The sequence below is a fragment of the Labrus mixtus genome, chromosome 3, assembly GCF_963584025.1.
Source record: "Labrus mixtus chromosome 3, fLabMix1.1, whole genome shotgun sequence".
NCBI classification, from domain to species: domain Eukaryota; kingdom Metazoa; phylum Chordata; class Actinopteri; order Labriformes; family Labridae; genus Labrus; species Labrus mixtus.
Window position 1 is genome coordinate 21,859,917 of NC_083614.1, and position 144,179 is coordinate 22,004,095.

General features: G+C 39.2%; 6 protein-coding genes and 2 non-coding genes across 13 annotated transcripts; 2 read left to right on the plus strand and 6 right to left on the minus strand.

Annotated features, from left to right (window-relative positions):
- Window positions 1–51,679: 51,679 nt before the first annotated feature.
- On the minus strand, window positions 51,680–60,759 carry mfsd8l1 (major facilitator superfamily domain containing 8-like 1). Of its 2 annotated transcripts, none has more exons than XM_061033797.1 (12): window positions 60,345–60,759; window positions 58,802–58,952; window positions 58,631–58,693; window positions 58,353–58,472; window positions 58,144–58,223; window positions 57,724–58,054; window positions 56,727–56,800; window positions 56,349–56,562; window positions 56,100–56,222; window positions 55,723–55,853; window positions 52,489–52,609; window positions 51,680–52,287 (listed from the first exon to the last, which is right to left on the minus strand). In XM_061033797.1, the coding sequence occupies exons 1-11, from the start codon at window positions 60,345–60,347 to the stop codon at window positions 52,514–52,516; spliced, it is 1,386 nt and encodes a 461-aa protein (XP_060889780.1). In that variant the 5' UTR covers window positions 60,348–60,759; the 3' UTR covers window positions 51,680–52,287; window positions 52,489–52,513. The 2 variants fall into 2 exon arrangements, with proteins under 2 accessions (XP_060889780.1, XP_060889779.1); XM_061033796.1 differs by having other exon boundaries at window positions 58,802–58,987; window positions 60,345–60,758.
- A 1,360-nt stretch (window positions 60,760–62,119) lies between these two features.
- On the minus strand, window positions 62,120–64,808 carry polr2h (RNA polymerase II, I and III subunit H). The gene is made up of 6 exons (XM_061033804.1): window positions 64,610–64,808; window positions 63,925–64,009; window positions 63,624–63,707; window positions 63,046–63,139; window positions 62,830–62,913; window positions 62,120–62,482 (listed from the first exon to the last, which is right to left on the minus strand). Exons 2-6 carry the CDS (start codon window positions 63,995–63,997, stop codon window positions 62,365–62,367), a joined length of 453 nt encoding a protein of 150 aa, XP_060889787.1. The 5' UTR covers window positions 63,998–64,009; window positions 64,610–64,808; the 3' UTR covers window positions 62,120–62,364.
- Window positions 64,809–65,560: 752 nt separating this feature from the next.
- LOC132965788 (lisH domain-containing protein ARMC9) lies at window positions 65,561–88,587 on the plus strand. Of its 5 annotated transcripts, XM_061033798.1 has the most exons (26): window positions 65,561–65,742; window positions 66,536–66,661; window positions 66,772–66,942; window positions 67,253–67,408; window positions 67,545–67,637; window positions 68,805–68,829; window positions 69,345–69,502; window positions 69,887–69,985; window positions 71,412–71,447; window positions 73,551–73,585; window positions 73,671–73,782; window positions 74,492–74,584; window positions 75,590–75,640; window positions 76,025–76,115; window positions 76,564–76,687; window positions 77,056–77,195; window positions 77,853–77,929; window positions 78,586–78,660; window positions 79,187–79,277; window positions 79,816–79,868; window positions 80,703–80,801; window positions 81,261–81,376; window positions 82,059–82,171; window positions 82,489–82,594; window positions 84,667–84,884; window positions 87,493–88,587. In XM_061033798.1, exons 1-26 carry the CDS (start codon window positions 65,668–65,670, stop codon window positions 87,513–87,515), a joined length of 2,556 nt encoding a protein of 851 aa, XP_060889781.1. In that variant the 5' UTR covers window positions 65,561–65,667; the 3' UTR covers window positions 87,516–88,587. The 5 variants fall into 5 exon arrangements, with proteins under 5 accessions (XP_060889781.1, XP_060889786.1, XP_060889783.1 ...); XM_061033803.1 differs by lacking the exon at window positions 84,667–84,884; XM_061033800.1 differs by lacking the exon at window positions 75,590–75,640.
- An 8,213-nt stretch (window positions 88,588–96,800) lies between these two features.
- b3gnt7 (UDP-GlcNAc:betaGal beta-1,3-N-acetylglucosaminyltransferase 7) lies at window positions 96,801–100,915 on the plus strand. Its single transcript, XM_061033805.1, has 2 exons — window positions 96,801–97,035; window positions 98,501–100,915. Exon 2 carries the CDS (start codon window positions 98,502–98,504, stop codon window positions 99,708–99,710), a length of 1,209 nt encoding a protein of 402 aa, XP_060889788.1. The 5' UTR covers window positions 96,801–97,035; window position 98,501; the 3' UTR covers window positions 99,711–100,915.
- A 3,803-nt stretch (window positions 100,916–104,718) lies between these two features.
- Window positions 104,719–112,571, minus strand: ncl (nucleolin). Its single transcript, XM_061033807.1, has 16 exons — window positions 112,412–112,571; window positions 111,251–111,349; window positions 111,058–111,161; window positions 110,581–110,675; window positions 110,080–110,277; window positions 109,702–109,833; window positions 109,255–109,338; window positions 108,952–109,075; window positions 108,533–108,669; window positions 108,084–108,210; window positions 107,733–107,869; window positions 107,166–107,295; window positions 106,621–106,763; window positions 106,291–106,417; window positions 105,707–106,002; window positions 104,719–105,491 (listed from the first exon to the last, which is right to left on the minus strand). The coding sequence occupies exons 1-16, from the start codon at window positions 112,427–112,429 to the stop codon at window positions 105,427–105,429; spliced, it is 2,016 nt and encodes a 671-aa protein (XP_060889790.1). The 5' UTR covers window positions 112,430–112,571; the 3' UTR covers window positions 104,719–105,426.
- On the minus strand, window positions 108,318–108,454 carry LOC132972148 (small nucleolar RNA SNORA57). Its single transcript, XR_009672894.1, has one exon. It is a non-coding gene; the product is annotated as a small nucleolar RNA SNORA57 (small nucleolar RNA).
- Window positions 110,368–110,504, minus strand: LOC132972149 (small nucleolar RNA SNORA57). Its single transcript, XR_009672895.1, has one exon. It is a non-coding gene; the product is annotated as a small nucleolar RNA SNORA57 (small nucleolar RNA).
- Window positions 112,572–124,534: 11,963 nt separating the features above from the next.
- On the minus strand, window positions 124,535–127,682 carry nppc (natriuretic peptide C). The gene is made up of 3 exons (XM_061033808.1): window positions 127,447–127,682; window positions 126,108–126,401; window positions 124,535–124,602 (listed from the first exon to the last, which is right to left on the minus strand). The coding sequence occupies exons 1-2, from the start codon at window positions 127,537–127,539 to the stop codon at window positions 126,129–126,131; spliced, it is 366 nt and encodes a 121-aa protein (XP_060889791.1). The 5' UTR covers window positions 127,540–127,682; the 3' UTR covers window positions 124,535–124,602; window positions 126,108–126,128.
- Window positions 127,683–144,179: the final 16,497 nt, after the last annotated feature.

Consider the following 144,179-nt stretch of genomic DNA (forward strand, 5'->3'; position numbering starts at 1 on the left):
ACTCGCTGCATCATTCTCTGGTGGAGAAATGACTGCATCTGTACTACCAGGTGTGCTCTCAGCGGTGGCTGTGACCCCAGACAGAGCTCTGCTCTCTGTGGCACTACGGGGGATACAACGACAAAGCTGCTGTGAACATTTATTTTCTCATCGCTTCTCTCCACCGCAACTGCTACCACCTTTTTCAAATTCAATGGATAGGAAGGCTTCACTATTGTACTTTTTCTGCTTAACTTGATATTTCAGATTTACTTGCTTTCTTTAAAAATTACAACAGTAATATGGAAAATAACTCACAATTATGTACTTTTGCTGAAATGATTACAGTACAACAATTTAAAGAATTACATTTTAGAGAAAACAGAAAACAACAGAAAACTCTGAAGTGGTTGCTCATTGTCCTGAAACAGATAATAATTTTCCTTGAAACAGAGTAAGACCAGCATGAACACATAATTAATTGGTGGCATTATTACAGAGCCTTGAAGTTATTTTACTAAAGACTAGGCTAAAGGATTTTTAACACCATCGCAGATGTTGTTCCTCGTGACAATGACACCCAAGACCAGTCCATGGACTAATAAAAGACTAAAATAGTTGTGGTATAAAATTACTATGTTGCATTATTTATTTAATAGTAAAAAATTTTTTAACTTATTTAATCATTTTGTGAAAATTGCTCAGGATAATATTAGTTAACGATGAAATTAATTTTTTTGTTTACCATTATTGTTGATTCCATGGCGTTGGGCTGCTCGTTGTAATGCCACATGACATCATTATCAGCACAGAGAAGTGTCTGACTTAAGTTTTTATTGTGTCCATGAGTTCACTTTATAGTCAACGACTGCTAACTCTGTATGTACTCTGTTTTGTGGGGAGTAGGGAGAAGTGAATAAGTGTGTGATTTCATACAAAACCAATGTTTGTTCGTTTGTTGTTGTTGTTGTTGTTGTTGTTGTTGTTGTTGTTGTTGTTTGCTACAGTAGGGAGCTGTTAGCAGTTTGAAATGAGCTTGTGAAAATAACTGGGAATTCAGCAGAGAAATATTCTGCTTCATGAGTGCTTGATTTGTAAATTAGCTTGGGATGGCTATTAAGTTTGCAATAAGGATGGGTCACTTGAATCTGCTGCCTGAATGGGCAAAATATTCTGTTACATCAGGTTTAAGAAGCGTCATAATTATAGCCAGTTAATTATTTATTTCAGCATTAATTCAAGCCTCATACCTTTGCTTAAAATCACAGGTTGTGACTTTATCCACCTCTTGAATAAAGCCGGCTTTGATTTTTATTTTTTTGTAATATTGAGAGGGAATTTGTTTTGTTCTTGATTCCTTTTAATTTTCCTTGTTTGCAGTGTTAAAAAGGGGTAACTAATATATTCCAAACAGGTGTATGGTGTTGCCATATTGCTGTATCTGCCTGAGTAAATCTGGGGAGGCTTCGGAAAAACAGTCAGTTACATTGGTAAATGTTAACATCCTACAAGCGACTTTTAATGAAACTTTTGGCAGTACAAAAAGTCTTTAACTAAATTTAAGCGAAGTCCAAATAAATAGCTTATACTATGTCACAAGATTGGCAAAAGTTTGATACCCAGCATCTAGACTCATGTTAAACTGTTGAAAATTAAGGATGTTTTTTCCTGTCACCTGGTCATGAAATTTGTGTTGTTTGTGTTGTGAACCCTACAATATTAAGTAGTCGAAAAAATTGAATAATAAATATAAAGGAGATAATTTATAGCATTAATCAACGTAAGAAATATATCTCAAGGCAGTTACAAAAATGATGGAAAACTTTTATTTTCACCTTTAAAACATCACAAGCTTTATATTCTGTCCGCTGTGGCGTAAACATGTAGAGACCTGATGCATCACTTAACAGCACTACTGGTGTGGGAGATCTCTCTCCATGCAACAGGTGTTTTTTACTACAGATTTGCCCACTGCATAATTCACAGGGCTCTTCCACCTTTAAAAATGCCCTATCTTATTCATTATTCAGAGGCCTTTTCACTGTGGTAGGAGGCGCCTTCAATTATTCAATAACAATATAGAGACTAGCGAGGGGTTAATAGGGCTTTTGCTGGCAGTGAGCGGTAGGGGAAGTTAAATGGGTGGTGGAGATGGTGATGTTGGAGGTGGGAAAGATTTATGATACAGGTCTAGAGGCAAGGTGAGAGATTGTGGCAGCAGGGGGAATATAGCTATGAGACAGTGAGAGAGAATGGGAGAGAGGGAGAATGGTTTGTGATGATTGGGAAGTGAAAGGAAAATCACATCATGCATATAGGTGCATGGTGGCGTTGTAGGCATATTTATACAGGGGGGAAAACATCTCAGGAAGTCGTTATATGATTCTGACGCTTAAAGTTTCATGTTGCAATTCATATTGTATGGATTCAGATGTACTAGTTAAAACAAACTGGACCACCCAGTGTTTTTTTAAGCTTATTAAGCAATGTTTTAACAACACTTTTAATATTGATCAGGATCTTTTATTTATTCAATATTTTGGACATAAATCAGCTAAAATGCTCTTTGATGGCAGATGTGGTTCAAACCAAAGCTGGATGAGGTCGCATCAGGAGCAAAAGCTCAAACATAATCTCTCAAATTAATCCAGAATAACAAATTATGTTTGTGTCGTCCTCGGGGTTCTTGTGTGAATCCTGTTTAACAATCTGACCACACACATCTGTAAAAACAGATAAACTGTAATAACTATATTGAAAAACTATGAACAGCAGAAAAAGGAGCCAACTCAAAGAGGAACAAATCTTCAAGTGTACACCAAAAAAACAAAAAAAAAAGCCTTCATTAGCTTGAACGCTCATCATTGTTGATCTGTACGCTGCAGCTCTACCCAGATTGTAAAACGTTAACGGACGTCGAGTGTGCCGACTTTTCTGTTTTCGTATAGAAAATGATTATACCGAAGAAGCAGAGTGGGATTTCCTGGCACAACTTTATCAACTATCAAGGGGCATGAAGATTGAAAGGCTTGAAGAGGTCAAAAAGCTCCAGCAACACTTGTAGTACAAAGATCAACTTTATTAACAAATTTAGACCAAGGCGTTTCAGCTCGTGGCCTTCCTCGGGGTCAGGCCACGAGCCGAAACGCGTTGTTAATAAAGTTGATCAACAATTAATTTGAAATACTTTGCAGGAAGAACAGTATAACATAATTGTTATAGGAATATATATAGCAAAGTACAAAGAACAAAAAATAATAAACTTGTAGGCTATCTGAATAACCTTTTTACTGAATAATGTATTTTTTTGTTTATCTGCTTAAAAAGTTTGGAACATTAACATCACCATCAAAGAACACCACCTCACGGCCATGTTGATGTGCTCAAATAAGATAATAGTTTTACATTTTTTCAAACCTTCCCAAGGTCCAAGTAGGATGAAAACTTTGTAATCATGAACTATTCCTGTGGCAAGGAGAAAGTGTGTGAGCTTTTCCTTCTATAATTTAGGCTCAAGTTTTACTGAACCATTAAAAGAATATATATTTACACTATACAAGGTCAGACTTTTTTTTTTGCTTTTTTTTAAACACCTATTGACTGTTAAGTCACATTTCTGTTCACACTGACTGAAAAACAGATGGTCCCGGAATCACAGTCACTTCTTCATCACTGCAAGTGAATTTCATCCCACAATATTGTCAAACTTGCAGCTTTCTCGTAAGTCATTTAAAAAGTAAATCATCCTCCAAAGACATCATTTTTTTACAGAGTTGAGAAGTGAATATAATTAAAAACAAGCTGATAAATAAATAATAAATAATAAACAGAATGAGAAAAGAAGAGAGACTTAGCCTCATGAATCAAGCAGAAAGATGTTTAGAATATTTATCTTTTTATAATAATGCCAAAATAACCTCCCCTGTCACAACACATCATTTTAGTACCAGTATAGCAGCATTTAAGGATATGTGTCCCCATAATAAATCAATTAAGAAAAAATAAGAGAAAGAAAAAGAACTGGGGTCTCACAATTTAAATCAGTTTGTTATTTCAGCAATATTACACAGCATCAAGTGAAATCATTTTACATACATTCATTGTTCATACATACATTCAAAGGTAACACTTGAGGATGTCTGCTTGATCAGAACCATAGAGGACGTTTTCTTACCATTACAAAAACAAAAACCTCCCCCTGTAGTTTGAGGAGTTTTCTCCGTCAGGTTTAAAATAACTTCTTGGCTTCTGATAAGAAAATGTTCTTGTTTCAAACAAATCCCTGTCCCTGCAGCTGCGGTTTGCTCTGTTGTCTGTGTTATCTCCTCCTCCTCCTCCGTGGCTCTCCCCCACCTCCTTCTTTTCCAGCACAGCCAGGAGGTGAGAGAGGTGCTCTTGCCCTGGGCTCAGGCACCACATGTACCTGACGATATCGACGGATGAGGGTTATGCGCGATATCATTCGGGACTAGACATTAAAAAGTGTCTTGCATGGCTGCTATTTAATACATACTGTTTTGAAATATTGTGCAAACTTTCTCATTTAAAGTGCCGTTTTTTTCTGTTGTTTTTGTTTTTTGGCAGTGGTATTCATTAGTCTGGATTAAAAATGGATTACAGTCTCAAGTAAAAACATTCAAATCAGTCTCTTAAAGACAAGTCATGGCCTGTTATACAGAGCACTTTTTACAAAGACTATAGTACATGAAGAATTGGAAAGAAAGGATGTACCTTTGGATACAGAAATAAAACTATTAAAGGTGCACTATGTAGATTTGGTAGTGGAATTTTTAAGATAGAGAAGTGAAACAATTCTATGAAATATTTTCTGAACTTAATACACAAATTTAATTCACATAAAAAAATGGGTCCCTGGAACACTGTTTGGAGCTAAAAAGCTACCAGGAGAGTAACGGTTTCACTGTTGCGGACCCCTCACCATAACGTCTCGCTTAGCAGTTTATCTTCAAACAGTGTTCCAGGGAACAAATTTTCCTCTGAGGACAGTTTGAGTATAGAATATAAACATATACCACAGAATCTGTACATTTCTCTACCAAAACTACAAAGTGCACCTTTAAAGGAAAAATAGGAATAGAATAGTAAAGTTAAACTAAAAGCCATATCATCGCTTAAAATATGAACTGTGAAAAGAATTGAAATGTGATGCCCGAACAAAGATAAACTGATCTGCAAGCTTCCTAACTTTGGAGAACATGAAAGGCATGACCTCAAAATTGGACAACAAAGTTAGAGCTGTACTATAAGAACACCATTGTGTTTCCATTAAGATAATGATGACTGTAAGTGACTTACAGTGAGGAAACAGAGGAATACAGTGTCTCTGACGGTACTTGAACAGGTCACACGGCTGATCTCGAGCACATGTTTGCTTATTTCTTGTTCTAAACTTGTGACCTTTTTTGTTTTACAGTATCTGCATCAAACATGTGTGACTTCATCTCATCGTGTGTCTCTTAAAACCTTCCTGCAGGATTCTTGGAAACGGCTTCTCATCCAGCTCCACTGACCATTAACTCTTCACATTAATCTGCACAGTCCACCCTGTAATTGATCAAAGGCTATCATTTGGCAATGTTATCGTTATCATCACTAATTGATTTGATGATCCATGCGTCCCGTTAATAATGTAAGGGATGGGAGATTAAGAATTTAACTGTCCATTGCCATTAATGTGATCAAGCTGTAATAAATGAATGAGCTACATTTCATTTAATTTAATCAGGCTCCATTTTATGCAGTCCGGTTTCAGCCCATATATCCTGCCAGCACACGGAGATTAAAGGCTTGAAGTTTAATGATGGGGATCGTTTTTGAATATCTTTTTGATAGACATTAGTTTTTGATACTTTATGACCTCTTTTTTTTACACAAACTTCAACTCATATGAGTGGTTTTACAACATATTCATACCCTTTAAAACCCAGAGTTTAAGCACCATCTTCCCTTAAATCCAGCATATGTGCCAATATACTGTACTTATAAAATGATTCTTACATTTAAATTTGACCCAAAAAAGCCATCATTACATGTTACTTTTTGCCTATAAATATTTCAAAATAAAAGCCCAAGTTTGAATATGAAACTTGTTAAAGTGGTCAACACAATCTCAACACTATTATCCTTTAAATCAGATAAATATACATATATAGAGTACTCTCTCTCTCTCTCTCTCTCTCTCTGTCTTTGTGATGTGATTAGAAATGCTGCAGCTCCCCCTGTTGGCCTGGATCAGGTGTGAACCATTTGGGAGCTCAAACTTCCAAAGCACTCTCAAACAAAGCTCTGTAATGTACTGAACACTGGAGCCAGGAAACCCATGCTGACCAGAATAGGACACGTATGAAGTGGTTAATCTTGGTCCGTGATCTGTGCACTGCGGTTTGCCTGAATGGTACAGTCAACAGAGCGGTGCCGGACGTGTCATTAGAGCAGCCGTGAGTGTAATTAAGCGTGCCTAATCTCAAATGTCATCAATAACCGTCATTCTGCAGTACATATGAGACTAGTCAGTTTTTTATTATGCAGGGAAATTATATAAATTTACCAAGATCAAACATCAGCGGAAATCCTTCAGTCGGTAGTGTAATTACTGGTTTATTTAGACAAAAGCGCCCTTTATGCCTTAACTGTTGAATCTCAAGTGAGCCGCTCTTGAGCTCCCTTTGTCAGATGATGCCTGTGACGCACATTCAAGATGTTCAGCACGTTTCTTCCCTAATAATAAATAAAGAGGTTGATGCCTCTTGCTTGGAAGCTGGAGAGGAATGAACAGAGAGTGAGAGGCTCTCTTCTTGTTTTTTTGGGGCCTTTTCTTTCTGCTAATTTTGGAAAGCGTGCACGAGGACCACTCTACGTCTCAAGCTATGTTCACAGCAAAGCTCTGGCTGTGCCTGGTTTTCACTCATGTGTTATCAGAGGTTGATACGTCCTTCGCAGTGTGATCGAAGTAAAAGTTTATGTGGCCTTTTTTTCAATTATTATTATGGGATAAGCATTCAAAACTACATCCAGCTACATGCTTCAGTTTAATCAATACTTAGAGACATAAATACCAGCTATGTAGACAAATAAAAGAATGGGCTTTCTTAGAATAACTTTGGTTTAACTGCAGATATGGGAATAATTCCAGTCATAGAATCAGGAGAGGAGGGAGGATAAACTGCTCAGGAAGTTTATATCAAATTTGGAGGAGACAAACATTTGCCTCTTTCAGATATCATTTCAGATGAGTAAACAAATAGTCCATATGTGTGTCTCCGGTCTTCTAAGAGAAAAAAATGTCTACATAAATAAAAAATAACATAATTGCAAATAACCACAAAAAGGGGGGATACCTTTACTACAGCAAGTGAAGGTAGATGATGAACTTAATCCTTTTATATTTCAGTAAATGTAAATGTTGCTACTATCAAACTGCAAGGTAGAAAATGTAGGAGATCTGTCCAAAAATGGAGAGCACTCAAATCACTCTAGACGCGCTTTTTAAAGACATCAAAACTGTGCCACATTGTTTAAACCAACACAAATGAACATCCATGTGTTATTCTCTAAGTGAACTGGATAGCTAACTTAGACAAAGAGAAATGAGAAATATTCAAATAGACAGTCGTAAAGGGTCACACGTCTAAAGAATTAAGTTACAAAAAACAGATAACAGAAGAAGCAGCAATTCTTTAGTTGCACATGACGTCTTGCAGTGTGTGAACGCAGCCTGAAAACAATTCCATATCTGATTTATTTCTCCCCCCATTAGCTTCTCCTCGATGCTGAAAAAGCTGATTGAAACCCCTGATACTGCTGTACGTCCGTCCGTCTGTCTGAACGTATATCTGTCAGTCAGGAGACAGAAGGAGAAAGGAAAATATGTCTGTGTACAGTAGAGGAGGAGGGGGAGAGGGAGGGGGGGTGGGGGGGGGGGGGGGGGGGGGGGATTTGGGGTAAGAAAAGTTTGCCCCAGGTGACAGCTTGAACAAACTCCCATGAAGCTCTCTATTCAGAGAGTTGCATGCTGGGCCGCGCAGAAACAATGGACTAATTAAGGCGAGGCTCTCGACGCAGGGTTCATTGCTAGTCCTTGGATCTCGGCTGGACAGTGGAATGAGCGGGAGGGGGACGGGGAGGGGGGTGTTTTTTTTTTTTCCTCCTGATTAAATTCAGATCAAGGGAGCTGACACAATCTGGCTTTGGTTCTGGCTTAATGAATGGCTCCAATTATTTTAGCTGCAGGTTCTTTCTGCTTTGCCTACACTATGCACACACACACACACACACACACACACACACACACACACACACACACACAAACACACTTGCAGTCCGTGGTAACTGTGTACCGCATATACATACTATGTTACTATATAAGCAAAATATGACTAGAGGCCAAGCTATAAAGGAGTGAATTATTGCCTTTGTCCACATTGTTCGAGCTCTTATGATAAATCGGCCTATACATATAAGTGCCAGTGTGCGTGTCAAAAATGATACAAGCAGATTGCTAAATACAGCAAATAAAGCCCCAGACTCTTTCTATGCCAGCCATATCAAGAGGAAAGATAGATTTGGAGAGTAAACTGGATCATATGGTTAGACTTTAGGTAGATCAAGCTCGCTCATGTGGTTTATGTGAGAGAGAGACAGAGTGTTGGAAAATCAAATTAACTAAGATTTGAATTTGGAAAGGGTTGGGATATAAATATAAAGCTTAACCATTGAAGTCTATGATTGTGACTGAAAGGTCTATTTGAAAATAGAATTCATAATGACAGTCAGAAGGTTGAAAATGTAAAACCAGAGTATGAAGGAAGGTTTCCTATTACTTGTTGACATGAAGTCACAGCAAGAGTTAAGTATTGTCACAATCAACTTTTTTTTTGAGTATAGTCCAGAGAGAAGGGAAAAGATGGATATGTAAGGCTGTCTCATGTTAAATAGTCTTCTACTTCTCTTTCTAAAGTCAACATTTTTTAAGGCACACACAAACAAAGTTGATTTCAAGAGGGTTTTTTTTCAGAATTTTGTTTTGAGAAAAGTTCTTAAAGTATTGGAGTTATTAAGTCCACTAGTCATACTTGATGTACAGTAACCATGGAAACACAAATGTAGAAAAAATATTGCAGCAAATTACCCAAGACATTTTAGGCAACTAAAAGTGTTTGTTATGAGTCGGAGAAAAATAATTTGAAATATGTTTGATGTTTCACTAACTTAATCCATTTATCTAAAAGGTGCAACTATGAAGTTTTGGTAGAGAAATGTGAAAGTTGGAGAAATGTACAGATTCTGTGGTATATGTTCATAATTCTATACACAAACTGTCCTCAGAGGAAAATGTGTTCCCTGTAACACTGTTTGAAGATAAAATACTACACGAGAAGTTAAGGTGAGGGGCCCGCAACAGTGAAAACCGTAACTCTCCTGGTAGCTTTTTAGCTCCAAACAGTGTTCCAGGGACCTATTTTTTTTCTTTGAATAAAGCTTGTGTATTCAGTTCAGAAAATATAGCGTAGAATTGTTTCACTTCTCCAACTTTCAAATGTCACTACCAAATCTACATGTGCACCTTTAAATATAAAAGTTATAAAGGCGTCCCCTCTTTGTTTTATTTTTGTTTGTATGTATGTTGTTTGTAAAAAACAAATTTGCCTTTTAGCTTCATCCCAAATCACGGCCAAAGCTGTGATGATAATGATTATAGGTTTGAATGGTCTACACACAATACACAACAGAAAAAAAGAAACCAAGAAGTCTTCACTTAAAATCTTACATGTTGTCTCATTTTAGCGTCTTGTGATATAAAGCATCACTGCCTCAGATGTTTTAAAAAAGATTGAATGAGTGAAAGTTCATGAAAATTAGAGCAGACAACACAATTAGCCTTGAACTCACTTCATATTTTTCGTTCAACTGATACATCCCTCTTTAATAAATAACTCCAACTCCTATTGACATTTTATTCTACATAGGCCTTCTTTAATGACTTTGAAACTCCAGTGAGTTTTATATTGCCACTAAAGGATTTAATGTGGCTGTTAAAAGACAAACTACCAGGATAAACAGTGATTTTGTTCTACTACTTTCACTTTTAAATATAAATTAGCTTTTATTTTCTGTTCTATTCCCATGTCAGATCTGTCCACTAAAACTCCACTCATCCCTGTTGTTTACTGACAGTTCATTTTTGGGCTTTAAAACCGTTTGTTCCAACTTGGCAGTGACAGCTGTACGGCTTGGCGAAGAACAGAGAATCAAGCACATGCTGTCATCTGCCTGCCTGTCTCACTTCCTGTCTGTCTTTCTGTGTGTCCGTCTCTCTGTCTGCCTGGACTGTAAGGGCTCCTCACAAGTGACAGGTTTTTCATTCGGCAATCTGCATCGTCTGCTGATTTGACTCAGGCTGTTGTTTCTTGCGTCTGTGAGAGAAGAAATGTGCAAGCCCTGCAGGTTTGTGTGTGTGCGTATGCCAATTTGTATGTCTACTGTATATGCTGTGTGTGTGCGTGTGTTTAGGTGTGTGTGTGTGTGCGTGTGCGTGTGCATATGTCCAGCAGATTTAGATGGAGTTAAACTGTTTCAGATGCAGAGCTCTATCTGGCAACATAATTAAGTTTGTTTCCAGAAATAACACAACTTGGCTCATTGAGGGAAAAAATGGCAGAGAAGAAACACATTTTTACAGGCATACAGAGAGACGTCATTCTGAATAATTCCTTGTACTGTAAATCAATTTTCCCCCTCAATTGAGTCTATCAAACATCCATGACAAACTCAACTCTCCTCAACACATGAGAGAAAAACAGAAAACCCCTGCAGTCATCGCTTCACGCGTCATGTTCCCTTACACTTTAATCCACTTGGCTGTGTGGCAAGCAACACTGTTAATGGCAAAGAAATGTTGACAAAAAAAACATTTCAGACAATTAAAGACACTATACACATCAACCACGCCGAGCCAAAAAATCCAGTGAGTGTGAGATACAAGGGCAAGTCCAAGAGAGAGAAATAAAAAAAACAGAAAACCAAACAACTTAAATGTTCTTAAGTGACACCAGCGACACATTTAAGAATCAATCACCATGACCAGAAATAATATTTTCTCAATTCTTAAAAAAACATCATGTCATTCTCCAACAGAAATCTTTTCAGGTTTCAGGATACTCCTGTTACTCACTGTGCGCAGAGAGAAAAGAATAACATACTAAACAAGTTTGGGTGAGGTAATGGCAGGGGTGACGCGGACACATCGATTGTCTGTTGTTCAGCGAGAGCTGGAGGTAAGACTTTAACTGTCATATGCATTTCAGGTGCACAGCACACCTGTGCAGGTTGCGTCTTGCTGCCGGGTCGCCATAACTACTCTCCTCCTTTGTCTCTCACAGTTATCGTAGTCACGCGCGACTTCCTCCAGACCCTTTCATGACATAATTGTCAAGATTTTGAATCCTAAATATCAAAGGTGTTTTAGATAAATCACTGCTCTCTGTTCAGGTCAGGAAGGTTAAGATTCTATCTTTTTACCACTCACACGTGAAAATAATCTGGGCAAATAATTGGTTCCGAGCAGCCTCTTCGCTATTGGGAAGAGGAAAGTTGATCTAAAATCGTCCTGATTAATGTGTAATCTGAGCCACAATTAAGCAGATCTTAAGTGAAAACAATTTCTTGAATTAAGTTTGATTTGTACCATATAATGGGGTTAGTGATAGTTTCATTATCGAGTATTTCTCAGGCCCTTTTTATTAGAAAATGACAGTTTGAGGAATAACAACTTCTCAACAGTTAACTTCCTCTCACAGCCTAATGTGGGACTTTTACCCACAGCGTTACTAATGGTCCTATTGTTTGATTAAGAGAACTGATAAAGAAGCATTAAGAGAACAGTCACCGCGAGAAAACAATTCAAGAAACAGTCCAACAAAATCATAGAAAACTGAAGATACGTAAATCTTTTTCAGGTTAAAAAAAAAAAATGGAAATGGTGATCATAGTTTTCTCTGCATGAGGAAAGTCTGCAATTGTAACAGAAACTTAATCTATTGATTTTGGCCCAAACGCTGCCTGAGAGTGCACGGTCCAATTTTCCATTGTGCAGATGGACCTCCCTCAAGAATCTAAACACTTGTAAAAACAAGACGTTATATGAGGGAGGAAATAAAATTCTTTTTTTTTCACTTCTTTAAAAAGCCTCTAGAGATTCCAGAAAACAATCACTGAAGACATATGGTGCAACTTCAATTTGGCAGAATGTTACTGTCATGACCAACTTAACGACTATTAAACTATACTGGAAATGTGCTCATCCCCATGCTGTTGAAACAAGAGGATAAAAACCTTTGATATAGACATCTGATGTAAAATAAAAAGAGAGCCACAGAAATCTGGGGCTCGATCTCTCTGGTGCTGCCCACTGAGGTTCGACTCAACCTGTGACATTGTTTTGTCATGAGTTTGTGGGTGTGTATTTATGTTTGGAGGTGAAGACGCTGAAATATGATCACAGCGCTAAGATGACAGTCACTGCAGAGAGGAATCTTTGACCTTTCCAACTTTTCTGGATCAAAAAATGTTAAGGAGGAGAACAAATGTCTCCTCCGATCCGATTCCCAAACATGAATAACAAACATCATGGTTCCCCGGTGTCATCAGATACCTTTGTAGGGAGTGGCGCGTAAGTGTGTGCGTGTGTTAGCTTTGTGGATGCATGTGTGTGTGTGTTTTCCTTTCGTTTTTCGAGGGGATTTCTTGTTTTCAATCCTCTGAAGACAAAACACTTGAAAGGCTGTTTTCATCGCCACATATTCTTTGCATTATGGGTAAGACGATACATGGCCAAAACAGGAGGTGCTGCATGGGCCGCTGTCATCTGAAACTAAATGAAACATTTAGCCACGGGACATGTGCTTCTAGAAAAGCAGACAGCAAATTAAATGCTGCTGAGGGAGTGTAGAGGGAGGGAAGCACTCAAACATTCTATACAGTCAATGTTGCCATCTTCTACGGCCAAGCAACTCAATCAGCAATCTGTCGGGACATTTAGAAAATGGGATTCCCTTCCAGTGATGACTGCAGGCGTTCACTTCGTCTGTAATGGAACGATAGCGTCCAGTCCTCTGCTTTTATTTACCTTCCACTTGCCATCTCAAATTCAATATTCCAGTTTCCACATCTGCCCTGGCTAGTTTTTATCAAAGGTCAGCTGTTATTGGGAGTCTATCATGGAAGAACCGTTTTGACTCTGTTAAACCTGTATGGACTGCAAATGTGTTGCAGTCTTCTATGAGAGCTGCTGCTGCTGCTGCTGCACAGATAGATTACACTTGTCACTGCTGATCTACGTGGAACGGTCGGCCATTACCGGAATGATCTCAGACAGCATACAAATGCACAGTATGTAGCAGATCACGCAGGTGGACAATCGACAAGAGATAGATGTTTGATGGAGACAAGTTGTGTGTATTGTAAACTCTGTAATTAAAGACAGATGGCAACAGTGACTGCAGTAAAGAGATTGTGGATGATGCAAATGTACATACACGCACACACACACACACACACACACACACACATGAAAGATGTGTGCATCCCCTAACTCACACATTGTACACACACGAAGTCCCAAAGCAGATAAAGCCATGAGTGGAATTAATTATCTGTGTACTGAAGTGCATTGGTCCAAAGCCCTCACTGTAAACACATCACTCACAGTAAAGCCAACGGGCGGGCCATGGGATCAACCACAGAGTTTGGATGTAAGGGAAAAGATTGAAGTGTGTGTGTTTGTGGGAGGGTGTGTGTGTGTGTTGGTGCATGTGTGATGATATTTTTTATTAATTTGCAATTCAACAATGGATAGAAAACAAGCAAAGTAGAACCTTTGTTGTTTTAGCTAATACCTGACGATAACAACACACTACGTGATAGTTTGCGTGCAAAAAATAAGGTGACTACATGTCCACAGATAGAACTTGATTGGTACTTTTTGTGTGATTGATTTAATAAACAAAAAAAAGGACTAAGTTGCTAATAAACCCAATAGTTACATCTTAAACATTACTGCTGATGTACATAGCAGCCATGTTGGATTACTGAAGTTTCTCCGAGTTGCTCCGAGTTTCCAATTCAGAAATCTGAATTTTCAGACCAGTAAATCTGAATTTCCGACTTCTGAGATCAAACGGAATGGACCATAACACATTCTATATCGTTCAGCTTGTTTTAAATCTTGACATAAGATAAAACAGACTTTGTTCAGCAGCAGAATGCTTAAAGGGGCTATATGTAACTTAAAAATACTGCGTTTGTAGCGATACCGCATGGCCGTTAGGCGAACTGCACCAGCAACCTGTTGCTCGCTCTCCCTCGCGTGCTCGTCATACGTGCTCGTACGTACACAAACGAGCATCATCATCAGCCGTGAAACACTGGATATTTACGGGCATAATGTTTACAGAGGAGGTAAGTGAAAGTTTGTGAAGGAGTCTGTGTTGTGCTTGTTTATTTGTACTAACAGATTCCATATTAGATTCATTCTCCATCCTACAAACGACAGTCTCGGCAGGCACTGGCTGAGAGCAGGAGCGTGTGATGAGTTTGTCCGCCTTTGAGAGCTCTTAGGGCGGATAGAAGTGTGTGGAAGGCGTCCTCTGGCTGTACCGGGAGTGTGTGATGAGTTTGTTACTGTTGATCTCTGAAAGCGAAGCGGAGTGAGGAGGACGTTGAGAACGTGCATAAAATGTCACTTCCTGGAGCTTTCGCAGAAAATACGACCCGGGGAAACTTTTTATACAGGCAACACAGATAGACAGTGAACATCTACTTTTTCACATCAGTTAACCGTTCGCTTATTAATGGCCGATAAAAATGATTTACACATGTAAAAAGTTACATATAGAACTTTTAACATATGAAGAAACGTGTGTCCAGAAAGAAGTCCTAATGTTGATAAGAGCAGAAATGTTCAATGATGCAACTTCAAAGAGAGAAAAAACAACGTGTGAAAGTATTTGGAATTATGTTCAAATAGCCTTTTCCATAACTGCAAGGGAAGTTTGATTAAGTCACTATTGATCCATCTTATCAACCTCCTGCAGATTACAGTCCAGTTTTAAAGAAACATAATTCCCGTGGTTAGGAAAGACAGCAAAGGTGGATTGTGGGAAGGGGAGGAGGAACAGAGGTAGGAGCGGTTGGAGACCATCCTGGAAGGTAAAGCAGCTTGTGTCAATCACACAGGGCTGGCCGGGGCTGAGTGGGAGGTGGTGATGGACTAGAGTCGGCTCCCGTTATCACCAAGAAGGGCACCGAGGGGACAAGCTCAGACGGGTGGGCGATGAGTGAGCCTCTGCGAACTGGTATAGATAAATAAATTGAGTGAATTTTTAAGGGGAATAAAAGGAGCGAAAGAAAGGGAGAGGGGGCTTCGGTGGTCAGGGTCTTACATCAAACAGGCCTCGGGATGAGGAGAGCCATTGTTTGAACGGGAGAGAATAAAAGAGAGGCTGTGAATGTGAGAGAGATTGTGGGTTTAGTGCAGAGAGCGAGGGAGATGGAGGATATCACAAACGTTTTAGGGGATACTCTGAGACAAGACGGGGCTGAGAGATAATTGAATTGAACAGGGACCGTCTTTGTTGTCTCATTCTTTTTGGCTGCTTTGTAAGCTTGATTACTAATTCTCTGCAACCAAAGAGAATAAGTGTACCAGGACTTCCATAGAGCTCAGTACATGCAGGTCTGCCATACGACTTAGTGTTATATAGTAAGCCAGGATCAGGGCATAGTGAAAGTGAGGAAAAGACACATTTTGCAGCTAATAAAATAATGAGCAAAAAATAGATCAATGAAGTGATTTGAGGCTGAACTGAAGCTCAGTCTCATCAAACTTTAATTTGCAACAAGGAGAAAAAGAAAATAAAGTAAGGCTTTTCATTGCCTCTGAGCATCCAGGGCTTTAAGCAACACTGGATGAAAAGTAAAGTGTTGTACCTGCATGCTTCTGTGGCAGCCATTTTGACAAAAATACAAAGTTGTGAAAGGTGAAGGCATCACTGAAGGAGTTATAAGGGAAGATCGATGCTTGTACTCCCAAAGGAATTATGTATGATGACCCACATGGCCAAATTATGTGACAAGTTGTAGAAACATGTAGTGACATGCAGTATTTTCTTTTCAAACAAAAGCAAACCATACAAGTTCAAACTCATATTATAGAGCAGTGCAAAAAAAAACATCCACCTTCAAACTTCCTCATAAATCTCTTTCAAAAAGCACAACAGTTGTGTTTTGGGAAAAAAAAAAAAATCTTCAACATCAAGTATCTGTCTTTAACTTGTACTGGACATTCGCAACTTCAAGTCTGCAAACAAAGTGCAGGAACAGTTGTGAAATCTTAAAATATAAATCTATTTCCACTTCCATAAATAAAAAAAAAAAATTTACGTTATTTTATTTGAAATATATTAAATTTTAAAATGAATTAAATTATGGTGTAGCATGGGTAGTGTTGTGCGATGTTCATTTTATCTTAAGTTATGGCAGGTTATGTAATGCCACATTCTATTATACTATGTCATGTTTGGTCATGTTGTGTTATGTCATGTTGTAGTTTGTTTTGCTTTGTTATGTTGTATTATGACACTGTAAGTCATATTGTGGTATGCTGTTTCATTTTATTTAAAGCTGTGTAATCTTGTGTTAAGTGACAGTTTGTTTTGTCATGTCATGAGCTGCACGCTGGTGCAGTGGTCAAAGCTGCCTCCCTCCTTACTCAGGGGTCAGACAGGGATCCTATAGAGGAAAAAGGGAAGCACAAGTTCATTACAAAGAAGCAGTTGCAAAAGAAATAAAAATTCATTTTGGTGTAGAATTTCCTTTAAATCTGTTCAGAATGGAATCAGAAACAATCGCACAGAAAAAAAAAGATCTCATCAAAAAGTTTCGGTGCCGGCCACCCACTCACTCACCTCCTGAAAAATGTAAATGAGAGGGAAAATAAGTATGTGAATGTTTAAACCCCAATCTGCAATCACATACAAACGTCCAGAAGCATTAAAATGATGCATTTTAGTGTCTTTGTTATCTGATCTGTAAAATGTTGAACAAAGACAGGCTATTAGATGATCTTCTCTGGCAGCATGTGGGTGAAAACTGATGATAGCAGGGCCTGCATATTGTTCCAACTGCTGCCCCCTGACACTCATCTGTAAACACACACCGGCACTGAAAATGACATCACACATACCCACTCATACTTAAAGAAACTCCCTATACATGTGCACACTTAAGCAACAAAAACCTCCCCATTGAAATGCATAGACATTTGAAAACCCCTACTTTAAACACACACACAAACACACTCTCTTTATCCCTCTCCCTCTTCTCATCCTCCTTTCTCTCTTTCTCATGCTTCACCCAGGACGTCCGGATGAGCCCCTCTTACTCCTCAATACAGAAATGTCCCCCTCTATACACTTCTTTTCATGTCTCTGTTTGCCTGCTGCAGTGGGCTGGGAGCTGACAGCCAATAAAAGAGCAGCCTGTTTCTAGTTCCAGTATAATGAATAAGAAAAGGTCTGATCCATTCTATGTGGAGTGGTTTGTTTTTCCTCTTTTCTGTGTACTTTGCTCCAGATTTTGGCCTCTTCTAATGTGGTCCTAATAAGAGTGAGGGAATGATTTAATAGAATTCATTACCACAGACTGCCAGTTGCAGCTCGGCCGGCCGGCCAAAAGGTTTTCTGCGCACACAGCAGCAGGATGTTGGAGTCTATAAAAGTCTATAAAGGCCTAAACAGAGATATAGTGTTGAAGGGGGGATTTAATGACTTGAGTCAAGTCAACATGTTCTTTCAATTAGAAAGATTAATTTCTTCAGCACACAGCTGAGAGCCTTGATTTACAGCGTTGATTTCAACAAGTACAGATGAGTAGTTGCACTTGTGGGAAAGAACACAACGAGATCTCCACAGCTGAAAAAAATAAAATGCAGATTCTCCCAGCTATAATTTCTTGGCACCTGTATATACAAAATTCAAAACACCCATGCGTATTTAAAATCATGCTTTAAAATCATAGGAAAGCCAGGCCATCTGTTCATCTGGTCTTTACATCAAAACATTGTTACATTCACTATGGGATGAATTTACCTTCAAATCTTCATGTTGTAATGCTCAAGGCCCTCTCCAAACACCAAACTCCTAAAAGTTTTGTGAGTATTTGATATGCATAAGAAGGCTTTTGTTCTTGAACAAAGAGCTCATCATTTAATTGTTAAATCTTTCAATACACTATATATAAATATGTATTTTCACAGTATTGTGCTAATGAATTATTCAGGTATGATAGGAGAAGGCTCTCAGGGGCTTCGCTTGTTGTTATTGTTACCCCTTTGCTTGCTGTTATACCACTCTTTTTTTCAGCCCTATACCTTCCCTTCTTACAGAGCTTTGTTCAGAGGAAATCACTGTGGGCCATTGTTTTTTCTTGTTATGGGACTGTGTCCACTGTGTGTGTGTGTGTGTCGGTGTGTGTGTGTCGTGTGTGTGTGTGTGTGCGCGTTTGTGTGTAAAAAAGTGACAGCAGCATCCTTTAATGTGTTGCCAGTCCTGCTTATTGCATTACCTTTAGTTTTTATACTGTATATGTGTGTATATGTTAAATAGTATTTTTTTCTGAATTTAACCAATTACATCTAAAAGCTTTTACTTCCATTGAACCACAGCAATGTAGCAGGGCTTAACTCTGGCACAGTGCTGACTTGTGCAAAAGCTAACATCAGTAGGCTAACATGCTGTTGATGAGAATGTGAACATGATGGTTAACTTGTAATATTAAAGTTAGCGTTTTGATTTAGCGGGCCATCTGTAGTATATTCACCATTTGTTAGTGAGCATTAAACACAAAGAAGGCTATGGCAAAGGCTGCATAACCCTAACACTAATAATGATTCACACTAACCAAATTCAACACGTTAAAGTTCAAACATCGTAGTAATGATACAGGATGACCAAAGGGATAATCATTCATCCCAAGGATTGGCATCACCATGTATCCTGGCAATCTATCCAATCATTTTCTAACATTTCCTTCAAAATCACAGGCTCATGGTGGTGCTAAAGGAAAGGTCTGATGATCACCATATACCAGATGGGATGTCTGTACAAATGTTTATCTGTCCATCACGTATTATATATTTCACACGATAATGTTGAAAAGTGTCACAGGTATGAATTCTTTCAGAATCATTCAACTTCTACCAAATCCATGGCAATAAATTCAATATTTTTTGAGCTATTCAGGCTATGACAGAGTGGTGGATGGATTTGACCTAAACATTGCAACTAGAAGCCACACCACAAACATAATTTAAAAGGTACTGATATCTAACACTTTTTTTAACCACTGATGTGGTATATTACTGATGGTTACTAAATAAAATACAAATACTGCATTTAAAGGAAAACATCCTGGCACTTCAACATCATGAAATACCTGCTCAGCACTAAGAGAAGAAGTTTCAAATAAGGCAATTTAAATTCATTACACTTTGCTGATCACAGGTTTCTATTTGCAATTCAGACAGGGCTTATGAGTTTGACCTGCCAGCCTCCCACACCGCCACGAGACTTCGGACAATTGGCTGGATTAGCAATGCAACAAATACACAATAACAGTAAAAAGCTGTCTAAGGAAAAACCTCCATGAGATTAAGGTTAAGACGTCTGAGTTCCCCCTGCTTGCCCTCACTGGCCTCTCACGGCTCAGATGCAGGTGGGCAGACAGAAGGGCTGCTGGGTCAGCAATCAGCAGTGGCTGGTAAACAATCTCAAGAGGGGCAGCGAGGGAAAAGACGGGGTGTTGATGGTGAGGAAGGTAATTTTTTTTAGAATTCAAGAGTGAGTGGCGAGAAGTAGGAGAAGGGCAAGAGAGGTGAGAATCCCAGCGGGACATGAGAGGGGGGAAAGAGAAAGTGAGGAGTGAGTTGACTGACAGATGAGTCAGCATTTATTGGAAGATTTTTGGAATTTTACAGAATAGAGATGAGTGAGAATGAAACCATTTGGTATGTAAGTGGAAGCATGTCAGTGTAAGGATGTGCCCAGAAAAAGAATGCAAACTGCATACAACCTGGCCAAATGCAGGTAGATATGGACTCACCTCAGATAAAGCAGCAAGACACAAATTAAAAAGGTACAGTAGTGAGCTCTGGCTAAAATATAGCTATCATCCTGTCTTTACATTACACTTTTTATATATCAGATCAACCATTCTCATTGGAGGTTTTTCAAATTTTGAATCTTTGACACAAATGTCGTTCTTTTGCATGTCATAAAGACGATTTAGCATCTGTTTTGCCTATCTATCATATGGTTCATTCATACAGCCTGAGTGACATTTACATTTGGTTTCACACAGGACTAAAACGTCTAATGTGTCTCCTTGGTAAAAGTCCTTTGTTGTTTGCCCCTGACCACCAAACAGAATATATCAATCTTTCTACTGCTCCACTTATACCAGTTCCCCTCAGCGTTTAATTGTGTTGTGGATGACTTTGCATATACAGTTCATGGAAAGACTTTGAGAAGCACCTTGTGCCATCTGTATGAAATGTTGAAGGCTTGGACAAAGTTTTGGTAATCAGAAATGAGCACAGGCTGTTCGTCGACTATTAAATGTTTATTGACACCTGTTTCCTCTGGACTGCCCTCTATTGGTTCATCTGTGTGCTCCAGAAAGCTTGCATTTGGCACCAGCAGTTGCAAACATGCTCACTAAGTCATTGCCAAAAAATGTTGTACTGTAACAGTAACAGTAAATCCATACCACTTTTACTGCCCTTTGTTTCCTGGATGTATTCTTCTTGGACTTCATCATCAACTAGAAAGGAAGATTATGCAAAGATCAAAACAGATTTATCATGACAGGTGCCAGTATTTAATATCATGTTGAAAAATGGTTATTTATCCAGCAACGACTGATGCATTGAAGTAAAATGCTTGGCCAGATAAATCAGATATAAAAAACTGCAAAGTGCCTATAAACACAACTTGATCATTGTTAAGATAAGCTGAAATAGTAAACCCTAAGTCAATAGGCTGGACTTTTGAGTTTAGAAAGCTTGCAGTTTATCTGAAAGATGACTTCACAGTCAACTCATTTTGTACTCTAAAAGCCACACGCCGTTGTGGTGGATAATCAATTCAAATAAACAGAGCTTCCTCTGTGAGGTTTATTTTCTTCTGGGAAGAAGAGTTAGTGTTCCATAATGTGTGTGAGGTCTGTACAGCCAGACCACCTAGACTTGACCCACTCTGCATGCAGACAACTTTAATCTTTTACTACTGCCGACACATAAAGATAAAGTATCTATCTGCAATCTAACATGCGGTGTTCAGAGTGGAAGATTTTAGGTGATTTACCCCTCCTGCTGAGCCTGAGAGTCAAATGTCTGTTTCCTTGATCTCCTTCAACTGGTTTATAGGCTGCTTTTTTTTATTGCTTCTGAGAATTGTTTCCCATAGGTTATCTGGTCAAAGATGTTTCATGCATAAAAACCATCTTGTCTTCATCTTTATTCATTGGCTGTTTTACCATTTGGTTGCCTTGTGAGAGCAGGAAATGCCTCTTGAAAGAATAATACTTCCTTTAAAGAACATCCCTACAAGAGGGTTTTCATTGCAGTGATCGCATGTGATAATAGGCAACTTCTGCAAATGTGTAATGTCTTTTTTAAAGTTGATCCTAAATGGATGGATACAAGTTTATGGAAAATAACCAATTGGTCCCTATTTTACTCTGCCATCAATCAAAAAGGTTCAAATGAACTGATCGCCCAAATATTGATCAAACACAAAGATTAAAGATCAAATATGGTCAAGGCGCAAACAGTCTCTCTTGCGCCCACATACAGACATGCACATATAAAATAAATATACAGTCTCTGTGTCCTCCATCCAAAACCCAAATCACAGCTTGCCCTAAAGGTCACCATCCAAGCAAGAAGCCATGTTCAGGAAGTCAAGTTTTGGAGGCCTGAGCAACTTTCAAGTTGTCCTGAAAAAGCCAAAGCCACTTCCTGAGAGGAAAGCTGTGAGACAAACAGGACTGCACTACACACAGATCTCATAGATCTCATTCAGCCGTCGAACGACTGTCTCCTGGCCGTATTTACGCTTGTGTAATTACTGCAGCCAGATGACAAGTCGCTGACAGATGGCAGATAGATGTGCTGTGTCCTTGAGTTTGGACTGTGCCCGAATGGCCTGTTCATCAAAAACATAATAATACTGGAGTTGGATGGTACAGAGCCATGTACACCGATTCCAGACCCAAGGACACTGGAGTCCTGGAGGTCTAAGACAGTGAAATGACTATTACACTATGTACTAAAGAAAAATGCAAGTTTAAATGTTCGAACTATTTCTTTCCCCTAGAGGAACATGCTGCCATAAGTGCCATAAATATATTGGCACATAAGTATCTCTGACAGCTAGTTCCCTCTTCTGGGAGCACTTCAGTTAATGCTTGTTGGGTGAGAAAATGGAGGATTTTTCAGATGTTGCAGCCATCAATCTGCAGCATAGTTTTCATCTGAGAGAAGGGGGGGTTGGGGGGGGGGGGGTGGGGTAGCCATAACGTTATGTCATCTGTCAATAAAACACTTTCCTGCTCCCACAGAAACCATTGGATTTGAGCAGATGAAATGTGTATCATCTTACCCAATATGCCCTTTCAGCTGTTCCCCGTGAAGGATAACAACAAATACCACATGCGCTCATAGTTATTTATGTCACTAAGTAAGCAATAGTTACTTTTAAGATACCTTGCAATGATGTAGTCAGGTATGACTCACTTAGGAACTAGGTCATAAACTCTTCATAATTCTGTCAGTGCAGTATTATTACAGCTGCTACGGACACTCGCAGCAGATCCAGGACAACAAGAGGAGCGCATCAGAAATCTTTGAATCGCCGTGCCAAAAAAACTGAAGACTATCTCATCACCATCTGTTTTGTCTCTGCATAGCTTCCATTCTCGAGCCTGACTTTCACTCAAAGTTGGCTGAGCTGCTGTCTCTTTGTGATGCGACAGGCAGAAACAAAATATCCTAAAATATGCCCGTAACTCATCTGCAGCTGCCAACACTTTGTTATCCGCAAGTGGAGAAATGTAACACGGCAAATGGACGATTTTGAGTATTACCCAAATCACATGACAATACCTCCTCTCCCAAACTAGCCTTTTAAATGGCTTTCATCACATGTGGGTATAATGCAAATTAAAGCATTGGAAAAAAACACAGCTTCATGTGGTGTCAGTATATCATTGACTGGGGAATAGAAGGGGTCCATCAAACATGGCAACACAAAAAACTGAGCCACTAAACTTTGATCAGTTATATTACACGGATAAAGACTGAACCAGCCATTTGGTTCAATTTCGCCGAGAGGCCAAAGCAATGAAATGTTTACAAGCCCACATTATTTTGTCTCTCTCTATTTTAAGGCAATCTCGACTAAATATTTACTGTTGGTCTTTTAATTTTCTGCCTGGCTTCAGTAACAGTCGAATAAAAGTTCCGCTTTCTTTTGTTACTTGATATAAATCAGGCTTTTGGGAGGCTGTTTGAACATGCAGGCTATACAGAGACACACTGTGTTCTTTATTATGAGCTGAGGTATTGGAATGACAGGTAATTCATTTTATTTTATGAGAGGAAGGTTGTGTCATCTTGCAAATCTGTCATGAGATCTCATCAAAGGACTTTGAGTTTCATCATGTAGTGATAGTTAGTGTACATGCCGTCATTCATTCTCTGTCTATTTGTATGTGTGTGTTCAGTGTGTGTGTGTGTGTGTGTGTTCGGCGCAGGCCTCTGTACCCGTCATCCTGTCTCCAAAAGGATTTAATCTGGTCCCTAAGGCCTTGCGCTCAAAGGCAGTGACTGACAACTGGCAGGGGGTGTGAGAGATATGAATGATACGCAGTACTGTAAATTTGTGTGAGTATGTGTGTATTAGCCTACTCCACAGCTGTGTGTGTTTCTGCATGTTTTTGAATACGACCTGATTTATGTGAGCAGCTTTTCTGCCATTGTGTATTTCTACAGTATCTATGATAGATACATGAATATGGAGTACATGTATGATGTTTGTATGCATGTGTTTCTGTGTGTATGTTATTGGCACCCAGTGGCAGTACCTTTTATCTTTGTTTCTCTTTCCTTTTCTCTTATTTTCAGTGTGACAGCATAGCCCGCGCTTTTCTCTTGGGTTCAATTCCCCACTGTGTATGAAAAGCGTGTTTTACAACTTTGAATGTCATGTGTGCAGAAAGAGGTTCAAATTCAGGTCAAATGAAAGTACGGTGGTTATGTAATTTCATAAGGGTTAGCGTTAGACATGTGTGATATGTGAATAACATGTTATACAACGCCAGAACTCTGTTTGGTTAGGTTACTTACAGTCCCAAGGTGCAAGTAATGAAAGGGCGGCATTATGTTTTCTGTTCACCGGTATGTTCTTCTCCGCTCTTTCGCTGATATTGGCATTGATATGAATATTGACTTTCGTATCGTCGTATGGTGGACTCTGTTGCTTCATCCCTTCATTTCCGCGTTGTTCTTTTTACGTCATGCCTTGCCTCAGGAGACCACCCGTCCCACTGGAATCTCCATCCCGACTGAACAGAATCCCCTTTCTGCTCCTCAGCAATCCCCTTCCCGTCCAACTGGGATTGTCTCCCGCTGTGAGGTGCATGTGTGAACAATCAGATCAGGAAGATTTCAGGTGTGCATTCGAAGTAAAAAGGATGCATGCTAATTGAAATGGTCAATTTATTGTTTTGCTACTTTTATTAGCTTGGCTTAAACCTCATGATTATTTTGATAAAACTACGTTTTAAAAAAAGGCAATATAAAAGGTTAAATTGGTCTTTAACCTGTTCTTTGTATCATATTATCCCCCTTTATCCACCACAATGTATTTTACAGTTTACTTTGGCCAGATATGCTTGTCACTAATAGCCTGAACAAAGGTTGACATTTCATGTAAAGGTCTCACTGTTAATTATAACATTGCACAGCTGCAGGTTAGTGCTGTCTAAAAGTGAGTTATCAAGGCCTGAGTCTGTGAATGGTTGCACTGTGTGAACAGCGGTCTCGTATATCAATCTGCAGGGGAGCTGCTGTTGCACCGCTAAGCCTTGTCATTGTTACAGTTGCTACTGTTGGACATGGGACACACTCACACTGCTGGGAGCTGGTGTATGTGTCAATGACACTATGTGCAATGTGGAGTGTTTCCTGGAGTGTTACATGTTGCACTATTTATGTGTGCCTGTGTACACAAGTGTTTCATACAGTGCACAGTTTGCAAGTGTCAGCACAAGCCTTTCTTTCTCTACCTTGTGTGTGTATCGGTTTGTCCTCAGTCATCTGTGTGCTATCTATTTTAAAAGTGTGTCAATGATCTTTGGCAAAATTTCAGACCGTGCGACGACAACAACAGAACCCCCAGTTTCAGTGCCAAGTCACACAGTGCCCCCTAATTCCCCATAATCCACCCTGTCTCCAGGCAGGTGATCCTGTATGTGTGTGTGAGCATGTGTGTGTGTGTGTGTGTGTGTGTGTGTGTGTGTGTGTGTGTGTGTGTGTGTGTGTGTGTGTGTGTGTGTGTGTGTGAGCATGTGTGTGTGTGTGTGTGTGTGTGTGTGTGTGTGTGTGTGTGTGTGTGTGTGTGTGTGTGTGTGTGTGTGTGTGTGTGTGTGTGTGTGTGTGTTTGTTCGTTCTCCACTCATGGTGACATCAGAAAACTGTGGCTACTCTTACTCTCTTGCTTTGAAAACTCATTTTCCCATCAGCCTGTCACTCTTCACAGCAACCAGGAGGCTAAGCCCATCACAGCCCGGGTTAAGCCCTCTCATGTGCTTTGTCTCTCATTGGGGGGCACTCGGGCTATTAAATATCAAAACAAGGACACTTTGATTGTGCCATCAGTTATTGTGTCAGTTACCTTTGTATAACTAATGTTGCATTGCTTTATTCTGCTTTTGCTTTATTTGCTTTATTCTGCTGTTCTTTATGTTTTAACTATTGCAAAGTGTCTTTGAGTTTTTAAAAGCACTTATAAATAAAATGTATTATTATTATTATTATTATTATTATTATTATTATTATTATTATTATCATTATTATTATTATTATTATTATTATTATTATTATTATTATTAAGCTTTTTAGGTTCCACTGCCAAACTGCTGAGATCATTAGTTAAGTCATTAATTTCGACTTCTTTTCAAGAAACTGAATGGTTCCTGAGACCCATTGTCAGCATTTCCACTGTGGCATGAAGTCCCGGGAATGCAAATCAGGTAAATGATGTATGGAGAACAAATAAAAGTAACTGCACTTCACTACTGCTAGTCCGGTAGAAGACGAAGGCCATACAACAAAGAGATACGGGCAGCCCGGGATCATCATTTGTGCGATACTGCAGTTAGCCTGTTAGCATGGAGGAGGCTCAGTTTGTGCTGTTTTTCATTTGTGCGGTATTGCATTACAAATGAATGCATTGAATCAATGCTGGAAAGAAGATGAGCACTCTTCTCTGACAAATTGAATAGCCGTGTCAAAGCACGATGAAAGTGGGCTTGCAGCTGCTATCTTTTAAACATGGTGGGTGAACTAAAACATTGAGATGTTCAGCGGTCCTGCCGAGCATGATCCCTGAACCTTTGGAAAATACTAGAAATCTTGTGGCGCAGGTTGGCCTAGCAGTTAGGGCCCACCCTATGTATGGAGGATGTAGTCCTACAGGCGGGCCGCCCAGGTTCCGATCCAACCTCTAAATCCTTCCCTGCATGTCATTCCCCAATCTTTCATCCCAGATTCCGACTCTATCCACTGCCCCCCACCCCCAAAAAGTTCCATAACATGTTAATTTATAAGCTTGGAAAGCGTTGATTATTTTTATGTTTTTTTACATTTTGAGTGATGGCTAACTGTTAGCCTTTTCCTACAGTCTTTTTTGCTTAGCTGGCTAACCCTTTGTTAGCCTACAGACAAAAGGGGATTATTGGTACTTTCAATTAACACTCAGCAGGTTAGCAAATAGGCACATTATCCAAACTGTTGCACTAATCCTCTAATGAAACCACACAATGTATGCTTCATTCCATTAGGATGAAGAGCTAGCATTCATCCAAACTTCAGTATAGCTGCCAGAACATGTGTTGCATTACCTTAGAGTTATTTCATGCTAAAATAATTCCAGATGTGTATGAGAGAAGCTGAACCCCATTGAGATACACATTCATGACTGCATCCAGACAAATGTAATGCAATCAAACACATGTTCATACCCCAGAGAGTCCACATACACACCTGTTCAGATACACGCTCATAAACACACACACAGAAACACAGTACATCATCTCCACCATTATTCCACCGACAGACTCTTACATACCCACTGCATTTGTCAATCATCCAGTCAGTTATACCAGCTGTCAATCATCTTCCCTGCTGACCAGCCATCATAATGTGCAGCCAGGACGAAAATTCCCCCCCTAGATGCATTACGGCATGAACTCCTAACCCCGACCATAGTGCACTTGGCCTCCCTCCAACCTTCCTTCAGCCTCCCAGCTTTTACCTTTTCTCTCTCCTCACAACACCCGCATTTATGGACTTAAACCGATCCATCAGTCAGAATACTCTATGCACCCTCTTCCCCTTCGTTTTTATCCACCCCCCTCCCCATCCTTGTTTAGGCTCTTATCCAACTATTTCTGGTATTTAGCCTGAGTGACAGTGTTTAATAATGTGTTCAAGAATAAAAGGGCATTATTAAAAGAGTGGAGGGGGAGGGGATGCTGTTAAAAGGCCAGCTTTTAGGGGTGGCCAGGTGAGGGAGTGTGTGTTTGCACGAGGTGTTACTGGCAAATGGGATACAGTAGTGCTAACATTTGCTAGCAGGGATGTGTGGATGTTTAATTAAAAAAAGCTTGTTCAATCATGAGACAACAATTATCTGTCAAAAAAAAAAAGCCCCAAGCATGAGCTATCTTACAAGTCCAGATCTAATATTGCATAAAGTTACGAGCACACTCTGATTATAATTTGGTGTGTAATTCTACGTGAAGTTAGCATTAACTGAACATCACAAAAGGCATTACCGGCACGTCTAGGAATGTGTACTGCGCCGATCCTGGCCAATGATAAGGCGCCATCTGTTACCCATGAGTGGAACTGTTGGGCTGTCCACACACACAGATGAATACACACACCAGTCTTGTCACTTGTTCCAAAAGCCTCCCTCCGTAGCTGAGATTATGGAAGGGTTTTGGTGTTTAAGGCTGGTTGGTTTTCTTTCTGTTATTGTAACGTCTTTGGGCGACAGACGCTGGCCTTTCTTCCTCTCTTTGGTTTCTACCGGGGATTATGAAGCGTAAAAGGGTTGAAGGGCTGGCTAGATATTCTCGTCTCCGGTCGCCTTCTACTCCAGGGGGCCCCATGACTGCAATTCCCTTCCCATACATCCACTTTTAATTTGATTGGATGTGCCAGCAGAGGGTGAGAGGGGGAGACTTACAATGGTGACAAGAGAAAAAAAAAAAAAAAAGGGATCACATTGTATCAGTTTTTCCTCATGCTGGGTACAGTCCCTGGTTGTTGTACTTGGACGAGGTTCAGAGTGTGAGAGGGCTGCCATGGGGCACGGAGCAGGATCAGTTGACTCCAGCTTCGTGCAATAGTCACAGGATTGTATTTCCACAAAAAGCTTTTAAAAAGTGGCATAGCAATCTTTCTGACCTCACTTTGGCTTAATTAAAGAGCAGACGAGATGACTGTCAGTCAAAACAAATGGAAATGATACGTTTAAAAAAAAAAAAACATTTTTCCCCCCCTGCTTTGCCCGACTTGTATTTTCACACAAAAACAGGGCAAGGAAGCTGTCCCTACATATTAAAATTCCTTATTTGTACTTTTGTGTTATCAGATGGAGGGTTGTAATGAAAAGCTGTCCACAAAAAGCAAGCCAAAAGAGGGTCATGGGAAGGTTAATTATGGAGGTAAAAACATGTCTCATATCTATGCACTGGTGAAATTTTAGGCTGCTTGCTTGACAAATATTTGGATGGAAATCAAATTTTAAAATGAAAAAGGTACATTTCATGCAGTAACAATGTTTCTCTATGCAATAACTTTTAGGTATGGAATGTATCTGCTGCATGAGGATATGTGACGATCTGTATCTGGTCTCTTTAAATCATTTTTAAAATATATTGAAGGTGTTGGAGGACGATGCATCAGGTTGTAGATGCTGTAACTTATGACCCGCTGCTCTGTGACCATGGACATTTTGACCTGTGTTTTGTATTTTTTTTTACGTGTTGTATCTCTGTAACTTGTTAAAATTGAGTTAAAATATGTTGCTGTGTCTCTTGACCAGCACACCCAGGTTTTTTTTGTTAATTAAGCTTTTAATAAAAATAGAAATATTGATATTGTATCACCGAAAGGCCAGGTTAATCATGCAAACCAAATGTTCAACTTTCATCTTCAATTACATGCAATGGTAGAACGAAAAAAAAAATCTGACAAAACATTGAACACTGTACCGATAGATCCGGATAAACTGATTGAATAGTTTTTTTTAGTCAATAGAGATCTTTATCTTTGTCATGATTTGACTTGGCGTAAGAGCACTGTGCATATCTTTGTTCTGATTTCTGCCTTTGGCTTGAATCTTTATTACAACGTTTTTGGATGTGTTCTACTCCACTTCATTTGTCCAAAATGTTTTATGGTCAACTAAAATTGACATCCCACATGTTTCTATGCTTCTCAAGCTTAACTCACTTGAAAGACACTTCTAGCTTCATGTGGAATCTCACACTTTTCAAATTCCTGCTCCTTAAGGAGGTTTCTGCCAACACCTTGTATAACAGAAGAACGATAAGAAATCAGTGGGGTAACACAGATGCTTCATGTGGAAAATGTCTGTAAGGAGCTCAAGAAGAAGGAGGGTTTGCTTTTTAGATTGGTGGGCAGCCACCTGGGGAGCACCAACAGGGGGCACAGTCAGGGCGTCTGACATGATAATGGGTTCTTAACTGGAAAGTTGTCAGTTCATCCAGCAAACTCCAAGGATCTGCAGAATGAATAAATGATGCAATACACTCTCATGAATAACTATTAATTTATGTATGACTACTAGCAAGTAGTATGAAGAGCAAGAGTCGTAGAACTTTTTGTGACCTCTGACAGAACTTAGCCTGTTTTTTTACTTTTACTTTGAAATATCAAGTTATTCTATACTGTTAAATACTGGACTTTTATTTCATGGCAAAAACACTATCGCCTTGCACAAGTTATGTATATGTCTGACCTTCAAGAATTCTTAGAAAAATATATCACAAATCTGATAATATATCAAATGTGTCATTTGAGGGGAGGTGGTCAAGATCAAGTCTTATGACCATTGTCACTAAAATTACTTTTTACAAACCACACCTGACCAATAATCCTCAATAGTTTGGGTTAACATTATGCGACAGATTTAAAAGCAGTTGAAGCACAGGGGAAACTTGAGCACTGACTCTGCTCTTGTAGCAAGATAAAAAAAAGAAAAAGATTTGCTGTTTCTTTGAGCCGTACAGGTATGCGGTCATGAATCCAGCCGTTCCCACTGCAATCCCCCCCGAGGCCCTTGTCGTAAACAAGCATGTTCTTACTGATCTTGTCAGGTTAAATAAGGGGTTAAGCCAAACGAGGGTGGTGCCGTAGCTGCCAAGGGTTTGACTTTCCAGAACTGTCAGACTATTGGGAGGAAAGCCCTTGTGGGTGCTTTCTCATATCCAATGGCAGCATCCCAAATGTTTGTTTCTTGGGGATGTCTGTGAACTGAGGTGGGCATGCTCTCTATTCACAAGCTTAATGACTACAACCATCCTTAGCCACTGACAACCCGGTTTCTGGGTGGGGGTTCTTCTTTGGGAGAAGGGGGATATGTTATGGGCATGCAGGTGTCCCCTGACTGTTCTTATTGTGGTTTTGTTTCTTTTTTTCCATTGTGTTTCCCTTGTTACTGTTGTCATCTGTGCAGTATTGCTGTCCACCCAACCACAACCCACTGCCCTGCACATTCTGCCAACCCGCGTCACTGCGATAAAGTCGAAATAAACTGGGGGTGCCTTGCCAAAATAAATTCCCTGGCATGGCCAATCAAAAAATTCGGACTTCACTTTAAAAGAAAAAACTGAAAACACACTGCTCCCTGACGGAGTGTATTAGCAGTGACAAGTACAAATGTGTGTCTGCATTTTGTGTTTGTGTTTTTCTGCATGAGTCTGTGCGTGTGAGCTCCGGTGTCTGGAGGCCATGAAGGCAAAAAAATACGGCAGGCAGACCCTCATTCCCTAATCCTCATGTCCGCCCGGCCTCCCCTAACCTCAGCCCTGCTTTCCATACCGCTCGCTTCTTTCAGACGTCTCAGCTGTCCCGCTTCTTCACTGTCAAGGTGCTAACAAACCATGAAAGGTGTCAATATGGAGGGCCTCTGATCAGAGTTTGGCTCACACTTTAAAGCTGTCATACATGTGTGTTGCTCAGAGCTTTGTCAAGCTCCCGAAGCGCTGCAGTGCGTGATGGCAGGCCCATATGAGAAACTGATGGTTGGGGCCAAACGGCTCGACACACTCGATTTCTCCTTTGTGAGCAATGCTTTGGCTCAGGTCGGCACAGGACTGATCCAAAACCTGTGAATCTGATACCAATTAGTGGCAGCCTAATCATGAACCTCCCGGTTCTGGCTTTTGTAAGGAAATTAAATAAAGAGACGGAGTAAAAAGTAAGGGAGCGAGCCAAAATAAAGGGGCTTAAACAAAACGTCGGGAGTGGAGGAAGGATAGAAGCCAAAGGATTGTTTGGAGAAGTGATCTGGCAGCGAAAGGCTTAAATAGTCAAATTTTAATCTGTTAAGAAAATGTTGAACGTGTTCATCTGCAGGAGTGAGAATGAACACGACACTGAGGGCAAGACCTTGAGTGTGCTAACAACATGTTAGCATGATATTAATGATTGTTGAGACAGCTATTTTGTCTCTTGTATTCCTAGTTTTTTTAAATCTTCAATGTAAAGCACATTGAGCTTATCTGTAATGAAATGTGCTTCATAAATAAACTTCTATTCTCTTCTATTCTATGATCGACCATACACCACAACTCCCCAAAAGAAAACAGCCTCAATAGTTTAATTTCAAAATACTTAAGATTTAGTGTTAGAATTAGAAGAATTAGAAGTATTTAGAATTAGTTCATGATTTATATAGAATAAATAATTAGAGTATTTCATATCACACACAACTCTTATCAAGACAACCAAACATACTGTTTAAATGTAAGCCAATAAAGAAGCACAATTCAATATGAAATGGTAAAAACAAAACATTGCTGTATTAAAAAGTTGGTTTATGCAAAACCCATACATGCACCTTGTGGTATTCAAAAATCAGTGAATGTCTTGTACAGTAGCCATTTAGTAATCACTGAACAACTGAACGGGTTTTTGGCTGCATTATGGCAGAATCCATATTTTAGCATCATTATGCTGTTATTTGTTTCATGCATATTTTCTGGGGTATACTGAATCAAAAACAGAACAAGATTAAAACCCCTTTAATGCTCACTCACAGATGAATGCAGAACCAGGCACACGGATAAAACTCTCTGGCTCATACAGATGCACTATCGTCACTGTTCTCCTCTCCAGGTGGAGCGCTGGCATTTAACCAGTCAGCAGTGCCCTGCTGAGCTCTCTGCAGATTTGAAGTTCATCACAGGGTCATCTCTCTCTCACTCTATCTCTCTGTGTTCATTCATTTCTCTACCCGGAACAGCAGAAGCACCCAACACAAGGTAATATACTGCCCCCTAGTGGGGCATGACTTAAATCTAACAAACAGCCTCAGAGGGCCCTGCAGATCATTCAACTAATTTGAACCAATAACCTCTGTGTGAACCCTGTGTCATTCAGAGTTCATCATGGCTGATTTTACAGCTAAGCTTGTTTTTATTCTCTCACGATTAAGCTCAGACACGTGCCTGATACATTACATGAGTGAAGAGCTTTTGTTTGTGAGTTTGGAGCATCCTGGACATCATTGGACCGCGTTCTCAGACTCCCAAGCACTGCTGTGTGGAGAGTAGGCCTATGTCCGCTGCGGCGGGAATGAAGACAAAACACTGTATTTGTTGAACCGCTGCTTATCTCTCAAGATCTATATTTATATTATTTACATTTTTACCTAAAACGGTTTTATTAATAACTATATAGATATAAGAATTAAGGTATTCAATAGTATTTATGCTGTTCAAAACCTTTTTTTTTTTTTTTTATCTTTTTTTTCAATAGAATTACTTCATTTATTAATTTGAAGTGTCTTTGTGTAAATGCATCAGTGGATGCACGACATAACTGGACAGACAATAATCAAATAGTAAATAAGATGAAGGCACAGATTCTTCAGTTTGGATGTTTGTTACAAAGTATATCTCTGCTTACATTCATGATGCACATAGAGACAGTATTAACACTATCAGGGAGAGTCACCTATGATATTAAATATGAATTATGATCAAAAATAATAAAAAGCACAACATTTATGAAAGAATATTAAAAGTATAAAATGTTCTTATGGAGTTACTCTCCGCATCATTTTATGTGCCCAAGTTTTAAAGTTGTTTTCAAACTGTTCTAATGGAGACACAAAAGGCTGATTCAATGAAAGCATGAGAGAATCTAAACAAACTTGTAAAAAAGTATAAGAAAAGTCTGTTAATACTACTTTTAAACGTTTAGGCTTGTTTTTTTTAGTGCTTATTGCCAGCTTACAGAAGGAGCCAGAAAGAAACTGATTTGACAATGACAATGTAGCTCAACCTATATTTAGTAGTTTCGGACAGCTACGGCTTATATTCAGACTTTTTTTTTTAAATGTTTTAAACAGGGTCTTTTTTTAACACAATGACAAAAATGTAAAGGCCAAAAAAAGTTAAAGGATTTTTTTAAAAAATCCACATTTTTGTTGGTGCTATAATTCTAAAAGTAAATTCCAATAATGTTTGTAAGGAATTAATTTTAATTATTATTATTAGGTTTTTGCTTATATTTTTTTGGTTTCTACTTTTTTTTAAATGATCTGGAAAACTTGCCCCTAAATTTACTCTGATGTCTTTGCATAAAGCTTTTAACAACTCGTTATGTACAAGAGTGATGTTCAACTCTGACTGTATTTGAAATTAATTTATTTTAAACTCTCATGAAGTAAAATAAATTCAAACTAAATTATTTATTTTTTTACTTTTTTCCGTTAAATATGAATTTGAAGTTAAATTATATCATTTGAAAATGTTTTCTGTTGTTGTTTTATTATTACATGCAACTGATTATAATAATGTCTGTGGCTTTATAAATTATTCATAAATATAGTAGTGGTATAATCAAAATAAATGTGTCTTGTGCTTTTAATTTGAAAATCAAGAACACACTGAAGACTTAAAGGAAAATTGAAACTATATATGAGAAACAGAAGAAAATAAAAGTGAGTTCATGTTAACAGTTGTCCTAACATGTCAAAGTTTGACTAAGGCTGTGTCCGAAATCACTCCCTATCCACTATATAGTGCATTTTGTACTGCTGTCCGAATTCTGAGTGAGCATGGTCATACCCTATATAGTCCACTCAATGTATCCCACAATGCATTTTGAAAAGTAGTGTATGAGCGATGGTCACTATGCGAGCAATATATACCATCATGCACTGTGGTTCAAAAGATTTTTACGAGCGGAGAGAGGCATTTGACTCAGCTGCTCTCAGACGGACGAGAGGAGCGACCAGCATGAACACAGAAACTCAATAAAGTTTATATTTGGAGCGTTTTTACTGAAATCTATGATCAGTTTTAATAAAGATTAAAAGATCGTCAACTTTAGTGACGTTAGTTTGTCCTAGTGATGATGACAGACGAGAAACCAAGTATTTATTATTTGTAAATATTTCGTGAAAATACACTCTGTATAATATGAGTTATCACGGAAATTCATGCTGTTATTTACCGTTGTTATTGATCCTCGGCCGTTGTTAAGCTGCGCCTTTCAGTTGAGCGACAACAATGACGTCACTGTCAGCGGCCGGTGAGTGAGCGAGTAGTCTCCATGTTTTTCCATTTTGCTGAGTGAGTGCACTATATAGTCCACTGCATTAAACTCACTATATAGTGAATAGGGAGTAGGAAATGAGTGAGTGATTTAGGACACAGCCTAAGACTATTTGTCACGTGTGGACTGACTCAGAAAACAAAAATGTCTTTATTTTTGAATTCACAAAAACAAGTGTTTATTTGGAGGTTTGAAGATGTCTAACTTCACACCTTGACATGAGTAATGCTCTCGACTCCGCACACAGCCCTTTTAGCTTTCCCACTCTGAACGTATGCATGTAACTGGCAGCAGCATGGAAGAGATGAAGGGGAAAGGATGGTGGACTCTGAGCATGCTCAGTACAAGAGAAACATGCGATGCACAGGAAAGACATACAGCTATTTAGAGAGAGAGGGGGGAGGGGGGGTGATAAATGGGCCATTGCCTCTCAGCGGCCTCCTTGACGGCGTTTTCACATAACGACTGGTCTGCTTTCGTGGACACTCTTATCTTAATGAGTCCCAATCCTTTGTTTAGCCCACAGTGGATCAACAGATAGGATTGTTTTTAAATAGGTCCCCCCTCCCCCTCATTCCTTGTGTACCTCTGTTGGCTGGCTGCCTGTGCTGAATCAAGCCGAGGCAGGACGCCCTCCACATCTGAGCTACTGAGACATGATACATCAGTGTCAAAGCTGTCATCTATTCTGGAACTAAGAGCCTGTTAGGGGAGATTTCTCTATGTTTCTTTAGGGACTGACAAAGAGGTCTGGCACAACTGTCCCCGCCAGGCATCTTGATAGGAAGAGACGGCAAGCTATTACTCTAAAGATGCTGTGAAGCTTGTTTGTATTGTTACACAAAAAGAGGACTTGTTTGTAACTGTCTGTCTGTTTGCCAGGGTTGGAAAAAGTAATTGAGAGACAGCAGGCCTGAGGTTCAAGATCAACCCAGTCAACGTGATACAGGGAGGAAGAGGTCGATAAAAGGTCACTGCTGACTTTTACTGTGAAAACGAAGGACTGGAGGACTTCCTGGTAGCTATATACCCCAGTGTAACTAGGGCAGTGAGCCATCTGTTAAAGGCATGGCTTCCACCTTGACCCTGCTGCCCGCTGATCCCAGACCCCTCCAAACCACCTTTGTCCGTATTCCGCTCGCGGCCGTCTGTGAAACCTCAGGGTGAAGAGTTCAGTCGTTGTGTGGCATTTCAGACCCTTTCTCTCTGTTTTGATACTAACACTTACTGAAGGAGGGCAGCGTGAGTGCTGGAAAATTACTCCTCATCCATGACTAAGTAAATGTCTACTCAAAGGCACAATACGCTGAGACAAAAAAAGAGACGCTGAAGGAAATCTTTTTTTTTTTTTCAAACATTCAGACATGAGTATGTTGATTTGAGAACATTTAGAGTCCAACAAGTGTGCAGAGATTGTCAGACACTCGGAGCCACACACAGAGATTAAAGCAGAGACAGACTGCTTGGGCCTGTTACACTCTGTTGGAACACTTGACTTACTGTCCTCAGGACTCAGGTTTCAAATCTCCAGTCTAACAATCAGGCCCTACTGTATATGATACCTCAGGTGCAGCTCACAATTACAGAGTGCATTATTGTGAAAGATCAAGTTACTTTGAATCATGTTTGAGCCTCTATTTGAGTGACATATATCATAATTATTAGTACATTAAATACATAAGAACAAATAATATTATGTAAAACTTTAAGTGGCTGACTACATCCATGACATTCACCAACAGTGAGGGGAATATAGTCACAAATAGCAGGGCTGGTAAGTCATTATCCAAACACTAAGATACTGCTCATTATTAAAGTAATTATTCATTCTTTTTATATTAATATTAAAGTGTCTTATGACACTTATAAGGTAGTTAAACTAGAAAAGATCACAGTACTAAATGTGACTAATTCTTAACAGAAGATCTTTGACAGTACAAACCAACTTAACATAAAAAGTGTGTGACTGCTCTCAGACTCGGCCCTCATACATTACACCATGTCACATCAACTGGTTCAATTGTCTAATTTTTATTGTTTGGGGTTTTTTAAGGCTGAATTTGTATTATAGATAATTCATCATCAACCTTTATTTCAGTTCTCGGAGAGATCATTGAGGGCGACCCTCATTTACAATGATGCCGAGAAAACATACATAAATGATAAACAACGAGAAATTAGATAAAGCTACTACAGAAAATAAAATCAATAAAAGAGCAATAAGAACAATAAAATATATACACTAAAATCATTTTTTATTTATTTTTATTTTTTTAAAGTTTGAAATTACTACAGTGATAAGGCAGTAATTAAAATCCAATAAAACAGTTACAGTCAGGTATTGGGCGGTTAAAAATAATATTTCTAAAGTGTCCATAAGGGATAAAAGTGCTCAAATTCAGGTCCTGTTGTAAAATATTCCAGGAGTTTGCAGCACTAACGCTAAAAGCAGTTTTCCCCAGGTCAGTCCTGGCATGAGGAACCCGGAGAACCAGCCTCTCTCTCGAGCGGGTTGAAAATGGACCAGGGTTCAGATGTAACAAGGAGGTGATATATGATGGAAGCTTTCCAGTGAGGGCTTTGTAGGTAAAAAGATTCCAGTGGTTATTGCATCTCTCAGTGAGGGAGGGCCAACCAACTTTATTATGAAGAATGCAGTGGTGAGTCATGTAGCTATCACCGGTAATGAATCTAAGCGCAGAATGGTAAACAGCATCTAAGGGCTTTAGCATAGTGGAAGAGGCATGACTATAGACCACATCACCATAATCCAAAATTTAAAAAAATACTGCTTCAATTATCCTTTTCCGACAGAACACAGGGAAATTTGATTTATTTAAAAAAAACAACCGTTTGAAAGTAAGATTATCAATGTGAAGTTTGAATGTTAGTCTGTCATCTATCCATATACCGAGATATTTATAGTCTTTAACTCTCTCGATAATGGATCCTAGCAGGGTGGTAATGTGAAGGTTATTATCAGTTTCACATTTAGCCCTAGAAAACAAAATACATTTAGTTTTCTGAACATTTAAAACCAATTTAATGTCGTTAAGTGCAACTTGGAGAACATTAAAGGAATGTTGCAGGTTCTCCATGGCAAGCTGAGCAGAATTAGCGATACAGTACAATATTGTATCATCTGCATATAAGTGAGCATGTGAATGTTAGCAAGATAATAATGGAATAATTTTATTAATAAAAATTGTAAAAAGGGCTGGGCCTAAGATTAATTAAAAAACGTATGTTGATGTTTAAATGTAAATTATAGTGCAACATTTCAATGACGTGTGTTACTTGAATATTCAGCTAAATAAAACATTTGTTTCGATTATGATTTAACTTCTTTTTTTTAATTGACAGAATAAGAAAGTGAAAGGGAATAATTATTTATTTTTCGATATTTTATTTTTATTTTATTTCACTTAAACATAAACAGAATGTCGGCTCAGATCACAATGTGAGCAAAATTATGACAAAAGATAAAAACCACACAATGCAGAACACTTTTAACTGTATAATTAAATCAACCAGCATGGAAGAATATATAGGAATAGTGCATGATGTAAAAACAATCTTAAATGAAACTTCTGTCAAACCCCTGAGTACAAACAAACAAAAAAAGTCTTTAACACAGGTGCCACAGTCAGAAAAAAATATTGGCATTAAGTCAGAAGGCTCAAAGGCAAGTTGCAGTCTTTTTATTTAAAGAAATAACAAATTTTTCCACTATATCCTTCACTGTCTGTTTAAATCCACCTTGAGACAGCAGATATTTGAGTTTTAAGTCCTGTGGCTCCTATAAGAGAAAAAAAGAGAAACCTGTAACTTTTCCACCTGCAGCGACTCAGTCTGACCTGAGGGACAGATAACCAAAGCAGCTCTAGAGGCCGTGATAAAAAGTAATTTCAACTGAGGATTTGAAAGATATAAGAGCCAATATAATCTACATACAGAGCCACAAGGAACCAGTAAATGTCTGCACATAGTAAGAACAGGAAGATCCATGAGAGCACCCGGCCAAATCAAGAGTGAACATTTTACACTCTGTGATAAAAGCCACTCTGTGATACATAAGTCAGATGAAGACATTATAAAAGCTATTATAAAAGGATTACCCAGATCACAATGTGGATCATGCAGAATTAACTACAGAACATAAAGTAGAGAGGTATATCAAAGCAGGTGTGTTTAATAGAAACCATGTAGAGTTCAAACGTTTTTTATTCTAAGTTTACAGTTAAGTTTTTGTGGAGGTGTTTTGTGTAAACACTGATCGAGAGTTTTTCTGTATAAAAAGTAAAGCTATTTAAAAAATGTTTTAATAGTAAATATCTCTTGCATTTTAAAATTCAACATCACAGTTACAGTTATACATTATTTTATTCTCACGTGGTATTTAGCTTTAGCTTTGAATCAATCTCAAATAGAAGATTGTATTTTATGAACCATGAATTAAAATGTTCCAGGATCAGAATGCAGAGAAGGTCTATTCATTTTGATGAAACAAAAAGAAAAAGAAAAAGCAAGATAAACCCTAATATTTTGTCTTCTTTTCAAAGCTTTTGACACCAAATTAGAAAGTTTAAACACATCAAACTTAAACAGACATTCCAGGTTTTGCACATCCCTCCATCCTGATATTTCAGGTTTTTAGTATAAGTATAAGTAATGTAGTGTATAAAGTTTATTCCTCCATCCTGAAGCAGTGTTCTCCGGCGATGTTCAGCAGCTTTTCAGGCTGTTTTTAAACGTGGTCGTCCTCATGGGTCACATTTTGCTGCTGTAACAGCACGTTGTCTTCACTGATAGATTTTTGTGATGATTTCTTGTCACAGTCTGACTTTATTATCATGAATAACTAAATGTATCCTCCCCTTGTCCTGGTTTCACTTCATTTAGTCCACACATGCAGTCAGACAGAATTACAGACATAAATGATGTAGAAGTACTCAAGAAGAAAGTCTAACGTGTGTAATGCTGTGAAACAGAAATGTATTTTCCATGAGTTTCCAGGGGGGGGGGGGGGGGGGGGGCGGGGGTGAATATGCACTCTTAATTAGAATAACAGTACTAAATAAAGACGAGCAGGTCAACCAAAGAGGAATCCAAATTAATAATGACAAATTATGTCATTATTATAGTTTATTTATTTATTATAAGTATTATTATAGTTATTATTATTATTATTATTATTATTATTATTGATATCCATAAATGTGCTTTTCATATATTTTTGTTTACATCAAAGAAGTGTAAATGTGTATAAAAAAACACAAATGTACACCAGGACTTTATTTTCTGTTATTTTAGCCATGTCTTTATGTTTTTCTTCATTTGGACAGCCAAAGACCACTTTATCTTCTCCACTTTAATTTGAACCACAGAGAGTTTATAAAAGTGGGTTCTTTTATTACTCAGGTCATTCAAATTTGACAGTTTTTATATATTAAATATTAGGAAATCCTTCTTAAGTACAGTCGCTTGAAAAGTCTTCCTTTCAGAATTAAATAGATTTGTTACAACTCTAAAATGTATTAAATGAATTAAAATATGTTAACTAATAACTTCAAATAAAAAGGGAACTATTTAAACATGAAAACATGATTGTTGGTACATTAAATGCATTTTTCGGCCTCTTCATGATTGTTGGACTCACAGGGTTTTACATTTTTTGATTTCTTTATTTTGGACCTAGTTAAAGGACATTTTGCCAAAAAAAAATTAGTAAATTAATTAATTAACCAACTATGCTGCATTATGAAGTTATTTTTTGCCAACATTTGATTTTGTATGCTTTTCAATTTGTACTTCAATGATACTTTGAGGCAGATATAGCTTTATTATTTTAGTGCACTTATCAACCAATCAATCAATAAATAAGTCTTACAGCACCTCAATTATTATGCTGCTGTATCAAAGGTCAGGTGATGTTTGTAATAAAGACAAAAGTTACAATAATTTTATTATTTCTTTTTTATTTTTCCTTTAAATGTGAGCCACTTTTTAGTCTGTTTAGAGTAGTGTTACGTTTTTATTCTTACATAATTTCAAACACTGCTAATAAGGACACTGTAATTCATTACATTATGAGGCAACATGCCTCTTACAGTGCAGGTGAAGCTTTGATGCCTCAGGCACACGTGCACCACCATGTTTCACACATAACAAAGGTTTGGTTTCTGGCCTTTCTTTCACGCTTCATTATTGAGCTTTTCATGCCTTTATTTAGAAACAAAACAGTGGATAGAGTCAGAAATCAGGGAGAGAGAGAGAGAGTGGGGATCGAACTGCGGGAAAGAAGCCACAGGCCTGACCCGAACCCAGGCCGCCCGCCCGTAGGACCACAGCCTCTGCACATGAGGCGCACGCACTAACCACTACACTACAGGCGCCCTGCTCTCTGGACTATTTTTATGGTTTTTATAATTTATCAGTTATTAAATGTGATTTGGTTAGAAATAACAGTCACACAGGGACGTGCATATGAATCATAAGGTGAACACCGTGGAACAGGAGTTGGAAAAACAGTGTGCATTAGAGCAGCAGTGCTATGACCAAATCACAAATCACCAAACCAAATGAGACCTCAAGAGAAGAATGACTAAGTAGTCAAAGTCTCTCATAATCTGCAAATGTTGGTTTGTGCCTCAAACCATCATTCTCTCATTTTTAGACTAAAAAGTAGAAGAATCATAAAATAACGTTGGGAATGAGACTGTGTCACTTGTTGTTTTCATTGGTCTGGTGGGACTGCAGTCCGCCACAATCAGGCGGTAGTTTCTCTTTAATTTAATAAGACAATAATTGGCTTGACAGAGTCATTTGCATGTAAGTCTGGTCAGATTTATGGAGTTAGTGTTTGACGGGTCAGCCGAGTCACAGGATGTCCAGCAGCCTCACACCTCACAGACGGAGAGGTGGCAGGCGAGTGTGGTGAGTGAGCAGTTGAGAAAGAACCAGAGGAAGGAGAAGGGTGAACAGGAGTAAGAAAAAAATGTGGGGAGTCCCATGGTGAGGTCAGGGGTTTGGAATCGGAGTTTTGTCACCTGCTCAGCTTGGCACGCAACCTTCCTCAGGCACAGTAGGACTTAAGCTCTATCGCCCCCTACTCACCCTCCGCTCTGTCTCCTTCCACCTCCACCTAATTGGATTTAATGAGTGATTTCACAACACAGCACTGCCCGATCAAATCAAACTGCTACCGTCCACTGGGATTAATCATGGGTCACTGCTCTGTAATGCTAGAAAGTCCCACTCCCAGGTCCCTTCTTGTTCGGCAATGTTCCTCCTCCAGCCTCCTTAAACTGTAGGCTCCTGCTTCACAAAGTCTCTCCCTCCACCCCCACCCCACCCCCCCCCCCCCCTTACCTTTCCTGTCTGATTCTCTTAATGTCTGCCTCATCGTAGCAAGGACAGGCCGAGAAAACCTGTGTCCAAAATCTGAACAAACAAGGTTCTCACATTTGGAGAAGGATGTCCCTAACTGTAACTTGTTGTGCTCATGGTGTGATCACACCTTCAGGTCAGTTTGAATCTGTTCTGTGGTTCTTCAACTTTAGCTCAAAAAGGTGGACGCAAAAAACAAAACAACAAATAGAGAAACAGCTTAGCTGGATAATTACTCCTGAATGTTTGTTAACTACTTTATTAAAGTGAACTACTGCCTTTGTATGCCCTGATTTTTTGATTTTTTTCATGGTATCAGTAATTTTCTCACTTATTATGAAGTCATCTGTGTTACTGAAGAGGACATAGACTTGTATTTGAATGATTTGATGCTGCATGGCCTGACAAATGCTAAAGTTCATTTTATACCCCAAAATCTGTTAAGATTACACTTACCATGAATATTAAAATGTTTTTCATGTTACATCATAGAAAACGGATCATTCAGTCACTTAGTGCTGAAGTCAGCCGATTCTAACTGAGTGGTTGTAGATGAACGTGAGCGTTGATTCATGTTTTGGCTCCTTAACTGATTAAATCAGAAGCTTAGTAGCACAGTTGGAATTTTCTTGTTTATGTTTATGAAATTATTTGAATTATTTTATTCATTGAATTAGGGCAGCACACATGAGTCAACATATGAGCAATAAACATTCATGTAAATGTGCAAGATTTCAATTTCATCTCTAGTCCTACAATATAAGGCAGACGCTTACAAACAAAAAACATATTTTACCATCAACATAGTCACACTTTCAGACGTTAACGTGGACGCTGCTTACAATCAAGTGGCAAAATGATTAAATAAAGTCAGACTCAAATTGTGTTGTGATGGATTAGACAACTTTGATATTTTGTTAATGTCTCTAAATTTAGAATGGGTTGTACATTTTTTGATGTATTTAGCAAAATGTGTTGAATGAAAAAAACGTGTTTTTTTATTTCTTAAACACAATTAAAACACATTAGTATATTACTAAGATGTATTGACTTTCAAAACATTTTAGCCGTGGATATTCAGATCCTTGGGTTAAACAAATGTACCGTGATGGCATCGGCAAAAGTACCAATTTTTGCACCTTGTGAATCAATTGTTTGCAGCGTTTAGAGCAAGTTTCAAGACCCCACACTTATGGATAAAGATCTCTTGGAAGCAATGGCTGCCTGAGGGGAAATTCAAACATGGAAAAATCAGAAACAGTGTAGCGTAGTTGACAAAACTGTGGCTTGGCTTAAAAGAACAACCAAGAGTTACATTTCTGATATCTTCCTTTAAGCTCACATAAATCAGGTAAAGCTCAGAACTGTGATCACTGTAGCAGTAAATACAATGACTGTATCATCCAAAAACATGTCCTTTTTTGTATGTTTTTATAACATATTCTAAGAAGGGCTTATACATTTCTCTACCAATGTGGATGATTTGGAGCAGATACCGGCTCCTGTTATGTTGCAGCCTTTTCTCAAACATGTGGCCAAAGCTGCAAATTCAATTTAACATTTTTCATATTTCTGTCATTGATGAAAAAGGTCGGCTTATGAAACCTGCTCAGCATTAGTCTGTTTATGATTACTGGCTGAGTGGGATTACTTTCTAAGAGGGATGACAAAAGATTTTGGATTTTAACAAGGGAGCTGGAAGCATCCATGCATTTACGGGTAAGACAGTAGCAGCCGCCGGTTCAGTGGAGAGAGATTTGTCACTGCAGGTTGGCAAAGCTGCTTCTCAACTTAGAAAACCAAAAGCAGCTTAATTATTAGGTCAAAGGAGAAATGGCCAAGAGCTGCGAGAGGGAGGGGGTTGTTGGGGTTGTTACAGGGGTCAACATGTCTTTATCCCTGCGTTTGTTTGGGGGTGTCTCTGAGAATGCACCAAGGTATTATTCTATTAAAGTGCATTAACACATGAAAACAGTCTGCCCCAAGATGTAAACAGCTATGTTATGTCTGGAATACTTCACACCTCCCTGTTTACTACAAGAGGCTTTTATTTGAAATATCTAAAAATGAAATGCACAAATAATGACATCCTATGTACACAATTTAACCATTAACACCTGTACCATCCTTTACCACTGAGGTACAAAAACTTCTTACTTTGAGTTCAATTAAAAAAATCCTCCAAATCAGACTTTTATTTTGAAATAGGAGTTGGATGAAGGACATTTCTTAGCATTCGCGCAAATACTAGTGTGCAAATTTTTAATGAAACTTGATGAATGAACAGATTGGCATACACATCACAACCGATAGTTTTCCTGAATAAATCATTTCCTTTCAATCATCAGTTATCATCCATGTTCAAGTCCTTGAGATGACAGCAGATAAAGATGTGTAACGTCACGTTTGTTTATAGGTTCATCATGGAGGAAACATCAAAAGGTAACTGCAGTGTTTGAAATGTGTACCTGTTATCTACATTTATGATTTAATTGTTTTGTTTAAATGGAGTGAGCAGCTCCAGGTTGATTGCCCTACAAACCCGGAATTTAAAATAAAAATGCTAAAATAGCATACTTCCTGTTAAAGCATTTACACATGATACTGTAGGAATAATCATTACATAAACACATGTGCAACAGACCTTGTAGATTAAACATCACATGTTAAAGTGCAGCTGCAGCCCATGTTCAACGTTTTATTTTTACATCCAGCTAGTGTTCAAAAACACGAGATAAAATCCCGCCGGCAACATGCCTCATGGTTTCCTGCCAACTTGCTCCAGCAATATGTCATCAGCAAAAACATCAAAGCTGGCATTAATGTTGACATGTGCTCTCACTTGACCTTTCCATCTGAGTCATTGGCTGAGATGTGTTTGTAGGTAGAAAAAAAAGACTCGATCTAAAATTGCATCTCAGTGTGCAAACAGTCGTCGTTGTAAGGCTCGTCTGTGAGGAATCATATAAAGGCCATCAAATTGAAAAGTATAGAATAAAGCATTATCCACAGCTCGGCAATTATTTAATAAGGCAGGGGGCTGTATCAATCCCATGCATGTAGAGACAGTTCAAATGTTATCTGACATTGAGTTTTATTGCATTGAATTATTGAACGCTTAAATATGCCAGCGTAACTGGGGGCTGACATTGAAACAGTTTTTACAATGAAAAGATTGCATCTGAATTTGTTCATCACGATAAAAGCAAAGCAAACACAGAACACAATTCTGCCCGAGCCTTGGGGTTAAGACATGCATGAAATCTTCATTTACAGAGTAAGCATTTCCATATTGCCTCATCTTTACACTATGCTCCAGTTCGTACACTGTAGCAAACGTCTTCCTCTGACCTCTTTGTGGATAGAAGATCTCTCTGCAGTAGTTATAACTGAATCTTAAATGTTGCACACAGAGGGATGTCGAGCCAATTTACGTTTAATAGCCGGAGTCTATATTGTAACTGACAGTCTGCTTTCACTGCACTCGAACAAAGAAATGACGTAGTCGTATATGGTGTGCAGTCTTAGGTGCCTTAATCTCCCTGCCATCCCTCTGTCTCTATTTTTATTCTGTTTTCACTCCTCTCTCTTTTTTTTTTCTCCCCTCATCATCCCTCCCCAAGTTTTTTGCCCAATTCCCCCTTGGTTCAGCGGCAGGGCACTGGGTCACGGCTCTTACTTGATTTTCACACTGTTCCCTCCACCGAACGACACATCAAGTTAATCAGGGTTAACAATTGCGGCGGTGCCTTGCTGAGCAGGGCTCCCATCGGCTTAGCCCCAGCCTGGCTCTGGCGATACAGATGGGCTTGTAATCTCTGCTCTGGGAGCAGAGGGGACAGATGAGGGTGGAGGTACATGGAGGGTGCGTGGGTGGGTGATGACTGTGGTCAGAGCGCAATTAATAAAGCAGTGGCAAAGTATGCAAAGATGAAGTTTGAGTGAAGATTTTTGGGGATATTTTCTCTTGAAAGGGCCTCAGAATAGGAGTGATGGACTTTAACATAATAAAAGAAAGATTCCAGAAATATTGGTAGATAGCTTTCTGAGCCTGAATTAAAAGAATGCCACAGTGATAGCTTTATAATGCTCTCAAAAAGGTCTGCACAATATGAGAAAAATATACTATGTGAGATTATATTGGTCTTAGATTGGCAATATGAAGTGAAATGAACACATTTTAAAGAGTGCGTATTAGCTTTGACACAAGCTTTCTTTGCCTATTTGCAATTCTGCACATTTTGTTCAATAAACCTGTCTGCAACATTTCCCCAGAACTCGACTGAAAACCAAATATCATTTTTTTCACCATTAGATTGGCACCAATTAATCCAAGGTTTCCTAAATTTAAGTTTCATCTCACTGCATCAAGATGGTGTAAAGGCATAGCCATTATATCCAGCCCTCCATCTAATCACAAAGATGAAGCTTAGATGCATGGAGAGTGATAAACATTTCTTATTTACTTTAAATAATTTGTCATAGTTATTACAATTGATTCAGACTTTTCCAATGTGTTTACTGCAAATTGTTATAAAAAACGAAATTGCTATTTATTGTTTAATTCATAATAATTCTGGCCTTTAATACTTTGCCGGTGGGAAATATTTTTTTATTGAGGTTGAAAATCTGTATTTACTTGAACAAAATTTGTATTTTATACTTCAGGGCAGACCTATTTACTAAACATTATCTATAATTATCCATAACATTTTTCATGGACAATCTCCTAACATTATTTATATATTTATGTCACTCCTGAACTGTGACTTTAAATGTAGCTTATGCTGTTTTTATGTTCGGTTTTTTGAGTGTGTTGTGATTTGATTGGGACGCAAGACACATTTCTGTGCCAACGGACAATAAAGTGTTATCTTATCTTATCTTGTAATCTACTATAACCACTTGAGGACTGAAGTTCCAAGATATGTTTGAGTTGTGGAAGAAGGACGAATCGTTTAACACGGTCAAGCAGTAATGAGTGTTCTTCACATAATGTTTGGAAACCAGCCAAACTAAAGAGTTTGAAAAGGTGTAAAATGTGACATTAAGTATCCTTAATCCCTCCAGTCCCATCGACCACACAGGTCAAGACTTGAAACAGAAGCAGCGCGATGTCAGGAGGTCAAAAAGACCGTCAGAATTACAAATCCACAGTTAAGTGTACGATGTTTAAAGATCAAAGAGAGGGGGGGTATGGATGTTTCGTTAGAAGAGAAACTTCCAGCACTGAAGGTGACTGAAGCGTGACTTAATTGGCAAAACAGAACCCTCAAAAGGGATAGCAGCTGGCTATAGCTTCTTGCACAACACAGCCCAGGGTGTCCCGGCTAAAGGCTATACACACATTTAATTATTCAGTCAGAAAAAGCATTACACAACCCAGCTTTCCTGTAAGGACCCATGAAGAAGAATCTGTTGCATGTCACACAGCCGTGGGTGACAGAAGTAAAGCTTTTCTGGAGGAGTTCCATCTCGCACTGCAACTAAACAAAACCAGTCTCTTAAGACGACCTTTGAGACCAAAGAAAGTGGGCTCAGGTCAAACTTTGATATGACATCGTCTTTAAGCAGGACTTTCGGTCCAAGTGCATCCTTTTCCCCTCCATTATGCAACAACTTAGGCACTCTCTCTGCTTCTCTCCTTTTCCTTTCCATAACCATCTCACTTTCCAGATGCCGCACCTCTCCAGAGTGACACATGTATTATTAATGGAAGATTCGAGTGCTACCCATGCAGGGACACTCACATACTTTCACAGGTTTGCGTGGATGCCACCTTTTTGATTTGACCGAAGCTTGAGCTCTTTTTGCAAAAACATTAAGAATCTTTGACACCAGCACACAAGCTGAATATTTCATCGGCTTGGCAGCTCAAAAGCACCAAAGTTCAGGCCAAAGAGTACTCCTGTCCATTTATTACCCTCCTCAACTGGCTTCATGAAAGTAATGACCGAGTTGATGCTATTTATTCTTGAACTGCTAAGCTGTCCCTTGAAAAGGGTAGGGGTCATTTAGAGTGCCTGATGTGAAAAGAGAAGAAGCGGATATATTGGAGTAGTGGTTGTTTACGCTGCAGTGTTGCATGTAAAATATGCATGTTAGGGTAAGATGCCACATCCCAAAAGCCCCACTGTCACCGCGCATCATCCAAATTTATCCCAACACGGTCACAAATCCAATGAGTGATTCCCAGGGGAATGAGATTTAGATAAATATTAAAAAACTCGATAACATTGGAGTCCAACTGTTCTGCCCTTGCTGCCCTCTCCTGTTGAGGAAAAAAAACAGAGTTCACCAAAAGTTCACGTCCATTACCATTGTGGAATTTGGCCGATTTGCCTCGTAACCAATTCCTGCGATTGGTGAAGAAGGAGGACGGGCAAATCCAACCAAACTTACACCGACAACTACTGTTGATATGACACACGACGTGTTCTACGCCTCTGACCCTGATACGCAGGGTCGCTGTTCGGTCAGACTGCAGCTGCGGGCTGTGTGTGTGTGTGTGTGTGTGTGTGTGTGGGGGGGGGGGGGGGGGGGGTGGTTGTGTGTTGGGGGGGTTGGGGGCATATAAGGAAAAAAAAGCTAAACCCCAAAATATCTCTGTAACTGGCCCTGTGTCATAACATTTATGAGCAGGCCCCGCCCGATACCAAAACGGGTTCATGTAGAGTTCAGCTCCGAGGCCACACCCCCTCGCCACCACATCACCAGGCAGACAGAAGTGTCGTCACCAGTGGGAAAAAATCTCAGCTACGTCCTACTTTCTGGCTGTGTTGGCGAAGTCACAGCTACACCCAGCGGGAGCTTTTTATGATGAACCACATCTAAACGTTACGAACACCAGGTTAAGAAATATTATCGCTTGAATAAAAATATCTCAATTTTAAATTAATTTTAAATCTAGTTTCCTTAATCTAGTCTCCTTGTCTTTACTCTCCTCGTCTACTTTCTCCTCGTCTTAAATCATCCACAAACAAGGAAAGAAAATTATGTCAACAAATTCCTTTCACGTGACAGTAAGCTTAAGAATTCAACATTCTGATCATTTCAAACTAAGCTTCAATATTAATTTAATCAAAAATGTTGAGTTATATGAAAAAATATATTTATAATTAATTTATTAAGTTATATTGATTCAATTCATTACATATATATATATATATTATATATTAAAAACAATATAAAAATACATTTTATTTTTCCATGAATACCGTAATTAATCATTTCATGAATCTGCTAAGTGAATAGTAATTAAGTACCTATTTTAATTAAAATATCAGTGTAAAACATTTGTTTTATGTATCATTATTTTGTAATAAAAAACATGGATAATTGTATTTCTATATTACGTTTTAATATTCTGTAATAATACATTTTAAATTTAATATCAACAATCTCTTCCAGACTGTCTGTGTGCTTTAAATGTATATATTAATAGAGCGAATACATGTAAAGACATTATTCAACCTTAATGAATGAAAATAATTCTAATATTTTTAAATAATTGTCTAAAAGTGTAATTAAATATAAATCACATTATCATATTAATATAACATGTTTTTTTTATTTAATTTAATTGATATGTAATTACTCTCTGTATTCACGGATAAAAGCTTAATGCTTGATGGTATAATGAAACAAAACTCTAAATTCCAGGTTTTATTATTGTTAAACATATCATTAACCGCTTTGGTTCTTTATATTCCATGTTTCATTTCATTTAATTGAAATGTTAAAAAGTATGCAAAAGGCCAACATAAACATTCAATATTTGTATTATTAATAAATTAATTTATAAAACCAAAAACTGAACGCTGGTTTATTGTGCCTGTCAATGTAACCCTCATGTCAACTGTTCACAATTACTACATTTATTTAAAAAAATAAAAGTCCAGTCGTTTTTTTTCACAGTCCTTAATAGAAAACTAATGTTAGTCAACTTTATGTTAAATTCAAAATAAATGATGCTCTATTGTGTTATTACTTAAACAATGTTTTATCATTATTTTATCCAAAAGAGTATTACTCTTATATTCCTGGAATAGCTTAATCATTGTTTTTTTTTTATTATTATCACAAATTGTGTTGAGAAAAAATTGCCTTATTCTCATAATTCTTTAAATCATTTTTTTTTTCATCACAACACCAAACAAAAGTTCAACACTACAATAAACTTCAAGTCTCTAAAAACACTTTTCTTTGTTTTAACTTGTAGGCCTATCATTGGTTTACATGTAACTTTTAAAAAAGGGAAAGGTAGTAGGATTATTTTGAAGTGTCTAATAACATTAATATTTTTTACACACACACACACACACAAATAAATAAGCAATAAATATCCACATAGTTCATTAAGTACTTTTGTGTTTGTCAGTTTAAAACTTTAACAAATAAAGCAAACAAAACAAAGATACTGAACAAGATCTTCAATTTTTTTTAATAACAAAATAAACAATATTGTATTTGTCATCCTTTGCTGGACCAAAAAAGGTTCGACTGTGACTCACACAGAGTATCAGATTGAGCAGTGATGGATGAGGAATTGCTTTGATAGGAAGGGTTTGAGCGCCCTCCAGTGTTGATAATGTGTCCTACATCTACTTCAAACTAAAACAGTTTTTACATCCATGGTCATTTAAGGTTTGAAAGATATATGGAAGCTTGGAAGCTATAAATAGAATTTATTGACAGTGACAACAATTCATTCAAAATAAATTAGTGTTTTCTGGAGAAATAATTTATTACGTAATGTTTGAAAGGTCGTGGCACAACAAAAAGTTCAAACCCACGTATGTGCTGGTACTTGTTTCTGACAGTGTTTCGACACACTACTTAATGGAAGATGTATATTTAAGGTATCAATCACAGTAACACATAGACCAACAGTGGAGTGAATGAATATAACTTGTACAGAAGAAAGCCTTAGTTTGGTTTGCTAATAGTTGAATGTGTTCAGAATATATCTTTATATCAGACATAGTTGATTTGTGAATAAAGAAGTGCATAAAAATGGCATTTCATGAAGATGGCGATCGTTCTGATGCATCAGGAAAGAAAAATGTGGACTAGACTTTGAGTATTTCACTTTTAATGCTCCATAATGCTTTTAGCTGCAAACAAAACGTATGAAAGACAACATTTCTTTGGAAAATTTAAACAGTTTGTATTTAAAGTGGGATAATGAATATTTTCAATACCTCTTCCCAATAAAATATAAATCACGCATGAAAACTGAATATATTATTTATTGTCCTACAGCACAAGGACACAGGTCAGATGAATTCACAACCATTTGGAAAGTTCTAAAACAGAACTCTTCTCTTATTGCAGTATGAGTATTGCATGAGCAGAAACACAGTCAAAATGTGTGATGAACTACCAAACACTCAGAGTAGCACACAGAGGGATGATGACTATCTTCATCCAAAGCCTGCCCATGCTGTGTTAGCAGGATTCTATATTTCCATGGGAAATATACATTTACACCATTTCAGTACTTTGCCTTTGATCGGCCTTTGCAACCAAAAGCTGACGGGTCCAAGCTTCAGTAAGCACTCAGGAGACGGTGAGGTGTGAGCTGTTGGAGTGTGTTGTCACCCTGCATGCTGGGTCCAACGCAGAAAGACTAGAGTGGATGGATTGTCAGGGGCAGACAGGGAATTTCCCACCATGCACTGAGAGAAAGGGGAAAATAATACTGCATGAGACACAGAAAAGCTACAAACTACAGGAATCCATTCTAATTAGTGACGCCTTATATATTTTAACTCACATTTTAATGCAACACAGATACGTGACTGTAGATTAAAGTATCTGCTATATAAAAAACTGACATGTCTCCCTTTCACTTGAGTTACAACATTTGCAAAAGCTACCTTCCATATTCTCTCTTATACTGCATCAAGTGTCTGCTGGTTGGTCACAGTTCTCCGGTTCTTCCTCGTGCACCTCTGTAGTGGGTGCAACTAGCCGGTCATATGAAAAAGCCATCATCAACTGTAATAGAGAATATCAGAGCACATCTCATGAAAAACAAGAAAAAGAAAACAAGGCAATAAACACTTTAGCAAGTCAGCTTTTACTATGGTCTCTCTGGATCTCTTAAACACAGAGAGAGAGAGAGAGAGAGAGAGAGAGAGAGAGAGAGAGAGAGAGAGAGAGTTAAAAGTCCTAAAAAGTTATTTCAAATCTGAGAAAAAATACATTTAGAGGATAAAATGTTCAAACAGCCTTGGTGCATCGAGGGCCGTTGTTTATATTGGAGAATGTTTGAACAAAGCACTTTACTTCACTCAGCTGTATAAAGTGAATCCTGACAACTGACTGATCTTTGACTTTTTCAGGCTTGATGCTGTGAATCACAAACTCCTGTTTCAGAGCTGTCAGTCTGTCCTTTTACAATGAAAGCAGTGAAGCACACAAAAGACGAGGCGGATTCTCTCGGGGCCAATTTGGAAGAAAGAAGCACAAGGCAGACTTCCTTGTACCTGTTTGGAAGTGCTCACACTGTACTTTGCTCACAGACACAGTCTTTTATTTTTGTTTTCCTCTTCCTCTTTTCCGTTCTTCAATGATCTTGAAAATATTACGATGCGGGGCTGTGGTTTGCACACGCCTCATTACAGCCATTACAGCTATTTTGTTGTTCTTGTTTGTTCAAAATGTCAGAAGAGCTGCCGGCTACAAGATGTCAACTCAAATTTCCTATTCCTAACTTTAAACCCTTTTCTGTGGTTTGTTTGTTTCCTATTTGTTCCTAATTAAATCCTCTCTCCCTGCTAAAAAAAACTCCCTTTGCAATGTTAGCTTGAAACAGTAATGACCCACATTTACACTAATTATGGGGTTTTATTTTAACCATTGCTTATCCTGTGTTTTGTATGTGCGGACAATATGGGGAAACAAACAGAGATGGCTATTTTTAATCATACAAACAAACAGTGAAAGGGTTAGGGGAAACAAAAGGGGAAAGGATAGGGATTTATCATATTAGCAATCATCATCATGACTTAGAAGAGTGACCTACTACAGTATGGAAGCGATTAGTGATCAGAATTCAAATGATAAAGCTAATTTGAAAATTCAAATGCATTAACAGAAATGCTTTTTAATTTTCAGAATATGGGTGTATTATTTGACTCAAAAATAAAATGATGATTCATTTATCTAATTTTAATTTTCAACTTCAAAAATGCACAGTCTTTGACTAAATTAAAATGAGGAAGAAAATGACATTTGCTTTATCATTTTCAAAAAATGCCCCGCTAAATTTGTATCATAATTCAAATGAAAAAGCTCATTTTAAAATGAAAATACAGTAACAGAAACACGTTTTCTTTTTCAGAATATAGGTGCTTTATTTGACCTATATTTAAAATGAATATTCAATCATCCAGTTTGCATTATACTTTTACTCTCTATGTATGCATATTGTATGACATAATTCAAATGAAAACTAAAAGGTCTTTGGCTTTTCGTTTTCAAACTTGCCGTGCTAAAAAGTGATCATAATTCAAACCAACTCGAAAACGAATTGGCAAAGTGGACGGCGCAGGAAGGTGACATCAGACTCCAGCTCCCAGGCAGGTGAGTGTAATATTTACAGTCTGAGGCGAGCGGGCAGAATGTGCAGTACGATGGGTGGTGGGATTCATTTGAATTATGTTATTGAATTATGTTATACAATATGCATACATAGAGAGTAAAAGTATAATGCAAACTGGATGACTGAATAGTCATTTTAAATATAGGTCAAATAATGCACCTATATTCTGAAAATTAAAACGTGTTTCTGTTACTGTATTTTCATTTTAAAATGAGATTTTTCATTTGAATTATGATACAAATTTAGCGGGGCATTTTTTGAAAATGATAAAGCAAATGTCATTTTCTTCCTCATTTTAATTTAGTCAAAGAATGTGCATTTTTGAAGTTGAAAACTAAAATTAAAATTAGATAAATTAATCCTAATTTTTTTTGAGTCAAATAATACACCCATATTCTGAAAATTAAAAAGCATTTCTGTTAATGCATTTGAATTTTCAAATTAGCTTTATCATTTGAATTCTGATCACTAATCGCTTCCATACTACAGAGAGGGATCTGTGAATTCAGAATATCTGTTAACCTTTGAATCAGAAATTAACATTAGAAATACTACTTTAGAAATACCGTAAACTTAACAGTGTGACTAAGAATTGTTTGGATCTGTGATGTAATTTTGAAAAAAATAAAACCTTGATAAAAAAGGCTCCACTTAAGAAGATTTGGTTAAATTTGTACACTACAATAATAATGCCAGAAATATTATAATTCCTTCAAATCAAGGTTTCACCTCAAACTAAGGTTCAATGCTCTTGTCCCACACACATAATGAAAGGGACCTTCCCATTCTGTCAGAAAGGGAAATCTGTTTGAAGTGGAACTCACAGCTGAATGACAGACTCTGTCATTAAGGTGGAGAGTATTAAATACATTCAAGAGCTTTGAGATTAATCTCTCTCTCTCTGTCTGTCTCTCTGTCTCTCTCTCTGTCTGTCTCTCATGGAAGCATGGACTGTTGTTACTTTGCCTAACCATGATTTAATATAACACCAGTGTTGGAGGGTGACATAAGTAAGACTCATTAAAATGACCCCAAATTGGGGTGAAAAGGCTTACTTTAAACTTCTTTGGAAGCATTTCATTCACTTCTTTCTTTGACAAGATCTTCACACTTTCAGTTCTATTTTTACAAGCTGCTTAGTCCCATACAGCACTTTACAACCACATGAAAACATCTAACCATTTTGATCCTAGACACGATTTACCTGCAAGCTTTAAGTTGTAAATATCTATATAACAATATTAAATGTTTATCCAGGTTTGACAGTTCTTGGTGGCACTGCACATGATCAGTAGTGTGCCTTTGTTGTTTAACAGTTTTATAACCTTACTTTCAACTCTCTACTGGCTAGTTTGGGATACAAATTTGGTGGATCCTCAAGGCGAGCTCGCAAACAAATTGGCAGCGTACACGCAGAGGGCACTGTCTTCTTAAATGTTTTTTGTTGTTGTTGTTGTTGTTGTTTTTGTTTCTCTTTAATCACATTACATCTCCTTTATCATACCGTTAGTATGGCCAGCAGTGCCATCATCACTCCCATCATGATATACATGTTCTCAGTGAGGCCACCAGCCCACAGAGGGCCCAGGATGGTGGCCAGACCACCCACTGAGCGACGCACACCCTGACTGAAACCTGCAAGCAAAACACAAGAATAATCAAACAAATCAAATAACACAGGGTAAAGGAAAGTTACATGTTTTACTTACATAATGTTCTGTTGACATGTTTCGCAACCCATGTTAGTGAGTTGGAGACACACTTGATACAAACCACTCAATTCTACTCAGACGCCTCAATGAGCGAAAAAAACTATAAAAACTGGACTGCCATACAACATGCAATGCATCGTCTTCTCCACTAGAGAGCAGTGTTTCTCACCTTGTGTTTTCTCTGCAGTAACTTTGGAGAAGAGGGAAACTTGAGCCACAGCTACAAATGGCAAACCTAAAACTTGCAAGAACACCCCAATGATGAACTCAGTCAGCTGCCATGGAAACCCACCTAAAGAGACATTGAGGTAATTAGCATGACACAGCTTACTATACTGTCTGATATTAGAATTTCTGTGACTCTATCCGCTTTTGTTGGTGAAAATCTGTGTGAGGACTTTGTTTTGTGCTGTCTGACCTATTGGGTTTGACAAGAAGATGAGGCACCAGACACCAGAGATGTTACAGATGATCAGACCAATGGCCAGGATCACTCGCTCAGCAACCCGCTGGCTGAGCCAACGCACAAACAGGAATCCAGCGATCACCTCAACGCCACAGAGACAGTACATCACGCTGTTCTCCAGCTCCCCGTAGCCAAAGTACCTCTGTGTCATTGGAGTCACCATGGTCTGAGGAGTGAATGGTTTGAGGTTGTTATTGCACAGTAATCAAACATTCTTATAAGATATTTTTTGCCATTTAGAATAATGTAGAAGAAGAAACAAAGAGATAACTTCTTTTTTTTAGAATCATACAATGTCTGTATGTGTGTTTGTCTGTGTATTTGTTCTACCTCCAGCGCTGTCTGATTGAAGAGAGTGATGAACTGAGCAGCCAGCAGCACAACCACCTCCTCTCTCAGGAACTCTGCAGGTTTATAGAGAGATTCAGGTGCTGACCGACTTGTTAGCTGGTTAGCTCATTGCTAAAAGTCAATCTGCATATTCTCATGGCGGCCATTTTTCTCTCTAGCACTGTGCAAACTGCTTCAATGATGCTGTAATACTGCTTTGTCCCAGGTTGCAAACCATATCAAAGTCAGGAATCTGGCAAAACTTTAGCATTTCTTCTTCATGGGTAAAATATAATAGATTGTAAACATCTTGAGGCATATTACGCCAGATTACAAGGTAAAAACAAACTTTTAGTTACTCAAAAAGTATGTATGGCTAAAAGACAACAGCTAGCTAACTACAGAATCCTGGCTAACATTACCTTCAGTAAGCTAACATTGCCATAGATATGTAAAATGCTGTTAGCTAGCTATACTGTTAACAAGGATTTTACACATTTCACATTTCCAGTTTTACCAGGTAGCATGTAACAAGGGCTGGTAAGTTGTTGAACAGCATTAGCAGTATTCCTCACAGTAGTTAAAAGGTTATCAGATATGTTGTTTTAACTTTCTTTTTGGCTGAATGTACCACCATTTCCACCATCAACTGTGAAGTCATTAATTCAAAAATTTAAATTGTCTCCTGCAACACTATCCAATTGTGATGTTAGTCAAGAAGATTACATGTTAGCTTCCAGCAGTAGCTATTGGGGTCATACAATAAGCTTGTTTAAGATGAATTTTGACCCAATATTATTTGAGAGGGGGTGAAATAATGAAGATTTGTCAGATTCCTTAATCTAAACAACTTACTTATACAGAAGAAAGCCATTGTAACAGCATCATTTGAGATTCCCAACTTTAAATGATATCAAGAAAATGTGTCTGACAGTTTTTCCTGTCATTTTTACAGACCCCAGATTAAATATTTTGACAAAAACAGTCAACAACCTACCTCTGGATATGCTAAAGTTCTTAAAGGGGCTGGAAGATTCATGGGACTCGGTTGGCTCAGGAGACAGGGGTGGAGAGATATGGTTGGAAACTTCAGAGATGTGGTTTAAAATGGGGTTAGATGACACCACTGAGCCGTAAGACCCCCCCAACTCCTGCGATGCCATGAGCGGCTTCTCCTCATCATTCTCCTCTTCCACTTGCTCACTCTCCTCCTCTCTGTTGTGGCTTATTGAATTCCCGTTGGCCTTCCCTCTCTCTAGAGGTGGTAGGTCCGAGTACATGAAGATCACTGCCAGTTGAAGGAGAGTCCAGAGCAGGCACATGAACAACTGCAGGGGGTGGAAGATGAGTGTTGAAGCTTTTATTTGAGGCAAAAATGTTTTGGTAAGTTGATATACTACCATGTGTTGGACATTACCCCTGGTGAAGTAAATTTATTGACCACAAAAGGACCCAAGTGGAAATCACACAACCTCAGGAAGATGTTAAATGCTGGACCTGTGTCACAAACAAAAAGGAAACATGCGTGTCAAGGATAAATAAACTGTGCAAGTCAAAAACAAATGGACTGAAATGGTGAGCAAACAGCCATTGGTATTTGTAATCAGGAAGCAGTGGCTTGCTGACCAATCAGAAGGCCAGCTTGACGACATGCCATGACAGCAGCAAACACTGTGGCTCGGTCGTCTGGGGATGTGCTTCTGGTCAGGAAGCCAAAGATAGAAGAACCAGCTCCCATGCCAATGCCTGAAAAACAGTAACAGTAAAACTGTAAAACAGCTGCAGGACTTATCAGCTGTAAGAAGCCTCAAATGACACTTCAGTCTTTAATTCCAATTTGTAGCTACATTATTATCCTTTTATACTAACTTTTCAAGTCAAAGTGTCGCTTTGTGGAAACGTACCTGCCACCAGTCTGCTTGACAATAAGAGCCACTTGGAGAAACCCATAAAGTACATGAAGTTACCTAGAGGGAGTTAAAAAAACAAAAAGAAAAACAAATAAGTGTGTCACGTAAACCAATAGCTCTCAAACAGAGCAACAAATGGAGATTTTATTTATGGCATGCACTCACCGACAATCTCAAAAAGGTTGGCAAACAAGATGATCTTCTTGGTGGTCCCTGTTCTGTCAGACCAGTGGCCGAACAGCGGTCCTGTCAGGAGGCCACTGAGGCTGAATGCTGATAGGGCCAAACCCAGAAAGTATGGTGCTGCCTCCAAAGTCTGCAAGTACATCCATATTGTGGGCAATATTACAGCTGGGGAGATGGAAGTAAGCAGAATTTATTTCTGTAATTTGTCCTTTGAAGTACTCCAAGTAATTACATTTCTTATGCCGGTACTTTTACGTGACTTGGTAAACTGCTTATTTTCTGGACACAACACATGGGATTGTCCAACACATTCGTTCAAATCCCCTGAGCCTACACTATCGTTCTCGGTTAAGCTGAGTCATCTGTGTAAAAATCAAATGGAGCAAATCAATCCTAATTACATCTAGTGCATGCAGCCTAACCCGGCAGATGTTGGCTCAAGCATAAGCAGGCTTCTCAAACTGGCTCTGCCTTCCCTGTCCCTTTACTCACATGTTTCTATAGATTCTCTTCTTCTACATGATAGACAAGAAGAGGAGAAAACGTCTATCTATCGTCACTTCTCTTCTGTCATTTAAGCATAATGAATAGTTATATTTTTGTTTGTTTGGCCTTTGTACATAAGTATGGTGATAGCACGAACAGAGGATAAACAATAAACAAAGGATACTGCTGACCCAACGCAATGCAAATTCAATTCTTGGGTCAGGAGACACACGATAAAGCATGCTAACAACAAATTCCAGACTTTTTTTATTTGCCGATATCTCCCTGACAGAGAAGTCTGTATATGTGGGAGAGATAAAACTTCATGATAAAGAAGTTTAATCTTGTACTTCTATAACAATGCTGCTGATTCTGGGGTTCTATATCTTTGGTCCTGTTTTGGCTATTCAGACATTTTTATAACCTGTGAAATTCCAGACTAATTCCAAAATGTGTGCTTTGGATTCAGATTCTAGTGTATTTTGAACTTTTGGGTAAAAAAATAATAATAAACCTTGCAAGTGGGTAGACATCTTGTGAGTAACCATGACACACACATATCAAATTAACCAACCCTACAAATTCAATTTATTTCAATTCATGAAGCTGCTTTTTCAGTCACTCCTGCCTTACTAACATCCTGTTTCTTTACAGTCTCACTACATCTATATTCCTGACAACAGCTATAACCTTTTAAAAGAAAAGTACATTACATATATTAAGTACACCCTTAACTAAACTTCCTGTCACACTGTCCTTAAAAACACAAGGTGTGTCAATGAATAACAAACCAACTTTAACCACTGCCCTATATTACTCATTAGAAAACTATTAATGGCACATTGCTTAAGGTTACATGATAACTTTAAGTTCCCTTTAATTGTTTTCACATGCACAAACTAGTACATGTCCACGTTGTAACATTAAGGCTGAATGTTCATAATAAAATGTCTTTGTTTCTCATACTAATAAACATGCTGAACTAGAGTCATTCAACAAAAACAACCCACTTTAAAACACCTTAAATAAATCTTACCATATTCAATCCCGCTGAGAAGAAACAACAGCCCTATGGTAAGGAATGTCAACCTCCTTTTCTGTCGGTAATCCATCGTGTTTGGCTGCTGGAAATTTCTTGCTTTACTTTTCTCTGACCGTCTTCATTATTCTCCAAGATACATGCTCATTCTCGCATCACTGAAAGCTGTCACATAATCTCGAGAGGAGTGCTTCCAATTAGAGCCGAATGCAGGCAGCGACGTTAACATATCAGCCTACTAAACGTGTCTCAGCAATAGAGAGGAGGGGAAAGTCAAAACAGAGCTGCATATGTTTCTGGCTCATATCCGTGAAGCGTAGTAAACTCTGTGAGCAGGTAGAGCTTAAAACACCAATCCCGTCTTGCAAACATTGCAACAGGGAACGTCCCCGCGACGCTCCTGCGCAGTTAAATCTCACGTACATCACTTCCGGTGGACCGAAATGGATATGGGAACAGATCCCACACGCTGAACTCTGGCTTTATTACAACATTCGTGTACAAGTGTCGGGTATCGGATGGAAATGTTTGTTTAAATGAATGGGCATTCAACAAATGTGATTTGGTAAATCTTTGTTAGCAGGTTCATTTTGATTTACCCGATAAAATTAGTGGATTTTAAGAGATAAGATAGCCTGTTGGCTGTGTGAGCAAACTGCTCAGTATTATAAATAATTGATCACAGGCTCAAACACCTATCAGTCTGATCACTGGTGTTTAAATGGCAGAATATGTTACATTTCACACATTATCTTAAAAAGACACAGAAATGTAAATTCAATATGTATAATTGATCTCCAAGCTTGGGTCTTTTCCTGAAATAACTTAGTGTGGTTTGTAGATTTTCTTTCTTTAACATCACAGTGTTTCTGCTGTTCTTTCTCCCAAGTAAAGCTGCAAGCTCTTCCCTTAATTAAAAAGTATACAGCTTTCCTGTGTAACTCATCAACTGTATTCCTCCCTACCCTGTGACAGCCATTACCACACACACTGAGAAGTCTGTGTCGCACACAAGAAGCTGCCTCTTCACTCTTAATTTAATATCTCCTGAGTGTCCACTTTTTACATAGCTGGAACGTTGAAATTACTAAGATAGTTGCCAGAGGATCCAGTCAACATCTTAAATGTAAATGTATTTATTAACACAAGGCATTGTAGTCTTGGATGTGTTCGGTTACAAATCAGGTTTAGATTGGGCAAAAGCAGAAGTGAAGGCTTAAATGAAGTTTCAGCCACTCAGTAACTATACATGCATAATCACCTTAGACCTCTGATTTTCTATAGGTCTTCTTTTTTCACTTTGATGATAGCCAGCAGATAAAAAACAGCTTAGTTTTGTTGCCAAATTGTTGATTGCATCTAAATCCTTGTGGGTTGCCTACTGACCGTAATATTTGCAGTCTATGACACTGACTTACCAGACAAGTCAGTACTTCATAATATGGGTTGTAGGAATAAGTGTAAAAATGTTGAATTAATTCATCTTTAGAATTACTACTAACATGATATTACTTTCTCTATAAGCTCAGCTAGAACCAGTTTCTTTATAAATCACTTCCCTGCTTTCTGTAGCACACAGCTTGCCTGCAGTCCAAACATTGAGAAACCGCGTTAAACAGGAACTCCCCATTCTTGATGATAACAAGAAAGATGTTTTTTCACAACTTGCGAAAGAGCACCTTTGTATTTGCTGAGGTTTAAGAAAAAAGTGAGAAGAATAAAAATGTCCAAACAAACTGATTACGGTGTGATCCAAGGTCACTGCACAAGAATCGTTTTGTATAAAAGAAATCTTTATTTACAGTTCACCAGCAGATGGGAGGATGCTGCAGCAGCTTTCCAGTGTTGCAGTCTTTAATTTGTAGTCCATTTCTTTTGAGGAAAAATGTGAGCCAATGTGAGCTGCTTTTGTAATGTGTCCAGTCGAGGGAATAAAAAAAATGTGGTCCGTTTGCAGTTCTGTGTGACTTCACTGTTGGTTGTAGAATTGAAAGAACAGAGTGAGCAGAGTTGGGTTTCAGAAGGCCAGTTTCTTCATGAGGAGGTAGACCCTTGAGTCCACTTCAAAGCCGTGAAGATTGTTGGCATCGCCCTGCAGCCTCATGAGGAGGCCGCCATAAGACACGTAGGCAGATCTAAAAGAAGAAGCACATCCATGCAACTTGATTAATGGTAACCAGTTACAGAGTGTAAACTAACAAAAAATAGACAGTTCACACAAAGAAACACTTTATGCAAGTGTGAAAAAGCATTTAATTGATCACCAGAATATATTTTTAAATGAAGTAAAACGTATCTGTTGCTAACGTAAATCAATTTGTTGAATATTAAATTAAATGTTTTAGTGGTCAATTTTAACGATTCATTCATCATGGATTTACAAAAATTGCAAGCTTACTTATCATAACGCAAACTGTTTGTAGGGAGAGCACAATAAGAAAAACATTGTCAAGTTTCATTTGAACAAAGCAGAGTGACTCACAGGCGCGTGGCTGCTTCTGTTGAAGTCTCATCGCCCTCAATCTTGTAAACCTTTCCATACATCACATAATCAAACTGGTCCGCTCTGTAAATGTAAGCAAAGTTCAATTAATGCAGAAAACACTGCATTCAACAGATAGGTGCTTTATAAAATATGGTCGATTAATAGCATCTGTTTGTAATGTTACATCTATATGTGAAGGGAGGAATGTCTTACCTAGATGGCCGGTCATCCTGAGGATTGTACTCTCCATCATCTGGTGTTCCATCTTCATATAACGTGCTGGCAATTACCAATCTGAACTTGTCACCTTAATGAGTACAAACACAGTTGGTTTATGAAACACTCTGATATGGAGGGTGAGGGGATAGAGTTCTTCATTATTTGTTATTACGTCCATTGCTCACATGTCAGAGTTTGGAAACAAAAGTCAAACAATTAAGGTAAAAGTGATTGTACCAAAACTATCATATGCCCATCTCTTTTTTTTTTTTTTTAAGATTTATTTTTGGCTTTTTGTGCCTTTAATGGATAGACAGGACAGTGGATAGAGTCGGAAATCAGGGAGAGAGCGAGAGAGTGGGGAATGACATGCGGGAAGGAGGCCACAGGCGCTTGAGACGACAGCCTCCATACATGCACTAACCACTGCGCCACCAGCGCCCCCACATGCCCATCTCTGAACGTGTTATAAGTTGAATTTGGAGTGTGATGCTAGACAACAGTTAAAGTTGTGGAGTGACAATCTTTTGCTTAGATTTATGGTACACATGGACAACAGAGTGGCTTCTTACCAAGATCAACAGGATAGATCTGAATGTTCACATCTAAGATGAGGTCCATCTTGAAAGATTCACTTTCACAATGCAGACGAGATACTGCGGGAAACGGCAAATCATAGTACAATTTGGATCAGTTTATTTGCATTTTTAAACTCACGGATTAACATTGAAAACTGCACAGGACATACGACAGAGACTGAAAATGTTTTCTCATTATAAATACAATACTCTGATCTTATGTAAATGACAAACTAGAGGTGCAATAACATATTAATAAAAAATCAGGAAACAGTTAATAAGAACATTTACATACCTCTGTCAAACTTCTTGCCATCTGGATCGATGTCCTTCACATCAAAGATATCCTCAAACAAAATTCCAGCCATCTCTGTCCTGGTCTATGAAAGCAAAGCAATTGAAAAGCAGATATAATTCAGTCAGTATAAAAATAACAGGCAAGCTCATGTTTCACGTAGTGTGCTGTGTTTTAGTTAGCATTGCTGAGATAGATCACAAACACAAGAGGAAGACCTTCTTATACCAAAAAGAAGTAGACTTATTTGAAGAACACTGGATACAATTAAGACGCTAAAAATGACCAAAAACACACTTAATTTTTGAACAAATTCAACTTTTTAAAGTAAATTAAAATGTTGATGCATCTCCAGATCACACTGACAGCTGCCTTTCTAACAATAGACACATTTACCAGCACTTTTTTTATTCCGAAACTAAAACATTATCCATAAGAAGTAAAGTGTAGCTCAACAAAGCTACTCCCACCAAACATACAGAAAAGAAAACCCTGCATCACAAATGAAACTCCAGACCATATTTGTTGTTAAAACCCTCTAATTCAACGTCATTGTTTTATCTATGCTTAATTAGCCTTTGCCAAACCTATCACTTCTTAACATTACGTTTACTTACAACTCCTACTATTCAGCTGGCTAGCTGTTAGCTCTCACTTGCTAAGCACACAATGCCCCACAGCTTACCTCAGATGAGATGCACTTCTTTTATTATATTGTGCGCAGTAAAACGCCACAGTCACTGCCTCTCTCTTTGCCAACGTGTCTGTATTTTTCGACAGAAATCTCATTCGAGTAAAACTTCATTCATTACTCTTGATACAGAATACCGCGCAGGGGACAATGTGTTCAACCTTTGACATGCTTACTACTTCCGGTCGAAAATTAAAACACGCTGCTAACTAGTCATATAAATAATGTTCACGTTAAAAGCAGTCAGGCGAATTGTTCTTTCCAATTTGTGAAAACAAAATTATGAGTAAAAAATACCGCACAGTATATTTCTGAAACCTTTAAAATATATCAGAATAGTGACCTGCTATGAGCCAACCGCGTTGTTTTCAGTTTTCAGTCCAGTCCAATTTTTACGACATTTTTTCTGCTTTACAGTCTGATGTTTTCAGCCGTTTGGTTGCTAGGTGTTTTAGCGTCCTCTCTGAGTACGGTTGCTAGCTAATGGCTACCTGTGAATGTAGTGTAAGTGAAGCCTGTGACTTCTGAACGAAAATGTATTGTCTTTGTTTCGTTTATGGTTAAACATATTGCAAGCGAGATGGACACGTAAACCCCAAGGAAATAATGCGCGAATAAGGTGAGAATGATATTCATAAACTCTCTTGACATCAGTAAACGTTGCCTGATTAGCTTGAAAGCTATCACTAGAGGAGAGTTGCCTATTCAATTCAATGTTGAAGATTATGGTAAAATTCAAAAGCAGTAATTGAATGTTGTGGTTAAGTGGCATGCAAACATCAGTAAACATTAAACCTTCGTGTTTTCTGGTTGAGCATTAACGCTCCCAAATTTAAGAATCTGAAAAACTGGTTATTTAAAGTCTCATCGTTTCGCATTTAACATTTTAGATAAATAGAAGATGATTACTTAGACTTTTTTATCAAGCCACTAACAGTGCCATTTGCTGTCCTATCCCTGCAGGCTCAGCAGCATGCTTGCTGGAAGTGCAAAAGCTCATTTAATGTAAGTTTTTACAGTGTGTAGGTGGTTGGAAAGATTTTTGGACACACATGTGTTCCAGACAGACTGACAGGATGGGGGACATCTTGGCAACCGAGGCTGATCTTCTTGGGATGATAAAGGAGGTAAGAAAAAAATAATTGAGATTGCACACCGGTCATCATACTTGAGCCCCAATAAAAGTATAACTGAAATTTGTTTGAAATGGGGCGGCTGTGGCTCAGTTGGTAGAGTCGTCGCCTCTCAACCAAAAGGTGGAGGGTTCAATCCCCAGCTGAGCAACATATCCGATGTGTCCTTGGGCAAGACACTTAACCCTGCATTGCTCCCGCTGCTTTGGTGGCGGTGGATTAGTGTTGTACTTAATCTCTGATGTACGTCGCTTTGGATAAAAGCGTTTACTAAGTGAATTGTAACATTGTAAGATGCACAACTTTCTCAAATATGCTGGTTGATATGATGGAGCAGGGGTCTCCAACCTTTTTTCATCTGAGAGCTACTTTAAAAAAATGAAAGTGGCCAAGGGCTACTTGCATCAAATCGCTTGCATTTATTTACATAGCTCAGCTGAATTAAGCTACTGTTTGTACATGTGTGAAATTGCAATAAGCCAATGCTTATCAATAATCTTAATTTCACATCAATGTCCAAGAAAACATTAGTACTTCATACTTGTTTTTATGGGCCAAATATATGAATAGTGGGAAGAGGTGCATTTACCGTCGTCAGATTTTTACTTTTATTTTTAACACAGTCGGTCAACCTATAGGCGAGCTACTGAAAACCTGCCCACGAGCTACCAGTAGGTCCCGAGCTACCTGTTGGAGACCCCTGTGATAGAGATTTGTTTTTGGATTATGAATAACACTACACTGGTAAAGTGGAGTTATGCCACTGCTTGTTTTGTGTCTTTTATAGTTCCTTAAGTTTGAAGACTTTGAAGATACTATTCATAGTTTCGACAAGGAGTGCAAAAGCAAAGGCAAGCTGGTGTCAAAGCCTCAGGGAAGTGCTCTCAGAGACTCCAAGACTCTTAACATTCAGGTGAATAATCAATCATTATTGTTTGATTTTTTTTTAAATAAAATGATTATAAAAAATAAAATTGTTGTTGTTTTCCCCTTACACACTCTGCTTATCTTGGACCTTTCCAGAAAGATCTCCTGAGTTCTTTTGATGATGGAGACCACAAAGTGTTCTTTGAACTGTGGATGGAAAATATTCCCTCTGAGGTAAAAGACACAGACCCTGAGGCCCAGAGCCTTGAGTTCTACCTTCACATCCACTTCACCATCTACCCACTGAGGAGGCACCCAGGCAGACATGTAAGTAGATTTAATAAAAAAACAAAAGTATATCTGCAACCCTCTATGCCTTGCAGCTGAATATCATTATGTGCTATTATTCAAGATGTCCACTAAGCTGTGCTGCAAGCTTTTTTCTCAGTTGGCTCTCTGTAATGTTTCCCTTTGCATTACAGGCACAATCATTTCTAACTTCTATGACACACACATGCACAACAGGGCAATGCAGTATTGCACATATTTATATGGATGTTATTGCCAAAGAACACAATGGACTCAGCTGACATTTTCTATAAACTTGAATTAAATCGGTGACTCAATTTGTATGTAGGACCGAGCTGAGTTTGAGGAGAGGATTTCCTTCTTCAAGCAGTACCTGGAGACTCGTGGAGCAGCACTAAGTCAGACCACGAAGTTTCTTCCTTACTATGCCTTGCCTTTCGTTCCCAACCCCACTGTCCACCCTTCATTCAAGGATCTTTTCCAGGTACATGGCTAGTTATGGATCATTGCATACTTGTTTGTTACCATGTAGTTCCTACATGTGTAGCACTATTTACCCAGTACCATCTTTAAAAGGAGTATAATCATATTTCCTCACAACCCTCATTATGTTTATTTAGGATTCATGGATACCACAGTTGAAGGATAAGCTGGAGCATTTCTTATCGGTGACACTAAAGCCGTCCAACACCCCGAGGCTGCTGAACTTATATGTATCCTTCATCATGATTTGCTCACATGACGCTGCTATGAAAACTACTAGAATACAAATGTGTGATATTGTTTTTTTTTCTCTGTTCTCTGTGACATCATGTGAGCAGCAAACACAACAGTTTGAACCCCTTTTTATATTACAGATTACACACATTTTCTCCTCAGGTATATAGCTATTGTGGAATTAAATTTACATTTTTTTTAGATTATGAATTCAACGTTTTGGCGATGGTATCCTACTAAATCACCAGTGCCTCACTGTGTTGATTCCAACACCTGGCAGCCCTTACAAAGAGGGGCTTACAACAGGCCAGAACATTAAGTAACAGTTTTGTTGACTCGTAAATAGAGACAAATGTCTCTAGAAATGTTCCTTAAAATTATTTATCAGCTATTGGGGAAACGCAACAGAATCTAGTTAAGAAAACAGGTTGGTGTTTATTCCCTTTTCAGTCGGAGCTGCATTTTCAAATCTCAAATAAAAAGTCTTTCTGTGTGTTCCCTAAGAATTAATTAACAGTCTGACTTTTGCCCAGATCTGGTCATGTCATTTACTGCAAACAAATGCTGTCTGATTTATCTTTGTAGTTGTAATACGTCAGGACCTAATCTGGCACTAACTCACCCTCAGCGCTCCAGAGTTAAAGGGCAAATAAAGAATAACAAGAATTGTTGTTTTTACAGGAAAGTCAGCGTATGGCCTCTCCTTTTTACTTTTGCACATTCATGAAACTAAAGCCTATCCCGCCTGGTCCAACGATCAGAGCAGTTGAACGTGAAAATGATCATCTCATGGGCTGTTCAGAGAAGTCTTGTCTGTATGTACTGTGTATTAAACTTAAAGGGGGAGGTTAACTTTTAGTTAGAATCTTTAAATGTGAATCTTACTGCAGATGTCCCACTGTGTCCTGGCTATCTAAATACATTTAAACACAATGAATGAAAGCCTTGTTTTATCTCTCTCCTTATTTTTTTAGAGCTAAAACTACCCCTCCCTTAAAAATAAACATACATTGATCTTATGTCAACACTTAAATCCCTTCACAAAATTAAAGTTGTGTGTACGTAGCTCTGGATGAAGGCGTTAGATAAGAAAATAATGACATTAGAATCTTTTCCTAATATTGAAGTCAATGATACTGTGTATTCCTTGACAGACATCACAGAAGGAGGGAGGAAGGAGTACTAAAGGTAAATATCCGTCTCCAATAATCTTGCATTGTGTTGCATTTATGATACATATACCTCCATCCAATCATATCCACCATGTTTAAATTCCTTTATTAACTGCACACTATGCAAATATGACTATATAATTCCACATGAATGTTTAGTTGGTTGAAAGTCACAATAATCCACAACTTTTGTCAAGTGCATCACCTTATATCATTAGGATCGTTCATCATATATATCATATTTTGTCATGTTTTGGTTGGCATAAAACTGCTAATTTCTTGTAAGTGATAGCGCACTTTTAATCACGGGGACAGTAGTGATGCTATTTTTCCCCAAGGCAGGTGTTGTACGATAATTAGTCATTGAAACCATAACGGTAGAACATCTAAAATATTGATGTAATGTTTTTTTTGTTTTCTATAAAAATATCTATTCAATGATTTTTTACTAACACTAAAGAGTTACATTAGTTACAAAGTAGAACGTCCCTTATGGTACCCTTGTCCATGTGTGTATGTGTGACGGCACAGACACAATTCAACAGTTACAGCTCCAGCTCGTCGAATCAGACCGGCGCATCGCTAGCTACGTACGGAAGTACAGCAAGATGCAGGCCGACTACCACAACCTGATTGGAATCACTGCTGAGCTGGTCGACTCATTGGAGGCTACTGTCAGCGGAAAAATGGTAACTCTGCAAAATACACTAACACACACTCACACACATTAACACATGGGCTACAAGCTCAGACTACAAAGACACACCATTACTGTTTTTATATTGTCTTTGATGTATTGTCCATGCAGCAATTTCCCAGCATCCGAGACAAATTTCTCCCTAGGGAGACGAATAAAGAAACCTTGATCTTGACCTTGACACACACACTCATCTCAAATGATTAAGCACATGATTTAGTCACATATGTCAAATTCATAGTTGTATGCAAATACCTAGAATACCAAACCCACTTCTTAGGCACTTTGACACAAGATGACATGGTTGCTTTACAGAAAAACAATATGGCATCCTCACAGTATCTTAAAGCTCAAGGGGCCTGCTGTGTTTTTGCAGATCTCCCCTGAGTACCTGCAGAGTGTGTGTGTTCGCCTGTTCAGCAGCCAGATGAGACAGAGCGTGGTGCAGAGCACTGACTTCACCAGACCGGGCACTGTGAGTTAGAGCATGTAGATCCCTCTTTTCTCCCTGCTTCTCCTTTACACGTCAGAGGTACAAGAGTGACATAACACAAGGCCTTGAGGCCCTCCCTGGAAATATCAAGAAGGGGGCATCAGTCCATGGTCACTTTGGAGCCACAGTCTTAGCCATTTTCACGTGACGTAAAAAAACAACGCAGAAGTAGCGGCCGAAGCAACAGAGTCCGCTACACAACGTTATAATGAGAATATTTGCCTTTATATCAATGCTATGTGTAATCCAATGGAATGACAACATCCACAAAAGAGTGGAGAACAACATACTGACAAACAGAAAACATAATGCAGACGTTTAATTACCGGTACGTGCACGGGGATCATGTTGGTCGCGTGCAGACACTTTATGCAGTCACTGTATATAAACGTCATTCTCTTTCCATTGGCTCGAGTTGAATCCTCCAGAGTATATGCTGCTGCGTTCAGACATCAGAAACTCCGGGTAAAGTCCGCGAGAAAAATGCGGCTGTTTGCGTTCACATATACCCTAAAGCCCCTCCAGGTAGCCTAATCTCTGGAGTGTTTCAGGAGATTTCCGTATGTGTGAAAAGGGTTTATGTTTGCAAAGAAAACTCCTCTCATCTTCCTTACGTCACAGCTGTATGGTATTATCCTGAACGTTACACAAAGTTGACTCTGTGTTTAACATTAATTCTAGGGAGGGTTTATTTGCCATCAGATGTGAATTGACTTTGAGTTAAGTACTCATCCTGCAGTTTGTATCCTGGAAAAAAAGATGACTGGATCCTGGTTTTTCGGTCATACATGTTGTGTGGAAGAATAAGTGTCAAGCTAAATTCACATGGCATAACTCAAAATACAAGGCATGACCAGTTTCTACTACCAGTGCCACGCGAAATCAAATGTTGATCAATCACTTTTAAAATGTCACTTTGAGTATATCCTTTTGAATAGAAATAAGCTGAATGGTTTGTTGTAGGCCAGAGGAGATGTGCTCACAGACGTAAGATATTAGCAACAAAAATATATCACTTTAAATTCAAAATAATAATACTAACAGCAGCTGAAGGAAGGGAACACGTTAAGGCCAGAGGATTTTGTCAGCATTTCACAGACAAATGTGGGTGTGACTTTTTTTTTTTAAACAATCATCTGGTGACATTCAAGACAAAGGAAGACACCTTGTTTTGAGTGCTCACGTCTTCATGCTTACAGAGTTTACTTTGGGCGCCGATGAGCTTTTCATTATTATTTTTAGTTGAGCCTATAAAATCCTTAAGGCCAATCAGTCATGCTTGCTGTCAGTTGCCTCCATTTAGCTGTTGAACTCTGCTCTCTGTAATCTTGTTTCTTCTGTTTAAACTGAAAAAAACATCTTTCTGTGTGTTTGTGTTTTTGTGTGTGTGATGCTCTTGTCCACAAAGGGATATTACTCTATGAGTCCCTATGATGATGGATATGTAAGTTTCATTTGTTTTCATCTTTACTTCCTGTCATCGCTAAGGTTCCCACCCCTCATCTTGCTTGTGCCTCCCCCCTCCCATGTCTCTTCCTTCTCCTCTTCATCCTCTCCTTGTCATGTTTGCCTCCCCCTCCTTAACTGCAGATATACATTTCTTTCGCCTTTATTCCCTGCCATCTTCTAGTGGTTTCTACTGGAATCGTCCCTGTTTAAAGGGATGTTTGGCCTCGTTTGTTGTAAGAATGACCTCTTTTGTGAGACCACTTGTTAAGCCAAACAAGAGCCTCTCTTTCAGGGCGCACCTCATCATTAAATTTGTAAGTTCTCAAAGGCAGCAGCCATTGTTCCTACTCTCAGCGCTCCTTATTGGCTGTCAGTCTTCTCTTTTAAGGTTAACCCTGGCAGTTTCAGTTTCCCCCCCTTCCCATTTCTTTTAACAATCCAGTCTTTTGAAGAAGTTTGACTTACATCGTTTCAGGTAAAGAATGGCCAACGCAAGGCGCACATACTCTCATGATCAGGTTGTCAAACAGGGGATGTTAAATTACTTTTGTCTGAAAGAGGCGGCCAGAGAACTTTGTACGAGTGTGGTGATTCTTAAACACATTAAAAGCAGATACTCAAGTAAGAAATATGATTAAGAACATTGAACTGTCAGGTTAAGCCCTTAACTGATGTTTGAAAAGAAAGGTGGAAATGAGAACAAAAGAAACCAGACAGAGACAATAATATCAACTGGAAATGGACTAAAGGTTCATGTTAATTTCCTTCTTTGTGCAAAATAACCCCCCTGGTAACCTGGATCAAATTTTTGCCTCAGCTTTAACAGATCATATTGGCTCTCAATAAAAAAGAGACTATTCTGCATATCACTACATAAATCCAAAGTTGACCCTTTTAAAATGATTTTGTTTTGCAACTCTGCTCTTGGATGGGGGGGGGGGGTAGGACTTATATGAAACAGAGAGCAGAGCTGTCTACTTAGACAATAACATAAACAATAGGCAGCCCTAAGTTGTCCCCCCTGTTATGAAAGAGCAAATGGTGAGAAGACACGTGTAAAAGCAGACGAGATTAAAGACATCGCTTATGTAAACTCTGCATTGTCAGAGAATTCAGGTCAAGCCTTTTGTTTAGCTGAGCTAAAATCTGCCAGGTGAATCAGTTTGTTTGACACCTCTCTTTGTACCCGTACAGCAATGGGGCTTTTCCTGTTGATAGACTGAAACACAGTCTTGCTCCGCGAGGGTTTAGGAACGGCCGTGTCAAATGTCTCAAGGAAACATGTTCCCTTGCTCTTTAGCATTCTTCAGCATTCTGAAATGTTTAGGGAGAGAAAGGAATTTGGGAATGAATCCAGGTATCAGCGTTCTCCTCCACTTCCGCTTTACCTGCTACACCTCAAAGGAAAAAATGTGGCCACATCACCTGATAGCTCAGACGACACGGATCACTCCCCTGACCTTACACCGCTCCGGCTATAGGCCTAACCACCCACACTTTAGATTAGATTTCAGGGCTCAAAACTCCCTTTTCAATAGCAGAAAACTACTATTTACGAGTGATTAGTTGTTTCACCCTTCCTCCACACACCCATAGGAGAAACACAATTATATTTTACTATTTTCAGATGCTTCAGGTTCTTTCTCTCTAATAGAACAACAAATAGACCTAGAGTTAAAGTACACTGAAACAAATGAAGGAATGGCTGTTTCACACTAACCTGCCCTCTTTAATACTTTATCATAACTGACTTAGCTTAGCATGCTTGTAACTTACTGCATGGGGGTTGTGCCGAACAATGCTGTAAAGTATGTCAGGGGATTCAGCATGTACCACAAGCATGATGTATGCATGTGCAAAAAACAACAACACTAATGACTTATTTAGACTGTGGCTAACTTGACTATTTTGAAGATGGAGAATAGTTCCAGGTAAGTCCAGGGATCAGATGGCAAAGATGAAAAAAGATGAACAGCAGTGCCAGCATGTGTTATGTTAGCAACACTTTTTAGTGAGAGTGTAATGAAAGAAGTGTTAAACCATCAAATTCTAAAATTCATCTTTGTCTCTCTTTTTGATATTTTACATCCTTTCATAGGCCTCCTCAATGCTACGAGCATCCATAGCACCACCGTAAGTCTTCACTTTAAAGCTACAGTTTGATCAGTGCCATCATACAACTCGGCTGACATGCCTTTTTTATTTTTAACATCTCCAGGAGATCTAAGGAGGTGCCGATGCTTCCCTCACTGGACTATGTGAAGCTGAAGAAAGACCTGTGTGAAGGTCCAGACAGACTCAGGTCCCTGCTGCTCCAGGCTCTGCGCTGGGTGAGTTTAAATATTCCTTTGTACAATATATTCATAATCTCTGATTCTTGTCATGCACTGATTCTTTGTTTTGCATGCACTGTGTTAAAGCTGTAATCCACACTTGTTGCGCTTCTTTCTCATTGTTTCACTGAGTTTGTCCGTCTTTAGGGCTGAAGTTTTACATCTAAAGCAACATTTTAACAGTATGGATCTTCTGAAATGAGCATTTAGGAGAAATGGCATCAAAATAACAGAAATCCAAGAAACCCCCCCCTAGTGGAGCTTTTGTTAATCACCACTGTCATGTAGAGCCTCACTGTATCAAACTATTACACTGTTATGTTGGTTGTGTTATAAGAAATTATACGATTTTTTTAAGGACAGTTCATGTTATAGGCCATGTTCCTGTAGACAGGCTATCCAAGCAAAAACCGAAATATTTTATTCTGCTTTTTTTGTCAGATATTATATTTCTTATAAACAAACACATTTGGACAGAGAACATTTGCTGTAACAGCTCACAGTTTATACTGCAGACTACAAGTTAGCAGTGTTATTATACTGAGCCGCCGCAGAATTGATTTTGGACTTTCTACACTAGAAAGCTCTTAAGTGCGGCACCTTGTGAAGCTAAAGTAGAGCTGAGTAAGATTCTTATTCTTTTGATTTGCATCTCTAATTGTTTGAGTCTTAACTAGTGTGTCATTTTCTTTTGATTTAATTTTAGAGACTGACTCGCTCGCTCCCGGGTGAACAGAGAGACACGGTGCTCCAGGCTTATATCAGTAATGACGTGCTGGAGCACTACAGCACAAAACAGGTGGGACCACATGACTACAGCTCTGATGTGTTTTAACTCTGTGGATGAGTCACAATGACACATTCATCTCAAAATGTCTACTGATACTGAAATGCCAGTCAGTTTTTTTTATTTTCGGTGTATTTAGTGCAACTATCAGAACAAAGGCAAAAATCAGCATCTCACACTTAACCCTCACGACCTATAATTAATCCCTTGGTGCTTATTACTACAGGCATGCTTGAGCTGTTGAGTAGGCTCTTTGCTGCCCAGGGTTTTTTTCTCACCCTCCATCGCTTCAAACCTGCAGACTAACCAGATTTAGGATTTCTGAAATCCACTCTATGCTTCTATCATATTGTTTTTTTTATAAATGATTATCACAAAGTTATCCCATTCAACCTTTGTGTCTCTTGAGGATTTTAAATTAAAGCTCCTTAGATTGAGTCCCTAAAAACTTTGATTAAACTGAAATAAAGCATTTTATTTTTGTAAAACTCTGAAAAGATTATTAGAGTTATTCAAGGTCAGCACTGAAAGAATCAGACATCAAATTGTGTTTACAGAAATGTATCCACCATTTTGAATTGTGTGTTACATACAATGTCTGTGTTCATAACAAAGAGCCCATAAAGTCATAAAGTAAGGTAATATGTAGCGAGAGTTACTCTTTCTATACAGTGGTTTTCTAATCAATGACTGAACAATAAATATCGACCAGATTTAGACAGACACCAGATTCCCCACATTATTATCTGATTTACTGTAACTGTTGTTATCATTTTAATCACGTCTCTACAATCAGATTGGAGACGTAACATGACATGTTGTCTGTCCCGGAGTGACAGATGTGTTCTCTTTAGCAATTTCCCTTTTCTGTTTTACAAAAGGAACGACTGTACAAAACAGATTATATTCCAACTCACCCTCAGAATATACTTTCAGAGCCACATGTCTCTCTCACATGTCTTACTGTTTTGTCTTTTTTTCCCCCCATTATTTTCTTGTCACATCTCCTTCTCCTAGCCTCCAGCCATAGGGCGCCATATTCAGGACACAAACCCTTTACAGAAAGGAGTAAATGAGCCTCACCTCACACCTGAGCTCTTTGTCTTTGTACTGAATATAGTGCTCCAAGCCAACTCTAAATAAAACCTCCATAGAACGCCACTATAATAGTATTAGCATGTCGATTTAAAGTCAAGACATAAATGTTCAGTTTGACAACAAAAGAGGCATAATGTTACTGCTAACAGGAACATGAAGTAAAGGAGTCTGAGCTGACTAAGCTTCTTTTTACTGTTGGATTCACAGCAGTTACTGAGACCACAGAGGAGTTTTTTGTTTTTATTGGATCACTTATAAGTCTGCCTTCAAGTTATGGTCATTTTGGAAAAAATAACTACTACATCGGAGGCAATTGAATGTTTTTAAACTACACTGAATATTGTGTTTTCATAGAAAAGTGTGCTTCATTTAATGAGATCCAAGTCCGAGATCGTCCGCCAGTACATGGCTCGCCTCATCAATGCATTCGCTTCTCTAGCAGAGGGTAAGTACTCAACTCTCATAATGATTGTTCTTTAGAACAGGAGTCATTGTTTTACTGAGTGCAACTGGAGATGTCGATTCATGGAGGAACTTCATCATGACTACATCCAGGTTGACCTCTAATGATCATCTGCATCACAGTGACAGTAACATTTTGGACATTTTGTAAAGACTAGTATCATTGGTGCTGGCAGGAATGACTTTTTATTATGCACTAACTGGTTTTGTTTACATTACTTTTTAAGAGAGTGATTACAATCATTCTCAAAACAAATGAATAGTTTGGAAATCTTTTCAGAATGTCTTCATTGTGCTATCCTTAAAAGGAGAATTTGCTGAATTACTGTTAAAGTAACTTCATAGATAATAAGATAAGATAATTCTTCTACAGGATGAGGCCTATGTATTGCCTTTTGATATTAACCCCATGTTTCTCTTAATGTTCACAGGTCGTGTTTACCTTTCCCAAACCCCCATTCTACTGAAACTTCTGACGGAGGCACTAAGGACAGAGGAAAAAGAATCTCTGACGAGAGAGAATGTGCTAGTGGCTCTGCAGAGACTCAGCCTCAGGTACATTCTGAAATGACAAGTTGTTCTATGAAACCTTGAAAGTCCAATTTTCTTTAAAGGGTAACACATAACCTGCAGGGCATAGCGCAGACTATGTCACGACGGATTGGTATAAAGAGCCTCACAAAACTACTTCAACATACACAGGGTACAGGTTATTGAATCAATTTGAATCATGCATTAAATGGTCTCATTTTTTTTTATCCAACCAGCTAGATTCCTGATTCAATTCCATCTTCAGATTAACCGTTGGGGTTGCCCTATAAAGTTATTTTTTTTTATCGAAATATTTCCACATGAAACAGGATTCCTGTCCTGTTGGCACAAAAGTGTTGTTAAGTTGGTTTTTGAATACATCCTTTTGTTAGGAGGAGTCAGCAAACCCCCATGATCGCAGACGATCTGATTGGCTGGCTGGTGGATGAGCTGCAGGATTCAGACTGCCTGAGCGACTACACGCTGGAGTACGCTGCCGCTCTGCTCATGAACCTGTGTCTGCGAACTAAAGGTAAAGTCAAGGGTCAAGTAGATAAAGGACAGAGACTGATAGTATTTTAGTAAAAGATAGAACCTTAAAAGCCTATACTGAGGATAAGTTCTGACACACATTTAAACCTTAACTCATGAAGATGGTCCTCAAATATATCAAAACTGTATATCTTGCTTGCCGTGTAATCCTGTGTCATGGAGGTGCAACCCAAAATGATGGTTAAAATCTGAGCTCAGTTATAGTGCTGATGTCAGCGTAAATCAATTTGACATCTTTAAGCCCCCAGAAAGTCTCTGTGTAACTGTGTTCCCATTGGATAATTTCATTATGGGCAGAGCGGAGGCCAGTATTGTCTGGCTTTGCATTCACTACGTATTTGAGCTTTAACAGCTTCTCCTGAGCATGGTGCTTATGGATGCACTCTCTTTTTTACTTATAGCCTCTTACATCATAAGTAGAGTGTGTCTTTGTTCATGTCACTCTCACTTAACCGCATACACACCATGCACATAGTCACTCCCTTCTTCTTAAGGAGTGTCTTCTCCTGATTTGCCTGGGGGGCCTCTTTTTTTCTCAGCAGTAAACTTCTGCACTGCATTTGATTTATTCGGGATCTCGTTATCTCAATCATAGTGTGTGTGTGTGTGTATGTGATGGTCGTCTGTCTTTGTGCAGGAAAAAGGAAGTGTGCAGAGAACGCCAAGCATGTGCTAAAGGTTCTAACTGACCTCCTTGGACACGAGAACCATGAGGTGATACATGCATCTGTCAACACTTCCACACAGAACACAATCAGAGGTTGAAAAGAATTGATGCAGCATACATATCGTATATAGACATGCAGTTCAAGGACTTGCTCACTGATTCCTAAAAACAGTTGGAGATACAGAATTAACGTTAATGTGAAAATAAAGCACAAAGCATCTGTAGTGTGATTTGAAAAGGATAAAACGTAAAAACCAAACCAAATCATGAATAAATCTTTGCCACCTGTTGATCTGTTAAACCAAAATTTCAGAACCAATGTGATCATATCAGACACATCTAGGCTTGGTGTAAAGTGTATCATGCCCTCCAGAACGTTAGCAGTCTCAATAGAAATGAGTCATGACTTCAGGCAAGTCTATAAAACATTAACAACTCGTAGTTCTTTCACTTTTATGACAGGTTGTCAACAATGTTGGAGGATAGTTAACTCTTGTTTTTAAGAAGTCATCTCAACGTGAATGGCATTACATAAAATAACACACAGAGTATCTTTGAAATATCCGCCTGAAGTGCAGTCTTCCCTCTTTGTATCCATTTTTATCTTGCTGCTGCACGCTCATGCAAGCTGTGTAACAAACTTTGGCCTAAGATGGTGTAAATATAGAGGCTGTTTGTGTCTGTGTCGCTTTGCTTTCCTCAGATTCATCCGTACGTGAATGGAGCCCTGTACAGTATCCTGTGTATTCCCTCTGTGAGACAGGAAGCCAAAGAGATGGTAAGATAGCTGCAATGTCTTCACCTGCTCGCAGGAAACAGACGCAGTTTGTGTTGTCGCTTCACATTTGTCTCTTCATGTCACCACGCAGGCAGTGTCTGAAGGGGAAACAGCAGGTGTTAACTGTCGTATGACACAGTCACTGTACCCAGGGACTGCTGAGTCAGTGTCTTTGCTTCCCACTGATTCAAGTTATGATGCAGTGGAATCAGAGGCCCTGCAGGCTTACTGCTTAAGGCCAAAAAACATTTTAAACGCAGCAGTTGCTCAAAATATGCAAATTTTGCAGTGACAGTAGGAAACCTCCCTAAGGGGGCCCCATCTGACAGCTTTGACTCTCGTTGCCCTGCTTAGCATCTTATGCATTATTTCTGGGAAAAACCACTTTGGTTGGAGGGGCGCAACAGACTCCAGAATCACTGCTGAGTGACATTTAGAGCAGCAGAAGAGCACTACTAAAAACTTGTGATTAAGATGATGACGATTAAAAGACATGACAGGATGTGTTTTTCTCCCGTGTTTGTAGAGTGTAGAGGAGATCCTCCGCTGCTACAGCAAGGAGGAGAACCCGGACCTCAACAGGCAGATTGAGTTCATCATTAAACAGCTGAACTCAGGTCAGTGAAGCCGAAGTCACTCTCACAACTCTCTAACTTATGGATTTGTATGAAAACAGACTGAACTAACTCTTTATGTACATGTAAGAATGATTCAAGCAGCTGTTCGCACATCAAACTATCTCATGAAGTAGGTGCGTAGGACATAAAACGGTAGTCTTGAAAAGAGATAATCCTGCACACTCCACTTCCTCAGCACCACTTATAATTAGATAAAGCCACTAAATAAATAGCTTTTTCATGAGCGTACATGTAAGATTCAAAAAACTTAAAGTGAAACTGGGCTACATTGGGATTATGGGCAGCAGGTGTTACTAACCGTAGTTCACTGTTCTTCAAAACTTATGTGAAGAAGTACTAAACATATGACTTAAATACTCATTAAACAAATAAAGTAATTGAATTATGACGTGTTGTGTGCATTTATACTGTATATATTTAGAATTTGATATCACAAAGTGAAACAATAAGTGACACCATCTGCTTTTGTTTTTTTGTAAATTGTCTGGCATATTTAATGCTCCTGTGTTTCATGCAGCTGAAGAAGAGGGACCAGAGTCAGACGACGAAGAAGAGGAGGACGACAACGATGTAAGTCCCCCGCTCAAACGGTTCATGCCCTCCACCTTGATCAAGGCATTCCTCTAAATCATCTCAATCACAGCTCTTGCCACGCATTAACAGAAATAGGTGATCAAAAGAAAGCAGGATTGGTTATGATAAATAAGGGTGAGGGGAAGGGCAGCCAGAAAAGGACACCTCATATTTGACACCTTTCCCAAACTTGTAGATGGCAATCTCAGCATGACACAGATATTGGGTTTCTCCCACCTGCGTGTTTGTGCATGTGCATGTGAGGTTAGGAGGGTGATGGGCCTGGCAGATTGGATACTGTGGGAAAGTGGGTTATCAAGATAAGGTATGTATATGGTAGTAAGTTAAAGCGGGGAACGACTAAAGGAGTGTGAGTGCCCTTATTCCATTGCCTCTGATCTCGGATGAGGTGTTTTTAGGAGCTGCTATCCATTTACCTTGGGTATAATGGTGAAGTGATATATGTAGCACTATGTAGACTACACTGGTCTTTTGTTGGTAACCGTGTGTCGTGGTGCCAACAGTGTTTAACATGTTACAGTCGTTAACCTTACATCAATGGGATTGTGAACATTTTCCTGAATTGAGTCAAGTCATTGATGAACCACTGTATCCAACATAAGAACAGATTTCTACAAACCTCAGAGGCTTGTGTGTGGTTGTGATTATTGTTCTCATTAAAGTGGCAGGAGCAAAGCACAGGGTATGATATCAGAGGTGTGGTTTTCATTATTTGATTGTGTTGTAAAAATCTGAATAACTGAGCCACTTTACTCACGTAGACTTTAAATATGATGTCATATTTAGTTTACTCTCTTTGTCATGTGACAGGAGGACTTAATGGAGGCAGACCTCGATACAGAGGAAGTTCTCCAACCGCAGCCCAGGGAACTGTGTGGGGAGAGTCTGCTGACAACAGAGTACCTTGGAGTAAGAGCACAACACACGCTCTCACCATGCACTGTACAATAACATTAATGTCACTGTTCGCTAGGCGGACACATTCACTTCTCAAAATAAAGCTGTTCGACTTTTTTGTGTTCTTGTGGAGGGTTTGGTGGCTGTGCATGATACACAGTTTTAGCAAGTTCCAGATTTAAGTAAAGGAAATGATTCCTGCAACAAGAGGAACTGATAATGTCAATGCAAGATGGCTCCTGAAGAAACAGAATGCATCTGAAGCAACATGGAAGCATGATATAAGATATAATAATTAGTATATCAAAAAGTTAATTATCTACTAAATCATTAAACAATTTCCATCACCACAAGCTGGACAAGAACAGTTGTGAACAGGAGCTGGAAGAAAGTCGACAAATTGACAAAGAAAGTATGAAACTATATCCATTTTCTGTGTGTGTGATTGTGTGTCTGTGTATGCTTCTGTAGATTATGACCAACATGGCAAAATCAAAGAGGAAGACGAGCCCTCTGCAGCGACCGAGCATTGATGAACCCCTGCAACGGCCAGTCACCCCCAGTTCTCATCGCAATGTCGGTGCAGTGTAAGTAAAGATACCCACAGAGTGTAAAGTCCACATTAGGGTTCATGCTGAAGCTGACACTCTGTTGGATTAGCAAGTGTGCAGGATCAGTCTCGTTTCCTGCTTAAGGTGCTTTAGTTGCATACTGTAAAACTTCCAGGGAATACTACACTTAGATACTTTTCATCTTTTCTCCAAAAGGCAGATCAGTTTACAACAGGACAGGTGGCTCGTAGTACATTTTGACAATGTGCTTCCCCCTCAAGCCCATTAAAATGAGTTCAGTAGGTCATTGGTAAGCATGACTATATTGTATCTGTCAATGAGTCAGCATGCAGAGACTGGAACCCGTTAGTAACAAAAGGCACATAACTAAAAACACAAACTGGTAAGCTAGACTGTAAGGATAAAACAGAGTATTATTTTATAGTAGTGACAGCTACGTTGGATTCATGTTCCTAACGTGACATGACTCCAGACAAAAGGGAGTTTCAAAGCACAATTGAATAACTGGTTTCATAACCTACCACAGATCATTATTTATACAGCACATTTAAGACAAAAAACAAGAGTTTTGTAAAAGCATAGTGATTGAGATCAAGATTCTGAGGTGTGATAAGAAAAAATATTTTGTCTACCTATGTAGAGTATTCTGTTTCAAGATCTCCCCAAACCTGAGCTGTACTGTGTGTTTCATGTGTAGGGATTATCGATCCGGCGAGGGAGGAAGCCTCTCACCATCCCGACACAACTCCCGACCTCCTTCACGCTCTGGCAGTCGCCCCAGCACCGCTGACTCCTTACGCCACAGCATCGGTGGGTGGAGGCAATTAAATAGATATATAAATGAATACAGTGTTGATGATTAGAAGTAGGATAATGTGCAGTCAATGAATACACATTTGGCCTTAATAAAAAAAAAAATACAGCAGCTGTTCATTTAGGTTTAGGGGTTACTCTCACTTTATACACTTTGTGCACACTGAGTGGCTGCGTATTTGTGGGACTGCTTTCCCCTTCCACCTGCTGATTGTCATTTAGTTTCAATTTTAAGAACCAGATAACATGTTACTATTCCCAAAGAGCTGTGCTGAACGTCCTCCTCTTTATCCCGTTTATAAACACACACTCAGATTCTGAATGTGGCCGGTTGTCCCAGGAGTCAGAGTTGGAAGGGCCATATGAAGGGCGAGCCAGAAAAGGACACTCCCAGGAGGAACACAACGGACACACTGCCAGGTAAACTGACACACATATGCTGACCGTGCACACACACACAAACCCAATAAAGGAGAATCTGCGTTATTTCATGAATGTAATTTAAAGGCTAAAACACTGAGAGTTTCTTGATGTTGCTGCATTTTATGATTTTGTTTTGAGTTGCAACAAAGTTTACTGATAATTATGCATGAATGAGGTTTTTAACTCAACGATATTACATTGAAGGTGATGTATTTCACGGTTGACTCCTCAACCTGCAGGTTCATTTGGTGAGTTGTTATGAAGAAGCTACGGTACATCTCATAAAAGGTGTTGAACCAGAGTAAGGCTGTTAGGGTGGACAAAACATAAACAGTGCAAGTCAGCTGAGGTGAAACCCTGAGTTGCATGTCAGTGTGTTTGTGTTTTTTTTTTTTTTTTGTGGAGAGACTTGGCAGGAGCGTTGCTGCACACCAACGGGTGACTCAGCACAGCCAAGCTGGTCGGTGAGACTGTGACATGCGTTTAAACGAGCAGCACCCACAAAGAGACCCATTCAATCAGAGCTCCCCTGCTTCTCCTCTCCTTTTAATCCCAGAGGAACTTGACTCCCAAATCCCCGCCAAGGGTAATGAGTCCCAGGAAACCGCCTGAGTTATCCCTCCTGACTCCCCACAGGAGCATAAAACACCTCTCAACAATACAGACTTCCAAATCTCAAGCCAGTTTGGAGACTTTCAAAGTGAAAGGGAGATTTCAGGACACACTCATTCATTTCAATTCAATTTAGTTGTTTTGTATTATACATTAAAGAACAGTGCACAGTCAATCTAAGGAAATGCATTTTACCCAGATACTTTCTCATCCCACAAAAAAGGGAAAAAATAAACAAGGGGCATTAGAAGGATAAAAAACAGCAATAAAACATTCAGATGAATAGAATCTTATCATTAATGAGATTTATAATATTTTCTATTTTTTATTTGTATTCTTGTCGTTTCATTTTTGGGTGAATGAGCAAGGTTGTCATGGTTTATAACATTCAGTTATACCTGATGATATCAGGAATTTTGTAGCCAATGTGACTCCTGTGGGCAGAAACAAGAATATGTCGACTGAAATCCATCCGTCTATTATGGTATAGGATTGCTTCATAGTATTCGGGTCACTTGGCTCCTGGCTGATAGGGACGTTCGTAAGCAGAGTTTGGACCTTGTTCTGTTTCTGACTGGAGGTTGAGGACTGATTTATTCATTGTGATCCTGTTTCTCAGACTCGCAGGGACATGAATACAGATTTCCCTCTCAGCTCCACAATGAGGCATGTCTCCACGGCTTACTGTCCACGTAAACAAGTTGCAAAATAGTATCTGATCTGTATCAGAAGATGGACCAGAGATGTGTGAAAATGTGCTAGTATTACATGAATGTGCATAATGCAGTTATCATGAAAACATTCATGGGACAAAGTTTTACCTCAGTGTCTTTTTTAAGCCTTTTAATAGTGTGACAATGATTTGTTAGCTGAAATTCATGAGGATAAGCTGATGGAGACTAAACCACTGACCGTTAAAGCAGAGGACAGGGGCTGTCATTTCAAACATTTTAGCTTTGTTTTTAGATTTGTAGGAGTATCTAAACCTGCCTTTGTTGGTTAAAGAGTAACTGAAAATCAGAAGAACTTTGAGAGTCTGTATCATATTGATGGCATGATTGACAGCTCTCCCTACCTGGTATCTTTAAAGTATTCATCAAATCGTTTTTTTTCGCACGCTTTCATCAGAAATGGAGGCGATCGACTGAGACAAATGATATAAATGTTGTGTCCAGTGCAAGGGGCTCATACAAGGTTGATCTATTACATAGCATCAATGATTCTTGTGCTATAAAAGCCTTCAGTGAAATTAGATCTGTTCATGGCTCTAATCTCCTATGAGATAACAGGATGACCTCTCTGAATTATCCTTCTTACAGGAAGCTGGTAAGTCATAAAAGTAGTCGATAACGGACAGTTATTGTCTTCTCTCAAAAGGCTGGCACAAATGTATTATTTGTGATTTATATGGAGCAAAGACTAATCATTTATTGCTTTTTATTCTTTTAATTTATCAGTGGGGAGTATAGCTTTGCATTTGAAAGCCAGCCCAAGACTCCCCGAACGCCTGACTCAGCAGCCAGCCAGAACAGTGCTAACCGGGCTCGGAGTCTGACTCTGGCACCCCAGTTCTCCCAGGCGGAGCCACAGCAGAGCAGCCGGCCTGGGTCTGCCAGCTCTGGAGGAGGAGGAGGAGGAGGAGGAGGAGGAGGAGGAGGGGGACGACAGAGTGGAAGTTAGTATACGGTCATCAGTGACAGCCAATGAGGGCAAATATCTGCTCTGCCTGGTTACTTTGTTTGTTTCTACAGCGCTTTTCCAAAACAACCAGCAGGGATTTGGGGTCCAGTTCTTCTCAGAAAAAGAAATGGGCTTAGAAACACTCAATTGTTTTTAAAGGTGTGGGTTATATGTAACAAATCTTGCATTGACAGGATAATGCTTACATTGTGACATTTCTTATCTCAAAACAATGAAAATAAGCACAATGAAATCGCCCATATGTAGCTCATCACGGACATTAAAGGCAGGGTTGGTAATTTAATTGGCAAATTAAGAAATCATGTTCATGTTATTGCCCTCAATGTTAGCGATCGGTTAAAACAAAGCCAACAACAGTGCACTGTGGTGAAGTTCACAGGCAGTAAATACAGGCATGTGTTTGCCTGTTATAAATCAGTACAACTGTTTTAATGTGCATATAGGACAGCGTAACTTATAACTCTTTCATGGTTTTCTTTGTGTTTGGCCTTAAGCCCTGAAAGCCTGATCTTATAAGCCCATCCCCACTCTGATCATCATCCAGCCCTCTGCTGTTTCCCCGAAATGTTTAACATTGCCACGTTTCCATCAGTACCTGCTCCTTACAAACTGGTTTTACCAGAACTTTTAAACGCAGTTGTGAGAAAAGGCTATCTTACAATAACAAAGCTGGTGTTTGCTGTAAGAAGACAAATCACCCTCCTTGAGCTCACATCTTGAGTTACACACGGATGATTGAGTTTGAACAAGAATTCTGTAACAAAATCTGCCATTTCTTTGTTTGAAGGCTCTTACATAACCATGTTAAAACTTCTACTTCACATTAAATCATACATTCATTCACACAGTTATCCATAGCATTTAAAGATTAGATTTTGGACTGTGTGATATGAAAGCTCGACCGTTTAAGGCTACACCAGATCCAAATAAACATATACCGTAATACAAATTGTTACTTATTGTTTCCCAAAAGACACAATATCAATCAGCCCATCCCAAACCCTGACCACTTATTTATCTGCTGTCTCTTTCACATCTTAAGTATTTAACTTGAGTCTGTGCAGAGAAGATGGCCGGATCAGCGTCTCCGGTGCTCTTAGTTGGAAGATAAAATCTCTTCATGCTCTCATTCATCTAAATTGCATTTGATGGTTGATTACCTCCGGCTCTTACACCAGCTGCCTTTACCATAAATCGTATAACAGAAGCTAATGGTCAGTCCAAGCTACCACTTCCTCCTGTGTTTCTGTGTGTTATGAATCGAGGCCTGGCCAGTGTCTTACATATCTCATCTTAAAATCTATTGTCTTGTAAGGATGTCAAGTTATTGTAGATTTGCTTAAATAGTGATTTGCATGCAAAATAAATAAAAGTATTTGTTTTTCTTTTACTGTGAGAATTTTAAGTTTTTATTATAATTTTTTTTTGTCTTGCTAACTCAGTCAATCCGCTGTCCCTTAATTTATTTCTCTGGAAGGCATCTTCCGCTGACCATCAAGCTGTTTTATTTCTTGCATTTGATGCCTGAGTGCTTGCTGCAGAGAGAGAATGCAAACCGCATGCTGAGACAGGATCCTCTTGAGAGAGACGCTTCTTTGGCTGAGGGGAGATAGAGCGGCCCTTTTTGTATCTGACAATACAAACATGGAAAGGAGCTGCTGCTGATGCTGCCTCTCCATGTTGAGAGGATGGGAAAAAAAATCTGCGTTATCCTGCTCAAGTCATGTTGACAAGGTGGAATGGAAGTGATGAGAGATGCCTGTTAGGTTGCTGTGCTGCCTGAGGAAGCGGAGGAGTTGTAGTTGTTGTAGACTGTCACACTGTGGCCCTGAATGGAAAGTGTGATGAGGAAATCAGATTATTTTTCTTTTTCACAAACCAGGAAGGAAAGAATAACCCCAAAAATATGAAAACAAGATTAGACATGTTCAAATGTAGTAGTTTATCAAATGTGAGGAATATTCTGTTGTTGGGGGGCCCTGCCACACAAAACTACCTGAGAAGTTTCAATTTACTGTGAAAGAAATGCTGAATCTAAAGTGACTTGACACTAATAGAATGGGTTTTGCTTATTATGACTTCACCTTCAAGATAAAAAATGATACATGCACATCATTAAAACTCTGGAACTTTTGTTTTTACATTCCTCTGCTGAAGGGGAGAAAGTTTCTCGGTTCTCACCTTCAATCTCACTTGAACACAGGAATGCACGAGAATTGCTGTGGCATCACAATGACTTGGAAAGCATGTCACTATCAGAGTTTTGATGTTGAAACTTGATGATGTGTGATAGCTGTCTTCTCAGAGAAGTAAGGTACAGGTCAACAGTTTTTGCATATCCCAAAAAATTCAAATCTTTCAACAGGCAAAAAAGAAGGATAGATGTCATTTTGAATACTGAGAATATTAAATTTAAAAATAAAATCATCTGATTCCAATTATCTCAGGCAGATATTTGTTTTGTATTAAAACACATCAGAAAAATCTTAAACTTGTAATTGCTTTATTTATATTTTCAAATCTGCTTTTTTTAAACCTCCTTTATCGCCCCGCCTCCCTCCCTCTTGTCTCCCTGCCTTTAGGCAGCCAGTTGAAGAGGCGGTGAAGAGGGAGCTGTCACCATGGTACAGCACTATCTCCCCCGGAGCATCAGGCTTCCTGTAACATCATCCCCCCAGGTTGCAAACAGGGTCAGAGCAACAGAGATGGTCGAGGAGAGGGAGGAGAAGGAGGTGGAGGAGGGGACTGAACAATGTGAAGGATTGTCGCTCTGCATTTTTGCCTCCCCCTCCTCCCCTTCTGCTTCAGCACAGACTTCTTCTGCAACATGATCTAAAGTCAGACAATAATCACAACCCCCCCAGGTGATGGCTGGCACACCTTCATATGTGCAGCATCCTCCAGACAAGGCAAAGTTTATGTTATACAAGATGTGTATATTCTAATTTCAAAGTGGAGACCTGAAAACAAGATACTTCTCAATTCTCCATCTTACTTTGTGGTTTTCTGGCATAAGCACATTCCTCTACATTACCTCAGCATCACTGGGGTGAAACCGAGACTCACAGACGTGATGATTCCTTAAAGTCCAGACATAAGCCCACTAAGGTTAAATAATCTTTCTTTAATTTTAACAATTAACGCAAGTAATGCAACGCTTAGCTAGGTCTGTCTTTTTCTTTGAATTGATTGTACAGATATTTCTAAAAAGGGATTCTCTTCTTGATATCACAAATCTATAAATGGTATGAATTTCAATACGTACTGCAGATAGATTTTTGACCTGGGTGGAAAATATCCATCCACATGAATAAATAATTGTACAAGCGTCACTTTGAAAATAAAACATGATGTCATATTAGAGTAGCTGCTCTTGTTTTAACTCCAGAATTGTTTAGAAAAAAAGACTCAGGCCTTGGCTTGAGTTGTCAGGCTGCTGCATGTTTTTGAAAGATATTCAGAACTGCTTATTGTTGTTTCTATACATTTACCATCCAGATAACTTGAATTTGTGTGTCTTAAATCCAGCATGATTGCATTGTACATTTGCACTGTTTTCTAGGTGTGGTGGTGTTCGCTATATTTATGTCAACATGCTACAGTTAGGCTGTAATGTGTTTTTGTTGTAATTGATTTTGATACTTTGACGTGGTTTTGAATAAACTTGTGACATGTCACCTGTGTTTGGCACAGACCTCGTCATTGGATTTCTTCATATGATGACGTGCTAAGCATATTGTGCTGCTGAAGTCCCCCGCTTAGTCTTGATCACAAATCACCTCCTCTGTAATTACTGTAAGACATTAGTCGTCACACTGTGCTCACACAATGTTGTGGGCTCGCCTTTCTGCTGCACGGTGCAAAGAAAACACTGTGTTCGCCTCATCGGGATGTCACACAGCAGGAAAATGTCTGGTCTCATGTAAAGTGAAAGCTACTGCCATCTCACCTGACAGCTGACAAGGCTACACGTCCTCCACTCTTAGATGCTGAAGTCCTTATTTTTCCTAATGAAAATTCAGGTTCATTAAAGCTGCACACCAAAAGTCTGTTTACTCCAGCAGTGTGTCTTTTAACTTGATGGCTGTTTTGATTCATCAGGAATAGATGAATGTTTGAATTGATTTCCATAAGCTTCAGCAAACAGTGGTGTAAATGAAAACTCTATATCAAAAATGTTACAGTGACAGTGCTGCTGAACTTATTTGTGCATCGTCATAATAATCCGGTTTTCATGGCCTGAGTGGAAATGTTTCACACTCTGTTCAACAAGATAAGAAAGCCTCTTTGGAAGCTGCCAATGTTTTTTTTTTGTTTGTTTAAATTCAAATTAGTTTGGTTGGCATCAATCCACATGCACCTTTCCCGTTTCTTTGTGAGCAGTACACAGAAGGTTAGTGCGGGAGAGCTAGTGTGGGTGTAAACAATAAATAAGGGTACTGAATTCTATTAAAGAGAACACGGTGACCATAAATTGTTGAATAAAACCTGAGCCCCCCCCCCCCTTCAATGACGAGTCAACATGTCTTCATGCACAGTGAAAGATTTCTTTAACAACCCTCAGGTCAGATGATCAAGTCAACTCCTCTCTGATATAAATATGCTTCAGAAATGAACCCGCTAGTTTAAGCTGAGTATGTCTTTCTAACTCTCGCATTTTGTGAGGTGACACATTCAGCATTTCGGTCTGCCAGAGAGCCGCAGCACAATGTGAGGAAACACCCCCCACATGACACACTGACGCACTTGCAGCCAGGTGGCCGCGTAACCCTGAGCTCGAGCCATGCTTGCTCTGTCCAGCTGTAACGGCAACACAGAGGAAGCTGCTGCTTGCTATCAAAACAGAAAATGTAGATACAGACGAGGGGATGAGGCTCGCAGATATGAAAAAATATCAAACAGTTACTGTGCCTTCATCACACTGAGGGGACTGCCACTTGTTTAATTATTGTATGGGCCTTGCAGCACCATTTTACCTTTTTTTAAAACAATATCAAGACAAGTTGTGAATATATTGTTTTGCCTAAGACGGCGTTTCTCAACTGGTGGGTCTGGACCCAAAAGTGGGTCGCGGAGCCATTTTCAGTGCGTCGTGAATGTGTGCAAATATCGTGTCAAAAAGTCCATTAAGCGCTTCAAAACATGTTTGTTTTCGTTTTGTGTCTTTGTTCTGTCACCTTTTATACAGTCTGATGCACAATTTTTCATTGAACAATTCTGATTGGTTAAAAAAAAAAGGCAGAAATTCTGGTTGGGATTTCTCACGAGGGAGTTGGTGGTGGGTCCTGAGGCTAGACCCGTTGAGAACCATTGGTCTAAGAGGTGTGACTATTAAGCAGACAAAGGGACCCCGAGAGCCCTACAAGCTCCAAAACAGAACTTTAATTTTATTGAAAGTTGACATGAAGGCCATTGATTAAATTCTGCTTGTTTCCTCTTCCTGGAGCCCTGTCATGAAGAGGATCACTGTCACAAAAGCATTGTATTTGCCAAAAGTTTGCACATTCCTAGATTAAAGCTCATGTCAGGAAATTCTGCACTTGGTTAATTTTAGCGACCCTTGTGCACAAACTGGGACTATAAGCGCTTACTGAAGCTATCTTTGTTAAGAATGTTTAACGTGCAACTTACAATGACTCTTTAGCATGTTCATTTATTTATTTCCAAAGGCAAAGTGCTGTTGATCTCCTCAAATTAGAATAAGACAATCTTGTCGCTAATGTTCTTCTTTGCTTTTTTAAGGTCATATATATGTGTCAATAGTAATTTCAGACTGTTTCATTACCTCTGTGAAGAACATGAAAGTCTTAGATGAATACAGATTCATTGTAGCATAGATGAACTATAGGAACAAGGCTCTGCAGCAGATAATATTATCCAGCAGCACAATGTAAACCTGCATAACTTTTCATCGTTTTTAAAGATAACTCCTTTTTTTCCCCCAAACTGAATAGCTTACATTTTTTCCTCACCCACTTTGGTCATGGTAACGTAAAATAACTCACTATTTCTCAATTGAGATCTGCAGAAGCGACTCTTCAAAACACAGCTTTATGGCCGAGTTCGTTTGAATGACTGTCTTTCTTCCAGATCATTCCCAAAGTTAATGATGTTACATTTGATAGTGTAAACAGAGGTAGGTTCGTATTTGCATGCCGCTATTAGCATTGGAACGAAGCTCAACCAAGAGGCTGCTCTTAAACCCTCACATCAGGTTCATGTATTAAGTCAACCTTCACCTTGTCTGTTCTGTAAAAAAAACTGAGTTAGTTAATAAAGTTAACCTGGAGATTTGTTTATGACCTCACTTTGGACCCATGTTGATAACCCCACATTCCCCTCTCTCTCTCTCGCTCTACATTTAATCTAGTGAGAAATTGCTATTATATCAACTAAGGGATATAATACTTTACTAAGGGATTCGATTTTCCTGTAGACGCTCAAACCTCCAACAACAGGAGCATCCTCTACTGTCATCGGGAATAGCTTGCACCCCCTTTCAGATGCTTTTATCAGCAGACAGCCATGTGCTCCTCTGATAAAAGGTGACGCCAACCAAGAAGAGACAGCATTTCAGTGTCTCTGTCTCCTGAACCTCCTGTTTCCTCTTGACCAGTCCTTTTGAACGGACAGATAAAATTGACCTAAATAAAAACCACTGCACTTCAGGTGTAAACACTTGAAGCCGTGTGTCTTTCCATTCAGGCCATGTTTGGAAGTTTCTTTTCTTTTACAGTGCACCAAGCTAAAGAAACTACGACAAACACTCATGAAAAAAAGATATTACATATTGACAGAGGGCATTCTTGGTAAGGCTTTGGATATTTTCATAAGGTTAAAGAGGCAACTAATCAAACAGACTGAAGTCTAAAGCTTATTTGGAATTCACCTTTTACATTTTTGACCTTTCAGGAATGTCCTTTAAAAACTGTCTATTAACCTTTAGCGTGAATGCACCTTGACTTTTTCTGTGTGCACTTTAACGAATCCGACCATGGCCTGTTTTGTTGGGCACAGTAAATGTTGTTCTAAAGGCTGCTGATTCTTGAACAGGAAGAGATTAAAAGATGAATCATCTGCGTCATTTTAACATCTAATCACACTAGCTGCATTCCTCGTGGCTTTACTGCACACTCAAAACAAAACCTATCAGTGGACAACACACATTTCTCTGGAATTGTGATAAACAGCTTTATGCTTGCCCTGAAACCGAAAATGATCACATTTCACCAGGCTCTTTATGTGTGTTCTGTAGCTATTGACAGCATTGTCTAGTCTTAATTAGCAGATTATATTTGCTCAGGCATAAAAAAAAAATTAAAAAAAAGAATAGATGGCAAAAATTGTACATTGTTCTTCGCACTTTAAAATACTTTTATGAAAAAAAAACCACAATAAAAGTGGTTCTCACCAACAGTGAAGTTCCAAAGGTTCATCATCTTCCTCTCTATTGTTACGGCTGTATGTTTCCCTATGCTGTGTGTTCTTTCTCCACTTCCTGTTGTCTCTAGCCCAGGTGAAGCCACTAATTGAACAACGAGGCACACCTGGACTCAGTGCTTAAAAGCCCGGTGCTGTTTCCTGGAGAAGGAGGCATTTGGAGTTGGGACTGCTGTATTTTGTTAAATTACTTTCTAATTTGATCTTTGTTATCATTTAGTTTGAGTAATTGTAATAAATCCCTTTGTTTTGGCTTTGTTAAGGTGTTTTAAGTATTTTAATGGGTCAATGTGTGGTTTGTTGTTAGCCCCATAGGGCCGCCTTATGGTGGGGAGTAACACTATCATATAGTGAAAGCAAAATAAAGCCTAGAGGATCACAAATATATATATATATATATGAAGTTATGGATGAGCCATAGACTGTAAATAATAATGGACCAGGCCTGAGTGATGTCACCCATTGGTTACTGCAGGGGGCTTCGGAACCCTGTCAATGAAAGTCACCATGCTTACAAAAGCTGTCTCAACTTAACTTTCAGTCAACCTAACGACGCTACGAGCTGGATCTTAGGCGGGCCTTAAGCCTCTTGACACTGAAACATCGAGACTGTTCATCAATCGGGTGAGCCACATGCTGCCCAAAACAACAAGATGGCGAAAAATGCCTAACTGGATTTTCAAAACGTAAGTCATCAAACCAATTGCTTATGCATGGTTCAATCTACTCGTGTGATGTACTCTTTTGGGGCGAGGCTTAATAGTTCATCCTTGACCTTGGAATCCATAGGTTTACACCAATATCAAAATTTCCAATTATTCAGCAGGTTTCCAAAAATAACTTTGTGTTAATCATTAATATCATTTTTGTGACCTTGCCTGTGGCACACATAAGGTCTACATCAGTCATGTATTTGAAGCAAAACAGGAAGTGTGTGTCAGCACTACCTAATCCCTATTAGAAACTGAAGTAGGAAAACGTAGCAAAGCATGAAGAAACAACATTTTTGAGCCGTGCGGAGTGTTTAAGGTCGTCCTTTGTAGCTGGGTGTAGGTTTGTGTTTACTAAACTCACATGAGGCCTTTGAATGGTAAGAGAGGGGACAGGTGTTTACTTATAGCCACAGCTGACAGGGGCATTCATAACACAGCCTGATCACTTCGACTTTGTTCTATCATAAAGAAACATCCTCAGTTGACGGCTAAGTGGGAAAGATGGAGGGGGAAGTTAAAAATGCCCTCAAGCATCTTTTTTTCTCCCGGAGCAGTAAATTCTTTCATGGTGACAGAGGAGTTAGCAGCCAGGGCCTCTCACTTCTTCTTCTTCTTCTTCAGAGGAAGGGCACGTTCATTCAAGTCAGACAGATGTCAAGAGTCGCACAAACCAAAGGTAATCCTCTCCCAAGTCTCTCAGGTGTGTTAAACCCAGCGAGGGATAAGCACAGACTTCCTCCGAGCGAAAAGTAGCAGCAAGTTTTTCTACATTTTTTCAAATTTTTTTCTACGACTCCAATAGTCCAACCCTCCGGCTCACCTTAAATCCTACATTCTTCAATTAACTTAAACAGAATGTGTAGAAACAAAACAAGGGTAGAAAATAAACACTGATGGAGCGATGTTGGGAGGCAAAAGTGTCCCAAATGATACAAAGTACATTTACTTATTAGCGACAAATGTTACGCAACTCAGATACCTTATCTTAACAAACCGGCGCTGATTTATCATAAGACTGAAAGGTTTCCACTGATAGGGAAACAATTCTGTGGGCTTTTGTTATGATTAAGAAAAAATGCCTTTTTTATAGTGTTTTATGGACATTTCAGTACGACAGCATGATGTGTTTTTCTGTTTTTTTAGTGAGTATTGTGTCATTTTGAGTAATTCAAAAAATATAAGGGCACATTGTATGTTGTGTAAATAGCACGTGTGTGCATGTGGATTGTTGTGTAATGTATATTGGTCCTCAGAAATGATCTTAGGCCATATTTTGCACAATATTACTTTAGGGAGTTTAAGGAGTATCTGTAATGGTTCATTAAAAAATGATCAAATAGTAAGATCATATTCTGACTCCAACCACTAATGAGTCATTGCACTCAGTTGAGTTTGTAGCCATCAGTGACAAATTCCCAGCCAAGGGAAATCTGAGCGACTGTGGTGTCTGTCACCACTTCACTCATATCAAGCGATTGGAGAGCCTGAATCCACAGAGAGGAAAAAAAAAAAAATTCTAAACGGGAAAAAACACGGCCAGCAGGCAACAGGATGCACATGGCCCTGAGAAGGATGACTGGTTGTATCCAGGAAATGGAGAGAGAAGGAGAGGAAGGTGACATTTTTGGATCACAGCTGTGTTTCAGATTAAATAAATCCTGTTTTGAAGCATGGAGAGACGTTATGTTGTTCTTTCCCCAGACCATAAAGAACCGGAAGACCACAGACAAGGTAAGCAGTACAATTACCTGTATGTCCATGTGCCATTTTTTGGTCGTTACCTTTTGAGAATCTTGGTGATTTCTCAGATAGTTTAAGTTGAGAGAACACAAAACTCTGGCTTTCTTTTGATTTCCAATAACTGTACACATGATTTGGGAATTACTTTTCCCTGTCATAAAGACTTTTTAATTATCAAAGACATTAAACTTCCTGGATCACAAATCCAAACACTCCTTGGCATGATAAGCGGAACTTTTATTGGCCCGGTATATGTTTCAAATCCTAAGTCAAACAGTGACAGTGAAATGACTTAGAGCTGGGATGGATCATTAACACCAGGATCTCAAACCTGACGTCAGAAGCGTACCAGGAAGTCCACTGAATGTCCTAATAATATTTCTAATGGTTAAGCAGATCATTCAGGCTGCTCTGTTCCCAGAGGCCAGCACTATAATACAAAGGTTTATATTACTGTAACCCAAAAGATGTTTGTTTCCACCTCATTGATTTCCCATTGTATCTTATAGACAACAAACTATTGTTTACATCTTGTTTCTTTTTGCACTAGAACTTTTGATGTTCAGTGATTTGCTATTTAATATATATTTAATGAGGGCTGCATTTCGTGAGTTGTATAAGTGCAGAACATTTTCCTGGCAAACATCGTCTTGTCTTGATGATAAAGCTTTTATGGCAAATGTATTGTCATCTCATTGAATACTCTGACCCCCCAAAAGACACACAGAGCTATAATAGCATTTGTTTGGATTGCAGTCTGCAGAATCCAATCTATCAGATGAATGTTGTCATTTACTTCTGTTTTGCTCCGTTTTGGTCTCCTCCATGTGTGTGCCTTCTGTGTTCAGGGTATTAGTTTTGGGTTTTATTTTTTATTAAAAAAAAGAGCTAAAACGGGCCAAAATCCTAAAAAAATGATTAGGTAGCAGAAGTGTCAGTACATTTATTTCTGTGAAAATCAAAGATAAACATTAACTGTAATGCAATGTATCGTTCTTAATAAGAAACGGACGGGATCAACACAATGCTTTGTTCTTTGGCCGAAGACTTTGCAAAGTTACATCAGCAACTTTGAATTTTATAAAGGAAATAAAGTCGGCTTTTATTGTTATGTAGTCATTAAACTGTAACGTCTCTGCAGCAAAAGACATGAAGAAAATAGTTAATGTGTGTGAGTATATAGAGGGGTAGTGCAACATTGTGTTAATTGTGTTAGCAAAAGTTAGACTTCTACCTGGAGGGTCTTATTCTCTTTGTGTTGTGATTCTTTGTGTTATATCTTGACCTTAACAGTTATGTAACATTAGACTGAACATTTATGTTTCTCACTTTCTTTTCAAAAAGTCCTCCTTCAGCTCCGGGACATCGCATGAAGAGGGGATCGTTTTCTCTCTCTTATGTAATCAGTTTTGTGAGATGTTGTTTGACTGATTTTGTTCTGCCTATGTGAACAAATTTGGAGCCACAGTGATGGAAAGTAACTATCTCTGAAACGTAGTTAGAAGAAGGCACATTTAAGTTGCCAAACCAGTAGCCTATAATGATGTGGTCGCTTTTCAAACAGTATTCTCTCTTCTAATTCCTTAACTGGCCCCAAACAGCTGAAGGGGAAATACATGCAGTATAGTGCTGGGCTACGAGAAAATTACGAATATTCACAAAATGTTAAAATGTCACCAGAGACATTTAGACCTGACTTAATGCTTAAAGCTTCTTGTTGTGTAATAGCCTATAGGCTACTATACGGATGTCTGTGTTAGGATAGTTCTGAGTCTGTTTCATCCCACAGACTGATGTGATGTTGAAGGAAAAAAATAAATCCAATATTGACTTTGTCTTAACCTGTGAATAGATGTTACACCTGTGGAGTAACTTCTACCCTGGGCGGGCTCGCTCCCACACTGTTCATTCATGTTCGCCTCGTGCGTGTACGTGCTCGACGTAACAGCAGCCGAGCTTAAAAGCGGAGCTCAGCGGGAGAGAGGGAGCAATCAGACTTCACATCACAAAGCTGCACCGTTAGGACAAGAAACGTTCAAAGTCTCGTCTTTTTTCACAACAGTGGGCAAACTGAAACCAGGCGTCTTCGATGGAAAGGATTAATTAATTATTTTTGCACAACAACAGAAAAAAACAAACCCATCGTCACCATTTTCTGGGCTGGAAAATCGACTTTTTTTTTGGTTTTACTGTCTCCAGGCAACACAAGGAGTCTCGAGCTTAAGAGAAAATGTAAGATGCATCTCTTTTTTTTTATAGCCTACAATTTTATTGATTTTATTGATCTTAACGGATGTTTAAATTGGTTTATCTAGCATAATTTAGGTTCTCTTGGTGTGATTTCTTTCTCGTCATATAGGGCATAGTAGTGTTAAGGGCGCACAAGTCAAAAACGTGTACCTTAACGCCCATTTCATCAACATTTCAACTGAAGTAAATTAGTTTAATGCCTCCTGATGTTAAGTGAAACATATAGGTTATTACCCCGCTTAAAGCTTGTCTGACAAAAAAGTTTAAATTAAATATCAAAGGACGTGAGAGACTTCATTTAGAAATAACTCAACGCGGTGTTGTGAATCTTGTGAAAGTAGCTCAATGAGGTAAAACAAATAAATAAAAAAATGATGATTTAGGTTGCAAGACGTTGTCATTGGAGCAATCCAATATGCCCTTGTTTCAGAGCATGATCAGAAAACTCAAGTATGTTTAATTATCATCAGAACTGGCTGATTTGGAAAGTACATTTCTTAAAATGAAAATGTGTAAACACAGTGTTGGGTAAGTGTGCTCACAGAATTAAGGTTGCGTTTTTTTTTTTTTTTATGGGGAATAATCACCGTCAAAGGTAGCGGGGCCCACATGGGAGTGTCGTGAATGCAACAAGCTCCAGCATGACATGATGGAAATGTGGGGATAAGAAGTTAGGGGCAACTCCGCTTTCCAAGAGCATTCCACATTAAATACCTGAAATAAAAAGTGACAGGTCCTTCTTGTTCTTACTGTGATCAGGTAAAAACAACGGACGAAATAGAAATAGTTACGACAGTCCCCACAACACATTGAGCAAACATTTGCATTTTAGATATATATATATTTTTTTATGTCGCCTTTAGGTCTAACACAGTTTACAGCATGTATGCAAAAACTTTTTTGCATGGAAAGCAGACATGAGCAACAGTGAATGACAACCTCCTTCAGACGAATAATCTTTACAAAAAACAGTAAATATACCAAAGGAGATTACGCAAGCATGTGGGAAGCTATGGTGGAGACAAGGTGTCCTTTCATTTACTGCCAAATGTGCTTGAACCTCTATGGAATAGTTCAAGTTTTTAATATCTACCTTTGAAAAACTGTCTGCAGTTACAAGCCTATAACAAATCTAATCCATATATAGAGACTTGCACTCAAGGGATTCACTTGGTTCTTTCCTTTGAACTTTTTTGGGTGGTCCAACTTTTCACCACTACTAATGTTTGAATCCCGTGTTTAATCTCCGGCTGGTCATTTTTAAGCTCCTTGACTTGAGACCCTCAACAACTCATAGGGCTTTCCAATATAACTTTATGAATGCAAATACCATTTGAACACAATGTTGATACAAAACAATGTAGTTTTATGCTGGACAAACTGTATTTAAGTTTGATGATTTTGGCCTTAACCCTGGCTGGCAATTGTGATCTTTGTCTTCACCCAGAATGAACAACAGAGATCGCTGGAAGGTGTACAAGAGGGTGAGCGTCATGTTTTTCCTGGCCGTATTGGCGCTGACCGTTGTCCAGAGAGGAAACATCAACATGGGAGCTCCCTTTGAACTTGAGAGGCAGGTTCGCATGGATGCGTCCAATGAAGCGGAGCATTCCTTCTGGAAGGTTAGCAAAGAAAAGTCAGTGACCAAATCTAGGGTCACCACACAGGAGACCAACATCACTGAGGACACACGCCTCAAGTCCTGGGATGTAACCAGCACCAACTGTAGCGCCAACCTCAACATCTCAAGTCACGACTGGTTCAATAGCCTGGAGCCAAATTTCAAGCAATTCCTGCTTTATCGACACTGCCGCTACTTTCCTATGCTCCTCAACCACCCAGAGAAGTGCAAAGGGGACGTATATTTGCTTATGGTGATAAAGTCTGTGGCGACCCAGCATGATCGCAGAGAGGTGATCCGAAAAACCTGGGGCAAAGAGCAGACGGTCGATGGGAAGAGAACAAAGATACTCTTCCTCATTGGTAAATCCTCCAATGAGGTGGAGAGAGCAAACCATCAGAAGTTAGTTGAGTTCGAGGACTACATCTATGGGGATATCCTCCAATGGGACTTCCTCGATAGCTTCTTCAACCTCACACTCAAGGAGACTCACTTTCTAAAATGGTTCAACACCTACTGCCCCGGTGTACGCTATATTTTCAAGGGTGACGACGACGTCTTTGTCAGCGTAGAGAACATCTTTGAGTTTCTGGAGAGCAGCAGCCCTTCAAAGGACCTGTTTGTTGGGGATGTGATCTTCAGGGCTGTGCCAATTCGTAGAAGAGAAAACAAATACTACATCCCCCAGGCTCTTTATAGTAAGCAATACTACCCTCCGTATGCAGGGGGAGGGGGTTTTCTGATGGACGGGAAGTTGGCGAGGAGGCTTCACTGGGTGGCAGATACCCTGGAGCTCTATCCCATTGATGATGTTTTCCTGGGCATGTGTTTAGAGGTGCTTCAAGTCACTCCCGTAAAACATAACGCTTTTAAGACGTTTGGCTTGGTGAAAAATAAGCAAAGCAAATTGAATCGAGAACCTTGTTTCTTTAAGAGCATGATTGTGGTGCACAAGCTGCTCCCATCGGACCTCATGCACATGTGGAATCTGGTCAACAGTGATCTGGTCTGCTCGCAGAAAGTGGAGATCCTATAGCTTGATGGGAAAAACTCTTCTTTATGTGGAGAGGAACCATGGACAATGTGTATTTACTGTTTCTGTGCAGTGGTTATGAGTTTTCACAAAAGTAAAATTTTAAAAGGTTTGTAACGGTTGTCTTAGAAACGGGTATTTATATTGGCATTTGAAGGACTCACTCTTTCAACATGCAGATTGAAGGGTCAATAACCAAAGTTGAGCTGCTGCATCAATGGGCACAATAACGAAAACAATTACTGTTGCATACTTTTCTATTTTTGGCCCTGGGTCAAAAGTGCCATTTGGTTTTCACTCTTTTTAAATGCAAGCTCCAATACTTTCAACCTTAATGGCCACCATTGATAATTGTTCTTCCAATTTGCTTTGATTTGGTGGAAGTTTTCCATTGAAGAGAAAAAAAAAATGTTTCTAGATGAAGGGGCAAGAAAATCAGTACTATGTCTAATTTACTATAAATGTGCTAATTGGGAAATCATGTTTAGTTTGATCTAGAAAATATAAGGGTAGTTGCTTTTAATGGGTCCTCTAAGGCCACTGCACATGCTGAACAATGTGTAGTGAAAATAGCATAATGGCTTTTGTACAAAGTGTTACATATTGCCCTCACATGGACAAGTATGTCATGCTGCAGTTGCTTCGAATGACTTCGAGAAAGAAACGGCTGTCTCTACCTCAATGATTCTGTCTCAAACTGTCATTTATAACTTTTTTGTACTTCACATGATACCCGTATCTTCATATCCAGTACATGTTCCCACAATGAAAGTTGAATCACTTTGTAAATCTGAAAAGTCCTTGCACTCATTTTTTATTTTTTTTGCGAATGTGACTGACAGCATCTACTACTCCTTTACTACTTTAAAAGAAAACTGATACTTTTATGCTGTGTGTCGATTTGAATGTGCTGATATACTTGACATGAATGGGGTAGAGAGTTTACAATGACACTGTGAACTAAAACTATTGCTGGTACGAGTATCTGACATGTTAATTTAAGTGACCCCAAATAAAAGGGGCCAAATGGGGGCTTCTTATATTTAAGTTAAAGCTTCAGATAAGGATATAAATGATTATTATAAAGCTGAATGTTGTGGGTGATGGTTATGTCTATATGATGTGTATATGTGTAAAATGATGTGTATATGTGTAAAAAATGTAAATAAACTTGACAATGCATTTGTCCTTGAAAATCTGCCCTACAATGGCTGTTTTTGTGTTTGTCCTTATCAACGTTGAACATCTATATGTGAAAATCCACTTAAGTCAGCCAACAATAGTATCCAGTGTTGACATGTGTGTATCAGTTACACAACCAAATAGTAAAGAAAACATGTGCTCAAACAGCAAAGACAGTGATAATGGTGCACTCGTAGAAAATATTAAGTATGAGTTTTTTCCCAATGCCAAGCGATTGAACCCAAGAGCCGGTTGTTCTGTTTTCTCTACATCACTGAGATAACATGTCAAAGAACTGTCGCTGTCGTAATTCATACACTCCGCATATAAAGGACTGCTGTATAAAATGTTTACAGAATGTTTTTCATATTACTAATGACAATACTTTCTTCAATAATATTTTGTTATTTGGTGCAGTCCATATTTTAACAGACTATTCTGTATTCAAAGAGCAACTGTGCCCAGCTCCTGGCTGGGTGGGGCATTCCACACCGTTTATGTTAAAGTGTCACTGTCAAAATACTGTGTCTTTTCAACCAGCAGAACTGCTGAGATGATACTGCCAGTTGACAGTGAAGATATTGTTCAGAGCTTAACATTAGCCCGCAAAGACAAAGAGACCATTAAGGGACAAAACATTTTTTTTCTTCCTGTTATTCTTCACAATCTCTTGTGAAGAGCTGTAAAGAAACCTTATCTCTCTGTATCGTGTTTTATAAGGGGCACACTTGCCAACACAAACGCAATGCTTTAAGTTTATCTCTAACATCCTTACAACTGGATGATTAAAAAAGTGAGGCAACAATGAAATTAACCCATGAATAATAATTAAATTAAATAAATAAACACAAGATATGTTACATTAGAGACATGGCTCGGATTCAAATAATTATTTTGAAGTGTCCGAGCATTAAATGAAATATGAACTCATTGTGTGTACATTATTGAGAGCTAAGGGTACTCTCAGCAATTTCTTAGGAAGTATATGATGATGATGCACTAAGTTTTGGTAGTCAGTGTTTGAGACTCACTTAAAATAAAAGATAACACGTCACATCCACTTCCTCAAAGCTGTGACTGGAACACTTGCAAGTAGAAAGGAAGCTTAAAAACCGACAAAAAAAAACGGACAACCCCCCCCAATAAAGAAGTACCTTAAACAGAGATTAAAGGTTGTTGCTGGAAGAATGACTGAGACACCACCAGTTGAAATTGGCCGTAAAGTCTACAATTGTAGATCTCTCACTCAGGTGCTGATTTTCGACTGAACGTGAGCACAGTCTCATTTTCTCAACCTGCCTTCAGACAAGGAGCTGCATATATTTGTTGACTGTAATTGGAGGAATCTTTTGATGTCAGCACAGCCAATGGGTCGGCTTGAAAGGGGGGTACAACCTTTTACACCAGCCCTCTATTTTTCTTCAAAGACCTCTGGAGGACCATAACAGGCTGATGGTGGGAATGTTGCTGTTTGGGTTCAAAATGAAAAAAAAGAACATCCTTCCACTTAGAGGCTGCTGATAAGCCTGCTCTATCCGCATGCAGTGCCAGATAAAGATTAAACATCATACATACTGTCTCAACAAATGTTTCTAAGATGTCCAGATAAGGCTCCCTAGAGGATGCTTAAACTAGTGCTAAGACTGGACATGAGAAAATGGTTCACCAGAAACTTTTCAAAGGTTACAAAATCCCTGATACTACCTGCAAATCTAACACTTCCTTAATGTCCATATATTGTTTGCCATGTGTAAATCTAACTCATGTAAATGACTGTAAACACCACTTTATTCCACCACACATATTGCAAACAATGTCCAGAGATATTGCTACTAGAGATGGAATAATAGCTGAAAGTACAGCTCTATACTGCGCTACAAAGTCAAAAGACCTTAAGTTGCCAGAGTGTAGAACTGAGAACAATGACTTTTCAGTCTTTTTTTTTTGTCCAGCCAATTGAGTTGCAGGCAGAATATTGGAAATGTGGCAATTATTTGTCTTTTTAAATGAGGTAATGTATCGACATCAAAATCTTGAGCTCAAAGTCAACCTTTGACTCTTATTTGGAAGTTAAGCCTTAAGTGAAGTCACAGGACTCTGCCTTGAGTTAATCAAGGGCTTTTAGAAGTTAAGGCAAGGACAACCTACTACTTTCTCAGACAAAAAAAAAAAGATGACTCAAAATCTTTGTCCATATGATAGAGCACATCTGTAATGTTCCAAAAACATTCTGAAAATGAAAGTTCTGTCTTTTGACTTTGCAGGGCACTCTAGAAGTCTTAAATATCTCTTGATATTAGTTGCATTTGATTTATGACACTTGAAGGGTTCAAAGCATTGGAATAAGGCTGTAAAGATTTACACATGCATTGTCCTCCAGCACCGAGGTATCCAAGCAGTGATCTCCCAAACACAAACATCCAGGCAAGTGAAGACAATGCATTCTCATTTCTATTCCTCCACAGTATGTGTGGAGGGTGTAATCCCTGACTCCAGCTGTCGCTCTGGAAAACAGGCAAAGGAGAAGGCAATGCGACTTCACAGTACATCTGTGCCATAGGACACCGTGGACTTGACAAAGATCCATTGTGACGAGGACTCTGAGCAGTATACTCACGTTTAAAGAGGGCCCTATTTAGTGCAGCCACTAAACAACAGAGATAAAGAATGAGTCTGTCCTCTCTTTCCACAATGCTGTATTGAGTCTGTTGTGAGCTTGGTGAAGAAATCTAAACTTGGATTTTCATTTTGTTTGTGGTGAAATGCAAAACTGTATTACCATCATCTAGCATTGACATTATCATGGAAAAATGCAAATAAGCACGCCAAGGTGATCTGAGTTATACAGAAAAGCCCACAGGTCATTCTAGATGGCTGACATAACGCCTCAGAGAAAAGCTAGCATGACCTCTGTCACCATTCAAGGCAGGGGGCAACAAATCTCTAAATGGAGGTATTCAGTGGTGCCATCATCAGTGCCTCCCACCCAGGCACCTCCAGGAACAAAGCGCCCTGTTCAGGATGACAGCGGACTGCTGTGTCCTGTCTGGTGGTGTCACTGACAACAGACCTGCACACACAGTCACTCAGGATCGCTGTCCAACAAGTCCCCTCGCCTGTCACAGACAGCATACAGGAGGATCAAGGGTAGTGCAATAATTGTGCGTATGTTCTTATGGATGCAAGCTAAACTGCAATTGCATCAAATGTAAAGCCTTTCTTTAACCAGTTATAGGAGCCGACAGCAGATTATTCAGATGTGTGCTTTTGCCTTGCAATTACAGAAAAGCATTCTTTTCTCAACGGATTCAGGTCCTTGACAGCTTTGGAGACAATTTTCAGACCAATGTACAAATCCTGACTGCAGTTTAAGATACAGACAGCACTCACTCAAAAGGCTACCTGACTAACACTGCCACCTGGTGGATAAGGGCAGTCTGTCCTCGCCAACCTCAAACAGGCCTGGTACATTTCAATCATTTCCTTTTAGTTTACAAATAAGCATGCTTAAACCTACTCACATTATTAATGTGTATAAACAAAATGGTTTGTATTCATTTTCTGCAGGTTGAACATTCAAAGACATTGTTTAAACATTGCAATACAATTGAACAGCAACCAGTCTCCTTACTGGCAAAAAACATGCAACACTTCATTAAACTTTGTAGAACATGGATATACGTATTGCATCAGATGCATTAAGTATTGAAGCATCTCAGCAAACTAAGGTATTCAAAAGTTACACTGTTGTGTATTCAGGAATATTTCATGGATAGGCCAACCTGCTGCTATCGCTCATTCATACTGACATGTGCAATGAGGACAGACATTTAAAAATCATCACCTACAAGATTTTATTTTGTCACTTGAAAATCTTGGGATTCTCAGATGGGAAAAAAATTAGTCAATGCACTACAAATATTTTATGTTACATAGACAAGAGGTAATTCATCCTCTGTGACTCAGACACTGACTGTGCCCCATCAAACAAACATGACAGAACATCTTTGCCATTTTTTTAACACCCAACTCCAGAGCACTGACTCAAATCTTCTATCAAAATATGCTTTGCACATTACAGTAAAACTTGGCACCTAAAGCAAACTAAGCGACAAACAAAATAAAAACAAAAACATATGGATACAAGTGTATTTTCTTTACAAAAGGTAAAATGGAAAATCATACAAACTGTTTAAATTTACACAATGCATCTGACAAAGACGAGCCGGTTTTTCACAGCAAACTTGTTTGCCAGACCCATTCCATTTAACTCCTTCGGAAAAGCAAGTAAGCTAAAGAGGGCGAGAGGTGCAGGTTTGCATTAGGGACATTCAGTGCTAACATATAGCACTTGAGCTGAGAAGATCAGAAGTACCAGTCTGGCACAGGAGGGTGAGGGAGGTTTGAAGGGTCTACATAAAGGGCTAAAATGCCCGTTTACAGTTAAATATATATCAATGACGCTTTCTGGAATGTCCAAAAGCTCTGAAAAGTGATGAAACCAGAGTCCATTCAAAAAGTAAAACAGACTAAGTATTTAGTCATCAAACTTGATCTTCTTTCCCTGGGGTTTGCCAAATCCACCGCCACCACCTCTTCCACCTGAAATGAGCAGAGACAAAAGTCAGTCTACATCAAGATCAATCAAAGGATGACAAAACAACAACACTTTGCTTTCTATCAAAAGGGCAACAACTTTAACATTTCCAAGAACATGCTATATTTCTGCTGCCAACGTCATTGAGACAATTTACCATTTTTAAGTTTGAGAGAGAGAACACTTTTTATATGCCTTTAAGAAAATGTATTTCCTTTACCTCCAAAGCCACCACGTCCACGTCCTCCTCCACGAGGACCTCCCCTTCCTCTTCCTCCTCCGCCACGACCACCTCCAAAGCCGCCGCCAAAACCTCCGCGACCTCCTCTGCCGCCGCCACCACGTCCTCCAAATCCACCGCCAAATCCTCCGCCACCGCGGCCTCCCCGGAAGCCGCCTTCACCCTTGGGCTTGGCGTAGTCCAGGGTGACCTTGTAGCCATCGATCTCGCCGTCGTCCATGGCCTCCTTGGCTGCCTTGCAGTCATCCTCGTTGTCAAAGTCAACAAAGCCAAAGCTACAGGGATGGCAGGAAATAGGTTAAGATGACTAAGATGATAAGTCTTACAGTTAGTTGAAATTATGAAAAAGATTAAGCAAACCGTTACTATACATACTGTCAATTTTCAATCATTTCTTTATTTGTTTCACATCAGACATAGGCAAGTACCACTAAGGTAGCTGCCGGTTTAACTGCGAGTTTCCTCTACTTCTCATGCGAATCCATACACTGTCACTGCTGGACAGAGCGGTGCTCACGAGAAGAACACAGCCACAGAGAACATCTACAACCATTCAAACTTACCCTTTAGATGAGCCTGTGTCTCTGTCTGTGACTATCCTGGCTGCTGCAGCACCTTCAAATGCATCTCTAAGGGTCTGGTCCGTTGTTTCCTCAGAGAGACCCTTGACGAAGAGGGTTTTTGTTGGACCTGGTAGTAAAGAGAAGCACTAATAAACACAACTGTTCATCCACTAACTCTGCTTTTATCTGGGCAACATAATCACTACATCAAGCTGAATACTGACAGAGGCCAGATCAGGATGTTATTTTCATAGTTTCAGGTCAGGCTTTCATCTTTTGACAATATTAACAAACTGAAGTGCAATACTGTTTCTATGTAAAAAGACTGACCTGAGTTTCCTCTGCCTCCATCTCTGCCGCCACTGTTCTGACTGTACTCCAGTCGGATCGATCGGCCTTCGATGTCTGTGTTGTTGAGATTTTCCAGGGCGTCTTTAGCATCATCTGTGCTCTCAAACTCTACAAAAGCAAAACTAAAAAAGGGAAAAAATATCACAATTAGAGAAGAAAACAATATTGACTGGGAAGACATCTTGGGGAGTACAGTTCAACCAGCGTTTAGTGGTAAAACTTTAACTCTCAAATACAAAACCAAATATACCTTCCCCACCAAAAAATTCCCTTGCGAACTATTTTGTCATTTCTGAATTACTGATTGTATACTTGTTGCACAGCAGACATAGGCAGGCCCCATATGCGTGCAGGGATAGCCCATTCTAACTGTGAACTTGCTCTGCTTCTCGTGCGAATCCATGCAGAATCATGGGTAAGATTAAGAGGAGCTCATGAGAAGGTGAGTTTTTTTTTTTTTAACCATTCTATTGATAGTTTTACATCCTTCAAACTCCAGCAACACATTTCAAACTGATATTTACCCTTTAGGTCTGCCATCTCTCTGTGGGATCCTTATAGAGACGGCCTTCTCAAATGTGGATTGAAGGACTTCCTCTGTGGCACTGAAGGCCAGATTATTCACTACCAGAGTTTTACACGCTGCTGCAGACACTGCACAGAGAGGAATTAAAGGAGACATGAGAGGAGAATACAAAGATGGAGAAGTAGTCACATATGTACTTTACCATCTTGATGAATTTCACAGGAAATGTAAATATCTGAATAACATCATCTTTCAAGTATCAGTGTTGACTACACCCAAATGCGTCAATGAATAACAAATTCATGTCAGTGATCAAGCAGCAAAGACGACACTTGCAAGTGTTTGGTCCTGGATAATAAATGCTCATCTCAATCATTACAAGTCCATCTGCCCTTCTCAAAATTATTTCTACAGAACCACTTGAGTCATCCTTACAAAAAGAAATCTCCAATACCCAAGTGATGCCATAATGACCATCCAACAGTAATAGTATTTCACAAAGTCACAGCATTCTCCACTGGTGGTGTCTCATTCAGTTTCTTTGCATCATGTTCAGAGAGCTTACCTCCAACCTTGGCCCCTTTCTGGCTCTTATCTCCAACATAGTCAACCATGATGGACCTCCCTTGTACTTCGGCTCCCTGAGCCTCCTCCAGCATCTTCTCTGCTTCAGCCTCACTTTTGAATTCAATGTAGGCAATGCTGTCAAAGGAAAAAACATTCTACAATTATATAACAGACAACCACAACTGCTGCATGTATAACCGACATAATAGTATAATGAACTAAAAGCAAAGGGTGCTCCTAAAGAATCTAATGGTTAGGTCAGTTTCTTGCACCATCAAAGACTATCCAGGACAGGAACCTTTCTTGTTCCTTGTATAACCTCCCAAACATTGTCATGTTGACTTCTTACCCTCTGTTTGAACCATTCTGGCCTGGAGGTAGTCTGACATCAACTGCGTCTTCAAAGACTTCCTTCAGGTCATCAACGGTGGCGGAGAAGGGAAGGTTTTTTACAAACAGTGTGCGTGCATCCCTCTCTGTCGGGGAAAATAAAAGCAATTTTAGTAAAAGGTATCAGGACTATGTTCTATCAATAGAGAATCAAAGTTCCATTGATAGTTTTCTGTCCTTAACATGTACATGAGATTGTTACAGCGATTGAGGATAGAACCGGCAGACAATAAACACACCGGCACCGAAGACATAGCACTGCATTTTCTCTTCCTCCGTACATTACACACATGAGTACTTAACAACCTCGTGTATGCCAAGAAATGGAGGGTCTGTTTTCAGTATTTGAACCTTACTGACAAGAATCATTGACACATACAAAGGCAGCCTAATGGAAGCAATGTTTACCTTTCTTGCCCTCCTGTGAGTTTTCTTTGCTTCGGGCCCTGTCTAACTTGACCTCCTGACCCATGATCTTCTTGCCATTCAGCTCCAGAGCCTTCTGCATGTCCTCCTCAGTTGCAAAGTCCACATAGCCAAACTTCCTGTTGAGGCAGGGCAAATAAGAACAATTAAAAATCCCTGCTTTTAGACAGAAAAGCCAATATCTAAAGTTGAATTTACGGCTCTATTTTGTTTTTTGAAGCAATTCATTGTAAATACAACCGAGTCCACTATCACAAGTGCTCAATTTACTAGATAATGTGTTAATTGAAACTTACTGACAATAACCCAATAGTATTTAAAGATCACTGATTTAATACTGCCCCTTACTAAACAAAGGAGTGCAAGAAAGAGGGCTTAGTATTTTCTATTGAAATACTTACTTGGATCCACCTAACCGGACATCGGCAACGTCGAGGTCGTTCTTGGTGAAGAACTTCCTCAGGGCTTCTTTGATTTCATCAAAGTCTTTGTTGGAGTTCAGGTTTCCAATGAATAGACAGAATCCTGGTAAAGGGGACAAAACATTTCCATTGAGAGGCATTCATGGCAGGAACATTGGGTCCAGTTTTTTCAGACCCATTCAGAAAAATATGAAGGTGACATCACACATCAGTATTAAGTCCCTTGTTTGTCATCATAAAGATTAAAATATAAATAGGGGGATTCTGTGTATAAATTCTTACCTTCGCCCTCTGACTTTGCCTTCTTTGCAGGAGGCGTGTCCTTCTTGCTCTCTGCCTTCCTTTTTGCAGCAGTAACTGGGGCTTCTATAAAAACAGGAGCATTGTTGAAAGGAGTCTAATGATGGAACCAGTCATGCAGCAGTGTGAGGGTAGGTATGCAACAATACAGGTGAAGCATTAACATCAATAATTGACTATTATACACCTGTTTCCATTAGCCTTCATCTGATCCTCATCAATATAGCATTGTTTCCCAACTCAAGCAATTCTCAAATTTACATAATTTAATTCTCAATTATATTCTCCTATTCTTTTAAAAACAGCAAACTCACACTAGTGTGCCTTTACCCAAATAATATGTAATATACTTTGACACTGCAGTGCATGATTTATTGGAAAATAACTAATTTCAAGATTGATTTGCATATTAAAGTTATTTTAACTCACCATCCTCCTCCTCATCATCATCATCGTCGTCATCATCATCTTCCTCCTCTTCAGACTCCTCCTTGGCCTTCACCATGCCTGCTTTCTTTGCCTTTGCTGGAGCAGGTGTTGTGTCCATCTCCTCCTCTGATTCTGTTTAGAAACCGTATAGAAAATAGTTATAAAGAGTTGTGACCCCATTCAAACCAAAGAGCTGCCCACTCATCTATATCAGATCATTTGAAAGGTGACATCACACAAAATCAGTATTAAGTCCCTTATTGATCATCATATACAAAAGTAGCTAACTGCTCAGCAGCTCTTTGACCATTTTGAACTTGTAGGACCAAAATGTTTAACAACATTTTCTAATGATAATAATATAAGGGTTAGTCTCACCATCATCATCCTCGTCATCAGATTCCTCTTTAGCTGCCTTTGCAGCTGGTTTAGCTGGAGCACCCTTTTTAGGAGGTGGAGCCTCTTCTTCAGATTCCTCATCATCAGAGGACTCCTCTGCAGGTGCAGCCTTCACTGGGGCCTTTGCTGCAGGCTTGGCTCCTTTCTTGGGGGGTGGGGCCTCCTCTTCAGACTCATCTAGACCAAGCACAACAGATTGATAAACAAAGAGCAAATGTTAATTAATTAAAGGAACAATCTGCAATAGACAAAAGTCACTGAAAGCATAAATGTTACAGCGATTGAGGATAGAACCGGCAGACGATAAACACACCGGCACCGAAGACATAGCACTGCATTTAGTCTTCCTCCGTACATTACACACATGAGTACTAAACAACCTCGTGTATGCCAAGAAATGGAGGGTGTTTCAAATGACAGGTTTAAAAACACGACTTTTACAATTATCCCCATTTCCTGTTGTTAGTGAAGTGATCTTACCATCGTCATCATCTGACTCCTCAGCCTTGGCTGCGGGTTTAGCTTTGGCGGGGGTCTTTTTTGGTGGGGGGGCCTCTTCCTCAGACTCCTCCTCTGTAGATTGACAAAACAAACAATTAGAAACAAAAGATAACATATTGCTCCACAATATGGATTAATCAAAGTGTGTCAACATGTATTTTCATCCAAACTGCTGAGTTTGACAACTTTGCAAAGACAGCTTCCCACATAAGATGCACTTATGGCCTTTATATATTAACATGGACCTGAAAAAACATTTTCACTGCAGATGCAAAATTGGTTACATCTTAATGTTCAGTATATTGTGTTTAATTAAATGGAGAAAAGGACTTAAAATAAAGCTTTGATATTTTTTTTGCTGTCAGGGATCTATGTTTCCAGTAACCACATGTGTCAATTCTTAAAATGTTTAACATTTATTAATGTTAGGGACTACAAATTAGAGACAGAAATAATTTCTCACCAGAATCATCATCCTCACTTTCTGCTTTTTTGGCAGCCGCACCATTTTTGACGACTGGGGCAGCTTTGCCTTTCTTCACCACTTTAGGGGGAGCGGTCTGTAAAAAAACAAAAAAAAAATGAATAAACAAATCTTTCTTGGTTACAACTATATTTCATGATTATGAAAAACTCAAATAAACTGTACCTCTTCTTCCTCACTGCTTTCCTCTTCACTAGATTCCTCCTCCACTTCTTTCGGGGGTGGAGGGGCTTTTTTCTTCTGAGTTGCTGGCGATTTCGCTGCCTGTAGGACAAATAAAGGATCAGAAAATCAATTTCATTACACAAAAAGGTTTATTTGCAAAGTAAAACCCAGAGCTACAATTCTCAAGACATACTTCTTAAACGTGTTTGTTGTTAGGGGGGTGTGCTCCATGAGGTATTTGATTAAAAGAAAAACACCAGAACTGATCATTTAATCATTAGTGCAATCCATTAAGGGGTTAATCACGACTCCTAATTAGTTATAGATGCATGTCTTGTTTGATAATAAGTTTTCTCTTAGGTTCTGCGTGTCCACCTCGTGTGTCACTCAAAGCAGGCGCGCAACCCACGTGGAGCTCAGGAGGCAGGGCTGCTAGCATGTAGGCTAACGAGTCGTTTGCACACGACGATTAAAACACATGCGGGGCAGCCAAAAATAGAGGCGTGAAAAATAAAATTATTATCACATTTTAAAAGGTTAAATTACGGACACATTAATTAACTATTAATGTATAATAGACTCCAAGTAAGAAGGGTAACCTATGGGGGAAATAATCACCGCGTATATGCTAACTATTTACTAACTACACTTTCGGGTGCATTCAAAACGCATTTCAGGTTTCCCAACATTTAATCTTAAAATGCAGGCGATAGTAGGCACGCTTATGTCACATGCCATTTAATCCATTCTCTCATCCCTGTATCTCTAAAACCCATGATATAATCGAGGACGCGCATGAATGCCATCTTGAGCAGTCGATCAGAGTTAGCAGGCCAAAAAACCGAAATCAACCTACAAACATGGCCGACCACATTTCACAAGAAACCCTTAAATTTAATCTCTTAAGAGCTTCATTTCATCCACCGTTTATCGTCAAACTACGCTTGTGAAATTGCAGGTTGTAATTGTAAAAAAAAATGTAAGCGTAAGCTGCGTAACATGTGCAGACATTAAGCAGCAGACGTCGGTTCCGTTTTCACGAAACAAACGCAGCAACTTCTTCGGCAAAGGCCTCGTGCTTTAAAAACGCACCTTTTTTTTTGTCACAAAACGCGCGCACACTTTCAGTAATATAAAAACACACGTAATTTAAAATCTTACCTTTGCTAACTTCACCATGGTGCTGTTTTCTGTGTTTCAGTGAAACACGACGAACTGGACGTTTAAAGACAAGTGATTGAAATCGCTGGTGCATACACGTGGCTCAGCCTGCTCGGTGGGACATTGGAAAAGAAAGACAGAGAAGTCGAAGCCGCGCTCGTTACTCTTCTGCTCTGCGCGTTCACGTCTCCTCGCCCACATGACCCTTTCCACCAATTACAGGTAGGGACATTTACCCCCGTGCCCACGCCTCGCCTACATAGACAAATGATGAAAAATACTGTTTATATATATATATTTATATATATATATATATATATATATATATATATCAGTGTACAAGACAAACGTGTTTCTGTCAGCTTTTAAATATATGTCATACATATAAATATATTTTAATAAATACACACAATATTCAAATGGCCTGTGGAATATTTTTTTACTTCCTGATATATAACTATAATATATTTATTAAAATGTGTTTCCACATGGTAGCACGTTAAAAGCTGTGACACATTTAATTTAATTTATTTAATGTGTTGTATTTCCACTCAGTACAAAGCGTCTTTATGTCCCCATGCAGCTGTTTATAACAACCACGTGGTGTGTGGACCATTTGCCGTCACCCATCTACAACATGAAGGCTGAGCTAGCAGCTCAGTGTGTGTTTACTGTCTTTGACTGCTTCCGCCTTGTGCCGCTGAATCCATCTTTGAAGTTACCAATTACTTTGCACTTTATTCCAAACCCCAGGGAAAGACAACATTTTTGTTTTATAAATGGTGTTGTAAACGAAATAAGGTAGGTTAAAAAAAAAAAATCCAAAATAATAATAATAATAATAGACTTTATTTGGCATGGACATCACAGATACATTGGACGAACCAGATGCATTGTTGAAGTGTTTTAGCAAGCATGCTAGTTCTCAACACCTGTCCACAGGAGGCTTTTGAAAAGAAAACAATTAAGATAGGGAGAAAAGTGATAAACAGAGAAAACAATAATGGGAGAATAAATAAATAGAACCGTAGAGCAAAGGCAGCATGATCAAACAATAAACCAGTCAGAAGCTATTCATGTGAGCACTGTTGTTTTGATTTTAGTCATTGTTTGAGTCCTCTGTTAAAAGCGTTACTGTTGCTCTCTAGTTTTATGCCAGTGGGCAGAGAGCTCCAAAGTTTTGACCCCTTTGCAGCGAAAGCAGACTGGCCAAAGGATGTCTTGTACATTGGGACAAGACAATCACCGCTGATGGAGGCTCGTGTGACTGCCCTACGAGAGCTCTGACGCCTAATGGCTAATTCAGAGAACAGTGGTGACACATGATTATTTACACATTTAAAAAACTGTTTAAGATTACTAAAATTCATAAAATTGTCAAAGGTGAAAAGGTTGTGTTTTTTTTTTTAAATGCTGCAGTGATGCCATCTCATAGGTTTCTGGTCCATGACTTTTATTGTCTGCTATATAAAGAAACAATAGGTTTTAATGTAGTTGGAGAAGTTTGGGACCATGATGTGATGCAATATGACAGATGTGAAAAAATCATTGCATGCATGTATAATTTGGCAGTTTGACATGAAATGTCCCTTCTAATAAAACGAAAACAATTCAGATTTGGTTTGACCTTCTTCACAATGTACTTAACCTGACTGTCAAATTTTAAATTCTCATCCATGATGATGCCTAGATACTTATTTTACTACTTCAATTGCTTCATTCCTAATCTGTACCTCAAATACATCGTTTCCAGATCTATAACGTATGGAGAAGCACATGGCAACAGTTTTCTTAACATTAATAGTTAAATGAGACAACTCGAGCCATTTGGAAACATTACGTAATGCCTCTGTTAGGTGTTCACCTGCTAAGCTAGCTGTTTTAGTGGACACGTGGATAACGGTATCATCTGCATACATCTGGCAGTTGGTGCCTGGACAGCAGTTTGGTAGGTCATTGATGTACATTGAGAACAACAGTGGACCAAGTACAGACCCTTGTGGTACTCCCATACTGTTGGCATGCAGATGAGACTTCACCCCATTGACCCTAACACATTGCTGTCTCCCCCCCAGGTAAGATTTAAACCACTGCAGAGCTTCTGATGACATTTGGATTTGCTTTAATTTATTCAGTAAAATAGTGTGATTGACAGTGTCAAAGGCCTTTTTCAGGTCCAAGAACACTGCCCCGACAACATTTCCTTTATCCAGTGGAGCTTTAATATTTTCAAGCAAATAGCAGTTTGCTGTTTCAGTGGAATATTTTTGTCTAAACCCAAACTGCTGTGGATGAAGCAATTGGTTAGACTCTAAATGTTCCATCAATTGCTCGGCTACAATCTTCTCCAGAATCTTTGGGACTACAGGGAGAATAGCAATAGGCCTGTAATTACTTGCTATGTCCTTGTCTCCTGACTTAAAAACTGGGGTAATTATTGCAGTTTTCCAGCTATCTGGGATTTTTTTTGTTTGTATTGACAGGTTAACTAATGAAGTAATTGGCTCCAACAAATAGCTCTGGTGTTTTTTGATTAATGCAGCATGAAGGTTATGAATATCCTTTGACATGGAGTTACTCATGTTCGAAATCATCTTTTTAACTTTGTCATGTGATACCACTTTAATACAAAAGGAGTCTGTGCGATCATGGTCGGGTTCTTCAGGAGATGACTCTGTAGTTTTTGAAATGACTCGCTAACTCTTGTACACTCTCAATAAAAAAGCTATTAAAAACATTTGCAATAGACTCGTTACTATGAATTAAATTATCACAGACTTTAAGACAGTTTATTTTGGGGTGCTTTTGCTTACTGGAGTTAGTTAGTTTGTTTATGTGTTGCCACAATTTAGAACTACTGCCACTGGCCTCTTCAATGAGTTTGGAGAAATGTAAATGTAAATGCTTTTACATGAATGCATCAGTCATATAAAGAATATGTAGGCTAGCCAACAAAAAGAAGGATTTTTACTATTTTCAATGGCTTTTGATCTCCAGTATTGATGAAAATAACCTTAGCTAAAAATAAAACAAAGCGTTTCCTGTAGGATCATTTAGTAGCCTAGAAAATGTGAAGTTTTCGAATTTGTTACAGCACTTGATAGATTGTGTTACACCATTTGTTTCTAATACAATTTAAAGATGTTCAAATTCAAACACATCTCACCACCAGATCTATTTCATGCTGATGTAATGCTTTGGATTACCAAACATCCTTGCATGCAGTCTTCACCAGCAAAGACTCTTTATAGTCGACGCTCAGGAGACCCAACAGCAAATGTTGAGTAATGAAAGCACAACACCACACAGAGGCAGCATTGCATTTTATGTATTTCATAGTGCAAGTGAAGCATCAAACACCCAATGTCATTTAAATAATGGAGGGCTGATTTTGAAATACAAGGCTGTACTTATCAGTTTACTGGTAAAGGGTTAAACATCTTTGAAGTGTTCAGTCATTTAAACTTTTTTTTTTTTTTTTTTTTAACAAAATAGCAAGATTCTATGGAGAAAAACACAAAAATGGGCTGTTATCTTACATGTATATAGGCTTTATCTTTGTTCTGCACTTTTGAGTTCCATTATCTTAGATCGCTCAGAGATAATGGAGCATGCAACATAATGTTGATTGTTTTTCTTGTTCCCGTTCTTCTTCCTCCTCCTTGTCACAGCTCACTGGAGACATGTCGTGTGCCAGCCTGCTTCATGACCATTCCTGTCCCCAAAAGTACATGGACCACAGGACCCTAATGACTTCAGACCCCTCAGCTTTGCAGTACCTCTTTTGTTGCTAAACATTTTTAAAAGCCGGTCCTTGTGCTGCACACATCAAGGACCCTCTCCTGCATCCCCCTGTATTTCACCTACTGAGCGAACAAGTACAACACAATAAACATGTGCCTTCAATACAATCATCACTGCTTTGCTATAGGACAAGCCCTCCCAGCTAATGTGACTGCTTTTTGTATCACACATTCGGGAGATATTGCACAGTCTGTTTGTTTTTGATTTGATAGCTGTAAAACGTCTTCCAGAGGGCAACAGTTCAAAAAGATGGTGCCCTGGGTGGGACAAATCCCTGAGAATGTTGTGGGCTCTCCTGAAGCAGATCTGTAAATGTCCTCAAGGGAGAGAAGAGGGCATCCAATGCTTTTTTGGCAGCTGTTAATGACCCTACGGAGCACTTTCCTGTCTGTTACAGAGCAACTAGCGAACCACAGCGATATGCCGTAGCTCAGCACAGACTCTGTGGAGCAACAATAGAAGGACACCAACACATTTTCAGCTGGTCTCTGCTGGGCCTTCTTGAAAAGCAAGAAAAACAAAACATGTCTGACTCTGTCGGCAGGTGGATCACAGACTTCTTGACTGACATGAGGCAGCATGTGAAGCTGCATAGACATGTTTCTGACTGCACGGCCATCAGCACTGGCTCCCCTCAAGACTACGTCCTGTCACCCTGCTCTTCTCCACGTACACCAACAGCTGCACCTTCAGTTACATGTGCTCCAGTGCTTGAGATGACGATGAAGTACTGAAGACATGCCACTCACACTGCGACTTCAACATCTATCACTATAAAATAGTGCTGCTGACCTGACTTTCACCAATATTCCCCTTTTTAGATAATTTACTACCAATTACTCAAAACACAGCTTTTGTTACCAGACCTACTGTGTCATGAATATTATGAACCATTTAGAGCAGTAAGCACAGGCCTATGCTTACCTGGTCATTTCACACGTAGAGCCACTGCTCCAGAGCATGGTTGCATTCAGAATCAGAATCAGAATCGGGGTTTTATTGCCAAGTACATTTACACATACAAGGAGTTTTACTTGGTGTATTGGTGCTAAACAATTAACAAGGGAAATAAAGCAGAACAAGCAACAACTTAAATAATACAGTATAAGAAGCTATTACAATATATAAAATAGAAGTTAAACAAAAATAAAAAACACAAAAGGTGCGATGTACAGGAGCTGTGCAGTGGACTATGAGAAAACATCTTAGTGTGTGTAACTACTCACAGAGTGCATGTAAGGAAGAAAATCTCCAGTGGGCGTTCATGTAACGCATAAAGAACAGTTCAGCATTCACATTACTTTGATGTTTTACTGACTGTGGGGCTGATGAGAGTCTGGGTTATGTGGGAGGAGGGGGGGGGGGGCAGAGACATTGTTCATCAGGCTGTCAGCAGAGGGGAAGAAGCTGTTCTTGTGGCGAGAGGTTTTGGTCTTGATGGACCGCAGCCTCTTGCCAGAGGGGAGAGTCTCAAACAGTCCATGTGCTGGGTGAGAGGGGTCGGCCACAATCTTACCTGCACGCCTCAGGGTCCTGGAGGTGTCACCTTCTCTGCAGAGCGGATGATGCGCTGCAGCCTGCACTTGTCCTTTGCTGTGGCTGCAGCGTACCAGACTGTGATGGAGGAGGAGAGGATGGACTCAATGATGGCAGTGTAGAAGTGAACCATCATGGTCTTTGGCAGGTTGAACTTCTTCAGCTGCAGCAGGAAGTACATCCTCTGCTGTGATGTTCAGCTCCCACTTGAGGTCCTGGGTGATGATGGTCCCCAGGAAGCGGAAAGACTCCACAGTAGACACCGTGGATTCATCGATGGTGATGGGGCTGGGGGCGGCTGCATTTTTTCCTAAAGTCCACAACCATCTCCACTGTCTTCAGAGCGTTAAGGCCAAGATTGTTTTCGCCGCACCAGATCACCAGATGGTCAGCCTCCCACCTGTAGGCAGACTCATCCCCACCAGAGATGAGTCCAATGAGGGTGGTGTCGTCTCTTGACAGACTGATGACTGGAGGTACAGCTGATGGTGTACAGGGAGAAGAGCAGAGGAGAAAGAACGCAGCCTTGAGGGGAGCCAGTCCTGCTGTCCGAGACATTCTTCCCCAGCTTCACCTGCTGTCTCCTGTCAGACAGGAAGTCTGTGATCCACCTGCAGGTGGACTCAGGCACGTTCAGCTGGGAGAGCTTGTCCTGGAGCAGAGCCGGGATTATTGTATTGAAAGCAGAGCTGAAATCCTCAAACAGGATCCTGGCGTAGGTACGCAGCTGAGTCCAGATGCTTGAGGATGAGAAGCGAAGGGCCAGGTTGACAGCATCATCCACAGACCTGTTGACTCTGTAGGCGAACTGCAGGGGGTCCAGGAGAGGGTCTGTGATGTCTTCGAGGTGGGAGAGCACAAGGCGCTCAAAAGACTTCATCACCACAGAGGTCAGGGCGACGGGTCTGAAGTCATTAAGTCCTGTGGTCCTTGGCTTTTCGGGGACAGGGATGATGGTGGAGGACTTGAAGCAGGCTGGCACATGGCATGTCTCCAATTAGCTGTTAAAGATGTCTGTAAAGACTGGAGACAGCTGATCAGCGCAGTGCTTCAGGGTGGAGGGAGAGACAGAGTCTGGTCCAGTTGCTTTGCGGGGGTTCTGTCTCTTAAAGATCTTATTAACATCTCTTTCAGTGACTGAAAGAGGTGTCGCTGGATTGTGGGGAGAGAGGGCTGTTGGGGCAGACAGTCGTTGAGGTGTCCTGAATCCCTGCTGTGGTGGGGGAGGTGAGTTGTGGAGTCGTTGGTTTCCGGGATGTCCCATTGTCTTTCAAAGCGACAGTAGAACTCGTTCAGGTTGTTGGCCAGACGCAGGTCACTTGCAGAGTGGGGAGTTTTAAGGCTTGTAGCTGGTGAGCTGATGGAGCCCTTTCCAGACTGAGCCAGCATCTCTATCTGAGATCTGTAGTTTCTCAGAGTAAAGACGCTTGGCATCTCTCACCGCCCTGTTCAAGGTGTATTTAGCCTTTTTAAAACTCTCCCTGTCCCCGCTCCTGAATGCCTCCTCCTTTTTCTGCCTTAACCGTCTGACTTTAGCTGTGAACCAGGGCTTGTCGTTGTTGTAGCTCACCGTAGTGCGTGATGTTAACACACAAGTCCTGGCAGAAGCCATGGCGTCACAGCACTCTGTGTACTCATCCAGACTGTTTGTGGCAGACCTGAAAACGTCCCAGTCAGGAACAGTCTAAGCTCGCCTTTAATTCTTCCACAGCTTCACTGGTCCACTGCTTTGATGTCCTCACCACAGGTTTACAGAGCTTTAATTTCTGCTTGTATGAAGGAATCAAATGGACCATGACGTGGCCAGAGTGGCCCGGTGCAGCGCGGGGGGCGGCGTGATAGGCATTGCTGACGGTGGTGTAACAGCGATCCAAAACGTTTCTCTCTCTGGTCGGACATTTAATAAACTGTCTGTACTTAGGGAGCTCATGTCTGAGATTACCTTTGTTAAAGTCGCCGAGGACAATAATTAAGGAGTCCGGGTATGTCCGCTCCACACACACAGTATCTGTGCCTCCTGCACGTTGGCTTGCGGTGAAATGTAAACACCGGCCAGAATGAATGAAGCGAACTCGCGGGGGGAATAAAAAGGTTTACAATGAATGAAAAAAGATTCCATCTCAGGAGAACAATGCCTTTACATGGTATTGCAGGTTCATAACATGCATTTTATAGTCTGTTGGGGCCCTACAGGCAAAAATTCATTGGGGCCCATCAAACCCGTGGTCATCGGCATTATATCTGCCAGTGACCTGACCTTCCTCCTCTTCCTCTTTCTTTTTTCACTCCCAGACGGATAACTCCTCTTCATTTTCCTTCAGTGACTTTCATTGACAAATGTTGGTTTGTCAAAGGAGAGGGAGTGTTGTCAAATGGGGCCCCCTTTAAGGAGATATCCTACTGTCATTGCGAAATGTGCACATTTTGAGCCACTGCTGTGGTGTGAAGTTTGTCAGCCCTTAGGGGCCCCCTACTGGCCTGGGGCTCCAAACAGTTGCCTGCCTGACTTGCCTACTGAGAAACAACGCGTCTGTTTGTCCATGTATGTTATAAAGTCATTTATTCTAAGGCAGAGGGTTTGTTTCGGTCTTGTTGCAACATATGGACAACATAGTCCTTTTATTTCTTTCATTCTTTTACTCATAAACCTTTAAGAAGAATAAATGTTACACTTGAGTCATTTTTAACAGGATGTATGTTTTGAACTTTGTGAAGAACCTTGAATTTCTCTATGTATGAATTGTGCTTTATAAATGAACTTGCCTTGCCTTATTTAGATTTTCAGATGAAGGCAAGACCCGGTAGTTGGATTAGTTGAATGCCTTAGCTAACTCTGCTTGATTTATAGACCTGTTGTCCTGTTGTCCCTTTTTATTTGAGTCATTTGAGTCATGTCCCTTTTAGGGAAGGATTGACCACAGGCATCCTTTTTTATATACGTATGTTTGGGTAAGTTTCTCTGTTAATATGAATCACCTTCTGCATATTTTTAGTTAAGATATAACAAAAGAAAATGCCAAACCTCCAATTAGCTAGTTGCCAAACACACAGTTATTTGACCAGAAATGTACTTTTGCACATCAGTCCCCGTGTCTCCCTGTATTTGCTATATCATCCTTTGTTAATTCTTTGGTAAAACACACATTCACATGGTCAATTTGATGTGGAGTCCTGCTTAAAATGCTCAAAACATTTATTTCAAAACCTCTAAAAATATTTTTGCAGGTTTCAGTAGAGTGAAAGGTGATTCTGAGGGTAAAATTCAGGATTTATAATGAGTGTGATAAGGGAGTCAACATCAGTTTTGTGGGTTTTTTTATCGATCTAAAACTCAATCCCTGCTTTAAGAGTCTCTACTGAATCATTTCATACTTCTATTAACTTTTCTCACCGTTACTGTCTGTCAAACAAAATATACTGAATGCACAGAATGAACAAAGCTCTTTGCCTCTGTCATTTGTCCGCCTGTCATTAATGCTGTTTCAACAGGATGGTTTAAATCGATTGAATCAAACATTTAGAGAGCACAGGGAGGGGGATATATGCATCCATGGATTTAAGGTCACAAGAGATTCCCTACATCACAGGGAAATGTCTTTCTGGGCAACCTCCCAAAATGAAGCAGAATAAGATTTAGTCTGTGCTGTTGAGTATTGGTAAAAGCATACTGTGGTAAATCTTGGGTAATGTTTCATACAAAACGTCAATATGCCAGCAGTGTTTGCGTCATTCCTAATGGAGATAAATACCAAGAACTCACGTCTGCTGTAAGGACTTATGGACTACAGTGATTCTACAAACTCTCCAACAGGCACAACATGTCATCAGGAAGCTAGCTGGCACAGGGTTTTAATAAAACAAAATAATTACAAATACAACATCAAGAGTAGAGCTAACATTTACTTTAAAGCAGTTTATGTTTTAAAGATTTATTTTTGGGGTTTTTGTGCCTTTATTGGAGAGATTTGACAGTGGATTGATTAGGAAATCGGGAATGACATGCGGGAAAGGAGCCACAAGTCGGATTTGAACCTGGGCTGCCCGCTTGGAGGACTACAGCCTCCATACATGGGGTGCACGCAATAACCACTGCGCCCCCCCCCAGTTTATGTTTTATATGGGAATGCATGTAGTTCTTTGACATCAACACTCTAAATGACAAAACTAAAAAGATAGTCCGGAATAAATTACAGCATGAAAAAGAGGCAATAACAGCAAGATAACCAGAGTTACATGTCAATCAATCAATCATTATTTCTATATCGCCAATTCATAACAAGTGTTAGCTCAAGACGCTTTACAAAAGAAAGACCTTACTCATTGTTAAATATGTTGTAAAAAATGATTGAATGAAGCTAAAATGTTCAAGGATATAACAAGAAAGTGCTCAAGATCTATGATTAAAAACCTCAGCACGGCCGTGGGTTCAATCACAAAGGCAGTCAGTTTTGATATGGGAACATCACAGGTAACATTTCTTCAAACCATTGCTTGTATATGCATCCCGTGACAGGTTGTCCTACATGTTAAAAGGAACAGATACCTTCTTTATCTTCTCACTCCGGCCTATGATGCAGCTTTAATAATTGTCTGTCCTACCACATATATCAGTTGCAAAAAGCTGACCGCATGGAGGTGTGAGCTCTGCACACAGGTGCAGGTGATGAGGTTCTGTCTGGTGCTTTTAGCACTCATCCTGTTCAGTACTCTTCTTCAGCATGTGAAAAGCTTTTCTTTATGTCTGACAGATTTCATCATACTTTTTTTGTTTGTTTGTTTTTTTACCCCTCCTAGGCTTTTATGCCCAGTGTTGCTTTCATTTTAACACCAACTATGTGAGGTGTTTTTTGCCTTTGTGTGTTTTTCAGTGTAAATGCAACACTTGCTCTGTAGCAGCACAGTGTGTGATCAGCCTGTTTTTAACTAAATCAGTAGTCTGGTCCATCTCAGTTGATACTTTCTCATGAGTCTAATTTTATACATTTATTAGTGTATCTCATTGTATTACGTAGTAGTTTGCAAACTTATCACTGACACCCTCAATGGAAGTGAGATCTGTTATTCATGATAAATTACATCTTTACGAGTAAACCATTGAATATACAATCTTACCCCTGGAATAATATTGTACTATTGATATTCCATTAAGTCACTAAACATTTCCAGATGTGATATTCTTCTAGATTTGTAAATGATGGGGTCCGTTATGTATGTAACAGGTGTCTTCTTTTCACGCCTCTTTGCTGCCCTCTAGTGTGGAAGTTTAATATTGCAATTCATCTTTGTTGTTGGTCGACACAGCATCTACCCCAGACGATTTACAAGAGCATGCAGGCCTTGAATACCCTGACCAAGGTTGTATTCATTTATACATCTCTATATAACACATAACAAAAGTTTGACCTTTTTTCCAGAGCTTTCACATCTTCCTCCACAACATTTCGGACTCTAAACCTCCTTCTAATTGATTGACCCTGAGACTGTTACGACAACCTGATGTTTTCATCATAAGCACACATTTAAAGACCTGCCTCTATATTTTTTAATTTATATCACTGGGTTTCTTGTTTCTTCTAAAAGCTTTAAGATTTTTGTGTGTCCTTGTTTTTACACTTTTCAGGTCTCTTTTCATGACTTTTGCTTTGAATGCTCTGTTTCTATAAGCATGCCATATCAATGAAGATGTGTTTTTATATCACCATCAACTGACTTCCTTACTTTTAAACAGGAGCTGGTGATTACGAGATTAAACCTTCTCTTACAGTTTTTTTTTTAGTTATTCTATAGATCATCATATTAGGCCGTCGTTTTCTTTTAAAATGTCTCGGTATTTGTCTGAGGGAGAGAAATTATTAAATTTTACATTTAACTTTGTCCATATTATCTCATGTTGATTAGAGAAGATTTCATATTTGAACTGTACACTTCAAGGGCAACAAAGAAGGATGTGATGTTATTTACATTTTCCCAGCGCTGCCAGATGCAGGTCGAGTGCAGAAATATTATCTGAACGATCCAATTTAGCTGTAATCTGAAAACAACAAAGTCTGGATGTAAAATATAGGAACACTTCCTTGATGATGTCATTTCTTGGTGTAGGTGATGTGGCCATACTTGCTGTTAACCAAACCTTTTCAAAACCTTAACTGCTTGTTAAATCACAAACAAGATCTCTTTTTTTTCCCCAGCAGCCTGACAACATGACAAAGCCAAGAGCAGAGAGACGTGTTTTTCATCTGCACGCTATGCAGAAAATGTCACATAAGTGAGGAAACATAAAACTCTGAGAGGTTTGTAAGTGCACATGGAATGTTCTTTTTTTTTTTTTTTTATCATTTTTGAAAACATTTACAACTATTTAAGACAAAAGAAAAAAAGTTACAAACAGAATTGACCTGCAGTTTGCATCCATTTTCCAAATGTTACATAAATAAAACTCATATTTATAAATATCTCTTTTTATAAACATATAAATAGTTTTTTTTTTAAACATAAATACATTTATGCAGGGCAAGATGAAGTACATGAATGTACAGCAGCAGCAACAATATACAGCTTTGCGGTTTGTAGTTTTTACACCTTTGTCCGCCATCTTGTCAAATGCATCTGTGATGTGTGTCTGTTGACCACTCGCATGTTATACACATATGTCTATATGCATATATGCCTGCATATTATTATATATATTGATATGAAGGTTCTGTAGCATTGTCATGTGAGTCTTTGTTTATGCTGGTCATGGTGACTCGTACCAAAAATCTGTCTCTTGGTGAGTGTTTCTTCTTTTTCTTTTTTTTTGCTCGGGTGAGAACAAACGGAAACTTGGTTTTCCAAAACCGTCGTCCAGAGATCTAGGGAAAGAGAAGACATAGGATTAGATTTCTTTATCAATCTAGCATTATTTACTGTTTTTCTTTAGTGTAGCCCTCAAGTATTTAATCAGTCTGTGAATCGCCATATGTGTCATCTTTGGTTTAATGCTAAGCTAAAGTGTTGCTCTGACTCCTCACTTAACCATTTCACCTCAAACTACACACGTCTAACACGTCCTCCACATTTATTACACACTGCCGGCCCATGGGAGGAAAGACGGGTGTAAGCTGATGAAAAACACATCCACTCACACTCCCCCATCAGAACTTCACAGTTTGCCACAACCACAAAAAGGCCTCAAGCCTCAGGACTAATTGTGCGTCACCTTGCTTCCTCATTACTTCATTCACCACTGCAGCCCCTTTGTTGTTTTTGTTGAAATCACTCGGTTAGAGAGAATGGCTTTCCCAGAAAGATCCTGGCCACCGCAGGGTGCTGTGTGTTTATAATGTGCGTGTTTTTGCCTGTCTGCATCCCCTCCTCCCTCAACATCGCTCCCTCTTTTTTCTTGTTTTGGCTCAAAACTGACTTATGCTACTTGTGTCTAGATGAAGCAGATGGAATCATTCATGATTATGTGCATGAGTACGAGAGGAGACTTCCTAAATACCCGCTGGATAGTTTCCAAAACATCAGAGTAAGTGGTCTTTCCTGCTGTCTTAAAGGGGTTCCTGTCTGAGGAGGGAACACTGCTGGACTACAGGTCGAGCTTTGATGATATCACAAGTGGAGGACATTATGTCTTTCATTGTCATTAAAATCATCCTAAATATCAACTTTTCTCAGAATTAAGAGTCACTCGGGTTGATCGAGTTCAGTGAGTTAAGTTGATCTTTGACCCACACTGTGAATTGATCCTCCACCAGGATGCGGCCATGCACTTTCATTTCTCTCCACTTGTTATATTGTATATTAGCTGCCACAGACACTTTCAAACAAATATGGTAAACTGGCCTTACTCTTGATCCAAAGCGCACACTTCCTACGACAGTTTTGTTATAACATCAATACAAATCTGACTTGGATTTTATTTTTTTAGTTTGTCCTGTCCTGCTGTCTTATTGCCCCCCTCCTTTGTCATTATGGCAACAATACACAAGACTCATTAGGGACCTTGTCAAAATTGAAAACGTCTCCAGTATTCACTTTCTTCTTCACTTGCCTGCCTTCATCCTCTCTCTTCTGCTTTGTTATCATGTCCATTGACAAAATAAGGCTTGTAAATAAAATGTGTTCCTCTTTCCTATAATATCCATCCTTCCTTTCTACTCTCTTTTCATTTATTTTCAGAAACCAGACCCTCTCTTTGCTCTCTTGCTTCTTTATTTTCTCCCCCTCCCCCTACCAGCAGTTATTCAGTCCCCACACAGCCATTCTTATTATTTGTCCTTCTGTTTCTGTTTTGTGTGTGTGTCTGTTAGCAGGTTAAAGTCAATATGTCTAAGTAGGCTACAGAGTGAGACTGTGACTGACGGAAACTCACCGTCACAGCGCTTCTCCAGCCCTAGCATCCCATGCCGCTGATGGTCCCTATCCTGTCCATCTTGTGTCCGAAGCAGCCACTCCGCGACGTGGAGCCACCTTTCTTGTTTCCAGATTTGTGTCTCCTTGGTGCGGGTTGGTCGTTAAGGAGACGAGCCCACATCCCTCTGGCCCGGGTGTCCATGCGTAAATCTCCCAGTAACCGTATCCGAGAACGCACCGCGTCTAGCCGCCTCTCCCTCTCCTCCGACTCCAGAAACTCCGCCAGCTCCTCGCCCAGCAAACTTCTAAGAGACTGGAACACAGATAGGGAAAATAAATAAACGTTGTCCTCTTTGAATACAATAACCTAAAGCATAGAGATATGTTTTCTATAAATCAAAAGTAGATGATTATACTGACTCGATGAGCAGAACACGGTTTCCATAAGTAGCCTATCGATTTTAAGCTGGGGGGAAACCTGCCGCTTTTTTAACCTTTCACAAACACCGTTTGCTGAGAGAGAAATTCAAAATCATCACCTTTTTTTTATTTTGCCCCAATAGAATTATCTGTGTTGAATATCCCTTAATAAATCCAGTTAAAGTCGTTGCAGTTATTCGATAAAAAGAAACCTCGTACTGGATGACCTCCTTTGTCGTCTTCAGGCAACAATCATTAAAGCAGGTGTCTGGAGCCAGCTCCTGAAGTCTGAATGCCAACTGTGACATCAACTTGCAGCCAAAGACATTCAAGACTTCTACCCTCATAACCTAAACTCTTTATACATCATTATAATCGAAGAAACAATTTGATCCCGTTTATTCTGCAGGCGAACTGAGTGCGTAATTGTCATTTTACGCACAGAGCCTTTTGGTTTCTTGCAGATTAATACAATAAAAATAAAAATAAAATACTTATTCTAAATGAAACTTAACAATCACCAGTTTTAAAGTCGTTTCCTGATTATTTTAACGGTTCAAACATTAGATTTTGGTTTCTTTGAAATGCCTTCGACTGAGATCAATGCTGAAACTGAACGACGTGGAGCAAAAATTATATAGTTGTAATATTTATAAGGGTAACACATGATTGAATATTAAACATGCTGCCTTTTTAGGTCTAAAAGTATATAATAAAATCAAAATTTTGAGTGTTCAGGATCTAAACTGCGTGGAAAATGCCGTCGCTTAACTACTCAGCAGGACTGAAATTATGAAATATGATGCGTAAAACAACAATCCTGATCGTCTACACCATAGAACAGCTGTTTACTTCTTCTGCAGTATTTAGCTCCCGACTGTTAGTATTATGAAGAAAATAAGCTGCCATAAGTAAGGTGATAAGTATGTCATTCCTACCTTCTGCTGCGTCTGTGTTAAAGGTTTTGCCCCCATCCTCACTGAAAGCAGGGTGACCAAAAGTCCACAGGCTACCAAGTATGACAAGTTCATTTTGACAAGTCTCGTATTCTCTAAGGGATTCCTCCGCGCTGAAGTTCAGAAAGAGAGACAGAAGCAGCAGCCAATCAGCTGTTAAACATAAGAGGCTCCCGTCCGTCCTTTACTCCAAAGCTTCTCAAGTGCTTCTCTAACTCTGTGGATTACTCCTCACCGCTTTATAGCCAGCCCATGGTGATGTCATGAAAACCTGCGTAATGGTCCTTCCTTCCTCGCCAACTCCCTGTTTTCTCTACCTGCCCCTGAGCACGTCACGCCAGGGATTAATTAAATGATACACGCACCGGTCATCGGGGCTTCGGAGGAAATGAGATAGGGTATGAGCTATCAAAATGCTCCGTTTCTTAACTTTCAGAACTTGGGCTGAAGTGCATCAGCTGAAATCGAAGGTGGTTTCAAAGGCTGCGCGTCAGAAGCTGAAGAGCGACTTTGGCAGAGTATTGACCTCAAAGATGCCAGCCGCCTGCCCTGCGGAACATCTTAACAAGTCATGTGCTACTGGTAGAGTGGGGATGACATATTTTTCTATACAGAAGAGGAAAAAAGTAAATAAATGAAGGATTTCAGTTGCCAAAATATCGAAGCGTGGGATGCTCAACATCACATTTCAAACAAGACTGCACAAGAAATACGCACCAAAATAACAGACGTCTTCAGCACATAGCGGCAAAATCGCCCATTTATTTTAAAGACAAGTGAACCCCTCAACATTAGAGTGATTCACTGGACTATGAGACGATGTCTTGTATGTGTACACACATCTGTGTCTCACATTTGTGCGCATAGAGGTTATTGGAAAACGTCATGCGCAGCGATGAGATCTGGCACCATCGCACTGTAGAAGTTCAAACAACAAAAAGGGAGCCTCAAGACAAACCAAGTGTTTATGTGCACTAGAATCCCATACATCGCAATGTCACTTGTAATTTGCGGTGGTGTTTAGTGGATGTTGAAGATACTGGATAGCGTGGGTTATTCAGCCTGTCGCACCACACGAGGCACAAGAAGAGACCAGACATATGCTGAGTACACTCTGAGGGAGCCTCTCATGGTGAGTGCTACACTGAGGTCTGCATGGATGTGTGCGTGCCACCTGCCCACACAATATGGAGGTACTTTAGTGTATAGTGTCCAAGCTCTACTCATATAAACAGCTGATCCCTTTATCAAGTTACTTAAATGTCAATCCAGAAAACATGTTTCTGTCAAAAAAATCTTTATTTTAGTGCTGCAGGAAATCTGAAAAGAAATCAAGATGCTGAATTGCAAAAGCCTAAAGACCCCCTTTAAAGACAATGAACAGCTGTTTTATAGCAGCAGGAAGTGTAAGACCAAGCCCTTTCCTAAAGAGGTATAAGAAATCTTCCCATAAAAAAAAGAATAAAGAAAAAAAAGAAAAAAAATTACTTCACCACAAAAAAAAAAAGTCCAAGATGATGAAATCCTCTATTGCAATGTCAAACCCGACATTAATGCTCTCTTATGGTGACACAAGCAGGATTGAATATTACATTGAAAACTAACATTCATATTGAATTCAAATGAATTATAATTCCAGTGCAATGTGACTACAGGTGTGATTATTTGTGGTGGTTAAGCTTTGACTTGAGACTATAGAATTGTTCTAGGATTGGCACATCAAAGTAAATCACAGTTTACACATTACTTAAAATGAATTGAACTGAAATAATGAAGCAGACAAGTTGCTGTCAACCAGTTCACAAGAAGATAAGTTAAAGACTCAGTAAAGTCTGACGTTTTTTTGCAGTGTGGAAAAACTCTGCAGCAGCCTGGGCCGTGCAGGAAGGAGATACAATCTCACAGGCAGCACCGTCTGTTTTGGAACACAGAGTGGCAGTATTTGCTGTGCCGAAAAAGAGAATACCCCTTATCATCACATGTTTACTTGATCAATACTCTATACCTTAAAAGAATAGATCATTCATCACATCAGGAGTTTGTTGAAGTCCCAATAAGTTTGGGGAGAAAAGACAGGCTTATGCAGTATGAATAAAGAAAATCACTAACGAATAGATTTTTGATCTTACTGTTAGATTTCTTCTGACTTAAAGGTTGAATCCAGAAAGTGTGTGGCATATACTGAATGGTTTTTGCAGAGATGATGATAGCAGCAGCAGCAGTAGAAGTCAGACATATAGGCTTCTAGTCTGGACGTCACATTGATGCACGTCAGACTTCACAAACAGTGCACTCACTTCTCTCTCCGTCTTCGGTTGCACATCATGGCCGGGCTGATATTCAAAGTCATTTGCTATATTTAAACGATGCCACGTAAAGCAAATGCCTTCATATATTTTATGTTCATCATAAAACAATGAATCGGTGCATGAAGTGTGCAACAACAATTTAGTCTTATTTTCCGCAAGAATGTTCAGGAATGAAACCCCAACAACATGAGTTGGCAATACCTGATTTTGATTGTAATAACAAGACAGCGTCACTCAGCAGCCTTTCATCTCAAACACACACACATACACAAACACACTTTCACAACAAACAATGAATCCCGTCCATTAGCACCTGTATTGTAAGAGGTGTTCCCGGTTATATCCAGAAGCATTATTCACTCTCTAATCAATCTGCAACATGTTTTAATGTCTCTCTCTCACCTTTAAGTACTCACGTGTTATCCTTCAATAGTGTTGTTTTTTGCACTTGTTGTCTCAGCACAGCGCTTAAAAAAAATAATCCCTGAATAAAACCGCCCGCTCTCTTGTAATTATTTAATTGGGTTTGCAGGTTTTTCCCCCTTCTTCTGCGAAGCTATAGTGATTATCACTGCTCATACCGACTACCCAGCTCTTCCTCTGTTCATTTGTATGCCCGACATGAAATAAAAGAACTACTGGGCAGAATTTTTCCCAGACATGAGAAGCAAAAACACTACAGCCACAGGTACCAAACATCTGAGCCATTTATATGTGTTGTGTCAGCCAGCAGTAGTATGAAGCAAACCAAACATTTACTGATGTGAAAATATTGCATTGATATGACTTTTATTATGAATGATTGTGTAAGAAAAATTAAACTTTCCAAAAGTCTGTTTATGTGATTACCCACAATGCAGGTCTGTGATAAAACACTTGACCTCAAAGGGAAGATTAGAGCTGATTTGATTAATTCATAGAAAGGTTTACTGAGCATGATGAATCCCCCCCTCCCCCCACATGTTGCCCTATTTAACACAATAGTGCGTTTTTTTACACGTTTGCCTGCAGAGTGTAAGCAGTCCTCTGTCTTTAAACACAGGAGAAGCTTCAGAGTAATGTGATCACTTTGACAGTCTGTGATGAACTTTTTCCAGAGCTTTAAAACTACACTGGTTATTTATTTTGCTATTTATTTATCTAGGAGATCATAAAGGAAGAACGTGTGACTTTTTGATCCAGTAGATGTCGCCCTTGAGCACCATCATTAAACCAAAACAAACTGCTATTTCTCATCCAAATAAGCAGTGAGTGGGCTATGTAATTCTTATTTTCTCTAGTCCTTCACTAAGGGCGCACTTACACTAGGCAATCCGTAACCTTGCCTAAGCACACTTCACCCCTAAAGTCTCGTTTGTTTGACTGCATGCTTCGATCCATGCTCAAGCACGGTACACCTCCTTGGCCCTGGCTGGCTTGGAAGAATCGTGCTTCAACACGGTACAGTTCATGCACTGGCACAAGCACGGGTACACAATGTGGACAGCCTTCTTGATGGAGAAATTCTGGAGTGTTCAGGCTGTATCTGATTAAAATGACTCAAAATAAGTCACTTAGTCAGAAAATTAGCTGTCATGTTCTCTGTGTTGTTGTCCAATGTGCGGACGTTCACATTCACAAATGGATTTAGGTTTTCAAAAACAATTCAACCAATCACAATTTTTGAGTACTGAACTTGTGACATTTTCTTAACCTCAAAGCCTCCATTCTGTGAAAATGGACAGTAAACGGCTACAGTATGTTCACCTGCAGCTTTCAAATTGGATTTAACTGGCATTACAAATTTAACAATGAAGTGTTTGGCGATCATGATCTCAGTATATTACATCAGTTAATTCCTGTGCAGCTATTGATGTTGTTCGGTGCTTATAAACGACAAGGTAAGGGTGAAGAAAGCTGGCGACGCAAATGTCCTCTTAAGACCAGAATGTCTCATTCCAGTCGGCCTGAGCAGTCTAAGCAGGCTATGATGGCTGGGTCTTCCAAATTGAGACACAGTTTATAAGCCACAACATTGTATCCTTGTCCCTTACACAGGAAATAACTTAAGCTTATACTGTATGTTAGCTGCAGGCTGGGAATGTTGGACGCAAACGCTAACGAAATGTTTGATACTTTAAAGTACAAGTATTCGATCCTAATGCTGTCTTCAAGATTGTGTGAAAAAAGGACTGTGTGCTCTTATGAAGCTTTTTGAGGTGATGGGGTGATGCAATGCCAGTAATCAGGGGCGATGCTTTTGTGTCCCATACTTAACACAACCAGAAGGGAAATAGAGTCCTTTTGAGTTGCCTCTTTGAGCCTGATACCTGTAATTATAAGGAGACCAGAACTATACTTTATGTCTTCATTAATTCTGTGAAGCTGCTGAACTCCGCTGACCTTTTGTCTATGACGCCCTCTCTGCTTTTGTCACAACATTTTCTCTCATTGCTAAGTCCTTTATTTTGAATTTTAACAAGTGAGTGACACATTCTTCCTTAATGCAGCATGTGTTCTGTCACAAGTTTTTTTTCGGTACAATTTTACAACGTTACACGCTTTTCCCGATGACATCATACGGGTTGTGGAGGGCACCATTTTTTGCTCTCTCCTTTTGTAACCCGCGTTCTCGCCCGGACTTTGCCGCAAATTCTTATCGGCTTCATTTTCAATAAATCTTTTTGCTTTCATGTGGCTGGGGAATAAAAATGGGCATTTTGACTGGTTTGCATCAAGAAACCCTACAAACCAGTGCAGCGGCCGTGTGCTGCAGTAGCTGTGGTAGTGAGTGTCTATGTGAGGATTGAGTGTCTCTGTTCCTTCTCTGGGGTTTGTGTAAGACAAACTACAAGGCTGTTTCGGTCCTATAAATAACCGTTTTATTGCATGGGGAATTTTAATGCTTTTTACACAAGTGTTCTGAATGCTTTCATATGAGCCTACAACAAGCCCCCTTCAATGATGAGGAATAGAAACTAAGAACCATGTACACGCACTTGACAGGGTCAATATTTGATTAAACATTTTGAGGGGTTTTTGTATAGTGGAATTGATGTGTCAAGAAATGCATACAATATTGTATTTTGTTTCATATAGACGCAAGATTTGTTAATATAATTGGACTTTGAAACGGGAAAAAAACTTGAAGGGTTCTCTTAAGTATGATTGTGACATTGAACAGTCATCCTGTAGATTCACACCCAACCAGTCAATGGTTTTTCATTGTTTTCTACAGAATGTAAAATTCAATGTTTCTGTGAGATCAACATCCATATTGGTCACTTCACACATCCTATCCAAATCGGAGAGCAGTGACATAAAATTACAACTCAAAGACATTATGATATTTTACCCACCGAGCAGAACACATATCAATCAGATTAATTGTCAAGTTATTTGAGGACAATGTATTGGTCATGTAATCATTTGTATTTGTCATATAACCCTGTTAACATTTACAAAATGGAAAGTATAGGTCCTGTGAGTAACTTTCAGTGTGTGTTGATGTTGGCTCCCCTCTGGACAAAGTGACACCATTTGTGGCGCTATTTTTTGTTGTTGTTGCTAAAATAGTCATATTAATGTACACATGTTCAAGTGTTGCTGTGGCAGTGTGAGAGGAACCAACTTGCAGATTTCATATACAATGTAGCCACCCATCCCCACCCATATTCGTGTGGAAAGCAGGCGATACAGTCCGGTTATTGTCCTCTCTGAATACTAAATATTACCCTACTCAGTTTGGTTGGTTTGACTGGGGTAATACTTCAAAACATGTTGCTGTGTGGTGCCAACATCCAGGTTACTTTAATATACTTATTCACACATGTTAAAATCGTGTTATTGAGTTGCAAAGTTTTCCCACCATTCCGTCTCCTTACCTTTTCAACAGGTGTGAGGTGCGGTGTAACAGTCCCACTTTGAAAAGGCTGTTTAAAAGTGGCTCCTCACAGCACAAATGTGATGACATTAGCAACAAAAACCCAAGGACGCCTGGACATCTTGGTACCCAATTTTCGACGAATCCCTGTTACCTAACATGAATACCACATGGAATGAATGTTCTTAAGGATACCATGTGTCATAGAACCAATATTGCAGGTGTAAAAGCTTGACAAATACATTTTCCTCAGAAGTATTGTTCAGTGGTGTTCATGCATAAAGTCAAATACAAAAGAAGAAGAAGCCACAAGTGGAATATATTCATATGAACAATAGAGTTTTATTGCCTGTTCCAAAACATGCACTACTGTTCTTACATTTTATTGTAATTCCATAACCAAAATATATCCAGGATTTCTGAGCAGATGTTTAGATGATTCAATTAAAAAAACCAAAAAAAAAACCCATTGAACTTCTCATGGAGACATAATCACGTCCATGACTCCATGGCATTGTGTGCATAACCATGGGTAAATTCCAAGCATGCATAAAGACATCTTAAGGAGTCAACTTCATTGACTGTACATTTTGAAATGTTTCTTACTTTTAATGGCATGACACTGCCAAATTTTAGCCTCTAGTACATTTATCTTCTTAACTTCGGTGTCAAAAATACTCCAATAATTGTTTGGGACACGTCATTTTGACTCAGTCGCAAAATATTCCAATGTGAATGCACAAAGAAAGGAACATATGAAAGATGCTCTTAAGTCAAAAGCTATTTTTGTCTTGATATTTTGTTTTCTGGACCGCAAGCAATGGCAGTCTGGCTTTTATTTGACTGGGTTTGTGCACAAATTGCTAACATTATCAAACACTGGGCCAACGATATCAGTATGACAGAATGTTTCTCTTCATTGCATAATAAAAACAAAGTAAGAATCATGATAATTAGAATTTACAATTTAAAACCTTCCTTTTGTAATTAATGTCACAACCAATATTGCCATTACTTGTACAAGATATAAAAGTGAATCAAATCCAGACTGGTTTGAATTATTTATTCCAGTGTTCACAGCATTACCGGGCATAGTTTGAGGCAGAAATGTTTCTTTAAGCCACTCTAACACTGGTGTGTCTCTTGTGTTTTTCAAACCATGTGGAAAGACGCGTGTTTGGGGTTTGGGCGACACATGCTGTGACAAAACCACATGGAAACATGGATATTTCATTGCAGATATATGATCTTAGATCCAAACAAATTGCTTGGCTTCAAATGAAGTGCTAGACAAATGCCACTGCTCAAAAACACTGTGGCACACTGTTTCCCCTATTATTTTTTATTTGAGAACTGTATTCCCACAATATCTAATTTATGAGTAATTGCTTTTATAACTTACTGTGACTCACAAGGATGTAAAATACTTCATTCATGGTTTTGCAAGTGCTAACAGCCTTTTCATCTGCGCACTACGAAATGTCATGTTCTGCTGCCGCACACCCCCTTTGTGGTATCTGTGCCACTGAGCAAGTCACACACAGCATTTTATTATTGGTGATCATTTGAACCATTGTGAGGACTGGTAGAGGTGTCTAAAGGGAAGACACAAGTTGTTTGGTGTTGCCACACCTATTGCTGGAGGACTAAATTTGTGGTGCACAATTAAGTTTAATGACTTCTAAAGGCACCATTGATACAAACATAACAAACAAAGCAATGCCATTAAAAGCAAAATGGAACCAGCCAAGACAAAGAGGTGTGATACTTGACCTTGTACTGAAACCACTTTTTCAAATGCGAGACCAAATATACATTAAGTCACTTTTGTCGTAATGTCTGAGGACAAAATGTGTTTCGAAAGAAGTGATGTAATCCAACCTTAGCTGAACTACAAATCCAGAGCCACAGACGCTTCACGTGAGGTCACTGTTTTACTCCAGTTGAAAACAACGAAGTGTTTGAGGGCATCTAACTGACGTTTCTACCCAAGAGTTACTTATAATGAGTCTCCAAGAGTCGTAACCATAAAATTACCAGTGTGTTAATAGGTTAAATGAAAACCAAGCAGAAGATGTAGAAGCCAATGTGATGGGATATGAATAAGATCTGTTTTGGCTGGTTCTGTTCAAAATAAGTAGTGTGTTTATGCAGTTAAACTGACCTACAATATCTGACCCAATAATAACCCCTCAAATGTTTATTCTAGTTTAGTAATCTTACTCTTAATCCTTCAATCAAAATTAGACTTAGACTTTCTTTATTGTCATTTAAATTGTACCTTCCAGTAAAGATAAGAACAACATTTCATTACAGTAACGTGAGTTACTATAGTAAAATAGTCCCTAGTCTAGATTTTCTTGTTTACATGACAAAATAAACTTGAAATTGTCACACGCGATGACTTAATGAAGACTGAGATTCTTCAGGGATTAATATCTAAAGCAATTTTTCTGTAGATTAACTACCTCAATATTTGATTTATTGTGTCTTGTCTGGGTTTAAAGTGCTATTTAAGCTAGACTGAAACTAAAACTTGGATTACATCAAATCAGTTATTCCAGATTTCCTGTTGTGTTGAAACTACTTTTTACTACTACCTGCATTGGTGTACTTTTTGCAAAGTGTTACCTTGGGGATGTTTCATTTATAGAAAGTAAAACATTGTCCAATTTTTTTCCTTCTTTGATGCTGGAAGATAATTGTGATAATTGTGTCATGAGCTAAATCTGTTTATCTCTAAAAGCTATGTTTCCTGCGCTGCCTTGAGTAAAAGAATTGTTAGATATTAGGAACATTTAAATTTTCTTCCAGCATAATAAAAACAGTTAAAACAACAAATTTAATAACTCAATAGCCTAGCTACAATTGGACATCATCTAACATCATTTATCCACTTTCTAGATAATATTACTGATGGATAAGAAGTGACTAATTATACTCAGATATTTTACTATTTGGTAGTGTTTCACAGTAAATTCCTAACAAGCAAACGTAGAGTGAGTGATCATAATGTTAGCTAGGAATTCTCTTCCAAGCTAACGAAATGTTAGCAATTGATGGATAACACTACAGAATCTGATATTTAACGTTAACAAACTGGATCAATATCCCTTTGAATTTCCCCCCCAACTTGAGCATGACATCAGCAGAAAATGGCAGCTTTATGAAAAATGGTGGCATGATTTCACTATGCGTTAAATAATCCCCCTTCTATCTTCAGTTTTTAAGAGCGTGTTCTCTTAAAAGTTATCAGTCAATTTGTTGATGATATCAATGGCGAGATATTTTTCTGAATGTCACCATAACCTATACTAGTGCCAGAATCTCTGTTGGAAAAGTACCAGAATGTTCTGGGTGACTGGAAATGAGGTGCCATTATGGCTTTGCCTTTCTCTGAAACCTGCATTTAGGAGTGTAGCTGCCACTTGGAGCTGTGATAGTCACTTAGGCACACCAGGGCAATTTCAAACCAGATGAAACATTTGACAAGTGGCATGGCAACCACGTGAGGTCCAACCCAAATCAGAAAAACCAAGCCAGTGTGGCAATGGGGTTATCAAAATAACCTTCGCTCCCAACTTCCATGTGCCTCCTATTTAGTGGCCGATTTCTGACGTCAAGTTAGGTAGACCTGCGCAAAGGCCACACAGGTCTATAATGAGCAAGTCAGTGCAGAGCAAAATACAGACTCTACAGTATGTGTGTGATTTGCATATTTCATAATATTTGCGTCCTTTAGCAGAGTAAGTGTTTGCATTGGTGAATACATCATATTCCAATTGTTTTGAAGTCTGCATTTGGCTCATAAACTCATTTTGCCTCAGGTTTCATTTGGCATGCACTGATTTCATCTTGCAGGACCTTGCAGATACAACATTGTTTAATCTAGTTTATTATGTTTAATTGTATGATTAACCAGAAAGAATGCCTCATTTATATTTGTATGACTGCACACAAAGGCACTGCACAGCGGACAGGGCAGCGGTCTGGGATCCTTACGCGTCAAGAGAAGCCTGTTGGCCTAGGACCTGAGAAAAAGCTTGATGGCAGTTAACTTTACAGTCAGGAGCTAATTCAATAAAGATCTTTTTACACCCAGTATGCCGCTACAGCAGAGCCTAAAATGAGAGACGATTGAAGAAAGTAACTCAAGCACTATGAAAGAGCGCCTGAGTTGCCACATTAAAGGCAAACTCAGGCCGCTGTCAAGCAGCATTAAGCGCAGTTCACATAAACTTGTGTCACATGCAGAACTATAGGCCTACACTGGCTTTGAATTACTTGCACCATAACCTCTGGGTGACCTGTTTCTCTAAACTGTAACTTAGAGGTCAAAGACAGTTATAGACAGACTGGTCAGAATTAAATGTATGAGTACTGAATCACACATTTTCCCACCATATATAAATGTTGCCATTTTATTGACTGATAGCGATGAACACGCCATGACATAGGAAGTGACATCATCCAGCATAAGGGTTAAGGGATCATGGCCACAATTAGTGCTGTGCATCTTCACTAGTCTCATACTTCAATTTGATTTGATTACGATTATCCAGTCAATGATTTGTTTCAATATCACGATGCATCCTCTATTCTTCTATATTACTTCACATGGCTACTTTTTCTTAAACAAAGACAAGCAGTCTGCCTTTGTATTTCAGACGAGTTGTGTTAAGTTGCTACTGCTAAAAACACCTCGTTTTCTGATATGAATGTTTCACATTAAAAGCACTGGAACTACAGAAAGACCTGGAACTTTTACTGTGAAGAACTTACCGGAAATAGAATGCGTTTATCATTTAATGAACGCAGCTTTAGCGGCGCTACACTTAGCCCGGATTTTTTATGGTGCTGTAGTGATTCAACTGTTGTCTGTTGTCAACCGCTACTTTAACTACGAGTCACCGCCACAGTCCCCTTGTTTTAGTCATCTTGGACTTAAGAAAGCGAGATATCAGTTTAAAAACACCTTCAGCAGGAAGACCCTCTGTAATTATGATGCTAATCCGTTCTGCAGTCGGCTAAAGATACAGAGAGCCAAGCCACTCCAAGTCAGCAAGCGCAGGACCGAGATTCAATTTACAAAGTTTTCTGTCACAAATCCCTCTGTAGCCAACTTTACTTTTGTTTACTCACCACCGTATCGTGTAGGTTGTACAAACTCTCAGAAAACACCCACATTTGGCACTGCTTTTTTCTCACTTTCATCAGCATTTTTATGTCCTGTGGCGATTCATCGATTAAACAATTAATTTCAACACCACTAACCACAATAGACCATATCCCCATGGCGGCCAATGTTGCTGTGACGTCACGTTCAGGGTGGAAACCCCAATTGTTTTGATCTTGTATAACTATTTTGCTCAAGGTTTAAGTCATTTTAATGTTGCAAATCTGAGCAACTGTTTTCATTTTAAAGCTTCCAGATTTATAAGAAAGTACACAGATAATGCACATTGTAAATCTGAGATACATTGGGCTGGATTATGAGTTAAAAAAACACATTTAATCATCAGTTAGCTACTGCTAATTTTAGCATTCAGCCGCTTTCCTGTTTATATATTAGTAATCTTTTTAACTAGTATTCGAGATATTGACATCAACAAAGCTATTTTGAAATTTACATGTAAAGTGGGCGTGGTCGTTTTTCCACCAGGGAGTGGTTTTTGACCCCTCACAAGCTACCTAAGGTAGAGGTAAACACTTTTTTACAGGTTTGAATTGAAATCTTTTTATATACGTTATAAGACAGTGTTATGAACACATTGGTGAAGATATGTCTCAGAAAGGAATTTATTCCCAGATTTTTGCAACATTCCCTGACTAATTATATACAGAGAATGTTTGATTTTGAAGACAAGAACAAATAGAAGTACATTCAAGGAAAAGGCATTGCTCTTAGATGCACTAGGGTTTAGTAATAAAAACTGATTAAAATTGGTGGTGATTGATGGTTGGACGCAGAGTATTTTCCACAGTTTTAGCATCATGTTGGAGGTACAATATTTTGCCAGGGAGTGGCAGAGGGCTGTCTGTGTTACAGCCATGCCTGATGCCTTAGCCAAGCTTTTACAGTTAGGGAGGAGTGAAGCACACCGAGGTTTACCACCACGCTGGGATCACCAGCTTAATGTAGGCTTGCACTATCCCACATTCAAACCCTGCATCTCTTGGCTCCTGTCCGGCAGCTTGGGTATACTGGAGAGGGTTCCCATGGAAAAGCTGTTAAACTGGCCACTGTAGTGAGGATGAGGAATAAGTTTCCATCATGTTCTTATTAGATACACATATTGCACTGCCATACTGACTTCTCTTCTGTAAGATGGTTCTATTAATTGTGATCAAGTAATGGGTTCTGGTAGACAGGTGTATTTTGTTGTATTTTTTTATTCTAGCAACTACAGGTGTGCACATATCCAGGTCTCTTGCCTCCTGATGTTTTAGATGACCTATGCAGAGTCTGCACTTGTTTTTGCATCTTTTCCATGTTGCTATGCAGACTTACTTTTCCATTGACTGGGTTTTACCAGTCACCCTTAAAGACAAGCCTGGTCTTGATTGTCTTGAAATCGTACAGCGGAATCAAATTAGGAACCTGTAATGGCAATAAAGTCCACATCTGAGACGTTGTTCTAAAGGGCGTGGGCCCACCTCACATTTCCCAATCTGCATTTCCTTTTGTCCCTATTCTGAACGAGCATGTCACCTTTTTTTCATTAGCAGCTAATCTGGAGGTTTTGTTACTTAAACAACTAAAAGATAAAAGGACCGAATCAATAGGAGAGAGTGATGTTCCATGAATCAAGGGTATGTTCAGAATTGGCCAACTCATACATCATGCTTTTCTTCCATGAGTCTGCCCTATGCTTTGCAAATGTTTATAAAATCCAGTAATGGCCAACATCACATTCTGCTATGTGTTTTTAAGGAAGGTGTAAACCCACAGTGTTTATTACTTACATTACCAACTTCAATGCAAAATGTCTCTGCAATATTTTCTTTCCCACTAACATAACTGTGGACACAAAAGAGCATCTGTATCACCAAGAGCACATTGGAACACTTATGTAAACAGTAGCTAACATACACAAAACAATTACTAACTTTTAACTGTGGCTTTTGTTTGGTTAGTTTTATCCTCATTTACCCTCCCTTGTGGGCATGTGAATGCTGAATTAGTGTATTCCTTCAAATAAATTAACTAACAGAGCCAGAATACAATTTTGAATTCTTTCCAGATTATTACTTGTGAAATGTTGGAAGCACTCTTGTTATCATTACTTTTAATATACTTTTTCCCGTCACTGCAGGACCCTTAGGCTTTGAAATTATATTGTGGCATTTTTCTGGCGCTGTAATAACAGGTAGATATTAATCTTGCTTTTTCTAAAAATGTATCACACACTCCTTTGCTTGGCTTTTGATGTTTGAGATCTGCACCGTAATGATTACCTTGTTGCTCAACGGCTGTCAATCTAGTTAAGGCTCTCACATATTCTGACTTGCAGAAAAGTACATACTGTATCACCTCTGTTTATTTTGCTGTTGCTGAGTCAGTTTTACTTCTAGTTGCCCAGTTTACATGACTGTTAAAGACATTACAGCGGCAGCAATATAGAAGCATTTATTCTGTTATCAAAAATCCATTGTAGGAAACAGAGTTTGCAAGTAAAAATGAGTAGCCACAACCAGGGGCTTGTCCAGGTGGTGGCCTGGGTTGGCAAGCCCCCAATGCCACCATCTCCCATTATTCTAATTGGCGAACTGGCCTATAAGTGATTGCCATTTCAATGGTATTTATAGGCAACAAATGTTGTAATTATTGTGCATAATAGATCTGTGCTCTCCACAAATCTTTCATTTTCGCACACACATATACAAGAACATTTTACATTCAGTGTAAAGCAAGACTATGCCTGCTTTCAATATTTTGTTCCAGGGTGACATTGAGCTACATATTATAAAGACATTATTCCATTCCATTCAAATACACATGTCTACATTGTTTTTATTCGTCAACTTAGCTGACAGGGAACTCTCATTTCACAAAGTGTGTCTTTCTCATCAATGAGATGTGGAATTAATGTTAAGTGACCGCACGCGTTGTGAAAAAACTTTTTGCATGATAATCTGCTCCATGAGTCACATTGTTTTTCAGGGTCTGACGTTCTGGGTTTAATATGAAAATTTAAAAAACACCCTATTTAATCCAGAGTATGTTAACATGTGGTGAGTAGTCATATGCAGAGAGACTTTCTGTGACTGAGTGAGTGGCTTCAGCCTCTGGCTGAACGGCATCTGGCCAGGACCTACGGCTGTTACTGCAATTGAACCCTTGTCCTCTACATGATGGGACGGTCACTGTAACCACAAGGCCACCCTACCGCCCTGAATAATCGTAATTAGGTCCTCCAAATAAGTAATATACTTGTGGAACGGAAGGGAAACCTTTCGTTGTACGTTGAGTGGGTGGTTGTAAAAGCTAGACCTTAAGCTGCCCTCACATCTCAGAGGAGCTTTTCCTTAAATCATTGCCATCATTTGTCGCTGCACTAGCAGCTGGCAGCGAGTATAGGACTTAGACTTTTTATTCCTCAACAGTGCAGCACTAGATGGTAGTGTCAAGCCCTGAGTGGTCAGGTTCCTCTTGCATGTAATTAGCGATGAATTAAGTGGTTTGGAGACAGCATTTCTCTTTTGTCATTCTAGACTAATATTAGCTTTTTAAACTCCGAGGAAAACTAGCCATGTCACCTTCAACTGAGTTCACATTATCATAGAGCTAGTTGGTGGAAAAAATCAAGTCTATGCACTGTTATTTCGACCTATCAGTAGGAAAACTAATCACTGGTTGCTTAACATCTGTTGTATTTTGTTTAATTATACAAATCTTTTGATAAATCCTATTCAAAATACATTGCTGCAAAACAGCTATAGCTTCCGCCTTGCAGCTATAAATGTTGCAATCATTATCTGAAAAAAAAAAAGAAGATATTACCACTCTATGATCAGGGGAAACTTGCATAGAGACATCGGATGTGTTTTTTAATGGCTCATTTAAAACTCAAATCAGGATTGTGATGGATGGATTGTAACTCAGTTATTTGCAGAAAAGTTCCCTTCAAACTCTGAGGCTGATTCTAGAATGTGTAATGCGTAAGTAAAGGAAATGTCAACAGTATATGATGAATCGTCATTGCTGTGTTCATCACACAGTGTTCATTGTTGAGGGTGAACCCTGGTCACAGCAGAGCAATTAGTCTCTGGGGTTCTTGTAAATGCGGCCACTCGCAGAGGAAATGTTACTGTCATCATAAATACATCCCATTGACAGGCAGCCTATGTTGTTTCAGCACTTAATTCAGCTACTTGATTACCCTATTTACACACCCATACAGTATAAAACTGTCAGGTGTCAAACAGCGTTTTCCAACACAACTATAAACAATCTCTTAGTCTTGTCTCATCATGCCCACTGAAGTGAGCTTGCTGCATTGCTGTAGCTGTAGTGCTTCAAAGTAATGATAGACTTAATGTGCAATATAGTAAGTGTTTGTTTTTATGTTGTTTGTTTGTTTGTTTGTTTGTGTGAGTATAACCGTTTTCACATAATGCACTCCGGATAATATCTAGGTAATTACGGGAGGACTGCTCTGGAGATTCTCCCGACCTGGCTGTTCACATATGCTCCTCACAGCAGGAGAAATTACAAATCCCACTGTTGCATCCACCAAAGTGCTCTGTGGATGGAAAGTATAGCAGCAACTTGAGTTACAAGAACATCAAATTGACTGAAGAGACAGCACACAATGTGTACGAGTCTGTATAGCAGTCTGAGTTTCCACCGGTCCTGGGTCAGAAAACAGTCCTAAAGCAACATTTCTTTTTAAACAGACAAAGCATGTTTATTTGAAACTAAAACAATAGGTACCTGTCACAGAAAACATAATACAGCAGTTTAATTACATGTACAGAGATCGTTGTGGTCGCGTGCACTCTTTGCACCGTGCAGCAGTAACAGTATATAAACGTCACTGCCCCTCCCATTGGCTCGAGCTGAATTCTCTGGAGAATATCCTGCCGCGTTCTCACATCAGCCCACTCGGACTTGCTGCGGAAAAAATACTAGAGGTCTGGCCGGAGGAACTCCGGGTGAAGTCTGAGCAAAACATTTGGCTGTATGTGTTCACATAAACAGCTCCTCCGAGTTTTTCAGGAGATTTCTGCTAGTGTGAATATGGCACGTGTGTTTTTTTTGTATACTGCAAGTTAGGTTATCATGAGAGGCTTTGTATGCTAAAATCAAAAACTTGGTTTGCATACAGTAAAAGAGCAATTAAATGAAATAATACACATTCTTGCTTACACATAAATAAACACTGCAACCAAAATCATCTGCCTTTCCAAGTACAGTCTGATAGATCTGACCTCTGACCCTGGATGGCGCAATACAAACCATTAATGATTTATATATGATGACCAAGCAGCATCAGGTTCTATTTCTTAATAAGTGCATTACTTTGCATTTATAACTCATT

Bases quoted from the DNA above. Each gene is read 5' to 3' on its own strand.
- nppc (XM_061033808.1), bottom strand. From the start codon at position 127,539: ATGAACTTGTCATACTTGGTAGCCTGTGGACTTTTGGTCACCCTGCTT. The intron at 126,402-127,446 runs GTAGGAATGACA...TCTGTGTTCCAG, and splicing joins TAACACAGACGCAGCAGAAG to TCTCTTAGAAGTTTGCTGGG.
- b3gnt7 (XM_061033805.1), top strand. From the start codon at position 98,502: ATGAACAACAGAGATCGCTGGAAGGTGTACAAGAGGGTGAGCGTCATG.
- LOC132965788 (XM_061033798.1), top strand. From the start codon at position 65,668: ATGTGTTCCAGACAGACTGACAGGATGGGGGACATCTTGGCAACCGAG. The intron at 75,641-76,024 runs GTAAATGAGCCT...GTGTTTTCATAG, and splicing joins CAAACCCTTTACAGAAAGGA to AAAAGTGTGCTTCATTTAAT. The intron at 77,930-78,585 runs GTGATACATGCA...TGCTTTCCTCAG, and splicing joins TTGGACACGAGAACCATGAG to ATTCATCCGTACGTGAATGG.
- mfsd8l1 (XM_061033796.1), bottom strand. From the start codon at position 60,420: ATGGATTACCGACAGAAAAGGAGGTTGACATTCCTTACCATAGGGCTG. The intron at 58,473-58,630 runs GTACGTTTCCAC...ACTGTTTTTCAG, and splicing joins GTCAAGCAGACTGGTGGCAG to GCATTGGCATGGGAGCTGGT. The intron at 56,563-56,726 runs GTAGAACAAATA...TTCACTCCTCAG, and splicing joins TCAATCAGACAGCGCTGGAG to ACCATGGTGACTCCAATGAC.
- polr2h (XM_061033804.1), bottom strand. From the start codon at position 63,997: ATGGCTGGAATTTTGTTTGAGGATATCTTTGATGTGAAGGACATCGAT. The intron at 63,140-63,623 runs GTAAGAAGCCAC...GTACTCATTAAG, and splicing joins GATCTATCCTGTTGATCTTG to GTGACAAGTTCAGATTGGTA. The intron at 62,483-62,829 runs GTGAGTCACTCT...TTCTTCTTTTAG, and splicing joins ACAGAAGCAGCCACGCGCCT to ATCTGCCTACGTGTCTTATG.
- ncl (XM_061033807.1), bottom strand. The intron at 109,076-109,254 runs GTAAGAATTTAT...CCCCTTTACCAG, and splicing joins GGCAAAGTCAGAGGGCGAAG to GATTCTGTCTATTCATTGGA. The intron at 106,003-106,290 runs GTAAGTTTGAAT...CCATCCCTGTAG, and splicing joins GACACAGGCTCATCTAAAGG to CTTTGGCTTTGTTGACTTTG.